This window comes from Excalfactoria chinensis, chromosome 7 (assembly GCF_039878825.1).
Source record: "Excalfactoria chinensis isolate bCotChi1 chromosome 7, bCotChi1.hap2, whole genome shotgun sequence".
Lineage (NCBI taxonomy): Eukaryota > Metazoa > Chordata > Aves > Galliformes > Phasianidae > Excalfactoria > Excalfactoria chinensis.
Window position 1 is genome coordinate 30,770,141 of NC_092831.1, and position 144,179 is coordinate 30,914,319.

The following is a 144,179-nucleotide window of genomic DNA, read 5'->3' on the forward strand; positions in this document are numbered from 1 at the left end:
TAGCACATCCTAAAGGGGCAGCGTGATTTTAAAGATGCCTTTTCCCCATACACATTCGATGTCGTTGGGTCAGGCTGCGGGTAGCTACCTTCCGCAGCTTTAATTAGTTTCAAGAGGACCTGGTTAGCAGGACCAGAGTCATCTCCATGTCATTTCCCATAGCCGCACTCATAAGCGTTCTGCATCCGTGAGAGCTCTCCATCCTAAGATGTAGGAGTGTGGGTGTTAATAAAAATGAAGTGATTAAAAATAAAGCCTCTGGCCGAGCTGCACTCAAGATATTTGCCAGAGGGATGGTGCAGGAGGCTTGCAGCGAGTCGCCGGCTGCTTTGAGAAGAGCAGATCCAGGCTAAAAAGAAAATAATTGAATTTTCTCCGTGAAATATTTCAGCAAATTCTTCCACGTCTTCTCCACTTACTAAACACAGTAATATTTAGACAACTGGAGCACATGAAATGTCAGGTTGTAGGAGCTTAAAGTCTTCTGATTTAATCACTGTAATCATTTATTTTAATAATTTCAATGCAAGAGCTTTCTGCTCACACGACAAATCTGACCGCCTTCAGGACAGCCCAGTTCGGACTGCCTTTGACGGTGGTCTGACAGCTTATGTCTTGTAGAGAAATCTCAGTGCTTGCTGCTCCCTGGCCTGACTGTTGCCTTCTGCCCCTCACCATCCCGTTTCCTAGCCCAGCACCGTCCCATCCTGTGCAGTTCCCTAAAGGACAGCCTGCTTGTCCTGCTTAACGCGAGCCCTGGAGCATGCCAGCAAACTGCTGCCTACCGCTTGGTTTCCTTTCCCGTACAACTTCTTATTAGGAACAGGTTAATTTTGCACCTTGGTTTTCTCTCTGATACTATTCAGGCTCTGGGTACCTCTCCTTATCATCCTCCTTCCTCCGTCTCTCATGTAAAAAATGGCCTTTTAAGATAAGCTGGCTTCTGATCTCTGTATTTTTGCCTGTTGCCTTGTACAACTCTTTTTAAAAGCACTTCTAGTGCCACTTGATGCGAAATTCATGTCATTATTATATACATACATACATACATACATATCTACATATAAATATATATATATATATAGGTTTAAAAGGATCTTGCTTTCAAAGGGAAAATACCACATCTCTGCATTCTTCTCCATTGCACTGGGAGAAGTGGGGATTTCAGAACGCGGCGTGAGGAGCAGTTTGTCACTTGGCCTCTCAGAGGCAAGCTTTAAATAAGTGAATTCTGTCAGCTTTTAAAGAGTTAATGGAAACTCTTTTCAAAACATATTTGCTTATTTCTGGGTTTGTTTTCTTGTCACAAGTACTAAGCAAGCTGAGCATGACCTGGCCAGCAGGCTGGGTCAGTCAGGACTGGGTCCTGTACCCCCAGCTCCCACTCCTGCACAACGATCCCCTGCAGTGACCCCTCATGCTTTGCAGTGTCCCATGGCACCGGTGATGGCGGAGTGCAGCCCGTGGCCCTGCTCCTCACCCAGGCAGGTCTGTCACCTTGCCTGGGCCAATCCCCACCAGCATGCCAGGGCTGCGGCAAGGTTCCAAGCAAAGGATGCGGCCGTCACTGCCACTAATGAGTCTGTTGCCTTGTCTCTAATGAGTGAGTGCTGTGAGTACATTTTCTCCTGCGCTGGTTTCTCAGACCCCTTCTTGAGAAAGCAAGCCCTATGCGGATGAAAGCAATATTGCAGTACACTAGATTAAATTGCTTCCTTTGTTAATTTTTCTTTTCCTTTTAATTTCCTTTTAATCAGCGCAGAGTCTCCGAAGGCATCAAAATCAATATTTTTTGCATACACTGTGCTGCTGCTTTTGAAACTATTTGCCCTTATTAAGCAATGTTTCCCTACCAGACACGGCTGATCCTGGCCGAGCAGCATCCCTACTGTGAAGAGAAGGATTTCTAGGAGGAGACAGCCTAATGCAGCCTCATACTGACTGACGCACACAAACCAAACCCATCACTGCTTGTGCGTCTCTCAACACATTTTCCATAGACTTCTGAAAGGTTCTTTGTGGAAAGAGCAGCAGCCTGCTTGGCAAACACACATCCTCTGGCACTACTAAGCAGTGGGAAGAGCATGCATGCCACTCTGTGCCATCCCTCGCAGCAACCTGCCCTGCTTTGCTTGGATCCTGGCTGTGGTGGGCAAAAAAAAGTGTCTCAGAAGCTCAGATCTGTAATCCGTACAAAAGCCGCAGAGAAAGGAGGAAGACTGTTTAAAACATCCCATTAGAATGTCACTTCACATCTGAAAGAACCCGTTACAACTTATATGGATTTCTGAACATTTGTTTTCCTGTTACGCACGAAATGTTTGGCTCAAATGTGCCAACCCCCCATTTTTAACCGACCTTGGCAGCCTGGCAGAAGCCCCTCTGAACCCGCCCCAGGGCTCTGAGCACCTTTTCCTCACACCTCTGGTAGCCCTGGAGGATAATTGCTACAAGGTGCAGCCCCATACCTTCTGTTGCAGTTTGTCTCTGTACCACGGAGCTTGCCAAGCCCGCTGGCCTTGCCAGAGCCGAGCCCAGGCTGTTGGCAGCACTGCCTGCCTCATGTGCTTGCCCTCACTGCTAATCTGTCCTTGATTGCAGACCCGGCATTCATAGTTGTCAATTAGCTGTGCCTACAGAGATGCCGTGTAAGGGCCTTAATGCTCAGGATGTGGCCCACGATCCCCTCTCTATGGCCTGCTGAAGGATGCCTTTGGCTGTGTGCCTGACAGCAGGAAGCCAGGCATGGAGCAGCAATGAGCAGGAGGTCACAGCAGGGCAGGGTGGTGGTGAGGACATCAAGGGGAGCAGCGTCCTGGGGCTGGGATGGGGCTTCCCATGGCTTCAGGAGGTGTGGGGCAGCCTTGGCACACTCTCAGGACAACCTTAAAGTCATCGTCTCCTCCCCTTCTATCCTTGGGTGTAGTACAGCAGCCTGGGTGTAAATATTTCAGAACACTTCAGTGCAAAATGCTGAGGCAGCAGCATCGGGCACAGCCCGGCTTGTGGCACCCTGCTCCGGGGCTCCCATCGCTGTCACATCAACAGCTCGGTGTTATTACCATACTTTAAAGATCCCTAAAACAGGGCACGCCTCTAAAAAAGGGGAAAAAAACAACCACAAAGAGAGGAAATTAACCAAATCTCAACCTCTGAACCAGGGGCAGGCAGCACCCGCAGGACCTAGAGTACAGAAGGACACCCTGAGCTCTGCATCTCTATTCAGCAATGCCGTGGCTGTTGCTAAGTGACAGGTGATGCTTGCTCTAGCCGAAATTTGGCTCTTGGAGGTACGTTTGCAAAGAGCAGTCTTTTGTGTGCGTGAAATTAATTTGCGGATGTGCACCGTTATATTAGGTAACAGTAATAGAGGTTTGAAGTGCTCCGGTGTGGCATTAAAATGGGACACAGCATGTCGTGAAGACACTGCACAGTCAAAACTTGAAGTCCTCCCCTTTAATTAATTGGAATTTAAAGCCACGATACCTTCCTCACCAAAATAAATTAACAGTGAATCAGGCTGCGGAATAAATGAGTGAAAGAAGTTGGGCTGGTTGGGAAGTTCAAAGGGAGGCACGTCCCTGGGCTGATGAGCTGGGGCTCCACGTAGCTCCCAGGGGCTGCTCGGGGAGCTGTGGGGCAAAGGGGGGGGGTGCTCCGCTGTGCCGCTGTCAGGCGGTTGCCACATCTTTTCTAATTAAAATAAAATCATCTCCGTATTCCTGAAATGAATACTTGGTATAATAGATTCTGAAAGTGATGAAAATGTTTTCATTAAATAGAGAGAGAGGGAGAGAGACCCTGTGAGGCACGGCGTTTTATCTCAAGTCTCTAATAACATTAATAAACTCTTTAATCTTCGTCACGTTTATGACTTAATGGCAATCCTTCTAGATGTGACAGACAAGTGAGCGCTGCCAGGTTCCTCTAACCTCCACGTATTCATATTCTTTATGGCAATGAGTGGAGGAGGACCGGGAGGTGTCATCCCCATCTCACCTCCACCTCAGCTCCCTGTAGCCCAGCACTGACCGAGGGCTGTCGTTCAGCCAGACGTGGGTGGCAAAACAAACCGTCGCCATTAATCCCCCTTTTATTTGTGTAGTTTAGATGCTGTCAGAACAGATGACACTGATGGAGCGTAAGGAGAATTTTTAACGAGGGGCGTTATGTTTTAAAACCCCAATAAAAGCAAAATAAACGATGGAGTTTGAATTCAGAGAATGGGAGGGAAAAAAAGGCTATTCGGTGCTGGTGAAGTAATGAAGTTACCGGCTGGTAACAATGTTTAATAGCACATTAATGCTGAATTACTTCAGAATTTCTGCAGAAGTCGAGATGACATCCACATAAACACCAAATGAATTCCAAATGATCGGTATTATCATAAAGAGCACCAAATGAATTAATAATGATGGAACACTTAAACTAAAACGTTCCCTTTCCTCATCTCCTGTCGCTCTTATGCACTGCTCTAGTCACTTTTGTTCAACCACGTGACCCTTCCTTTCCTTTGCCTTTCGATCTATAAAGAAGGCTCTGGTGGCCTACTTGTGATGAGGCAGAGGATCTCCACGCACCACCAAGACCCACTGAAGTTACTGGAAAAAAAACTCAACCCAACCCATGGTTAATCCCAGCCCTGCTTCACCTTCACACCAATGTGTACCGACGCCTGTAGATACCTTACAACCAGCCACAAAGCTGTGAGTAAAAGCGAGGTGCGTGGCCTTTGATGTGCAGTAACGAGCCTGCCCCTAATTGTGATGTAACTTATACCGGCACGTGGAGCTCGGAGCGTGGCGAGGCGTGCATAATCGGGGTGAGAGCACGGCTGCGGAGCGAGATGCGTCTGATGTCAGATGAGAGGAGCCAGAGCCTTTAATCATTTTGTTTTCAAAGCCGCTTGAGAGAGCTCTTTGAAGAGGAGGTTTTCTCGAGAGCAGTTTCTGCAAAACAGGAGGCAGCACTACGCAGTGCGCACCACCGCCTGCCCCACACCTCACCTGTGTGGGGCACAGAAACACACACCTATAGACACATATGCATAGATGTGTACGAGGCCCTGGCAAGCTGCAGCCGAGCCTGGCACCAGGAATCTCAGCCACAGCTCACCCCATCTCATTCTGCCTAATATCTGCTGCAGCAAGGAAGTGCGGCCCCAAATATTATTATTCTGTATTATCTAATATTCATCAGCTCATGTTAAAGTTTCATATTACTATTTGAGGTAACCACAGCTCTCTCTGGTACAGAAAGCAAGATGATGGCTGCAACAGGATGCTGAGCTGCCCTTTAATACTTCAGTAATGTTAAGCACAGGGTTTCACTAGCGTCTGATAAAGTGTGACAACGAGCACTCAGAAGGAAAGCATCGTGGTAGAGAGGAAGCTGGGGAGGGAGTTGGAGCTGGAACTAGACTGGTTTTAGGGTCCCTTCCCACCCAAGCCATTCTAAGATTCTGTGATACCTACGCACGTGACTGGGGTGTTTACAGGAGACGGCACGGCGCTTGGAGAAGCAGCCGAAGGGGTGAGCATTTGGGCTTCGCTTCTTGTTTAATTCTTAACCACCGTACCTATGAAATTAATATTGCTTTTGCTCCCAGCATCTTTCAGCTTCAGTAGCAGCCTTGAGCAGCCGGTATCACTTCCAGCTTTGACCCACGGATCTCCAAGCAATCAAACTGTGATTTTTTTCCTCCACAAACCACATGGTGTCCTTTTTCCCTGGTGACGTACCAAATTCTGCCCTCAGCCCCAAACCCTGCTGCTGTGGCTGCCTTGGTTCCTAGTGCAGCAGCACGGGAAAGTGTGCTGGCTCAAAATACTGTTGTCCCTTCAGGAAAGGAGAAAAGCAGCCCAAAGCCCAGTTCTCCAAACTCACGCCCAGCTCTGATTCAAGTTCTGGATGCATTTGATGCAGAAATCTCCACTGCTTTCCATAAATCTCCAAGACAATGCTACTGTTGGCCTGCACGCCCACACTGGCATGCTGAGGTTGGGTTTCGGAGGCACAAACAAGGTCTCTGTTGCTGCAGGGAGCCCTCCCTTGGGCTTTGCCAACATCACCGCTCTTCCTGCCCTCAGGTCTGCAGCGAGTACTCGAAACCAGCTCAGCCGCTGGGGATGCAGCCACTAACACCTCTCCAGCTGGGGCTGTCTGGGAATTCCTTGTGGCACTACACCCAAAAGGCAGGGCCGGTGACTTTGCTGCCTGCCCTGGCAGCACGTTCCCACTCCCACCAATCAGCACAGACCAGGTGCCGGGAAGCAGCTCTTGCCAATTGCCTTTTATTACCTTTAAAAATTCAAGAAACCCGGAACAAGACAAAAACTGAGAGCGTGTGAACATCATGCAATGGATTCACTTTAAAGCAGACTGGGGTGACGTGGGGGAAACAAAAGCCACGTTAAAGACTAGAAATAGCGCTTCTCCCATGTCTGGGTGCCAGATGGGGTGGGCTGTCACCGGTGGGGCCGGTGGCGATTGCCGTGAGCGATCCGGCTAACGCTGAAGGCAGGAGATGGAAATGCACTCAGGAACCACCATCCCGAGTAACCCCAGGCCCAACAGAGACCCAAATGCATTTCTGACGTGGTAGAGAGGGCAAAAAATAGGGACCCCTAACTTGTAGCACTAGCAGCTTTTGTTCAGGCAAAGCCTCTTTGGGAGGAGAGGCACAACGAACTGCAAGTTACTTCTTAGATAAATTATGGTACCATCCAAATACCTTTGCGTCTTGTCCACGATGTGGATGTGACAAAACACATGCCCTTGATTTCTCAAGGTATAAGCAACATTTGAGTTCATTACATTTAATGGAGTAGGGTCACCCGTAAAGTTATTCGTCAGGTGTTTTCTGAGTGGTTTTCACCTTCTCTTTGAAAAAATAAATTATATCAGCATGTTCATGAGGTACAAACTGTGCTGGCATTTCAGCTGTTATTATTATGTTATTAACTTATTTAACCTGATAATTTTCAATCAACGGTAGGAAGCAATTTTCACTCGCTCCAGAGACCAGTTTGAGATGCTGCAATGCACGCACTCGGGGTTCACCTTGGCAGATGCCTAATGCCTCCCGGATGGAGACAATTACCCCCGTCACTCCAATAAACAGTCACCAAGAATTTCCATTTCCCCTTCAGCTGGGACTTAATTTAGAAGGCGAGGACTTCCTAAGCTATGGGAGAGTAAAGATAGATGGTATGGGAGAAAGCGTCTGATGAAATGTAGTTGAGTCCGGATCTGAAATATTTTATCCCTCCTCAATGTAGGTTAAATTATTCTTCACCTTTCCCACATCCATAATTGTCGCTGATCTTGGACCAACTCAAAACCCTACTACTGAGTTCAGTAGACTCAAAATTGCCACTAGAACTGGAAAAAGAAACAAAAAAAAAAAAAAAGAGATTTGTTAGTTTCCAGGTACAACAACCCCAGACTATACACAGCTATGAGATAACAGCAAATTTAAGAAAGCCAATTCTGTTTCTCTGTTTTTTTTCTCATCACTGAGTATTTATTATATATAACAAATACATGAAAAAGAAAAAACTATATTGTGTGATATAAATAGTTTATTTACATTACAGAAAAAACATCAAGACAATGTATACTATTTCAAATATATCCATACATAATCAAATATAGCTGTAGTACATGTTCTCATTGGTGTAGATTACCACAAATGCAAGGCAACATGTGTAGATCTTGTCTTAATCTTTTGTCTATAATACTGTATTTTGTAGTCCAAGCTCTCTGCGGTTAGTTTTGCCATTGTGGAAACATGCGCTCTTTAAATTAACCTTGTCGATGCTCTCGTCGTGTTGTCTGAACTGTAGTGCCCCGTGTTCTGCTTCTGCCTGTGGATTCTGTTGCTCCTGGGACATTTCCTGGAAAAGAGAGCGGTGAGAGCGTGCAGTTTGGGACAAATCTCTCTGCTGGGGACACGCTGTGGCAGCAGGGCACACGAGCGCTAAAGTGGAACCTCTGTCTCACTCCGTATTGCCAAGGGAAAAAAACAACAGACCTCAGACAAAAATACAGCAGGGAAACTTCAAGAGTGCTGCTTCTTGCTACAGCGCCGTGGTGCTCAGCTGCAGTTGGGCTGTTAGTATTAATAACAGGACCAAGCTTTACGGTGCTCCTTAGCAAGGGCATGCTTCAACCTTGCACAGGAAGCAGCATTGACTGCAGCGGTTGCTTGGGCACGGTTTTAACCGATGGAGCAGCAGCAAAACACAATGAAATCAAATTTTAGCAACCCCCTTCCCATCAGAAGGGCTAGGGCGAATGGGAATGATGCTATAATTCTGTGACTAAACCAAAGGGCTAAATGAGCATGAGGGCTCACAATGCATTTCACATTGCTGAAACACTGTTATAGAAGTGCCTAACGTAATATGGGTCAGATTGTCCTGACCTGCTGTCTCACTTATAAGCCAACAAGACTACCCCCTCATGAGAAGCTGTATGGCCACGTGCTGTATTTTGCCTTTTTCCCTTCTCAGAAGCTATGGCAGAGCTCTCATTAGGAACTACTGCAGACTTGAGCTGGTTTCTGATTTCCCAATTAACTCCTTACTTTCAGCCTGCTCCCAAAAATCTCACCGAACTCTTCAGTGCAAAGCACTTGCAATGGAGTCACAGCTAGCAAACACGGGGCTAATCTAACCTGCAGCACCCAGACCTGGAGGCATAGAAGGACCCTGTGGGGCACAGCAGGCCACCAGCAGTTCCTCCACATCACCGGTGATGGGAAAAAGCCTTAGGTGGGACTGGTTCAGTCAGAAACATGGCAACTAGGGAAGGCCAGCAGCCCTGGGGTGCACGGCTGTGCGCCCCTGGAGAACAGAGAACATGGAGTACACCAGCTGGAAGTGAGGAGATGGACACCCAGGAGGTTCTTCTCCAAAATCTGACAGTACTCGTATGGTAGCACAGGGCTGAGAAAAACTGATTCAAATGTAGAGATGATTCCAACTAAGGTCATGAAAAACCACCACATAAACAAAAATACCCGTTTCAATGCATAATACACTATGGTACCCATCAATATGTACAAAATGGAACGTAGTGCTACTGGACTCACAGGTGGGTTGTGTCTGGCTTCTTAAGTGGGGTGCTGGCATTTAAGCAGCCTTTCAGAAGCAATCATTTGCTGAATACTGAGTGACAGCTTTTCCTCAGCCCTCAGCTCACTAACCAAATTTCTCTGCTATGCATCATGGTGGGGATATACTCGTTTACAAACACACTGGGGTACTGAGGCAGTGGAGCACAGCCTGTCTGCATCCCTCCCCTGATGCCTGCTCACCAGCGTGACTTACTCATAATGTGATTCATAGCAGGTAAAAGACACATTATGCATTCATTTTTAATTAAGTTACTTCTTCCCATAAATAAGCTGTTGTGACTTAACATTACTAAAGCACTAAAAAAAATGCAAAGCCATAAAGAAAACTGCTGAGAAACATTATGACGCTTGGCCATATCTTTGTTATTTTCTATCACCCTTCACTTCTACCTCTGCCTGTCTTTTGCTGTATTTCTAAACCACGGGGAGGACGATGGTCCTCCCTGCTTTCTCCTAGGAACACCTGAGGGTGACTTCGGTGTCTTCCAGGGCAAGGAGTTCAAGCCAGCACAGCCAGGTTCTCTGAAGCAGATGACTTCAGAAACTCCATTACTTATGCATATGCTGCCACAACGTTCTCCTGTCACACGGATTTCTCTTAAGCCACTTATGGGTACGCTTGTGCAAATGTATCTCAAATCATTATGCTCGGATGGAGGACGCTCTGCGGTAATTACACGCATTACAGAAAAAAGCCAAAAGATCATAAATTAACTCGGTTACAAAGTCTGTGGGAAAAGGTAACATCAATGCAAGAAAACGGGGTGATGGGCAACTTGCATCGCAGTGCCGGGTCACTCAAGAATGCACCGTCTTCATCCTTCAGTAAGAAGTAATTTGCTTTACTGAGTGAAGGTGACAAAATCAGAGCAACTCAAAAAAAATAACACAGAGCATTTTCTCCATTATCAGTCAATACATTGCCCTCTTTTTCTTCCCGCACACTGCCTCTCTGGTTGTTCCAATGACTTCTGTAGATGCCACCACAATATTATCTATCGCCCCTTCTGGCATGTAGCACTGAGGCGAAGGCCAAAAACCAGCTAGGTTTTATCAGGCAGTTTTGTTTTATGCCTTTAGGCCACAGAAGGATTTATGAACCCCTTTTTTTTGTCTCTTCCTTGAGGAAACGCAATGCTTGTCTTCCAGACAGATAATGCAACACAGGGAGCAAAATACATCAGAAACGTTATTTCCTACAGAGGTGTGACACCCGGCTTCTACTCTCTTGTCATTTAAGAGAAATTTATTTCTGAAATAGCGCTGTATCAGGGTTATGGCTGAATGAATTTAACCTTATTAATTCTGGAGAGACGCCTGAAGTTCAGAACACCCTGAGACAATAAAGGGGTACAGTGGGGAAGAGCAGCACGTGTAGAGAAACTGAATTCACCCCTCCCCTCTGAACCACCTTGGGGCTGTCATTCGCATTCAAACAAGCTCTTCTTCCTCATTAAAAAATGAACAGATTCATACACGGCTCGGCGTGCCACCGTCTAGAGCACACCGTAAGCACGTGCAGTACCTGAGAATGCGTATACAAGCCTAATGAAATCATTTAATCAATGGGATCGCAAACAGGCTTAGAAGTTTGTATGCGTCTCCTGATTAGGACTAAGGGAATGGGCCCTCGAGGAAACCAGATGGGGATATGATTAGTTTTATTAAGTGCTGATCCAGCTGCTGTATTTATATTCCCCTTATTTATACGAACAATATTTGTCCAAGCATCTGAATACAAAATAGGAAACTTCATTTGCTGCAGGCAACGTTGCTACCTAAGTTTGATTAAGATGGAAGTAAAAACTGAGTCGTAACAATAATGGAGCACTGGCTGGTGGGACCAGACGATATCACCTGTTTGCCGGTGAACTAAATAGCATTTGTTATCACAAGTGTCAGCAGAGGTCTGTATAATCAGAGCATAAAGCAGGAAAAGAAAAAGTTCTCTCTTGTTCTATTGCGAAATAAGTGAGATACTGACCTTGTAATACAGAGGACTACAACACAGATGATAGCAATCTGGATAGTTCCAATCACAGCTGCTATTAAGACATACTGAAATCGTACCGGACCTGGAACCACATATAAAACGCTGTAGTCCTTTTTTTCACAGTGTTGTCCAGTATAGCCGGCATCACATCTGAAACAAAAAATGCTTCTCTTAGTTAAACTGGTTGTTAATTCTGAAGAACTCTGAAACAAAGTGTATCTGAAAAAAATACGTATCAGTGACTTGAGACAAGCTTATGTGGATTTTTTGAAGGATGGGGTCCCAGTAAAAGCACCAATGCCTCCGTGGACCACTCTAAGGGAAAGCTTCCAGTCCTCAGCATCACTGAGGTCTGTGCAAGACAACAACAGAGGCAGTGCCGGATGGTGCCCAGAGGACCGGGACTCATCCAGCACTTGCACATCAGGATGAGAGTCCATTTTGTACTCGCCCATCGTATTTTAGACTTGTCTCTTTCTTTGGGGAGTTGGGGGAGAGCTGAAAGCCACCTAGTCACGGCTCCTTATGCAGATTACCCCTAAGGAGGTGATAAGCAATCATTCGAGCTCCATACAAAATGTGATTAGATGTTCCTGCAAACGGATACATCATTTACATTTTGTCTGGATGCTATAAAAAGCCCTCTGTTGGTGCTGCAACCATCCTCCTTGGGTCACCCAACGCCTCCCTCTGACTATGGCTAACAGGCGATGCCCTTTCCATTAGCTCTCGCCTTGCTCCCACTCAAATCCCCAGCAATCCCCTCCGGACAGTGGGGGTAACCTGGTGGCCGCCCCTGCACTTTGTCAAGAGCTTTTACAAAAATGTTTCAAAACAACTGAAGTTTACCAAGTATTTTTACTAGCAATTGTGTGTGACTCAATACCGTTTTGCCACAAACGACTGGGACTTTGTTAAATAATCTAAGTCTAATGGGTTTTGTGGCCTGGTTAGCACCACTTCCCATAGCTTATCTGGAGTCGGTGTATTCTCTAAGTTGCGGCTTTTGTGCGGGCAGCCTTCCCTACTCGGTAGGCAAAGGGTTACCTGCAGGACGGCTCCAGCATGTTGGTGGAGTGCTCGCACTTGCCGTGCATGCAGAAGCCGTTGTAGTGCTCTGGACAGGGGATGTAGATCCCTCGGGCGCTCTCTTCCAGTTTGTTGGCATTCTCTGTGAACACAGATGGAGGCAGCATTAACCTGGCTGCATGGGGAAGGGGAAGAACTCAACACAGAAAGGAGAGAGCTCAGAGCTTCTGAAAGAATGTCTTCCTTTCGCTGCTGTCCAAGGAGAGTTTCAAACATCTCTGACAAGTTGCGCTAATAAAGGAGGCTGTACTGCCCTTGTGTTAAGCCAGACAGGAACAAGCTCCCAGAAAACATGAATGACAGGGCAACCTCCACATCCCTTTAGAGCACTACCGGCTCTTTCATCTCTAGGACTTTCAGGACATTTCAGGATCAAGCACTAAATCCTCCTCTTTGGGAGAGATGAAGAGATTAGAGATGAAGAGAAAGGAGGAAGCGATGCTGGCCTTATTTCACAGCCCTGGTTGTTTTCTCTTAACTTGAAGAAGAAACCTGAAGCAAACACAAAAGCACGGCCCACAAAGTCATGAACGGAATCAACAGTACCTAATTTCTGCCTGTTTTACTGAACAGAGGAAATTCAATTCGTATGCTTCCACTGGTCTACAGCAGAACATGCCATACAACTGGGTTTCCATGAGGTTGGTACCACCAAGTACTAGCCACCAATGGACCCACCTGGTGCACATAGGAGATCCTAATGCGCTTGGGATCCACTGCGAGAATCCCCCTTCTCTCAGATCAGCCAGCAGCATTAATAAAGCAGTAAGGTGCCATTTGGTTTCCTTCTTTTAAGGCACACTTCAAGCTGGTGAGAGAAGTTGTCACTTTCAGGGCAGACTAATCTGCCAGGAGCTGATGGGGATGCAGATGCTTCCATCACATGTAGGCCGTACAAGAGAGGAATGATTTTTCCTTCCCCAGTCACCAAATGCGTAGGAACGGTGTTTCCTTCAGAAGGCTCCTCAGCATAGTTCTACACCCATCTAGCATCTCAAAGAACTTGTAATTATACCTCAAGCACACGATAAAAACACACCAAATTCAACCGCAGTCACTCATTTTGACTGCTGACCCTTCTGAAACAGACAGAAATTGGACTCAAAGGCAGAGAGGGGACAGATCCACAAGAACTCCTGGGATCTGCCATTTCACTCACTCACTAGGCAGACCGCAACAAAAGCATCGTTTAGATCAGCCAGACAAGAATTTGGGATAGAGAGATGTAAATCCTAGTGAAAATCCTGGACTGACTCCATCGCTTTCCTATCTGCAGACAAATGTAACTCCTGCCACACTCCTCACAACACATCTCCGTTATGTTTTAAAACCAAATGCATTCTCACACCCCTTCAGATGAACAGCACTCAGAAACTTTCTTCTCGGAGCGTTTCTCTGACAGAAAATGCCAGCTTGATGAAACCAACATCTTTTGCATTTCTGCCGCATTTTATTTTTTTTTTTCCCCTCGCATCTTTAGCCTAACGTGACATTTCATATTGTGCGCATCTTTTGTTACTGCCAGAACATGACATGATAGCCTATCATGTAAGATACGCTAGTCAAAACAGATTATTTTTAAACACATTGAGGCCAGCTGCTGCTTTGTGTATACTGAAGCCGCTTATCATCTTCCTCGCTGGAAGTCTCCTTCTGGTTGCACGTTGCTCTCTGGCCTTTCTGTGGATGGCAGGGAGATGCTAAGCTCCTTTGCTGGGGTAGGAAATTGGGGCCTGAAGTTTCCCACTGTGACTGATCTTCATTCTCCTGACGGATTATCCTCTGAAAAGTTTAACTAATTATTTAAAGCTATCTTGTTTAAATTCCTTAATATATCTGCCTGTTCCTGTTCTCCCCTCAAAGAAAAAAAAGATGGGAAGAATTATTTCAGATACTCTTTAAACTTACAGCTTAACTATACGACTTTTCTCCATGTTTTCTGGAAACTGAATGAGCACCAAGACCATTCTCAGCAAGGGTCTCAGTGGAGGCTAAAACTCCAACCATGAAGCAGTCTGTCCAGCAATGGGAACTTACTTGTCAAGCGACAAAATCAAGGCAGCTCCAGTTCTTCAGCAAAGCAGAGGCACAGAGCTTCTGCTGCATGCCTGGAGTAGCACCTCTGGCAAAGGGGAATAAACCCATTAATGCCCTTGATGAGGATCACACAAAATACTGCCCAAAGCGCACCAGAAATTCCTTCCACAGCTAAGTACCAGCAAATCATTCGGAAAAAAAAGATTAATGTCTAGACAAAACTAGGATTCTTATGGCCAATAGCTGACTGCCAGACACTTAGCAATCAGTTCTGTGGGGCCTGTTATCCTGTTGTTTGTTGAGCCTGCCTCAAATGGTGACTTCCAGTTGACTCCGAGCGAGCTAGGTGGGGAGCCACAGCCTGTCGATTCTCATCTTAGTATTTACACTGCTTATGGACGTAATAACAGGTAAGTTACATCCATATGTTAAAATACTGGCTCAAGTGTGGTGCTAATGCCTTGTGTACAGTCATCACTGTATGGAGGAAGGTCCCACAAATACATATATTTTATCAAATGAAAGAGGACGTGGTGAATGATGTGCCATGAAAACTATTTTGACACCTCTCTCACTGGAGACAGTGGTTACGGAGAACTGACTTAACAATTTAAATCTTTTAATAATGCTGAAGTCTGTTACACTGACTGCCAAAAGCTCTCAATGATACCGAGGTACTTACATGTCACATTTTCAGAGGATTTATAAAGGGTGGGAAGAAACATTGGGTCAAAAATACATCCTTAACCTTCCCAACCGCTTTTGGAAATCTCTTCCCCCCCGTCTACACCCTTAGAAGCCCTCCCACAGGGATGTTGCAGAGCACAGCACTGGGAACGTACTTAACAAAGCTCTTCTGATCTGTATGACAGTCATGGTGAGACTGTTCTTACCTGAAATCTAAATGAAGGTCCAGGGAAAGAAGCCCTGAGGTTTGCAAGAGTGACTGACTGGGGATGGGAACCCTCATGGTGTGGATAAGCCAAGGGACAGGTCAGGGTGCTCATCTGCTGCTCTATTTGGAGAAAAGGGAGCTTCCTCAACCCAGGAACACTTGCACAACATGAAGAAATTAGAATATGCGACCGCAAAGTCAGGACAAATTAAGTAGAAATGGTGTCACATCGCAAAGTTCAGAACTGCTCTAGCAGGTTTCTGCTTTAGCAGGTTTTTTGGCACCTTCCCCCTCTCTGGTAGCACCCAACAGGAACTGAGGCCCCACAGCAACTCTGAGGGAGAAGTCCATCAGCAGGCTTCGTTCTTGCTAGCAATGAAGGAGCATGCTGACAAATCCTGGCTCTACAGTCCACCAGCACAGCCCTATGTCCTCACTGGCAGCTACTCTGCCCTGACCTACTAATTAACTGCACACAGAACTTCGTTGTTAATACCTTGCTGCTGGAGATCTTGTGAACAGAGCATCCCTACACAAAGAAGAAAACACATGGAAGCAATCTGCTTGACAACTGCTGCTTGGGTAAGCATTGAGACTGGAAACTGAGGAGGAAGTTCTCACTGCCACTCCAAAGGGGATTCACCAGCCCACTCCCCTTGGAAGCTGCAGAGGAGAGACACCAAATGTCAGCTGAGGATGGCTGCCACCAGAATGCTGTAGCCCTGGGCTAAATGCATCCTGCAGCCACCCAAGTACACATTTCAGGCTAATCCGCCTACAGAAAGAGCACAAAAATACCATCTCTACATTAGCTACTTCAACAAGAGGAAAAAAAGGAATGGAACCTTATGAATTAAATGACATTCACTTCTTTTCTCAGGCACAAAATAGACTTGCTCGACACAGCAATTTATTAATTTTAAATGTCCCATGCAAATGACTTTCCCGGAATAAGCTAACATCCACTTTCCTTTTTAAAAATAATCTAGTGCTTTTTACATTTGAGATGATGGTAGGATGTTCTAATACACTTGGAAAAAAAAAGTACTGTCCCCTCTTTTCTGCAGCGGTGTATCATCATTACTCAACATGCTGTCATAATTTATTACAGAAGCAAATGAATTAAGACACTAATAGCCCCCAGATATTCAAATGGACAACATAATATTTTAAGCCAGCCAGCAGATACGTTTGGACTGTGCCATATGCATTAGAGCTAACCCTGAACTTCTGAAATTCAACAGTACCTCTTCTTGTAGCGCCTGTGGATGGTTCTTCCCTACTGGAAAAGACCGCTTGACACCAAGCAACCTGTTCACCTTTTTCCTGTAGAGAACTTCTTGTTGAAGCAGAGGTTGCAAAACTCATCCACACTCGGGATCATCAGCGCACGGTTCCAAGTTGGGTGCAGCATGGTGCATGCCGCCCACCACTGGGGCCTCTTATGTTTTCACCACGAAACTGAGGAGGCCTTTCAGCTCCCCAGATCATATCTGTGTGAGCTGACCTCAATGCACCTCCCCATGCTTCTGGGGATAAACCAGACTTCTAAAAGACCACCACTGCAAGGGCAGGTCTCCGAGCCTGCAATCATTTCTATGGATGAAATGTAACAGCACAAGGCCTTGTTGTAGATGTATCAAAGCCCCGGGTAGAAGGGACCTGACAGTTTGGGCTTTCTTCTTTTGTTCCAGGATTGAATAAATCTGCGCTAACACCATTCCTAAAATAGATTAAATCCCTCATTGCGCTAACTCAGCCCTTCTCTGGCTTGCCATTGATGTCCCTGTCACTCAGGTCCCCCTGCACCAAAGAGGCAATGCTGGCCCCACAGGAACTGCTCCCTTCCCGCTTACCAACCAGCCAAGCAGCCAGGCCTGTAAAGGAATAAAGTGATGGTGTTTCTCCTTCTCTATGATCTCCTTAGGCAGCTCATAACAGAGCCCTTAAGAGGATGAGTTAACATTATCATTATTGTCATTCTGTTAGGGAAAAAAGTTGGTGTCAGTGTGGAGATTTGTAAGGCTCCCTCCAATTAGGCTGCGTGCCCGAAGGCAAAGGCTGCATCCATCACACGTGGCACAGCATGGGCAGAGCAGATTGCACTGCTTTAGTGAGAAGGTCCTCGATGGCCCAGCAGATGGCTCGCCTTCCCGGCCATCCACCTCTCCTCCAGTACTAGGTACTGCCAGTGCTGGAGGTGGTAAAAAATGGACTACGGCTTCCCTTTACGCATCCTCCCCTCTGAAAAACTCTGCTGGAGATTTGCAACTTGCTCTTTAATATCAGGTTAAACAGAGATTAAAACACCATCCCTGTTCATGAATGCTTTAGTGGCAGAAGTTGCTTCTTTGTATGACTGAACTGCATCACCTCTGCAGCAAACAGGCGTGGATCTGCAGAGTGAGGCGAAAGGTAGGCAAGAGCAGAATTACATAGTAACCACAAAACCCTACATGCTATCTCCCTGGTCTAAGCCAGTGGGTCCTGGAAAGAGGACCATCTGCACTTTGCAAGCACCCCAATGCAGGACCCACACCTCCGTCCCTGCTGTGCAGCCCCATGCAGCACTTAGAAACACTAAAGCTCTCCCCTAGAGCAAACTCAGCCATTTCTCCTACGCTTGCTGACAGAGCAACAGCAGTTAGCTAAGTGGCGATTTAGGAACAAAATTCAAACGTAACCGAGCGGTGTCCCGCTGTTCCTGCTTTGTGTACTATCATGCAATTTCTATATCAAAGTAGCCTTGCTAATGCAGCGCTCAGAGAGCAGCTTATTTATATGTAGATGCAGCTATATGACATTTCCAAATGCCATCATTTGCATAGGACGGTTCCACTTTTTTTTCCCCTTTGAGTAAACAGAGTCTGCTGCTACTCCAAAGCAATGCCTTCACTAAAGCAGAGCTTTCTGAGAACTATCATCCTCCCTAAGCAGCTAAAAAAACCCTGAAACAACTCATTTTCCTAACTTGGCAGCCTTGGTTATCAATGGCATCTATACACCGGTCTTTTGATTTGCAGTTCCAACCTTGGTTGCAAACAGAGTGTGCGGAAATCAAACCAGCAAGACCTTATGATTTCCTACGCAACGGCTACAGAATCTGCAGGATACATCAATATCTGCAAATAGGCCTCAGACATCTGTTGGAACTTGTGGTCAACCTTCAAAAATAAAGGCAGAGGCTAAAGCTCATCATAGCTACGAAGCTAGAATTGATTCTTGGTGAGGGTCTGTCACTTTGGAACAAGGGCAGAGATTGCCGCAAGAGGTACTTGGGACCTCTGAAACGTCGCATTACACCATGAAAGCCAAACGGACGTTACGTATGCAGCCTTCCTGTCAAAGAAAGATAAGGCTGGAGCAGATGGTATATGGGCAAAGTTTCAACCTGAATACATTGCCTTCTAGAAGCCTGCAGTGTGAAGGAGACATTCCAGTTCTAGTGCTTAAGACAGATGAACATGTTATCTGTGAATTAAAGAGCTGCTCCACTGCTGCCTCATCACTGAGCAGGAGGAGCACCCACCACATTGCGTATGGAGAACACAGACCCTTGACACCTCAGCTCTATGATGCCCTGCAAAGCGTGGCCAAGGGGGCAGCTAGAGATTCTTCTGCACAGTACTGGGGTGTCAGCAGAAAGCGTGGGAGCGCTGCTGCTACTTGAAGCACATAACTGGATGATGGGGAATCAGCTGTGCCCGGCTCACAGTGCACCCCACGTGCCAGGCAGTGACAAGACCACTGCAAGGTCATCCCACCTTGCTGACATGAGGTGGAACACCCTCCTGTATGCACCCTTCTGTCAAGTGGTGACAACAGGAGCTTCCTGACTATAACAGCATGCACAAGAACCACATAACTCATCTTAACGGAGGGCTGCAGCCTTCTTCACCAGGGCTAATAGAGTTTCACCCATCTGCCAATGTGCTCCTGAAGGAACTTCATGCCTTCTTACTTTGTAGATAGCATCAATATGACAAATGGGATGAGGCACCAGAAAGCTGATTAAATACTTTTGACACAACCCTAAAAATAGAGATATCCGTACCCTTCTGATGCTATTCCAACAGTAGATGCATACGCACGAGCAAAGTTTTAAGATGGGTGTCAAGAATATTGATGTGCAGAAGGAAGCCGGATTGTTCAACCAGCTTTGCTACAGGGGACAGCTACATGATGAATGACAATTCCCATAACCAGGAAGGTGTAAAGGGAGGGGCTTGGGATGCTACGCATTTGGATACCACATAGAAATAAAGGGTTGCAGCGATCTGTCTGTCCACCAAGGATGCACCTTTTCCTTCTTGGGATGAAAGAAGGGAAAGGCGATGCTCTCAGGACCCAGGGGATTTGGCTTCACGGGCCACCATGCAGCTCTTAACAGTTGGGACTTCTGTATGGTTCAAAGGACTACATGGGAATTGAGCTACCTATAAACACACTGCACAAGCACAACACGATAAAACACGCTGCCTCGCTCAATTGGAAGAAGCCGATACATTGGGTAAAAGCTGTAAACAATTTGGCGCATGCTTTCTGTGGAGCATTAATGAAAATGGGCAGCGTAGTGCCCTTCGTGCCCCACAACAACTGCAATCCTCATTCAATTCAAGATTCCCAACCAATCTCTGTTAGTATGGAAGCCTAACTCATTTTTTGTTTCCTCTCCCCCCCAGCCCCTCCACTGATGCGTAGTCCAGAGGCCACAAACTTAAACATACAATCCCAGTGTCCTCAAGCTATTCCAGTTCTGGCCCCTGTAAAGGGGGCTGGCAGGAGTTTTAGCATTGACGCAATTAGTGACTCTTCCAATTTTTCAAGACCACATTACTGAAAACTGCTTTTAGGCAATTCAACTGCGGATTAACAAAGCGCACTCTTGCATTAGTGTGTGTGCAGAGGTGTACTTACCCGCTGTATTTACCTGATTACATTCAGAGGAACACACACACGCTATGCAACAGCATGGCGGTATATTTTCTATCAAACCTCATCCAGTCTCAGCAGTGATGTGAGTGGCTTTTACTGGCAGAAAGACCGGGCAGACAATCAATGCAACAAAGCAGGAGCTTCATTTTGAGACGCTGCTGCAAACAAAAGCATACCCTAATCCAGCTACCAGGCTGTCCCCTAACTTCCAATACGAGCTTCAGGTTTGAGTGGATTGTTTTCCACTGGGATCAATGGATGGCACGAAGCGCTATTTGAAAAGGTCTCTGATTTATTTTTAGGCCTGCCAGCACGACGCTGCTAGAATTTACTGTTTGGTTGCATGCTTCGAGCAAAGCTTTCAGAAAATTACAATTGAGAGCAAGTGTGAATGGCAAACCTGCCAGAGAGGTTTGACGGGTGGCATGCAGATGGAAAGGTTAGCCCTGGTATGTGACAGACTAGACAAGGACAGCATCTTGGCCCCACGGTGTTTCCTTCAACACTTCTGACAACCCGAAGGTTCCACATCGCTAGTTTTGCACTAACTTTATACTCCATTTTGATTACTCTAAACAATATTCTGCTTTTCTCCTTCACAGGAGGGGCTTCATATCTATAAGGTGCTGCCATGCTAGCATGTAACACCAGCTCCCTTCCGTCCTTTTTCTTCCTTCCCAACACAACATCCGTGCTTACAAGAACATTCTGCCCAAGAGAATTAAACCAGGAAACTGAACAAAGAGCTGCAGAATTTTGGGCAACGATGTGTAAGAAAACAGAAGACTGAAGCAAAAAAAGCCCAGCTCATCTTCACAGTATTTTGAATGCTTCTTGAACCACGTACCTTGCATATCCCTTGTGCAAACCTTAGTTATTTCAGTAACCAGAACGTGACCCTGAATGGCCAAAGACTATTCAAGAGAGAAGCCCAATGTAGACTAAAAGCATGGATCGAGCCTAGCTTGTCACTGATTTGGTTCAGGTTAGTTGGAGAAATTAATACCTTTCATTGACATGTTAGACAACGATAATCACTGCACTTAGGAGAAATGAATCCTCAAGTTTGCTGGCCTCCATTCACCTGTCTCCCCTGACTCCTGCTTCATACAAGGGCGACAGCAACAGGACCATGCAGCCAACAGCTTGGCTTTCTGTATCTGCACCGTTCTGCTGCTGCAATCCTTAGTGCCTGTTCAGCTTTTAACAGACTGTACGTTAGAAATTCCCACTGTGTAAACGAGGAGTTTGGTATATATACATATATATACATACATACACACACACACACACATATATATATACACACACATATATATATACACATATATATATATACATATTCCTCTCCCATGCCTGAAGCTGGAATGACATCCCTAAATATTCTCAGTTTTAAGCATAGAAGAAAACAGTATAACAATATAAAATGCCACTGTAGCAAAATCTTCCATGTTCTTCTATCTAATTTATCAAAGATACGCTTCATTTCCCATCTGTCACTAAACCATGCAATCACAGAAACACAGGAGAAGACAATAGTAGGTCCAAGCCCCAAACTTCTGCTTGTTGCTGGTTTTGCAGCAAAGGGGGCCAATCCTGCCATGAAAACTGCAGACTATTATTCCATTATTCAAATGATAAAGGTCTACCATTGAGATACGGCAAGAAGACTGCCCACTACTAGAGGACTTGCTGCACACCTACCACCAGCTGCAGGAGCTGAAAGTGCCCCTAAAATAATGTAGAAACAAGATGTGGCAGTTGACCCCCAGTTTGTTATGGTGTCCCTGGGATGTCCATCTCCCATTCAAACCTCTGTGGAAAGCCTATGGCCTGTCCACACCAATACCCTGAGACACAACCAGATGGGTCACGAGTAGAGACCTCAGATGGCTATTTGTTAGCATAGATAAGGGCAGAGCTTCTTCAGGTCCTGAGGTTCACTGCTGGTCACAAGGACAAGCATGGCCACATAAGTCTATCAAGAGAATCACTTGTACAAATACCTGCACTCACTATTTTTACACGCCTCTATTAGTGCCTTACATAACCGCAGCAGAAGGGAGCTGCGGGGACAGCATTTGTTTAAATAGCAGGATTGGTACACTTTATCTCAGCACATGCCCCTGGCACTGATATTCTAAGGGGGAGAAGCTGAATGGATTAAAATAAAAAAGAAAAAAGAGCAATTTATAGAAATTGAAAATTTAATAAGAATAAAGATGGATTAAAAAGGCCCAGAGAAATCACAAAGCCATTTAAATTCAGTGGCCATTCTCCCACCAGCCTCAACGAGGCCAGAATGTTACCTCCTGCCTCTTTAAATCTCACTCCCTCTTCTAACCTCACTTAAAACTGCTGACATCCTCCCGCCCAGCCAAGGCCCTTTAAATCACTCTAACACAGGACAGGAAAAAAATCTGCAATGCCAGATGTGCCTGAGCCCAGTGGCAGCTCCAGCTGAGGCGGGCCACAGCGGAAGATGTTTAGCATACACGATGCCAGACAAAACACTAACAGTTTATCAGTTTGGGTATTATTGACCAACAGCACGCCCTTCCCTGGCTATGTCATTTGCAGAGCACAAAGACAGGCAAGATGTACACCACTTGGTTTCAGAACAAGATGTTGTACTTAATCCTTTCCCATCCTAACTAAATGCAAGTATGCTTCCGTTATATAATGAAATTGTAAATGAAATACCCTAGGGAGAGGGTGTTTTCGATGTACACCTGACACAGCTTTAAACCACAGATGAAAGAGGGAGATTAAAACCACAGGAAAGAGTTTTTATTTCCAACCTTCCCCCTCCCTCCCCCCCCCCCCCCAAAAAGTATTTTTGCCATTATGTAATGCTATCTAAAACACACAACAGCGGTGGGCAAAGAACTGCATTTCAATTCAGCGTCCATCAAATTACGAGATGAGCTGCCACTGCTTACATAACAGCACACTTTGGTTACAGCTGTTGCATTCCAGGAGGGGAGCTTCAAGCCAACCTTACACTGATGGGTGCAGGCTACACGACTGCCTTGGCAGGAAAGAAGTCACCCTGCTATACAAGCGGATGCTGCTTTATCAAGCTTGCTTTTTAGCAGTGCTACCTCCTTCTTGCCGGTCCAGATGCACACCTCCAACCACCTGAACACACAGCAAACCTCTTTGGAAAGAGGCAGAAAGGAGAGCTGATAAGCAAAATGCCACATACTCCACAGCGTTGCCTACTCCCTATCAGGGATATCCATTTTGCTCTTGTCACTGTTAGATGTTTCAGCATCTAATACACAAAACGTGTGGAAATACAAAAAGCCTAAGCACGCTGCACAGCTTGAAGAGCACGTACCAGAAGTGGGTATTAGGAGACATGCTCAACAAAAACCAGTGGAACCACCCAAAAGTCAAGTCAGCAAAGTGGACCATAGAATCATAGGATGGTTTGGGTTGGAAGGGACCTTTAAGGTCACCTAGTTCCAACCCCCCGCTATAGGCTGGGATACCATGTCTGCTTTTGTTTTCTTAACCAAAATACATGAAACCAAGCAAAAACTGCTACTTATCCCTCCACAGCCCAAAGGTCTACTGAAAATAAACACGCCTTTTCTTTCTTTCCTTCCCCAAACAAACCTCTTCTCCTCCGACCAGGCGCATATGCATTTCCTATGTCTATATTAAAGCCTTATCTATCTTTAGGCTCAGGTTGCCATTTCACGTGTCGAAATGAGCAAATTATCTTCTGCTTGTACTGTAATTTGACACGATGATACTCCTTCTGGAAAAGATGTTTCAGTCAGTTCTGAGTAGCGACTTCTCTTAACATACAACTTATTTTTCACAGCCGTCATGTGCTTTCATCTCGTCATTTTTGATATCTAACATTTCATAAAGAATGCCAAAATATCCTGTGAAATAAAATTCTGAGGAAATTCGGTTCCATGAATATTTCAAAATATTTTTCTTACTTTTCAGACTAGATCAAACACGAATACTTAAATGTTGATGTCTCCTGAAAATGGATATTCCAGCAGCTCATTATAACTTTAACTCTCAAATCCTTGGGAAGGATCCCTCCTAAAGGCAAATTTTCAGAGGCCTAAAATAGAGCTGCTAGGCATAAAAATACACCACGGTACTTCTTCATACCCATCAACTAATTCAAATTAGCTTTGTGGATGGCAAACAGCTGCTGGGCACCACCTCGAGCAGCCCTTCAAGGACAGCCAGAGCTGATGAAAGCGCCTGGAGCCCAAAGGAAGGGTGGGACTGAGGGTGAGAGAAACTGCCCCCCAAGTCCAGACAGATCTATCTCTTTAGAGGCCCTGTTTAGAAAGAAGGTAAAGGACAGCTTGAAAAATCAGGTCTGCTTCCAGTTGTGCTGAGTTTTAGGGATCACATTTTCAGGTGTAAATAGGAAAGCCTCTTATTTTCCTTGCTCACTCCTCTGACGCAAAACCATGGATATGGAGCAGAGGACAAAAAGATCAGTGGGTACGGAAAGGTTTGGACTGCTCAGGAAGATTTCTACAATCCAAACAAGACAAAACATACAGAAACTGGTCACATGACGGCATAAAGGCAGAAAAAACACATCAGGTTCCTTGAGAAGCATAAGACAGGGTTTGGAACACGCTTTACGAGTCTTGCAAAGTTCAGATGCAAACTGATGGGAAAACAAACTCGTATTACAAACTCCTCTCCTGCCCTTGACTCCTGACAAAGCTTGACTCCTCAATTCACAACCAAGGCTTTAAATATTTTCAGTGGAGCAGGAACATCAGAACAGCCTCATCTAACCTCATGGTTCTTAGGCAGCCTGTGTCCTCCCTGGCGCTGCAAGCACTTGTTCCCATTCATTCCCTGCAGATCAAATTCTTAGCCTAGGCATACATATTATCAGGCTACTGCCCTTCCGTGCAAATGAAATAGCTTTTATTCTAATGCTCATCCACGACATTACTAGATTTGTTTACGAGAGAGGGGAAAAAAGCACAAGCCAATTCTGCAACTTTTGATTCACATTCATTAGTGACTAAATTAAGGGCTATGCTTTAAAGGCACAAATGGAAATGCTCTTCTTGTTTTTTTCCTTGAGCTACGTAAATCTCAGTAGATGTCTAACAGTTCACCCGAGACCCAATTTCAGTTTTAATGCTAACAATTACAGGTTCCATGAGCACGACACCAGGATATTGTAAGTAATGAAAAGGCTCAATTTCTCTCATTACAAAACCACGCAGACAACAACAATAACAAAAACAAAAGACCAACCCCCCCCCCCCTCCCCAAAATGAGGCATATTTATCCAGCTTACCAAACACAATTCAAAGGTAAAGGAGAACTCTTAGGATCTAAAGATGAATTTCAGATTGCTCTGTGTAAGAAGAACACTACGCCAAACTACTGCCAGTACCGCGATAATTACATTAATGCTCCATATTTTCCTATGTTAGAGAGAAATCATCTGGTCCTCACGATGACAGAGAAAAAATGCCAGAGTGGGACTTTGTGCACCACGCCATTCGAAATCCAGGAGTTAGATGACAAAAAGCAGCAGCTGCAATTTTTCATTTCAAAGAGCTCCCAGGACAAGTGAAGGTTCGGGGACCAAGCTGACATTGCCGGCCAGTCAGACTTGAGCTCAAACGTAGCTGACAGTGAGATTTATTAACCTACCAGCTGGCCTCTATCTTCGCTTTTTCATTTCCTTCTGGATATCGCCAGTGATGGAGAAGCTGAAAGATGGCAGAGGAGCCAGAGACCAGGGTGCTATCAGAGCACAGTAATCTCTTTTTGGCCTTTGAAAATCATTCAGAAGAATCCCGAGTTCATATTTTTCTTATATGTTTTACAGTCTTAGTAAGAAGCTGAGCTATGCGTTATTTCTGAGTAACCGCTCTATTGCTCTCTGTAAGCTTGATCTTGGAAGGCTCCAGATTCCATGCAGAGAACGGAGACATACCCTACGGTCAGCTTTCTTGAAAGCCCTTCTATCCAGACTGCCCAGACTGGGTATGCAAAGCAGGACCAAAACAGCTTCTCCACCTAACATCATTTTCTAAGTCTAGACTTCCAGTTCATTGTTTTGAAGAGCTTACGCGTCACCTTTTGTGCATTCTAACTATGAGTAAACCAGATGTGTATTTTAACTGCGCTAGTAAATGCAGCGAGCAATCCTAGCAACGTTTAAATGCCTTGCATTTTTAACAAATGCATCGGTTGGTTTATTCTTGTACTCACAAATACCAGGAATGTGTGGGAGTGCGGGCGGCAGCTGCAGCCAGCCAGCATTCCTGCTACCACACAGCTGTCAAAAGCAGTACAATATATTCTTATTTTTCTTAATTTTTAAGTAATTTGCTGTAAAAGCAAGAACATTTCCTAACTCATCTGTCTGTTCAGCGACAACCTCTGACATAGAGCCTACTGCACTGAAAGCCAAGTAAATCCATATATGCAAGGATGCAATTCTCCTAGTGCTTTTATGAATCTCTATCTGTGATGGATGCACGGTGTTCAGCTCTATGTCTCACTTGCTAATTCCATTAAGGAGAAAGGAAAGCCTGGTTCACAAAAGGCAGAGCAGAACTGCACAATAGTTTATATGCCACAGCTAATCTCTGGGGCTTTATTATTATTCTTCACCAGTTTTACACCCGGCTGACATGGTAGTAGACTCAAAATATAATTTAAAGGAACAACGTCAAGTGGTTTACACTCAAAACTTAACATACTTGCAAAATGTTATAATCTGGAGAAAGAATGTACTCTGCATTCCCTGCTTTATTCCTGGGACTGGAAAAAAAGTAGTCATGCTTTGTACAGAAATTTGATGCTGCTGCTCTAATTCTTGGCCCTTACTCAGGCACTGTTACAGATGATGAGGACAGTGACTGAAGGTAGGGGGCCTGTGAAGGAAGGCAGGCATCAACCCAGAGGTGCTTCCTACACGTTCTGGATCAGTAAGCCACTCACAGTTTCTTGGATAGATGTCACTTCTTCCCCCATTCAAAGTAATTAGAAGATAATGGTAGAGTGTTGGAGCTCAGCCACATTTTAGGATATTTTTCTTTCTTCAAACACAAATATTATGTGGTATTTATTTTGGAAAAGGCACGGTCCAAAACCCATCTTTATCCTTGGAACAGAGAATCTGCAATTGTTTTGTGGCCTCCATCCCACAGGCTCGGCCCAGCCAAGGGCAGGCTATGTGTTGACACAGATGGATGTTGCCCTTTTTGGTGGAGAGTTCAGTTTGCTTCGACAACACAGCCATCTGTTAGCAAGCAACCCAAGAACACAGCTCAAAATGACTGTCTGTGCGTGTGCCTTTTCAACCAAGGAGACCATCATGGCTTAAAACACCTTTTTTCCCCTTTTCGCCAACTCCGCTGCGTGGCTGCAGAGACTTACCTAATCAATGCTCATAGAGGGAATTTTGTCTGGTCTGGAAGACTGAGTTACCGAGTCGATCTATCAGATCTGTCAGTGTCATCACTGACAATTTTCATGAGCATATAACATAAAAATGTGGCTCATCCACCTCCACTTACTCTTTAAAGTGCTTGGGAAAAAAAAAAAAACAACAATTCACTAAGTAGATAATGAAAAAGGATAAAATCAGTAAGGGGTATAATTGCTAATAGCCAGATCCTAAGGAGGGAGTGTAAGCACTGAAGAACAAAAATAAACTGGTAAATGAATAAACAAGATGAAAACTCCCCGACTGCCCAACCTCCAAAAGCAAAAATGCCACCGAAACAGCCATCTTCATTATGCATCTCATGGAAAAATTCAAGAAAACATCCTTCACACGACTTTCAGATGCTACTTTCTAAAACACGTATTACTTTGAGAACGGTTAAAAATGCAGGGAAACCGTGAGATCAAGCATGTTTCTACTGGATTTGAGGGTAAGAAAACCCACCAATTCATTTATTAGCTAAAACGAAACCATCTCACGAGCATGATCAACATAAACAAGCTGTTATTTGTTGAAAAGAGTGAAAACCATCTGACACGTAGTCTGGGGGACCAGGCAAATGAGAAGGGCCAGAATGCACAAGACATACACTGTGCCAATACGTCTCCAACCTTCAAAACAAACCCTGCCTCTATCAAGTATGAGTCCTCAGAATAAACAAAGCTATGCAAACTTAAGGTAAAGACTTCTGTTCCAAAGGAATGAGTGCTCTCAGCTCTGCTGAGTGAAGGATTCGTGTGTTCATTAGCAAGGATCAATAGGCTTCAAAGAGGAACAGAAAGGAGCAAAGACATTGATTAAACAGACAGAACGAATAACGAATAAAGTAAAAAACCTCCTGGTTGTTGGGTTGTTTGCAAAGGAGCTGCCTCCTCAGGACCCGCAAATGAGGATGCAAACAAGGGTCTTCATGAAAAAATACACACCATTTGATTACTACCATCTTTACAGGGAGCATTACTGCTACATTAGCACAACTGACAACATGCAACAATCATTTAGGCTGGAGAAGACCTGTAAAGCCATCAAGTCCAACTGTCAAATGAATTTACCCAGTTAAACCATTTCCACAACAAATATCCCCACTTATTATTCTTATACTAAACATAACAGAACTTGCATATTCTTTATGGATGGATGGCATGAAGCTTGCTGTCAGATAAGCATTAAAGCCAGAACCTAGAACCTCATGTCAGTTTTATACAGCTCTCTCCCTCCCATTTACCTACTTAATAAAGGCTACAGTAACAACTTATTGTTCCAGTGGTCCCTAACTCCCAGTGTTTTCTGACAGTATTATGCCACAGACATTTAGGAAAACTGGAGTCATAGCTTATCCTACATGAACTTGCAGCTTTCTTACGTGCACAGAAAGACATATAATCAACTAGCTGTAGTTCATTGTATCAATGGATAACACCCAATGACACCTGCCTGTGGTACACCGTCACTGCCCTCCTGAAACCCACCGGAGCCAGTCCCATAGCAGAGGGCCTGAAGATCTGCCAGCTGTGGTAAAATGATGGTACCTTCCTGTGCCACACATGTACCTACTTGACATCTCTGATGTCTTCAACCAACTAGGGGACTAAGGCGCACCGTGTCCCCTGCACAGTCCTTTCACTTCTGGATAGACCCATAGGCACACTCCTGATGTCTCCAGCACAGCTCTGCTACAGACTCATTCCTTGGTGCTGTCGCTCTGCCCTCTCCCTGCCCAACAACCCAGCTTCCTCTAATGTTCCCTACGCGGCTTCCAACCTCACATCATTTTGCTGCAATCAATTTTCCCCTCAGGACTGCTACCCACACCTTTCCCTTTTGAGTGTGGGCTGAAATATCATCTCTGCTAAAGTGAGGCTGCTCTCCTCCTCCTGCCCACTCCCGAGCTGAAGGTGCCTTCTGTGCTCCTCTTCCTCCATGACCCCACGACTCTTCTTTCTCATCTCACTGGTGCTAGTTCCTCCTCCAGCCTAAACCTCAAGCTGCCTTTTCCTCCCATTTAGTCGCAGCTCACTTGCTTCATGCCTAAATGTTCTAAGTTACCAGGCTGGAGCAGAACAGAATGGTTTACACAGCATTCAGAAAGGGCCTGCGGGCTTCCGTTTTCATTTGATGACTCCAGTCATCTCCCCAGCTCTCCAGCAAAGAGGACAGATCTAACATGGCTGTGCTTATTGCTGTTGTTTCTACCTCAAAACAAACCATTTTATCCTACTTTGCTGCGCACCCTGCCCTACCATGCGACGCAACCTCAGACCTTCCTGCTTATTAAGAAAACTGACTGCAGATTTCCTTCTTCGCTTTACTTCACGATGGAAGGGCTCCTAGGCAGTAGGAAATATTTGGACCACAGCACTTCTTGGATCTTTTGGAAAGTAATCCTGCCATCCATTTCCCATAGACATTTTTTCCCTTGCTGATTTGTCCTGCAGTCACACCAATACCTCAAGCCCCTCCATCTCACCAAGCCGTCATTTATTCATAGCTCCGTTTTAATCAGCATGCATCACTGCTAAGTAGGAACAGAACAGCCCCTTTGTTAACATCTGGGTGTCACGTCAACCCAGGACATCATGCACGCAGCACCCTGTGTTGTAGGACAGCAATGACCAAACTGAGTCATGCTGGATGACTCTCCCAGTAAGAGATGTTAATAGCTATGAAACAATCAGCTGGACTTCACCTAAGCAACGCAGTAAGCCACTCAGGTGAAGTCAGCAACTGGCACCTACTCTCTCTAAATAGCTACTTTCGAAACACAACAATCCCAAAAACCTAAGCCACAAATAAAACTGCTTGACACGTTTTCACCTTGCCTTCTCAAACGCCTGCATTCTCAGCACGAGCTGTGAACATCAGCCTGCGTGCACGCACATACCCACACCCACATATACACACACATTCAATTTCTAAATCAGTCGTCCTTTGCAAAGGGTGTAAAACAAATACCTCCCAAACCACAGTGGCATTTGCATGTTTTTAATTTCAAATGCCGCATAAGGTTATTCAGCCATTATGTTTTACTGTAGCTTCTAAATAAATTAAAACCATTTATCACTTTAAAAAGCACTTAAAGAACCTTGTTAACTTTACAGGTAATAATATCTACTGTGGCAATGTTTCACGGTACCGCAGCTGTGCTACAATCTGGATTTTCCCCTTCTTAAGCCTGCATATCATGAAAAAAATATGCATATTCTAGGCACGGTAATTCAATACTTGTCACCAGCATCCACTCGTTCTGGCCAACAGGTTACTGCATTTGTTATTTCCACTGTCAGAATGTGTGCTTTATGTCTGCACAGTGATAAAAAATGGAAGAAAACCACTTGTTAAGAAGAAAGATAGTTTCTAGCAAAAGGAAGAAATGAGAACACAGTGGTTTCTTTTAAAGCAAACGAACAAAACCATAGCAGAAGACGGGCCACCTCTGGAAAGAGAGGAGAAAAGCGACTCGGCACAGCTATCACCCATTGTGATTCTCAACTAAGAGGAACCGTACCTGCATAATCTGTCCGTGCGTAATGCCCATCTTCAGATTTCGTAGTTGTTGTAGTATTGTCTGTGGGAAAAGAAACAGGTTGGATTGCTTGGGGAGCCTCTGATCGCTCCTGAATCCACCCCGGTGCCCACGCAAACCCTGCATCCCTTCCGCACACAGCATCGCTGCAGGCTGCAGAGCTCCCCTGGGCTTGCCAGGTGAAAACAGCAGGAGAGAGCATTTTGGAATGAAACACCAACCATCTTCCATTAAGTAAACACATTTTTCTAACAATATGCGACAACAGATTGCAGCTGGGATAAATATATCAGCGCAAAGCAGGGCATGTCATTTCTGCTCTATTTGAAGTAATTGGGGAGTTTTAATATGTACCCTGAAATGAACTACCACGGAGGGTGGTTAACTTGAAAGAAAAAGGAATAAATGAGAACATGTTTAATAGACAGGTAGAGCGTGGCCTTGTAAGTAGATGTACTAAGGATCTATAGGTCAGAAGCTAAGGGGGGAAAAAGCTATTAAGTGTCCAGGTCCCAGCAGGCGCTTTATTTACAGGAGCTATTTAAAGGCAAATTTTCTTCATTTTTATTTTAGAACAAACTGGACTTTCTAAAGCCAACTCAGTGTCGTGTGACAGAGCACTCCAAGAGCCAGGTAGAAGCAGCAAGGCAGTCTTAGCAAACACAGCCAGCCTGCAGCTAGCATTAACAAAACTTCCTTCCAGGTGCCGCTGGCATCCCATGAGCCCAACAGATGAGAAACAAGCACCAGCGCCGTGCGCCACACACATTACAGCAGCCTAATGGAAACGCAAGAAGTGCCAAATGAGAAGGCAGCCTCAGTTCTCTTTCTGTTCTTTTTTTCTTTTTTTTTTCCTTCCCTGAGCAAAAATTGAAAAGATTCTTTGAAATGAGTTTTGTTATGAGCGTTACCTTGACATCGACCCAAAGACATGACTTCAATTTTCTCCTGTTTCTGGCATGATGCCTCTTTGATTTGACATGCATTATCATAAGATTTCCCATCGGAAGCACAAAGAGGATTGAAGTTGGTTTGAGAACAGTCGATGTTGCACACACACCTGAAAAGACAGAAGAGACAAAAAGAAGAGGCTAATTTGAGTAAGCTTTTTCCTGACATCATCAATGCATCTCAGAAAAACAGAGTGCTTGTATTTTTCCTGACTGAATAATGTAAATCAACAGAACGAAAGCTGAAAATTCTGTTAAAAGGTCATTTGTATTTCTGGATGGAAATGAATGCGGGAAAAGAGGAGCGAGAAAAGCAAGAAAAAGGACAGATTAAAAAGAGAGTTATACTTGGAAAACTAAATGACAGCATTACCAGCTGCAATTCTTGTAAACCAAAGAACATCCAAACAGATATGTCAGTAATTTATGCTGCTACGCCCTCCTGCAATTAAAGAAGCCACTAAATTTACCCCTGTAGAGTCGCTGCGCATTGCATGTAACTCAGCATCTGCGGGGCTTTGTACTGATATACGATTTGGATGATAATGACGGCAGCCATATGCAGTCTGATCATAATAAAGGAAGAAATGTAGCAACCACACCCCATCCAGCTGAGTAAAACCACCTGCCGAGCCCAGAGTGACAACGGTGAGGCACCGTGCCCCACTTGTGAGCTCCTGGCTGCCCCATGACCTGAACCAAAAGCCAGTAAGGTCAATCAAGGCATGTACATATCAGGAGGAAAATCTTTGCTGCAAGGGTGGTGAGACGCTGACAGAGGATGCCCAGTGAGGTTCTGGATGCCCCTTCCCTAGAAGCAATCAAGGGCAGGCTGGATGGAGCTGTGCACAACCTGGTCTAGAGGGAGATGTCCCTGCCTATAGCAGGGGGTTGGAACCAGATGAACTATAAGGTCTCTTCCAACCCAAACCACTCTGTGATTCTAAGGTTCTACGCTTGGCTCCAAAAGCATGGCTTGGATCTGAAATAACAGGTTAACGTGGCCACATCCACCATCAGCAGGCTGCAGTCTTTTTTTCTTTACATCTCTCCTATTTCATCCTCATCGGTGATGTCAGACACCCATGGGCATCACTGAAGGCAAGGCATGCTCATTTTCCATCCCCAGTGCCCCACAACAGACAGCCCAGCCTCAGCTAGGTAACATTAACACCAATGCAATCCCGCTCGGGGACAAAGCCAGAGGTTTAACCTGGCAGCTGCTTAAGCTCCTCTGAGCATGTAATTGCACAAGTGCTGCTATCTCAACTTCTCCTAGCTCCTTCTGACATTAAGAGCAGAGCAGCCCTACTGCTGCTCCACCTCCACCTCAGCCTCACCACACCTGTGCTCAGACTTACTTAACATTAGGTCGATGACTACGTACAGAAAACTTCAGCTCAGGAGGCTGAAGGTGAGAAGCACGGCTGTAAATTAGATTAAGTGATTTCATAACAAGCATAAGACAGGAGCCTGGCTCCCTGTGTAACGCTCTCACTGCGCTGATGAACACGCAGCATATAAGAAAAAATCCAGACAGTTCCCTAAGAACCTCCTTATCAGCAGAATAAGGATGTTCTGCTCCACCGAAATATTAACTGCCCTCATTTCTTCCTGCAGTCATTGCCAGCTTCCCACCTTACTCACCCTCACTTCATTAAGAACCATTTACTGCTCGAGTGATCGGAATTCCTTCCACGTAGCTCTACAGTTTGCATTTCAGATGGGACACATTCAGCCATATGCTCCTTCTCTGTAATAAAACAGCTCCAACTCTCAACACCTTGCTACAAAAGATGAGTGCGGGCTAATATGTATTACATCTCAAGTCAAGAGACAATTCAGTCAATGAGAAAACGAAAACAAAAGAGGAGATCTGGGTGCCTTGGGATGCAATTTAAAAGATGCCGAGGGACGTACAAACCTATACTTAGAGTTAGGCACTCAGGAGACACATTTTCAAAGGTGTTTAGATGCTTAAAGATGCGTGCAAACATTTTGTATGGGATTTCTGAGAGACCTCTCGCTGATTTCCAAGAGCACTTCAGCGCCCATTAGGCATTCGCTTGCATCTTTTGATACCTTTCCAAACCAAGAAGTTTCAGAACGACTTTTCCCGACCTGTCTCAGCAAACGTGAGAAGAACACAACGATTTTCCAAAGCTCAGATGTTAACTGAGCTTTCCCCTCCCAAGAAGGAGCCCTCCAGCTGCACGCTATAAGTGGGACGAAGCATGTGCTACCTGCGCTCATAGCATGGTGCTCGTGCATGAGGGACAGCAGAAAGGGGCAGCATCAGCAGGGCAGCATCAGCAGGACAGCATCAGCAGGACACCACATGCTCAGGTCTTGTAGCGAAGGCTCATTTTCAGGGCTGACTACATAGGTGGAGAGGAGCACTGTAATATACTCGTCACCAGGACCTCCTTGCTGCAGTGGGCCACGTGCCATCCACCAACCCCACTTTAAGGCTGCACAATTAAGTCAACGTGAAGTCGGTGTCAGGAAAAGCCAAAGGTAGGGTTTCGTCAGTGAGATTAATGCACTGGGGTGCTGACTCTGTTTAATTTATAGTGCTCATCTCATCAGGGAAGATGAGAGTATATTCAAGCACGTATTTCTCAAACCAGAGGAACAAGCAGGCTGCCGTTTTAACCGTGCCCCCGAGGTTGAGAAGTGTAAATCACAGAGAAGAAGGTGGGGAGTTTTCTGCAAACGTCTGCATCCAGGCACACACACAGCACACGGCAACCTTGAGCAGGAGCCATCCTGCAGGAATAAACACCGAAGGAGAGGCACTTCACACGTGGCATTTAATGAAATCCTAGAGCGGTCGGTAAAGACGCCTTCACTTACTGAAGCATAATGACACGCAGGAGCAAGGCTGTCTTCTGCTGAACAAGCAGACCTCTGTGACATCCCCAATGGGGTCCCAAGGCTGTGACAGTCCCTGCAAGACCACGCTCTGTCCTCTGTGTTCTGCAGCACAGCAGCTGAAGCTGCTCTGTGATCCTCCAGGCTGGCAACACGGCAGCTTCCCACCACCTCCAAGGCTCTTGGCTACATCCCTGACTGTAAGTAATTTGGTCATCTGACCATTTTATCATCCCGGCCGTGACTTCAGATTATGGTTATATCAATAAATCTATCTGCTTGCTGTATTCCTGAGTGTAGCGCTGAGGAAAGCTTGGCAGCAGAAAGGCTGACTGTTCTTTTCCTCGGGCTCAAGAAGCTGCGAGAAGGTTAATGAGGTCTCCTAAGGGTCACAGGATGAAACTGTACCCAAGTGCATACGCAGAATACACACGTAAGGTTTAGCCTTGCTTTCTGCACGAAGAAAAGCAGCTTAAAAGCATCTGTGAGGAATGAGTGCTTCTAAGAAGTCAGCTGATACTCTGCAGCTCCCCTGAGAAGCCAAGGAATACTGAGTGCTGTCCCATAGGCATGCTGCTTCCTTCAGGTAATGGGGTTTGCACACGTCAATCGATTAAAATCTGGACTGTCACTGTAAAGTATCACCACACAAGGCTCACTTTCTTACATCTATTTTTCCAAGCCGTTGTGATCATTTCTGATGAATCCCATGTCTTCTATACACTTTATTCTATTAAGTTCTGTACCATTAAAACCTTGGGGGAGCTGAGCACCCCGCTTGGTTATTTTGCGGATCACAGAAGCATAATACCAAAATATACCAAGGAAACCCCCAGTTGGCAAACCCAGGCACCTCCTTGGGGGATTTTCAGCAACCTGGTCAAGAAGGAGATGTCCCCATCTACAGCAGAGGGTTGGAACCAGATAATTGTAAAGGTCCCTTCCAACCCAAACTGTTCTATGATTCTATGACTCTAGGCACTGACTTGGTCTCTGTAAAACTACTGGCATCAATAAACCTGCCATGGGTGAGCACACGGCTGTGTGCTCTGCACATGACAGATGGTACTGTTCTCTGAGCACTGCCTTTGCCTGCAGAGGGAATACCACTGAACAGCAGATTCAATGCTCTGAAGTGCTGCCCCTGGAGGGAGGAACAGCATTTTAAGGTGTCTCAATAGGAAAAGAAGATGGTTCCTCACCCACAAAGCAAAGGAAAATTCATGAATACAGCATGATCAAGAGTGACACAGCGACGATAAAAAGAACCCTATTCCATCTCTTATCTCCTCTCCTAAGACAACCATCCCATCTTTGTTCTCAGCAACGTATGATTGAAAAGCAGTATCAGCACATAGCCCAAGGAAGGTCTCCTAAGCAGCCCAATGGTAAGGAAGCAGGATGAAAGTGATGCTGCCTCTACAAAAGCAGTTTTACTGGGAACAGATGCAGCAGCGTTTTCAGAATGGCAGCTCTTCTCTATCTGACATACTTTAATTACCCTTTGTACTTTGGAAACCTGAAAGCACTGTTGGTGCTACCTCTGTTTATTAAAGACTTGGCCGGCCATGGGTCATTTGCTTTTTGGAAGCCGAGGAACAGAAAACCGTGTCTGAGATACCTGCAAAAAGTACTTAATGAAATGACTAAAGTCTTCAGCCAAGTGTCTCGTTGATTATGGGGTCCAAACAGCAGAACAGCAAAAAAATCTGCCACAAAGAGAATTGTCAGTCAGGAGAAAAAAAAAAAGGCATAAAACCAACCAGACAAGGAAGCTGGAGTTAAAAAAGGGAAAATGCAAATCTAGTGTTATTTTTACTAGTCAGAGCTCTGATATTTGAGTGCATATGCTAATTCGGTCAAGTGTGAGATCCAGCCATGTCTCAGTGTGCACACTATTTTACAGAGAAAGCTACGTTCCATTCTGCAGTCATTTAAATACGCCGTATATTTTCTCCAGGCAAAAAAGCAAAAAAGCAAGGAAAAACCAACAACATTTTGCAGCATAAAAAACAAGAAAAGCCCAAAGCCCTCCCTTTGCCATAAAACTGTGTATAAATAAAAACACGGCTGTTGAACATTTATGGCATTTCCAACAGTGAGATTTCTTATTTTCCTTCTGCTCTGGCTAGAAAGCAGCCATCAGAAACTCCAGTTTCTGGTTCTCTCTGAGCTCTTGGTTCTCCATCTAGGACATTAAATGGCCATTAAAGCTAACCTGGCAGCACGTGCAAGCATCAAGAGCCTTGCTACCATTCCCAAACACCTCCTCCATCATTAGGATTCCTGCAAGGTTTTTGGTAGATGGGGCACCTTTGTTGACACTAACAGCAAGAAAACAGAAACAAAGCCAGGCTCAACATAACAACTTAACACTCAAAAGCACCTTGCAGTGGTCAGCAAGCAAAAGGCCCCTTTACCCAGACAGCTTTGGGCATGTTTAATACATCTCTACACAACCCTACACAGAGATATTCACACCAAGTCTGAGCTGCCCAGCTTAGCCAGGTCAGGAAGGTCTGTACTCACACCTTCTGCCTCTGCGCCTCAAGCTATTTCTGTACTGCAAAGTCCCAGAAACACCAATAGTGAATCTGCATAGACTTCCAGTATCGTAGCAAATTTCAGGTGGGCTCTGCAGCATATGGAGCACAGCCCAAGAGGATGGCACAGAAACTAAGCTTCCGCCAGAAGGCAGAACTGATGCAGGCAGAACACTGTTTACACACAGCTCATACTGTATCCACGTGAAACAGTACATACAGAATCTATCCGGAATGTACATATGCACACTATTTTTAACACATCCTATGAATCGTACCTGCTGGGAGATTGAGATCCTATCACCACGCTCTTGAAAGCATCACTGAAAGGCTTAAAGAACACAGATACCGCTTACCTTCTTCAAAATAAACTTAGCTTTATGTTTAAGGCAGATGCAAAACTTCAGCTGCAGCGCAGAACAATAAACAATGCATATTTTATAACGGCAGCACGAAAATAGCATGCGATATTACTCTCCTGGATCTGCTCAGGCTTTTGCTCTGCTTTAAGATCACAAGAGAAGAAAAAGCAGGGCTTATTTTCAGTGCCTCCCATTCACTGCTATGTATTTTTCCATTTTCCCTTCCAGTCCATGGCAGCTTGGCTTCTGCTCTGAACACACCGACTGCTCACAGGGGCTTCCCTTGGATATTTTCCTTATTTCAGCTGTTTCACAGTTTATCTTCAATGTGAGTAAAAAGGAGGAAAGCTTCATTCCCCTCAGGGTGATGCAGTGTTTCTGCATGGCATTTCAATAGCACGCTGCTATTCAAACAATTAGAAATCACAGAGACCATGCAAGGAATTATCAGCATACTGCATGGAGAGTTTTATTATTATGTAGTGCATAATGAAAATGATTTGAAGGACCCCGAAGCATCATAACAGAAGGAAGCGCTGAATAATCAAGTGATTTTTTTTGCTTGTTGCTGGACTATGAGAGACCAAAATGTTGTTTACTGGACATATGTCAAGCCAAAATACACTAAAGCGGTGAATATATTTACAGCTGCCCTTCCTTGCATACCAAACGCAAAGTAAACTGTGAGCCTAGCTGGAGCATGGAGGCTGATTAACTGCTGTACAGCTGCCACGCTGCCGCTGAGAGCAGGGAGTGACCGGCAGTGCTTACACAGAGGTAGGTATTTTTCCAAGCACACTTGCACTGAGATCACCACCATGACAGCTCACCAAGGTTGTTTCAGAATGGTTTAGCGAGTGCCATCCAGGCTCCTCCAGCAAGCTGCCCCAGCTCCACTTACTCACTCAAAGCTTCAGCCCAGCAACAGCTGCCTTAACCTGCAATGTGAGACCCTGCCAGCAGGCACCTAATTCTCCTTTTGTTCTTTCCCTGTAACTTTCTTAAGTTTACTGCAAAAACAATCCAAGCTTCACCTTTGCTTCCCCCTTACCATCCAAAGCACCAATTATAATATGACCTTCCTCCGGCTCCCCAATGTCTCCTGTGCCCTCAACTACGCCATGAATTGCGTGCTAACACCTTTAGGGCAAAATAAATGTTTCCTTTCATTTTGCTAAACATAATTCCTCCTTACCAGGAACCAAGCTAAGCAAAACAGCCTCTGCTAGCCCATGAGCTTTAATCCCAGGCAGCAAATCCCAAGCTTGATGGCTGGGTTTGAAGACCAACAGATAACACACCCCATCTGCATGACTAGACAAGAAATGTCTCATTCTGTTCATATGCCAATTCAAGGGTCTGCAAATACCTAACACGTTGAGTTTATTTAAAGCACAAAGAATAAATTAAATGCATTCCTACAGTTTGCCAGCACTCGGTGTCCTTCACGTCCCTGCAGCCCATGTTAAAACAAAGCTTTGCTGAGCGTTTCTCCCCCTCTGTAAACATCTGAGGCTGTCCTTCACCAGCGTTTTATCGCCGTGTGTTCCAACTGCTGATACTGTTTGTTTGCTTCAGCCTTGCAGCCCACAGAGAAACAAGAGTTGTTGCAAAAGCATCCCCGTGCTTCAGCCTGGGCTGTAAGGCAGGGTGGTTGTGAGGTCTGCCATGGGAAGCTCTGCTCACCAAAGCGTGGTACCACCTGGAAGGTAACCCATGGCAGATTTCAGATCCCCACCGCCACGTGACAGCTTAGTTAACCAGTTACTACTGCAAGTGGACCTTGATTACCAAAGAGACTACAAGGATGGATGGAGGCTTGCGTGCTCTAAGCCATACAGCACATGAGACATTCACTGCCAGGGGTGATCTTAGTGGCACCAGTGTAATACCAACTGTGGTAAAACAGTCCTCGCATGTAAATACTTGCTTCAAATGTGCAGAATCAGCCTAACACTCACCACACACTGCTCCATGGCCTCAAAGACACGTGCCTGCCTGAGGCAGAGCCATCCGAGCCAGCTGCCTTCTCCAGGCTGCTCTGCTCCAGGGGCTGACTCAAACGACAAAACAAAATCAGCCTAGCTACCTAATGAAATTTCAGGAGGTTACTCCAGGCTTTTCCTCCAGGCTTTTCCATCCACTGCCTGTGCAGATGGAAATAAGACAAGATCCTCTCCTGTCATCCTGTACAGCGCTGAATTGAGATCATGGCGCAGCCCCACAGGTGTGAGACCGGGACCTGTGCAACCCCAAGCAAATCACTTCACGTGCACAAACAAAGCACAGCATCAACCCTCCATTTCCTAAGACACCTCTTGTTTCTGTAGCTGAAAGCTGCTGCAGAGGATCCCTCATCAGGTGTGAAACACAGAGCAGTGACACCCGCCTGAAGCTCCCCAAGGGATGCTCGTCCCAGGAGCACCTCGGTGTGGGCAGGCTTTGTTACACAACAGGCAGGCCGACAGACAGCAATTAAGTCTTTATATCTGGGCACAGCCCACACAAGCTTTTAGCAGCGATTTGCTTTCTAGAGAATCATCTGCATCTGGTGAGCACATGCAGGAAAAGACAGGCACCCCCGAGGACGGCTGCCTTGGGACAGGGACACCTGCCCCTGGGTCAGCCCTGCACTTTAGCTCAGATTGAGCTTTCGTCAGGCTCATATTTAATGCATGGGATGTATTTTTAGTGGCTCGGATGTGTGAACACATCGTGGCCTTGATGTTCCAACATGGGTGTGTGAAGGAGCCGCTGACCTTCTGCAATGGATGTAGCTTTAATGTGATAGTTAACATGAAGTGGGACGGAGCAGATGAAGCATCCTATTAAGACATTTGATAACAAATTGCAAAGTGCCCTCCTAGTGCTTTACATAGTTATTCTCTCTGCTGATCTATTTAGGCGACACGTGTAATTCTCAACAGCAAAGCCGTATCCTTGTTTCCATACACATACTTACATAAAACCCAATAACAACGCGGCCTATTTATTGCTAAAACGCTAGTAGGAAATTGGAAAAGGTATAAATACGATTCATTGCTGGTGATCTCCTGCCCCCTGAAGGCACTGTAGGGCTCCAAATCTCACTCAGTGCACAGCGTCATAAAACTGAAGCAATAAATGTCATTCCTTTCTTGATTGCACATTAGGCCAATCGGCCTTTTATTGCGACTAAATAGGCTGTCACGAAGGCATCACGCAGCTTACTACCGGGCTATGGCTCTAGCAAAATGTGGGGCTTGGGAGTAAAGAACTCTTGCTTTTAAATTATAAGCAAGCAGGACAGAAAAGAAAGGTGCAAAAACACATGGCTGTCCCAGGCCTCTGCGCTTGTTCTTTCATGCGGTAATGCTCTGACATACACAGGCGATTATGTGTCAAAGCACATTAATATTTGATGTGCATTATCATGCTATCCCCCACGAGCACTCTCGCAATCTGGTGAGCTGAGGGTCTCCAGGACATGGGGTTATACAACAGGGCGGTGGTTTCAGCTGGCAGCAGCCAAGCACAGCTCTTCAAAGCTGTAAGTGGACCCTTTGGTGCACCTCATGTTTGCACAACACCCTATGCTACTCTGAGAGCACAAAACTGGCTGCCAAAACCCTTCCTTCTAATGCAAATAAAGGTGTGCGCCCAGATGTCTGTTACATTCTCCTAGCAAAGACTGAAGGACCTTGTCACTGAAAGACGCAGTCATGGCTTGTGGGAGAAAAGCGAAGAAAACCCCCCAGGTTCATTAGTACCCCTGTTAAATGAGACACATACATGGCTGCTCTCTGCATGTTGTTACATGGGCTCCCCAGTCATCTGCACAAACTGAAAATGCAAAGGGGTGCTGCTGCTTTCTCACACGCTCCTGTAAGACACGCAAACCACAGCAGAGCTGCCATTCCCAAGCTCTCCAGTTGCCCTGCCATACAAACATTCCATGCGCTTGCTCCACGTTGGGCTCAGTGGACATCTGGTCTCCACACCAGGCAAGAAGGACATCCAATCTGCCTCCCAAGCATGAGTGACACCTCTGTGCTCTCCAGCAAACGGCAAATCAAACCAACTGGAAACCAGCCTTAGATTTTCAGCCCCATCCCAGCCCCTCCTCATCCCTCCTTGCCAGGACCATCTGAATCTTAGCTGCCTCCATACCTCCTGTCCATAGCCACGCGACCCTGACAGGAAAACTTGGCTAATTGGAGCAAGACTCTTCACATTATCACAGCTCTGTTTTTTCACTTGAAAGACTAATCATCGTAAAGACAAGCAACAGCTTTACATGGCTGATAAGCCATTCCCCCCTTTAAATTTCAAGAGAATTTATCTTGCTACTACAGGAACACGGCAAGATGGTAAGACAAAGAAACAAAACTATAGAAAAACAAACAAAAAACCACCTCAGAAGCTATTTTTAGCTTTTCACAAATCAATATTTCCTTTGAAACACCAGTCAGGAAGCCAGATCCTGCTTTTATCACCACAATGTCCAAGTCTGCACTCCGCGAGCAACTGCGCACTAATACCCTGATGGAGTCTGTCCTCCCTCTTGCCTACAAAAGGCCCCACTGGCTACTGAGCAGTAGCTGCATGCTTATGATACCAGTAGGCCGAGTGTTTTCCTCATTGAGCTCATGGACTAACATTTATTGCTTTCGTAAGCCAGAATTTCTACCTCTGAAGCTGAAAACCAAGTCTGGCCCAGCCTCTGAAAAGAAGAGCTATGACTTGGAGTGAAGGGTATTCTCCCTTAGGCACATGGTGAGTTTTGCTGTAATTGCAAAGGATAAAAGATATATATATATGTATCATATGGGGTCCCTGAAAGACCTGGTTGGGTGAACAGTACAGATGGAACACAACGTGGTTCTGCATTTATCTGTGAACATTTAGAGCCATGATATATAGCCTATATGACATACTTCCTTGATGCACAGAGAAAATACAGTCAATTTCTTCGGGTAGGTTGAATTATTTACCAGAGTGTTCCAAAGCGTATTGGTAATAAAACACTATGAAGTATAAGTAACTCTAGACAATCTTGGCTTATGTTAAAACGCGGGTTCTTTTCTGTTGTTTTTTTTTCCCCTCTAAGAAGGTTATTAAGAAGATAAATCCTGAGACTCTGGAAAGGCAGGAGTTTGCCAAATGAGCGTGAGATACAGAAAGACTGTGGCTGCTCAGTGGATGGAAAGGTCCATCCTAAGTTAACAACTCCATAGTCTCACTCCCAAATTAAATAGGATACTTTGGCACGGGATGAAAGAACATTAAGCTGATGTTATGAAACTTAACAGACAAGGAAAAACAGCTTTTAGACTGGAAGATGAAAAATAGTTTTTGGCTAGAACCAAATAAAATGCACATGGAGCAAAACAATTTCAGCAGGTGACCAAACAAACCATCATTTCCCAAACAAGACCTCCTTCTGACAAAGCCAGTATTATATTTGAATTAGAAATAGAATGTGCTCCATTCTTCCTCCTGCTCCTCAGAATTAAATGGACCATATTGTTCTCAGAGATGCTCTCTGCAGATAAATATAACTCCTTGTACCCATATCTTGCCCTGCTCCTTCTGTGGCCTCATCACTGAGAAAGGAGAAACCAAGTCTTGATTTAAGGCCCTTTCAAAGCCTGTGGGGATCTTACTTAAGATATGATTGGAAGCTATTTGGGATTGGTTTTAAGTTTAAACTACCTGCTCAAATATAGCTCTGACACCTCAGCATCCTGCCAGTGAAGAACACGATAGGAACTGCAGCCGGCAGTAGAGGTGGCTCTATTAGGCCACGGCTAAGATCAGGGGAGCATGCATGCTGCTCGGTCATCTCCTGCTGTGCAATGCAGAGGCTGCACGCTGCAGGCCCTTAGCTTCCCTCTGTGATTAGATATGAGCACCGTGCTCCCCATGAAGATCTACACAGCAGCAGCCGCATTTTGTGCCCTAGGTATGATCTGTAGTGAAGCAGAAACGTTAGCCTTCGCAGGACTGCAGATTTTAATTATTTAATTCCATTTCAGTGCTTATTACCATGAGACCAGCAAGTAAGTCTCAAGATCTACTCTTCCTCTAGAAGAGAAAGGTAAGCAGCAAGAAACTGCCATACAGCTACTGTATAATGCACGGGACGATGCAGATCTTAAAGTAGCTTGTTGTTTCTGCATCTGGAACAAGTAGGTCACACACAGTTATTATACACACTGCTGAACACGAAGCAGCCAATACCCGTGTAATGTATGTGAGCTTTCAAACTACCTTTTAGTACTTCAGAGTAGTACAGCATCTTGTTTGCGGATGCCTTCGTTGAGAGCAACTGACAGAAGGGGGGAAGGGACCTGAAGCTGACTGACCTAATTGCTGGGTGGATTGAAAAGCTGGCAAAATCGTTCATTTCTTTTATATGTTTCCCTTCTATCCTATAATAAAGATAGATATTGATTGCTGGAGCAATATTGATTGCAGGGGTAGTGGCTGATGGCAGCTGGATGATTTGCACAGATATCTTCCAATGTACAGTGCAGTTTATTTGCATGAGAACGCAATTTCAGAATCCTCATGCGTTGTGGATTGCTTGCTTGCTGTATAGGAGCATTCACTCAATATACAAATACATATCTATCAGGGATTAGTGGTAAAATATGAAACGAAAGCTTGGAACAGTTCATATTCTTAATCCATCTTGGGTGTCTGTTTGCTCAGGCTAAGTGGAGTTGGTTGTTTCAAACATGCAAAAAGAAGTGCAAGATGCAAGGGGCTCACTGCTACTTCCCCACCCCCTCTGGGAGCACCACCCAGCTTTAAGTCAAGCATGAGATCCATATCCCTTCCTCATATCCTGCCCAGATTACTCGTTAATGTCCCATCCCTGAAGGCATTCAGGGCCAGGCTGCACAGGGCTGGGAGCAGCCTCATCTGGTGACTGCAAACTCCACCCATAGCAGGGGGCTGGAACTAGATGATCCTTAAAGTCCCATCCAAGCCAAGGCATTCTGTGATTCTATGACCCTGTCCTGCTGACCTGGGCACTGAACACACTGCGGTGCAAAGCTCTAAGAGGCCTGCTGGAGACCAGGCTGCTCCTGCCAGGGACACTGCAGCATCCCCATCACCTGCAGCCTCCAGGAAAGACTTGCAGCAAGCTGAAGATGGCCTCCTTTCTGCTAAGCCACAGAGAAAGAAACAGCATTCTAACATCAGACAACTTCACATTATTCCTACAGCTAGCAAACTGCAGCTCACCGTGGGCAGTCCTTTGAGTGCCTGCTACTTGCTGACCTGCCCATATTGAAATCCAAAGAAAAAGCACGCATATTTAACCCCCATTCATCATTTTGATTAACTCTACAAGTGAGACACCTGAAGGCTTTAACGTTGCTTTAAGAAAACACTCCTGTCCTCTCTACTCTCTTATCTTCCAATAGGAAAGCCAACAGAAGAGGTTCTGCATTATCTCTCCCCTCCCATTTGCTTGGTTATTTCACGGAACTCTGAAATAGCTGCCCAACATCCATCCCAAGCACAGCCTGCCCAATGTACACAGTGCTCTTACACAGAGTGGTGTGATTAAACCAGTAACTATAGATCGTACAGCTAAAAAAAGACTATCACATAATAATAGCATAATTGGAAACAAACAAAAAGCTCACCCATATCTTAGGCTGTCAGAAAAAACCCCAAGAAAAACGATCTTCAGAGACCCTTCCCCACTTGCAGTCAGCCCTTAAATGGGGTCTGGGAGAGATGCAGCCAGGCTTCACCCCTTCTGATCTCACAGCTGAACTGCCTTCACCTGTGCTCACCTCAGGTGTTCAATCAGAGGTTCAGGCCGTGACTCCAGAGATCCCATACACCCATAATGAGAAAACTGGTACTGGGAGCTGGATTCTTGATGTGATTCTGTACTGACACTAAGCCACTCCAGCAGATGAGCAGGCACTCCATTTGGTGCCTACTATTTATATACAGTGACTATTTCATGGATGCTTTTTGGAGGATCTCAGAAACACACCAGTGCTCAGCACATTACGCTTCATTCTTCCTTTCCTTTTAAGTCCATCTCCCGGGGTGTTATGTTGAGGAGCCCTGTCTTACAAAATCAATTATTCCTTAGGCAGCTCAGAAATAAAAACCCAAAGTAAGCAACACCAAATGTCTGATTTACCAATAGATTGCAATCCAGCGCTAAAGAGCACAGCCCTGGCCCTGCTTTAAATATTCATGAAGCTTACTGGTGCAAAATGCATTAAAGGTGGGAATAATGCCAGTAATGCACGATCCTCTTAGTGACAAGAAGCTTTCACATATTAAAGTAGCAAGATGTTAAAGACTTTCAACTGAACAGTCTTTGTTTTTAACCCAGAGAAAGAGATTCACTAATGGAATGCCAAATTGCATTCACTCTTGTGATATTAGGCTGCGGAATGGGATAATAATATATGTGTGCTTTAACATGCCTCAGAAAACCTGTTATTACAGTTGGTTCTTTTCTGCCTTTTCTTTGTGCCTTCCAGAAAATGTTCACGCGCATATCTTACCCCTTCGAGTTGTCTTTTATGTGGCAAAAACCCTATCGAAATCCCAGGAGTCTAACCATTAACAGATTGGTTTTAAGGAAATGAAACGATTTAAAAATGATGGTGACACGCTACAATAGCACAATTCAGCCGAGTGACAATTGGCAATGAATAACACGGGGGGGGGGGAAAGAAAAGAGGAAAGAGTTAAGCCAGAGACAAGGGACTGCGAAATAACAGACTGTAGCAATGCAGAATAATGTTAATTGTCGCTTTAAATCATCAGCAGCCCAACCACATCTGCTATCACACCTGTGCTCTCCCTTCTGATCTACCCTGACACCCAGCTACAGCAGGCAGGCAGCCAGCCTTGCATCTCCAGCTCTGAGCTTTGGCTCTGCTGCCAGCTCGCATCCCCCTCACCTACAGCAGACCTGGCACGGATCCTGTGAGCCCTGAGGGATGGGGACACTGCTCATCACCACCTAACAGCAGCTCCCAGGGAGCTCCTGTCCTCATTTGGACTTTCAGGTAACCCCAGTGGATGGGAACGCCGCTTACTTCTGAAATTAGACAAGCAGAACAAGCACAGATGGAATAAGAAACTGCAATTCCACTTCCCACTTAATCCAATGGAATTTTTCCACGTGCTGAATCTTTGCAGAGACAGGGGGAAGTGCATCACGATGAGACTATCTGGTGTCGAACACGGAAATTCAATTAATGTACGTTTTGAAAGAGGGATCTGGGTTCCCCACACACGGCCTGCTTTTATTCCAGAAATGAGAATAACAAAGAACTAACGCCCAGAAGGCTCATTTTTTAGAGAGACGCTTATCCACGACTAATCATGGGGCAGAGACAGGGAAGCAGGGCTCCGTTACGGTAGGCACATGAAGTTGTTTACTTCAAAGCAGCCCTTTAACAGGCTTTGCACGGTCTTTTTTACTTCTGGATAGAAATCTGCTTTGCTGCCTTTTAGCATCCTCCCAGCAAATGCCCTTCCCTGCTCCCCGCCCTGAGCTGCACCTTCCCCTACAGAATGATCGCCTGTCAATAAAGATTGAGAACTTGCAGCTCCCGCAGTTACTGCATAAGCCGGGCTGTTTGGAAAGGGAGGAATTAGTTGCAGAAGCTGCAGTGAGAATGTTGCTGGGCTAAGTTGGAGCTGGCTCCTTTATCAAGCTATTTCCGGAAAAAAAATAAACACCGCTCCTCAGTGCTCGTGATTAATAATGTTATCTGGTAGCTAATTTTATTCCTTACCCCTCTCTTCTGCCGCCTTCCAACTTGCAAGTGCACTTAATTATGAAAACATGAGCACTAGACTGTAGATTTTGATGTATTAATTCTACCACGGCTTTTTTTTTCAGCACTGCACCACCAAATCTCTCAAGGATAACTGGTCAAGGAGACACTGAAATTCCAACAGCAGAAGTCACTTCCTTAAACCAAGTCAACATAAAGCATTATCCTCCACACAAATTTCAATGCAAACTGCACTGCATCGCAAACTGCAGATTTCAACTGCAAACCAAGATGCATCTTGCTTTGGTTTTTGAACACCTGGATTTCCCTTGATGCCTGGAGCCAGAGCTAGACTTCTGTGGCTCGTTTGCTTGGTACTTTATAAAGATTGGGCTCAGAAGTCTCAAGAGGCCTGGCAAGACCAAAGCAAAATGAGCACGAGTCGATCACCATACCACTAAGTGTCTTCACCGTGGTCAGATGCCCTGCCTGGAGGGGCCTGCTGCACGTTCCCCATTCATCCCTTTGTTCCTCCATTCTCCTTTGCTCTGCTCCTACCGTATGTGTCAGAGTTCAGGCAATACCACTTTATTAGTATCTCTGTATCCATCCTTTATACAGCAGCAGCTGCCTTCAGCTACAGGAGCGTCACTTAGATCAACGACTAACGTTAGCAAGATTATTCTGATGCCTTTCAAAGTTTGTATCAATTACTTAGACGGAAATATGAAAATATGAGGCTTGACACTAAGGTGGTGTTAAAAATACAACTGTATGGATAGCTGCTTTTTTCATCAGCTGGCTGCTCCAAAATTACAATACAATGATTAGCTGAAGGTTGACATACTACGAGCTGTTTGCATTGTACCTAGGCAAACTGACAAATCCAACAACATATTCTAAGCAGACAGAATCATTTTCCTTCAGCTTTACGTGACTGAGGTTTAAAACAACAATCAGAAAAAGACTAGTTTTACAACCTCTTTCCAAAAATAAGATATAGATTTCTACTGAGAAGATGTCTGAATGCAAACCCTATTTGCAGTCTCTAACATTTGAGGGTTAGGTGTTAGACTCCGGCAACCAGGAAAAAGAGAGACAGGTTTCTCAACATTGCTAATGCCACACACAACACAATGATAAGATTAATGATACTTTTTAACTGGAAAAGCTGTAGGTCAATTAGTTTTCCCAGTTCTGTTTTTAATGGAGAACAAAGCCATAAAATCCAAGATGGAGTAAAGTAAGTTAGAATAGCAACAAAATGGACAACCGGACTTGTTCTAAATTGCGCGTGTTCCAAAATGACAAACACTTTCTCAGCCTAATAGCCACTTTGGTCACTATCTAATGAATTTCTAGGTACAAAAAATGAAACGTCTAATATTTGTAATGCTTTCTAAACCACGGCACCTTTAAATAATACAACATGGATTAAAATAAGAGTAGACCAAATTACTGTACCAAACGTCCTCTGCATCTTCGTCACACTCTGCCCCAAACTGGCAAATGTCACAGGTCGATGTCTCTTTTTGATTGGTTTCACCTGAGCCTTCATTGACTGTTGGATGGAAAGCAAAAGAACATACATTAGTAAAGGCAAAGTGCAGCAAAGCACTTTTCCCTAGAATAAATCTGGAGCATCCCATAAGCCCCCATTAGTTCCCTTAGTTCTGCAACTAAGGGCAGAAGATCCAACTAAAACATACCTGTGTTCATACACAAGCATGCAAACACCTTTTGCTGTCTTTCAAAGACCGGTGTTTTCTAGCAAGCCTCAGCACCCAGTGATACCCATCAGACGGCTGCAGTATGATTACACCAGCCTGGAGGGCAGATAGCAGTCAGCCCCAATGGACAATGCTACGTGCAGAAACGCCCTGTGCGCTCATGCCTTTCTTCCATTTGGTGCAGGGTTACTGCACACGCTGGACAAGTTATTTAACCTCTGCTCCAATCCCTATTTGTAAAATGGGGAAAACGACGCTTTCTGATGATAATAAGAGGGGAAAAAAACGTTTTGCCCTATTCATCTCTCATCTTTATACCTGTAACGCTCAAGCACTGGAAAAAAAAAGAGGAACCTCAGAAGTCATACTCTGGCTTTCTTTTTCTGCACTGCAAGAGTCTGGGATACGTTATTTCTGCTTCCTTAAATGACTCAGGAACTCATTATGTTCCCATCTCATACGAGCTAATGTACAAGAGCGGACAGGGTGTCCAAGTGCCTCCCACCATTAGCATCTCCATGGCCACGTGTGTCATCCTGAACCTACGGCACCAGGAGCTCATGCTGCTGTACAACTCTCCCCATTTCTCTGCAGCCACTCCCAGGCCTGGGTTTTTCATTGACTTTTTATTCTTCTCTTTTCTTTTTCTATATATAGAAATCTCTTTTTCTGAAGAGACAACTTTGACAGCCACTCTTGGCCAAGGATTTGCAGTGGTTAAGGTATTCAGCATGGATACATGATCTGGATTGATCAAGTCCTGCTGCTGCACTGTGCCACAGTTCCTCCTTCTGTACAAGCAGAATGGAATCTTTGGCAGACACGCTGGGATCAGTAACGAATGCAAAGCACACAGAGACCTACGGTCACAGGACTTCTTGTGACAGCCACCACCAGGAATACGAGAGCTGCTCCAGCCAAGGAGCGTGAACAAATTCTTTAAGGCAAAGAGCTATCGTTTCCTTAGTTTGCTGTTCTGCAAACCACTTCGCCTATATTTCCTTTGAGTTAAAAACACGCAACCTATTCTTGCCACTCTCTAACGTTTCTACTAATAGGAATCCAGCAGGTGTGAGCTGACGGGGGATTTCACGTAGGCCCACATCACAAACTAAGCGAAACACCTACTGAAGTCATTCAAGTAAGTAATGGGAAAGATTTAGTAAGTAAGGAGGAGAACGTGTACTCGGATGCAGCGCAGTACTGAATTTCTGCTGAAAAGTAAAAGGTAACTCCTCCATGTTCTTTGAAGAAGCTCTGCGTGCAGCATTCCAGCGTACACAGTGTCATTAAATGCCCAAGCATGCTGCAGTCTTGATTACTGAAGACAGCTGCTTCTCTCTCTCTCTCCTCTCCCCAGCACCTACGGATAACATTATTATTTACCTTTCCTCAAGGTGTGTTTTCTCTTCCTACACAAACACGCACATCCGCACGAGCGCCCGCACCCAGAGTCTGCCAGACACAGAGCTTTGCTTTCTGCATGCTGCGCAGGTAAGCGCCTCGATAAATGCGGACATCTTAGAGTTATTTTCCTGCTGCTTTTCAGCCTGAGGACTAGCAGATGCGTTTTTTCTAAGGTGACTCTTCTCCTTTCCATTCCTTGCTGCATTGCTGATCTGTGCTCGCTTTCATAACCCAACCGACAAGGAATGTTGGTGGGAATAATGCAGCTTGTGAATTCCTCTTGCTAAAAATGTAAGGAGTGCGATTCTTTTCTGTTTGTTTGTTTGAATGCAAGTTATAAAGTTCTCAAATTAGCAACAAGGGATGTGAAGCACTTTGCTGATGGATCGTACTCTGAGGAGCCAAGGGATGTGCAAAGGGGAGCTGCAGAGAGCCATGAGGAAGGGAGGCACTTAGGTGGCAGAGTGCAGAGCCCAAGCTGATACCTTGGGCCTCTTCGCCTGCATGACTGCACAACATGGCATCCGGGGGAACTCACTGCATAAAGAGGCCCAGAGTCTGGTTCTTACACCCCCTGTGGTCCCAGATGCTCTGCACATTTCCTTACATAGCCCAACCAGCATGCCGCTGCAGGGACAACCCAGTCTTCTTTACCTGATAGTAAACATGTCTCGTACTGGGGCTGGTTTTTACAGATGACCCAGCTAACTCTTAACTATGGCAATTTTAAGTGACAAATGTCAGCATTCTGGTCACGTGCAGAAAATACGACATAATTAATACTTGTATACTTGACTTGTCGCAGTGGGATGTCTTTGCAGTCGCTAAAAGAAGAGCATCAAACAAAATGGCTCTAGATCATTCTAAGAGGAAATCCACTTGATTCTCAGCTATAAAATCTAGGCAATAACAAAAATCACATGAAGATTAGGGTCGATGGCCATTTTGGGATGAAAGATAACGTGCAAATTAAACCGCGGAGGAGGAGAAGAACAATAATCTCCAGAGCAGCTGAGGTGATCCTGTCACACGCTTCAGTATTAACAGGATTGCTCTGGACGAGTGACAAGGAGAGCAGGCAAAGTGAGAAGGCTCTGAGAAACGAGGGCAGGGAACCAGCAGAATTTACTAAATGTGTCAGAACAAACACTACCTGCATCTCTTCCAAACAGCTAAACCACCTCACAAATGAGACCAATAAAAGCCCAGATGCTGCGAGTGACTTCCTTCTAATCAATAAGCCCTTTTTCCTGAAAGCATTAGCTCAGTCAAAACCTGCAAAGTGAGAAAAATGAAGGGTGCGAAGCAGGGGGTGGACTCTGCTCTCAAAGCCTGGCAGAGGCTCAGAACAACATTATGGTCAAAATGAAAAGTAAATGCTCTACTGTGTCGGTAATAAATCCCAACTCTGACACGTCGCGTTCTGCTTTCCTCCCGCTGCCTGGCTCCACCACAATAAATACACACTTACTCTCCCTTGCACATACAAACACGCTGGGGCAATTACATGTAGCACGATGAAGCCGTGCCTCCAACCAGCAGAAGCCCTGACACAGAACTTCACAAGGAGAGCTGCCATGTTTGCCTTCGCATCAGCGGGCACCTGGTTGGGTTCTTCAAGCCACCAAGGTTCAGCCCTGGAAATCACCTTTCCATTAGGGATGAGCAAACTCCTTAAATCACGGCAAGGCTCAAGACTGAGCAGGCTGCCCAGGACAGCAGATGATGTTTCACAAGGTTTTAGCACTCTGGGGCTTATCTCGGGTGCCTACATATTGCCTTTCTCAGCCAAGTGCTGGGAAGGGCTGGGCTGAGCTCAGCTCACACACATACCCATGCAAGGTTTTCAGGGTGGAACTAAAGGGATCCAGCCAGCTCAGATCACTGATAAACCACACTCTTATCTCCTTTCTAAAGAGCATGCAGATACAGCCAGGCACCACTTTGATGCCAATCAGATTCTATTTGCAGTGTTTTCCAGATCTCATACATCTCCTGGGACTCTCGGATTATAACTTTCTTAACCTCACAGCCTGTGGATTATCTTGATGAAGACCTCAGTTTCTGTTTGTATTTCTTTTGAAAGATAGGACTAAGTTTTAGGGCTGTGGAGAAAAAATGTGTGAGTGTAATAAATACCAGGAACAATCAAGTTTATCATTTTAAAAACTCATTATTTATATAGGGCCAATTCACGGTTCTTCAGTCACGCGTACTGCTGTGTTTATGTCCAACAGCAGAAAAGCACTTCTCAAACAGAGCTCATGCCGTGCTGAGCTCACCTGCACCTCGCGCTAAAAGCTCCCCTTCTGCCATGGCTGCGGTGCTATTAGGACCAGAAAACAGAGCCTGAGCTGCACCCTGAGTTCAGACAGTAACTACTACCAGAAATGCTTCACGTGATCACTGAGCACTGCTGCTCTTTCTAGTTCCATCTTTCTTTTTACCTCCCGTCTTGCTTTCTCTCAAGCCTTCCTTCCAACAATCTTTCAGCTTCCTCCTGTTCCCCCGCAGCCTCACTTATTCATTTTCGACAAGGAAACTAAGATGTGATGTGGTAGATTTTCAATAAATGCTTACAAAAAGCATTCAGAGAGAGCAAAAAGCCCCTCAGCACCAACCACCTCCTCTGAGCTCGAGACGAACCACCTTTCAGCTAGCTTGCATAAGAAGAGCCTTTGGCAGCCTTTGGCTGGCTCCCATCTCCTGCAGGATGACTTGTGTTTATTATCAGCCTTGTTGCACCCACCTGGGAGATCAGTGCTGACCAAAAGCCCCTGATTGAACTCATTCTTGTCTTTTTCTTTCATTTACATGTGCACGTCTGTGCCTAGCGATGGGAGAGGAGACTGGTTAAATAACGTGAGAGTTATGATTTATAAATTCCACTTCACCTCCTCTTTAGCGAGTAACGAGACATTGGCTTAACAACACACACACATGGTTTCAGAGGAGCAGGGCTGTTCCTCTGCATCTATCTGATGGCAATTTGCTCCTTTCGGCAGGTGCAACTGGAGGTTTCCAAGAGCACCTGGCTCTGAAGTCAGGATGTGACCCTCTCTCTATGGACCTGCACAGGGACTTGCCTGTATTTGTACAGATATAGCCAAGAGGGAACGCATTCAGCTCTTACTCTAAGTTTATTTATTCTAAATCAACAGCGTTTGCTTGTTTCCATCTCGTGCGTGTCCCCACTGCTCCCATGGTGTGTTTGATAAAAAATTAAATATGATGAGTTGAGGCCAGTTTCTCCTAGCAAATACCTCTAATGGCGTTTCAAAAGGAACGGCTCGCTGAATAAAACCCTATTGTAGGCTTGCTGAATGCTGACATGAAACAGCTGTGATTACTGCACCCTTGTGCGTTTCCCCTACAAAACTCAATGTTTGCCTGGTGCATGTGGGATGCCAGCATCTCAGATTTATGAAGGTGTGAGATGACCGGCACCGACGCTGTTTGCCAGCTTGAGGAAGAGGAGGTTCATTTAATTTTGCCAAGAGCTTCTTCTCATAAACAGCTTTGAGCGAAAAGCCAAGCAGCACGTGGGGACTATTCATCTTTGCCTTGCCTTAATTTAAAGGGAAATCAAAATCACTTCCTTGCAGGAGAATTTTCAAGGAACAGATACAGCTTGTTGTAAACACGCCTGCAACGCTGCCAAAGCTTTGGTGGCACCCGGCCCTGCTCTCATGTATTTCAACATGCCTGACGGCACAAACAAAGCAACCAAGTGGCCATGCACACAGCTGCATGGGTGGAATACGACGGGTCAACACACAGAACTGCTAGTAAAGGGTGTGGGAGGAGATTACCGCAGTCCTAACTGCAAGTGCTGGATGACCCACTGGGATTGACGAGAAACAGAAGAAGATAACATCTGATTCCTCATCCAGGTAGGCTAGCCTGGCTACACAGATCATTAAACAATTGCACCAAGGGAGATGGGAAGCTGCTGTCCAGGTATGGATCCAATAAGGAAAGATTCCATCCACGATTTTACAAAGCCTACAGAAAGGAAGCTCAAAATGGGTGACGGGACTTTCCAGTGCACTGAAAGGGTACATTATCAGCCTCCTGCGTGGTGGAAAGATTAACAGAAGGCTTGAATTTGAACCCATACAGCTTCTCATCTTTCAAAAGACAAAACGAAAGGAACAAAGATAAAACCTCCAAGAGCTGCACGGCATCCACTCGGTGACTACTTCAGTTTTAAGGTCTTTGTCATTTTGCTATTGATTTAAGTCTGTGTACCCTTTTGAATATTAGTATGGCTAGCAAGATAGCAACATCATACATAAAAACGTTCTTTATTCTAGAGCAGATGAAACTCCCAGTGGTAAAAGAAGATTTAGGTATCTCTGAAGATTTCTTATCACTGTGCAACATAACTCTCTAATGGTTCAGTGCCTTGGAGGGTCATCTGAGATCACTTATCACATAAATCACATAGGTGGCAGGCTATAAGAGCGGAAGCCTATAGCAATTTCATGTCTTTGCTAGCAGACATCAAATCTATCTTTTAGGCAGACTATAGAGGAGATAATATGCCACTCCATTTAAGCCACTGAAGAAACTCAAATCTGGGTATTAACCAATTTTAGGAAGCTGCTCCTAGTCTTGACTGCACCACAATTACCTTGGGAAATGACTGGCTTTAAATCCGAACACATGGGCACAGGAGCCGGGCCCAGCTCTAATTTACTCTGAGGCTTCCGTAAATCACTCTGGCAATGGAAGGCGGTGTCACAGCGAGGGAAGTCCAATTTACTTTATGTCCCATTTACATAATCAGGGCGGTGTGAAGTGGCTCACGGTAAAAATGAGTCGAGTCTACCTTTCGCTGAACTCCGTGAGGGCAGCGCAGCGTTCTTCTCCCACTCCACTCTTCTTTCATTTTACATTAATTTCTGTTTATCTCTGTGGCGCTAATGCAAGGTATACACGCACAGAACTGAGCCGTCTGGGGCTCCGAGTGGTAGAGATACTCATACCTGTGACAACCTCATACCCTGGGATGAGGTCTCAGAGGGAGGTGCCTACAGCAAGGCAATGCCCTTCCAAACGGGAACCACAGGTGGACTTTAGTTGGCTCCTTCCCCCACCAGCTCTGTCAGCAGCCTGCGTGCAGAGAGTAATCCCCAGTGTGCTCCTGGGCACATCCTGGCAGTTCCTGCCCAGGAATAACTTCTTGTTTTTGCAGTATCCCTAGGCCTTGGCTTTTATCTCAGAGCTGAACCCCTAAGCTGGCACAGCCAGGGCTCAGCCCTGCGTTTGCCTGTTTCTCTGCAGGTGAAGCAAGTAAAAGCTTGCAAAGCTCCAAGTCCTGCAGAGGATACAAGATTCATGCAACATAGCTCCAGTCTTTTATATAACACATACATACGTACATTGCAGCATTTAACTATGTGAAAATGTCCGGTAGTAAGATGGAAAAAATCAGTATAAGTCAGTTTTTCCTCTTTCTAACTGTTATCAGTGGGCAAGCTGAGGCACTGTGTGAACAGCACCGTTACTTGGCCATTGCATTCCTTGCTCTGCATGACCATGTACAGGAAAACAACCCAGACCCAACGAACATGGCACACAGGATGAGCGCAGCACGCCAATCTCTGCCTTCACACAAGCAGAGAGTGCAGATCCATTTACACCAGAGTGATGGTGCCCCCCGAGTACAATTTTACAGCTGTGTTTATGATGGAAGGAGAGCCATATGGTACGAAAGGTTTAAACACTTAGTCTCACTTGATTTCAATACAATTCATATACAGAAAATCAGAAGCCCAGCAGGAGAACACACGATTTCATTGTCACTTAGTCATGATTAACCTTTATGAGCTTGCACAGATCTTTGTCACCTGGAAAGTCTTACAGGTTGGGAAGGATGCCCTGACAGGCTGAGCTTGAGCTCTCCAATGGCTGTGGGGCAGTGTTAACCCCAAACCGACCCCATAAACACACCCTCTCTCCCCACCTTACCCCAGGCACGGCCGGCACAGAGGGGACCACGGCATGGGGATGCTTCCCATCCCCATCTCCTCCCTCAGACTCCAAGCAAGAGGCTGGTGGTAGCGCGCTTTGCAAACATGCTCCTTCTCATTAATATTGATTCACCCACACAAACACTTTAGCTATATTCGCTGATTGCATTACCATTGCAGAAGTGCAATTAACAAATTAAAAGGGAGGACTGTGATTCAGTTTAATTTGGGGAAAATTTTTACTTAAAAAAAAAAAAGAGTCTGATGTTTGAGGATCATTCCCCTTTGCTACTAATTTTAATGCCTTGGACGTGCGTTAAGAGCAATGCTCTCATGAGAAAGAAGCATCCTGATATAATGCAGTAATGCCATACACAGGTACTTAAAGAAGCATCCAGGCAAAAACTAAACTAATAAAAGAAGTCCTCCATGCAACACCAAATGCTAGATCGCAAATGGATGCACATCACCACTGCGAGGGGAACGGGGAAGCACCAGTTGGACGCCATTTGGACTGCTTGGAGAGCACCAGCCTGTTGGCCAGCACTTAGAAAGTGACACAGACTGTGCACAATCGATCCCGGAGCAAGCAAATTGCACAGGTATCTGTGGGGGAGGGAAGGGAAGAGCCTCTGCACTCGCTGCCATTCTAGATGCTTGCATGATAAAATAAATCAGCAAGTTGTCAAAGCTTCCGAGCAGCAGCCGGACTGCTTTTCTCTCCGAAAGCCAACAGAGCACATTATGGAAGAATGGCCACAAAATGATAACTCCCTTCCCTCCCATCTCCTCCAAAAAATATCTTTCAGGTGATCTAATATTATGAGAAACCATAATCATTAAGGATTGATCATGCTAATATAATTTTCTGGATGGCTTATTAACCTACTCAGACATGTTTTTCTCTACTTCCCTTCATTAGCGACAGCAATAATTAGGTAAGGCCAGAGTAGCAAAATTGATCACCTGCTGCTGCCGAAGGGGACAGAGAATGTATAGTGGACATTTAGCATAATGTTCTCCGAACTCCAGATGCATTCATAACGTTTAGCAACACAGCTATTTCCCACCTTTAATAGAAGGAACCCATTAATGTAGGTATTGTACAGCAGAGGTTTGGTCCCTTCCAACCCAAACCACTCTGTTTCTCTCGCTCCGCTAGCACAGCAAGCTCGTGTAAGCACGGGATCAACAAAGGCAGTGCTGATGAATTCTTCCATTGCTTTACCATTCCAGCAGCTGGCTTTCCTGAGCTTCCCTTGCACATGTAAGCAGTAGGCAGCTCTCTGTAGATAACAGCATTAAAGGGAGCTGCAAAGAGTTGACATTACAAACCTGGCACTCCGATGTCACGCCGCACAAACAGCGAGAGGGAGGATCTGCCACAGTAAAAGCCAGAGATAATGCCAAAAAGCATAAACCCAACACATTGACCTTATTTAAGCCCAAACAGTTTAACACTAGGATATTTAGCACAAAAATGTCGGGAGCACTCTTTATTCCACACACACGCGGATGTTTTCTTTAAATATGCAATTGACTTGATATCTGCAATCCCCCCTCTTCAGATGCAAAATCCAAAATAATGATTATATCAGTCATTGCTTAATACATTCAACTGTGGCCCTGATTTTCATGCATGAATGGTCATTTACATATCATTACCCATAATGCCTTCCACTCGGATTTCTCCCTCTAAATAGAGTAATACATTTAAAGTCGTCATTCTAAAACAACAACAACAAAAAAACCTGCTTGAAAGGGGGACTTGGGTTTCTCGTTATCTTATCTGTGCTCTTAGCAGCTAATAGACCAGAATATTAAAATGGAAAAGTCTCAAGCGTGTGTGACAGCCTCTCCAGTGAGAAGATCTTACAGGAGAGCCAATTACCGAGGGGTTTCTCTGAACTTCGGAAACGCAGATAAACACCAACAGAAAAGCCAAAGCAAACCAATCAGAAGCAAAACAGTCATTAGAATATGCTGTCTCTATTTTCCCAACACAAGCCCTCGCTGGGGGCAACACTGGTTCCTCGCTGCATGGGGAGAAGCATCCCCGCAGGTGTTGGCTTGGGGCTTCTACTGCTTGCCACTAATACTCAGCCCCCTGGTATTCACAGCCAATTTTACATCTTTTATGCAATTAATAAATAATGGAATCCTCACTAGCGGGCAATAGAGTGTGGGTTTTTCTAAGAGCGAAGAGACAAAGGGTGCAAGCTGTATTTGCTTTAATGAGCAGTGAAGGAAAAAGGTATTCTCCCGGAGGACTTAAGATCCCACGAACGGTGTATTGCCATCAGTGCTGAGTGAGTATCAGGTTAATGCTTTCTTAAATTGAAATACAAGGCAGAGCGAGAACAATTATTTAGTGGAAACTCAGACCTACAAGACATTGGGACGTGTGAGATGCTACCCTTTGACAGAGAGGGTAAACAATTATCTCAGCCATTTTCTTAATGGAGTGGCTGGACATCGCAGCAGAAAACACAGAGGATGCTCACGGGAGGGAATTCAGCCAGGCAGAAGCCGAGCCCTGCTCCCTGATGAACTGGGACCCAGCTGGTTCCACGCCGTGGAAGCTGTCAACACCATGGGGATAGGAGAGGTCAGGACAGGATGACTGCTGGAAACATATGTGCCATGCAGAAGGAACTCTCCTCCTTGTTTTATTCTGGGCTCTCAAAACCAAATCAGCGTTTTGGCTACTCTTGATAACTATCGACTCCTTCACACTTTGGCATGTTTATAGCCTGTTCTCATCCTGCTCTGCTGGATGCTGGCGTGGCTGCATGCAGGGAAATGCCCAAGCAAAGCACTGAGGAAGGGGCAGCCAGATTAGCAGATCCCAAGGCAGAGCCACAAGGGTGCCACGACCCACAGAACACGCAGTGAGCTCAGGGAAATGGAAAGCTTTACTTTGGGAAAAAGAAGACTGCAAAGAGACTAGTCGTCAGACATAAAAAGAAGTGTTAAAAAGGCTGCTATAAAAAGAAGGGTAATCAATTGTTCTTCACATCCACTATTTCGGAGACAAGAAATAATTGACTTAATTTATGGCAAAGGAGATTTGAGGCAGATATTAGGGAGAAAGTCTTTCCAACTTCTAAGAACAATGACTTATTGGGCAGGGATGCGCAGCAATGAAGCAGGTGGATGCTGTGCTTCTGAGGTGGGTCTGCAACAAAGCAAGGCACAGTCTCACTGCAGCTGAGCCCAGCAGACCTGAAGATGGACTGGATTATCAGCTGACGCCACTTCCAGAACTATCTACCTATATAACTACATATCCACAGCTCTACGATCCATTTTCTGCAGGTTAGGCAATGGCTGGGCTCTGTACTGCATGATTCAATCTTGTCCAAACTTTTTTTTTGGTCCTATTTCAAAAACATTTATTATTATTATTATTATTATTTTTTAATGGTTAAATGGGTTGCAAAACCTGGGCTAACAGAGCAATACAGGTAAACGCAGTGCAATTCCCAGAGCGGTTGGCAATGCGTTTCCAGCCTTATCACACTTGGTTTCTCCTCTCCTTCCTCCTTTGTCAGGCCCAGGGCAGAGTTATGGTTTATTTGCACGGTGATAGCACGGCCCTTCAGAAAGGAGATGTAAAATGATGAATCAGAAGGCCAGACACAGCCATCTGTCACATCCAATAAGCACGTGTGCGCTATGTGAATGCCTGCTCACTCCAGTAATTAGCTGGTAAAGCTGAATGGGCGATTCTCAGGCAGAAATGCATGAAATGCATTTTGATGCACAGAACAATTACGCATGTGACGCGCAAACTTCCAGATACCTTAAAACTATTTCTATGCTTAGCTTTGGGGGAACTTGACCTCCTTAACCCTATTAAGTGCAAGAGGGCACAGCAGGAAGGGGGGGAAAAGAGGGAAGCGAACAAATCTCAGCAAGGCATCCATGCCTTTAACATGCAACTTTTCCTTCCAAAAACTCTTAGATAATAAGGAAGAATAGTCCGCAGTGAATTCTAATGAGAAAAAAGAGACATACAGACCAGAATAACAAACGTGTTCCACGTGACTGCTGGGAAAAATGAAGAGTCTGATTCAAGTTCTGCTCTAATCAATGGGACTCTCTCAATTACCTCTGCTAACAATCACATTAAACCCTTTGTGTTTGGCTGAGTAGAGACAGCAAGCAGATGAGAAGCAAGGACGCCCAGCGATCCAAATGGCAGCCAGGCATCAGGTGAATTCACTGTAAATGTACACATATGAATGCAGACAGAATGCATCTAGGTGCAAACAAACTGTACGGGTGCTACTTCAGCAGAGGGGAAAATACTTATTTTCCCCCCTTAGAACAGGGGTTCAGACAAAAATGCAGACAGGGAAGGTAGCTGAGTCCTTGAAGTATAACTAAGCAGCACAAACCTAACTAAGCAGTACAGCTCCACCCATGAAAGACACGCACACTGGAAAACACTGCCTGATTTTAACATTAACACATATTGAAATAACATTATCACATATTGAGTACTTGCAACAGACGATGTGATGCTCTTCCTGCTCCAAGTGCTCTGCATACGTGGCTTCTTTGGGTAACTGTCCTCCTGCACATAGCAGCCCAAACACACACAGTGCAATGGCGTGGGATGCAGGGCCCTGTGGGGAGCAGGGAAGGCTGCCTGGTTTCTGGAGGGCTCACATCAGGCTTGTGCTAGATGTCATTAGAGCAGAGCTGGCTACCAGCAGCAGGGGACCCAGTCCTGGGTACTAACCAGGGAAGTTCTTTGGGAGAAGTTAATGAGCATGTCTGTGGCACTGAGTGACCTGGTTTAATGGGCACGGTGGTGATGGGTTGAGGTTGGACTAGGTGATCTTTGAAGTCTTTGCAGCCTTAATAATTCATATGGTAGATATGGTATGTTTCTTTGCAAAAGTCTTTCCAGAACAGAAGTAACGTAAACCACTCGTTTTAACCACTGCTTTCATGCACCTTATTTTACAGTGAGTTGCCGCAAACTATCCCTGTAGTATTTTGTTGTAATTACACGCAGTAAAAGGAACAACTGGGTAATTAGCTCAGGCTCTGCAATAATATTTCCACATTAAAACGTACGTACAAGGTACACAGCTCGTGTCCACGTGTTAATCACAGGAAGAGCAAAAGAATGCTCGTCTGAGGGGAACTACAAGCATTGCAAAGCTCTCTGCCAGCTATCAGAGCTCCAGCATTGCCACCATAGAGGCCGGGTGCTGCCTTCGCTCAGAGCTCTGCCACCAGCAACAACGCCATGTTACAAAACCAGCTGCTGGTGCTTCTAAAGGACATCCATCCTCCAGGGAGCCCAGCACCCCCAGGAGGCAAGGATGGAAAAGGCCATTTACACACAGTTGGGGGAAAGGAGTGCTGATGCTGATGGGGGCAGAGCAGGGAAGACGGTCCCTATGCTTGGAGGCATAACAAGGAGCTGCTGCTTTGGGCTGACAACTGTGGCTGCTCTGGAAGGTGGCATGAGCTTAGCTGTGGTTTGAGTCCTGAGGGCTGCCTCTCACATTGAAGGATTTTCTGTCTTTCATGAGCGTTTGCGCTTCATTTAAGCCCTAAATAAAGCACAAATATCCCACGGGAGCAAACTTTACTCTCTACCTGTCAGAATAATTCCCTACCTGAATTAACTTGCGGATGCGCTTTAAAAAATAGACACGTCTTCTCTCGAGCATGATTACTCGCCTGCTTTATTTTCCAAACATTTTTAATACTGCTTTCCCATTTGGGACGCCAGCGGAATCGTAGTAATGGACCGAGGGGGTGAAGAATGAACACGGGCTCTGATTTTGTTCTGGTTTGCACAAATCCCCACAGGCACAGCTGTTAGCTTAATAGCACCTGCCTGCTTTGCAGATATATGTGCAACAAATTCTTTTAATGGGAATTTGGTATCCTCCGTTATCATCCCGCATCAGGCAGGGCTACGCCCCGAGGGGGGGGAGGATGAACTTTTATGATCATAAGCCTTAGGAAAGCAGCTTTAAAGAGCAAGTAAGTTGCAGAGGAAGGCATGGGGGAATGCAAGAAGCAGCACTGGTTGAACAACATCATCCTGCCTGCAGCCCTGCTCCCTGCCTTCAGGTCCATACAATCACCTGCGATTTCTTTGCTCCTATCCCTGAGATATCATTATGTCACAGGGAGCAGCTCCACGGCCCTATGCTGTGCGTAGCTGCTTTGTTAATGCAGCTGTTTTCCTAACAGTATTTCTGCGGTAAAACAAAATTCACACACTCTGCATCCCCTGAACAATAAAAGACTTTTCAGGGGATAAAGCGTAATTGCTTGGTGCATCAAGCATGATTGATCCCCCTGCATTTCCTGGTAATTACCCTCCAGAACAGCGTGCATCAGACACTCCCTGCTATCAGAAGCAGTGCCTACGGTCTTGTGGTCAGGTTACTAAAATGCCCCCCGCAGCACATGACCTAGAAGACATGTATGAATATCCTACTTAAGTGCACCTGCTTTTCTGCTTGGATTCATATCTGATCAAAGGAAAAACAGAAGTTACTGGATATCAGAAAGCTTCCCCCCTGCTTCCAGCAGGCGTGCCTGCAGGAGGTGTGATCCTTCCCCTCCTGCCCAGCACCATCAGCACCTCACCATCTCTCCTGACACAACCAGAACAGATCGCTCTTGCTCTGAGCTGATCCCTTCCACCTGAGGTGGAAATATATGACTATTTTTCCAGTAGTACTATGACTTCAGCTTCAATTCGTGTTATTTCTGATCCTTCTCATACAGTGACAAACCTAAGCATATGTGTAAATGCCGGCCCAAATTGCTTCTGCTCTTTCAACGCTGCCAAGGTAAGAGAGTGCACCTGCTCTTTGACTGCTGCTCTTTGGAATGCTTTCAATAACAGCCAGGGTATTAAGCAGTTAAAAATGTTATAATCAACGGCACACATCCTTGCCAGGCTGTAAATATCAGGGCTTTGTGAGCTATTCTTCTCTCTTGCCACCAATCCCCTAATGGATGGAGCTAAATGGTTGAACCTGCTGAGCTCAAGATCACATCAAAGGTGTCATTAACAAACGCAGTAAGTTACACAGGTCCTTCCAGGAGACTTCCTATTTCCTGCAGCTTATGCAAAAGCCTTTATCCCCTCCCTTCCCATTTCCCACCCCCTATGTAAGGCTTGGGAGGACCGCTGGTTGGTACACAGTGTGAGAGAGGCCAGCCCTGCCCTGCGTGCTACGTAAAACACTTCTGAATCCTGAATGGGTCTCAGGACACCAGGGCTTCTTGCCTAATTGCTTCTGCAAGTACTAAGCATTGCTACCGCCTCTTACTTTGGAGTTAGATGAGAAGGAGCGAACCGCAGCCTCCACCAGCTCTTGAGAACAAAGTACTCACTCAGATCCACTTTTTCAGGCTTCTTAAGAGCACTTATAATTCATAGCAATTTGGTACACTGCCTGTGCAGAGGGTGACGATAATGTTTTCAGACTATTGCTAATGCATTTTCCTTCTCTTTACATATTCCAGCACCCACACTCTTCGCCGGGTTTGGGATTTTAAGTGCTTCAACTATTGTTCCTAGGACGCTCATTCTGCCAGGATGACTAGCCAAAGTCAGCTCCTCTCTGCAGGTCAGCTGCTCCCACAGCTGCTGAGGGTCACAGGAAAACTCATTGACAGTATCATGGTTCAAGCCTTGTGTTCAGACTCCTGAAGCACAAGGCACACCGCAAGGGCTCAGGCCAGCATGGGTCCAGCTCTGGATGCCAGCAAAGCTGCTCTGAAGTGAATCATCTATGTTGGTGCTGCCTGCCTGTGTCCATGAGGATAACATCAAGGAGAAACACAGAGAAATATCCAAAGGGAAAATAATTCTGCAATCACACTTGGGCAAAGCACCAGGCTTTGCTTTTATTACTCCCCTCCCAATGCAAATCTTCCTTTTTCATATTCACCCATTTTCACATTCACCCTTGAACTCTTGCTTTACTTCTTGGCAGGTCTCAGCTGCCGCAGCAGATATTAACTAGGGGATAATAAACAGGTGATCCTCTCTGGGGCCTGAAGGTTTCCTTATGTGGCATTATAAGTGCATCCAGCCAGCCTGCACAGCACACAGCACAACTTGAAAGGGCTACAGGTTGAAGCATCTCACAGCAGAATATTACAGTGGATTTAGCACTAATTCCAGCTTTATTCCTTTCCTAATTCCTGTATCACATAGCCTTATCTACACAGATAAGGCCCCTTGAAGCACACTCGCCTTGACGCATGGAAGGAAGACTTCTGTCAAAAAAGGTACGATTTGCTTAGAAAATAAATCACGGCTGTATCTAGACCACAGACCACTCCAAACGCCTGACAAACTTCAGTGCAAGCAGCCGATGGCTCCCCACGGTCGCCCACCAAATGCACACCTCAAACAAATGAGCGCTCTAACACGGTGTCCCGGTTTCAGCTGGGACAGAGGTGTTGTTTATAGCATCTGCTAGGATGCTATACTTCGGCAAATAACTGCGGTGCAGAGCTGCCTGCTGGGTTAAAGCACAACACGGGGATGTTTCAGCCCTTTAGAGTGTTCTATGGATGGCCACCACCACTCTCAGCACGATGTCTGCACACCATGCAGCTGACTCTCTGGCTGCCGGGGAGTATCGGTGTCCCTGCAGGCTGTCCTATTGATCCACAGCAGACTGTGTTAGTTGCCGAGCACTGGGAGATACGCAGCCTTGCAGAAAATGGCCGTATTTAATGCACACTCAGTCTACATCTTCAGGAGCCCTTCAAGCCAAATTGTAACGGCGCAAGGCATAGATCTTTTGTTGTCAAATCCTGCGTGATTTTACAGCTGGCAACAAAGAAAATTTACATTTATAGTAGACAGCAACTTTCAGCCAGGAGGATTTCAAAGCACTTTACAAACTATCATTCAAAAAAAATAATAAAATAACGCTGAATGAAGACGTTTCTGGGTTGAAATATAGAAAATATCGAGCAGAGCTACTCAGCAGCTCAGGGTAAAAGGTGAAGAATACCCCATCCAACTGAGCGTGTGCGCTGCAATTTTAGCCAGGCAGGATGCAATTACAGAAGCTGGAGGCTGGCCAAGCCACCAAGGTTAACTACTCCACTTTTTCAAAAAGTACCATGGGATTTTTCTAATGACCACAAGTTAATGATGTTGTGTCTGAAAGTCAGCACCTCTCCCCTTACAGTGGCCTTTACAATCATTTAATAGCAGCAGGCTGGTACTGGACCCACAGAGAGAATCCAAAATCACCGCTCTCGCTGCAGGAGAAATGAAGTTCCTCTTAGAAAAATGGGATTGGAAGGCAGGAAGGGAGCTACGAGGTCCAGCTCTCCTGAATCACAATGAAGATCACACCCACGGTCACATCACTGACCTGGAGCCTAGGAAGTTCACTACACTTTCTTCCAGGCTGGATTCAAAACTATGAACATCATAAACTTAGTGCCTTTTGCAAAAGGAGCTTCATAGATACGTGATCAAGTCAGCTTACTAGCATCCCTCAGTACTTTAAAGTGTAATATGCACTAGGAACTTTATGGTGGCTTGCCATATATATTCCCTTGGGCTGTGAAACTGAAGGACCTAAGATTAAATACACAAATGTTGCATTGGATCGCAATGGACGGTAATAGGAATGGATACATAGATTACTTAAGTAACAGAGGGACGCTACCAACCCGTTCTTCATTAATCCATCCAATCAGAGATACAATTAACTACACAGTAAGAACATATCCCCATTGACACAGTGAAAAATCACCTGTAAATCAAACACGACTTGTAAAAAACACACGAGCAGCTCATGGAGTTTAACACAGTCCTCAGCACAACATTCTCTGTGCCCTTCGCACCGATTTTCCTACCACTAGACACAGGGTAGAAACCTTCAGCTGGAAAAAAACTAAAAGATGAACCTAAAATGGCCCATTTCCATTTCATTCATCACACATGCCTTTGCTTATCTTGGCTGATCCATTACACATCACTACCTGATAGAAAACCTGCACGTGTCAATAAAGCATGGCAGCCATGTCCACCGACCTACTGACTTGACAGTGGTGCCGCATCCGACCCTCACATACCACCTTAGGGCAGCTCACCCTCAGAGAGAGGCATGGCTCATCGTCCACGTAGCTCCGCTGAGCGTTGATCTGATTAGGTAAATGAAGTATTTTGTCTGACCTTTTAGAAAGCTGTGTATTATGCTTTTCTGATGCAGGATATTAGATAAAGAAATCGCAACAGCCCGCGGTAGCCTGGCCTCAGAAAATCTAGTGCTCTAAAACAAACCGATGCAAAACAAATCACGGATGGAGAAGCCAGGGCGACTTTTCAGGTGGAATAAATCAGAGCCAGCCATGAGGATCTCAGCTGCCATCAGTGATCCCACCACCTCGCCCATAGGATCCATTTTGTGGCAATTCATTACATACCAAGCAAACCACACAACAGCTCCACTACTTTTAACACTTAGCGCGTTCGATTCTCTTTTGCCAACAGTTATTTTTTCTTGGTGCCAACATCAAACTCACAGTAATAACGAGAACTTAAAGGAATTGACATTCACATCAAGTCAGCCAGAAATTTCAGGACTTCATACTTTTGGAAGCTATTAATAGACGCTTGAATTCTCACTCACTTAATTGTTTGGAGGTGAAATGGTAAATCTGATCTTTGCTCTTACATTAGCTGGAAGTGAGCATCCCTTTCTGAATATCTGTCAAGAATTTTTCATCTGCGAATTCATTTCCTGCAGATGAAAAAGCTATCTTCTGGTCTTAATACTCTGATCTTTATTTGATTAAAAAGACTCATTCAGATTCATTTCCCTGTGATACTGCATAACACCACGGTGCCCTGGCTGTTCCATCAGATCTCCCTGGAGGTCACTTCTTGCCTTCCTCAACATCCCCTAGCCCAAAGTGCTGCTGTGGCCACGTGCCCCATCTCCTTCTCAGCCCTGAAGTACGTGAAGATGTTTAAGCATGCACGCAGGGTAGCTGAGCTCTATTCAGACCGAGACTCGAAAACCTGATGTTAATATTAATCAACAACGGCTCAGGATTGTGAGTTCCTGATGAAAACAGGGGGGTGTGCATATTCTCTTAGTTCGGATCAAGCCTTTGATGACTGAGACACTTTCCAGCTAGATACGCCCAAACAGAAATGAAAAGAGATTGAATCCACTGTGGCTGTTAGGACTGCCTTTCCTCCCAGCAAGGAGGGTTTTACAGCCGTGTGTTTGGAGAAAGGAAAAAAAAAATAACAACATTTATGTACCTCAGTATGAGTGCAATAACTCAACAATAACCCAGCACATCAAAAAGGAGCACACGAATGGCTCCAGGTGAAACTCTCTGCTGTGCAGATAGCTTGTTTGCTCTGTCACTTTACCTCTCAGCCCTTCACAACGGCAGTCCTAGGGCTGGCAGAGTGAGTGGATGACCCTCAGGCCTGGCCCACTAAAAGCAGCACAGACAGCTGTCTTCAGATACTCAGCTCTTTGCACTTGAGCGCAGCATCCAAAGGCAGCACAGACTCAGCTAAGGCGTTGGAAGTCATTACAAAACTCAAGTAAACTGAACATTCAACATTTTTCTTCAAGAAAACAGTATCTTTTTAAAATAAAACGGAGCTTTAAGTGCCCAAGTTTCTGTCCTTTTTCTTTTTCGATGAAATACTTTAAACTTCTCATTTAGTTGATCCTATCCATTTGAAAAATGAAAACATGAACAGAAATCACAGTATGGGTGAAAATGGAACAAACCCCAGGGACGTCCCACTCCCCAGGAGGAAAGAAATCTGTGCAAACCCATCACCATCCAAGGGCTTCTTCTGCTTCACATAAGGTGGTCTTCCACCGACCTCCCTTCTTCCTTCTAGAAGAAAGCTACCCAACTGAGATCTCAACCCTTTCCCTGCAGTCTTACTTTCCAACACCAACAAGGCTCTTGGCCAGCACATCATTCCAAAGCCACGGCTCTGCCCAGCCCTACCCTTTTCCAGCAGGCTTGCTTATTTTCCCAGCTGTCTACGTGTTTGAAGCCCTGGGACTGCCCTTAACCTCAAGCATTCCTTTCACACCTCTCTGGCTCTCACCACTGTCATTAGCCCACACTGTAGCCTTTGCTCTAAGACCTACAAGCAGATAACCCTTCATCACAATTCTCTACAACATCACCTTCCGCCACGAACTGTGCTCCAAAAGAGAAACAAAATCAGAGGGAAGTTACCTTGGTGTGCTGTGACCACAGTCCCTTTTTACAGCTCTGTTTGGATCCTGCTGTCTTTCTGCAATTAGTCTCCACTCATTCGCATTTCTACTTGTTGGATCAGGGTCTTCTATTTCAGCCAGAAGGATAACAATAGTGTACGGATATTATAATAATAAACAATAAAATACTCCTACATCCATCTTCATCAGAAGACAAGCACGAATCTCTTTAGGTGTTCCTGTAGAGTGTTTCTTCTTTAGCTCTGAACTGGGATTTACACAGGAGCGTCGGCTCCGATCCACGGATGTATTAGGAACCATGATTTTAATGGGTGTTTAACAGCCTGATGCATTATTTGATTTCCAAATGTAGTTAGCGTCAGACCATCATTAAACATCAAGGCAATCAGGTGGCCTCAGGGGATGTTTTCCCATAGGCCCTAATCATCACTACTGGCCCTTAAATTTCACGCCAAAGCGTTAGTTCGTTCAACGATTTGCTCCTTTGTGTTACAGCTTAAAGAAGAGGACAGAGGGTAATTTCATACACAAATGTGCAAGAGATTTGGTGTTCAGCTGGTGTGAAGGAGGTAATTTAAAAGCTCTTTTATCTAGATAATGTAAATATAAGAAACTTTGGCCTTCATTTATTGGGACTCAGAATCAGGTCTGGAGACCAATAATAGTTGAGCTCACAAACCATAAAGAGATGTAAGCCCCGCTAATTTCATGCTCCTTTAATCTGCTTTCATCAACCGTGTGGATTTTGTAAAAGCACTCAAAAATTAAATGCTACCATTTAGTAAAAGCACTGACTGATTTCTAAGGGGTTAGCTTGCAGCTCTGCTGAAAACATTAGTGACACGGCAAATAATCCTGCACTATGAGCTTCTAAGCACAACGTGATTTCTATTCCATCAATGTAAATATTACAGTACGAAAGTTATTCCCTTCTCTTAATACAGGGAGAAGAGAGAACGCTTGGCCTTAATGCTGATCTGCTTCTGATGAGGCTATAAATAAAATGCTACTCGTGGTTCTCTGAGACAAACCAGTTTGGACGTCCTCAAACATCACGTTCATTAACACAGGTTATATTTACACAAACAGAAAAAAAACAACAGTGAACAAGGCCATTGATTTCAATGTAACGAGCAACGCGAAGCAATTGAACGTTGTTAAGCAGCGATATGAACGATACTGCTTTTACCGGTTTTGTAATAAATTTTTCAACACGTATTTCCTTCATTTCAGTGATCATTGTTATCATGAATAATTGCATTAAGAGTGCCGTTTCATCAAATTAACTTACAACTGCAATAACCTCTCACGGAGGTTTATAGGATAATGGTTGCTGCGAATGCACACAGAGCTCAGTTGTGAGAAAGAAATAGAAAATGCTTAGCACAAATGGAAACACATTGTGTACAGCAGAACCCAGCACTGTGTAATATAGTTATGCAAACGTCATTAATGGAGAGCAAGCCTGACGCCATCCAGCTCATCAACTCCCATCAGTCTGTTGATGAGGAAAACCGTAACATCTCATCCCTTTGCCCCAGCAGAGCACAACGCTGAAGAAGCTCCTGTGAGCGGCAGCCACAGTGCACATCAAAGCAAAGCTCGCTGTCCTGTTTATCTACTGGGAGCTACCTGTGACAACATTAAGGCATTCCACATGTAATGCCACACCTGACCTGCACTCCTTTCCTCCTTGGAGATGGCTGACATAGGAGAACGTCTTGCCACCAGCCAAAGTGGATGGACTCTTGCCATTCTGCCAAGTACTGGAAGCACTATTTCACTAAATACGCCTTGTAAACTTATTAGGACCCTTTCCAGAACCAGCAGTCTCTAAGCATCTCGACTTCAGACTCAAGCACAGATAATGGCAGCAAAGATCACAGCTCCCCTCCTTATGGGAAACATACTGGGTCTGCAGCACTGCTGGGGTAACGAAGCCACGATGGAAAGCCCACAAGCCAGTATGGCAATAGTGTGACTGTGAGAAAGGCAACAAAATGGTGCGATACGTCATATGCCACATCTCCATCAGGAGAAGTAGGTAAGTGTGGGTAGCAGTACCCTAATGCTCTGCTCAGCTCTGGTTAGCCAAGCTATAGAAACCAACAGAATCCAACAGGACCTGCTGAAAAGAATGGCTAAGGAAATGTTTGACCTAAGGCAGACGCAGAGAAGAGCCGTGATGGCTCTTAAGGGATATTGCAGGAGTGGAGACAGTGGAAATAGACTGTGTGGTGCAAGAGCTGGGGTCAACATGGCCCTGGGTCTGTGCTGGGGCTGAATGTAGCTCTCAGCTGGCTCCCATCATGGGAGGTTTGCAGGGTCACTTTGGCCTCCTTTTTCCAATAATGCCTTTTCCTAATTTCCTGATCCACACAGGCAATTCCCATGAAATTCAACTTTTCTGTTTGAACTTCTACATCAAACTTTTCACTTCTCTCAAAGAATTTACAGCATTTCTGTAGGGTTATAAAACCAGCTATTGAGTCTCAGAAAGTAGAAAAGGAAAGAGAGACGGAAGAAAATGCATATGGAAATATTATTCCTTGCTGAAATCAGCAGACAGTGTTTTTGATAACATTTGCACGGTTATTTCTCACGCTCCCTTCTCTCCCCTGTGCTAAAATTTGGACACTAAGAGCTCAGCCGAAGCGTGCTCTGGTTACTGAATGGTTTCTGCCATAATGAGATGTAGGCTGGGTTAAGGTTTTCAAAGGAACGAAGGTGTTTAATAATTCTAACTCAAAGACTCCTGCTAAAACTCACAGTATGTTCATTTTAATGGCTTTGGTGCTCAGAACAGATGGGCTCCAGTGGTTTAATCACAGCTCCAGTATAGCTGAGACTCACTGCAAAGAAAAATCACCCATTTCACAACAGCTTCTAGAATCAATTGGTAAAGCCTTTCATAAACAGAAAGCAGGGGGGGGGGGAAGGCTGAGGAAAAGCACTATGTGTATTTGTTCAAAGTACAAAATGTGCAAGTCAGATCTAAGGAAATATTACTTGATGACTGGGTTGGAATTACGCAAGGCCAACCTTCTCTGTACCGTCTAGAGACCCGTTGTTCATAACCTCAGGCTACTATCAGCACTGCGAAGCCTGCAACAAAGTACTCTGTGCGTATCAGCACTTGATGAACCGAATGAATAAATGTTAAATCCCGAAGCAAGATGTTCCTTGTGATCTCTGTTAAAAGTCTGCAACCCTTTAAAACAAGAGCCTTAACAACATAATCTCTGTGGCATCTTTATCATCCTGAGAAATGAGTTAATTTTCCATACACCGTGTTCTGCCAAGGAAAGTTATTTTTCCAAGTATTTCTTACGTAACTGTGTGATGGGAAAGGCGAGAGCAGAGCTGAGGCCCTGTGTGCAGCTCAGCCTGATGAGATGCCTCCTGCTAACTGGGGCAAGCTGCCCTTCAGCCTCACCCTCCCCTGGCTCTTCTCCTTTGTGCTGCTCAGGGCAGGCACTGGCAGAGATGGTGATAAGCAGTTTTTCTCCACTCCTCCTGCAGTAGAGGAAAATCAGTCTCGTACTGCTCTTTATCTCCCAAAATGTATTTGTGACACAGTGCTTCTTCATCAAGGTTCAGCCTTAAAGAGAACGGGACATCTGTGTGCAGGGCTCAACACACAAGTAACAGATTTCTGTTGAGTAGGATGCTTGGACCAAATCCATCAATCTGCATTTTCACAGCTCACTTTTCCCTGTTTCAAACAGAGGCTTCATTAAGGGAACTTCAGGTGTTTCGATTCATTGCAGTTACTGTGGATGGCCATAAACCAGGCAAGCGCAAGACAAAAGTTAATATACAGCACTGCTGTGAGGAGCGAGAAGGCAAAACTTTACCAAGACTGCCATCACAGAAGAGGTTCGGCAAGCACGGACAAGGAGTCCAAATGACAAGGGAGGACCAGGAGCCTTGAAAATATTTTTATGGCAGTCTCATCAGGAAAAAAACACAACCAAGCAAGTTAGAAAGGTTTTTTTGCCCTGGGTTTGCAGACTGCATTGTCAGCTCAGTTCCTCCCACCAAGGGGCAAGAGAATCTCTTTAAGAACGAGCAAAGAAAGTTGAGGATCTTCACTAAACCTCATGTGGAAGACCCTGAGCTTGCATATGAATTCTCAACGCAGCAGAGACTATGATACAACCAAAAAAAGTGGCAACAAGCAGCATCCCTTGCTACTACATACAACTGGGACAAGCCATCTTCCCAGAGCTCACAAAGCATCTACAGCTCCTTTGACAATATACACCTACAGTGTTAGAACCGCCGCTTGCAACACTGGAGGCCCGGGTTCGAATCCCCCCTGTGGCACAACTGGTAGAAGTGCCGCTATGCTACACTAGAGGGCTCGAATCCCAGGAGTTGGACTCGATGATCTCTAAGGTCCCTTCCAACTCGCACGATACTATGATATGATACTATGATACAGCCAGACCCTTTAAGCTACTGATAGCATTCCCAGTGATTTTAATAAGGCCCCGAAAGACTTCCAACCTCAGACACAGATGATGTGGTGCTGAGATGGACGTTTCCTCAGCACCCCAGAGGGAGGAGGACGAGCAGCATCTCCCAGAGTCTTGGGCTCCTGACATGGGCCCAGGATCGAGCCTGCAGCCATGCTGAAATAAAGAATGCCAGACCCTATCTGGGCATAAATCAAGAGACAGAACAGAGCCTAAGGGGAGCAAAAAGAAGACGGAATCAGGAAACCACAATTAATCATTTATCTTCTTGGTATCCTGCTAACGACAGAAACTTCCAGACTAATGACTGTTTGAATGCAGCCTTACAAGTAATGTATCATCACCGAACACAGTATTAAAACATCAAACCAAGAGTGCTAAGATTAACAGGATGTTTACAAATAATTACTAGGTAATTGCCTAGTTTGGGACTTCAGTTTGCTGTATTTACCTTCTTATAATCAAACAGCTCTATACTTTGCAATATTTACATCTATCTAGTTTGTGGCTTCACACAGTCTTGCTATAAAAACGCTGATTTACTATTTACACAGCACACTATGCACTTTACATGCAATTTGCCAAGCTGTTCTGTGCTTTTTCTTCTCTACTTCTTTTGATTTTCTTTCATTTATTTTGCTTAATAAACTTGCAGGCATTCTGCTCAACAAATAACGAAGTTTGGTTCTTGTTTAAAAAAACCCCACATTATTTCTAAAAGATAAAAGGTTTTTCCTATCAGTCTCTAGTTTTAACTCATGGCCTCGCTCCGCACAATGAGAATTACTGTATTGAACACCCGCAAGACGTCACACGATGTATGAAGTGCAGTATTTTCTAGACTCAGTTGCAAGAAAAGAGAATTGCTAAGCATACTATGCAATAGAGGTCACTGTGATTTACAGGCTGGTGCTTTAACAGTGAAGAAAGCTGGCATGCGCCCTCCCTGGGAGCAAGAGAGGCACTGCTCAACTGGGATGTTCTTGCTGCTGTCTGAGGACAGTCTGTGGCTCGGCTGTGTCGGGCACATGACACATAACCCACATAAATGGGTACATTCTAGCTATTGCAGCGATATTCAATTTTTTTTCAGGGTACAGCAGACACATAATAATTCTTACAGGATACGGTAAATTGACTTTAACTCATATTTTGAGCATATTTCCCTGCCCACCGTATCCTACAGATAATGCCAGCTGAATCACAAAGAGCTGGAACAGAAAAAAGAACAACCTCATTTATTCCATGTGATCATCCTTATGACAGAACCAAGAAAGTAAAAATGCTCGCCATGGCATCAGCTGGGAGACCAGTACACGACCAACTGCCTCTACTTTCTGTCCCAGCTTGAGGGGTGAGGGCAGGCTGATACAGAGCTATGAAGGGGGGGCAGGTGCTCACAAGTGCTTTTCACCTTCTGGCATTGGTGTCTGTTATCTCTAGAGTTCATACACGTGCCAGCAGGCAGAGATAAAGATTTTGGAGGACACGTAACTCATAAAGCAAAGAATTAACTAATTTGAGAGCTGTGAATATCCCACAGCCCTACCTGTCCCACTTGTATTACCCGCATGGGGATGCTCAGAGCTGAGCTACCCATGCAGGCACCTACAGCCGTGGACACGTGGACAATGCAGATGCCTCTCTTCATCTGCATGTACTCCCTCGCATGAGTAATTATAGTAGAAATCACACATGGCCAAGGGAGGAGTAGGCAAGGAGCTGTGTGCTTTTTGGGTTTCGGTGAATGACACACCTCCCCCTTCAGAAGGCAGAATATAATTCTGCCGCCGTGACTACATGAATCATAAATCACAGAATCATTAAAGTTGGAAAAGACCTCTTAGATCGTCAAGTCCAATAGTTGGCTCACCACCACAACACCCCGCTAGACCATGTCCCTCAGAGCCAAATCTGCACCTCCAGGGACTCTACCACTACCCTGGGCAGCCCGTTTATAACCAAGACGCCCTTCCCACAGACAAAAATGCTGTAAAATTCTTTAAGCCACACCAACACTGATACTTTGTGTTTTGGCTCTTTCCATCTCAGCATTGTTGGAGCTTCAGACCATGCACTGAAATGCCAGGGAAAAAGAATGACATAAAATACAGACACAGAAACACATCTGAAGAGGACGACTTTGATCTTTCAAATGACAAACCACACACCTCTGGCTCTAATGAGATATGGAATGATAAAGGAAATGCTGAGTAAAGGCTGATGGACCGAGCCCAGAGTTTCAAACACTGATATTGCTGCTCTTGTCCCATCAAGCAAAAAAAAAGTGATCCTTTGTATGTCTTGTAGCAGAATACTACAGACACACTGAAGTAATCCATTAACGGTGCTTAAGGCAAGGACAACTCTAAGCACAACCAAGGATGTGAAGGCTGAAGTACAGCACTGTGGTATTTCAAATGCCACAAAAAAAAGGCACTTCTTCCTCTGCGCATCTTTCTGAGGATTATTAATATGATAGAGTACAAGTTGCTAGGTGACAGTAAAAGGATCTTTGGTCAACAGTAAGTTGAATTAGCTGCTGGCATGAAAAAAGAGATGCAGCGTAACACAGCTCCATTCAATTGGGACTTGCTAGTTCAGGGGTTGACGCGAACCTGATACAGGCCTGCTCAAAAGTAAGAGCACCTCAGCAGATTGCTGCTGCTATGATGCCTTGCTGAAGTGTTTTTTTTTGGTGTTTCCTTCACTAAGGTGTGCTGCATGGGGAGTGCTGTCTTACAGACCACATCCCACAGAGCTGCCCAGTACATTATGAGCAATAAAGACCTGCGGTCCCACACCAACACTGAAGTACGTGGCTGCTTGACTCTACCTTCTACTCATTTCTGCTCAACTGGCTTGTCCGTCTCTTCCGAGATCTTCAATAGCAGCTACTGTTTTAACACTAACCGAGAAGGCTGAGAAACCAGCCAAACATTTTCCTATGGAGAGTGTATCCTATGTCAAGGATAAATGATGTCAATGAAAATCAAGGGAAGCTGCAAGATGGAGAATGCACAGAGAGGAGGAGGTGGTGAAGAGGAGGCTCTTTTATTTACTGCCCAAGTGAGCTCATTACTGCCTGTGGAACTGAGGGAGATTGATTAATTGCAATAGGGCTTTGCCTGGACATTCTTGTTGTCCTTTTAATTCCAAACAAATAGAGTATCATACAGATCGCATCTGAGGGGAACACAAGCGTCTTTTGTCCCTCACAGCAGTAAGGAAAACACTAAGTAAACAGTGTTAATAATAGAAACAAAGGGACGGAGCCTAGCAGAGCTTTTAGGTCACTGACTCCATTCATAGAAGGGGGAAAGAAAGGAGAGTAAGGTACAATCTAACCTAATTATGGTTTGGTAAAAATTATTTCCAAGCCATTAACTGAGATTTGGCCTACTTACATTACAAACTTCTAGGGGCAAAGACTTGTTCTCTTCTGTATTGAATGTCCTGTGGAATGCAGCCCGTGCCCCTGACCAGAGCACCTGGTGCATTAGCGTAGCTTAGCACCAAGCTGTACTAGCCACCTGCCTGCAGCTGGGCCTGCTGTTGGAGAGCCTCCCAAGTAGCCCTAACAGCTGAAGGCAGAGCTTGGTGTGAGGTCTGAACTTGTTTAGTTTAACTATCAGTCCTTCCCCACAATAATAAAACCCCAACACCTTCGGTGCTAGAACAGGTAACCATGACTGCAGAATGAAAACCTGGAAATATAACTACACCCTCAAAGATCCTGAAATCAAAAGGGAGTAATGGAGCTAAAACGCATTATTTTAAAAATAAGCTGATATGGGAGGCATTCCTACACTGAAACCTGCTGTGACAGAAGGAGCGGTGCAGTAAGTCTGTGCTCTTAAATAACCCACACCTTCCAGCAGCAGCACAATGATTACATTTCAACTGCAGGTGAAGAAGTTCCACGGTGTAATTTATAAGTCATCTCGAATCTGTGGAAAGCTCGGGTATATTACAAGGAAAAGTGCCTCGCTTCTTATACGGCAATCATCAAATGCCAGAAGTGCAAGTGCTTGGTTCTGCTGGTATTCAGCCTCATGCATAGGTTGGAAAAACACGTGCAGGAGATTTGGCCAGCAGCATTATTTTTTAATTAAGAGAGGGGAAAAAAGAAATCTTTAGAAAGCATCTTAAACTGACAAGGTGAGGTGTGCAGAATGACCTACGACAGACAGGCACTGATTGAAAGCCATTGAGGTAATTCCAGAAGTAATTAGATCTTTGGACAACAAAGTGATGAAACAGGACAAATGACCTTTTCTCATTCGCACACTACCGGCTTACTTTCCTGATTTGTTTCAGTCTCCAAGAGCAGTATTTCTTTTAAACGCTAGCAAGAAAAAATATGGCTCCAGCACTGAGCTGGGATGCCTGGGGTGCCTGGCTCTGCCACAGATTTCCAATGCGACCTTGGGCACACCCATTAATCTCTTGCATCTCAGTTCCTCAGCAGCAATATGGGAGGAGATCTGCTACTTTTTGCTTACCCGCTCGCCTGCTTTTTTTTCCTACGGAGACTGCAAGCATATCTGGAGCAGTTTGCCAGCATAACCACACGTATAAATTTAGCAGGGGCCTGGGCCAAACACTGTGCTAAATGTTAAACACAGAGAGGTCACCACAAGTTGCCTGAGTCAGTGTTGGGAAGCACTCCCTCGGCTACACACAGATGTACTAGCTCTACCCTTGCTCTTCCCCTCAGGTCCAGAGACAGGAACAGAGCTGGGGGCTGCCTGCCTGGCCACCACGGGCAATGAGGAGGAGCATTCACTTGCCTGGTCACCAGAGCCCACCCTGCTGTATGGTACGTGCAAGACAGAGAACTGCCTGTTGGCTGAAGGTTCCCACTCTACCCTTGCGACAACAATCCTTCCATCAAACTCTACAGACAACCTCTTTGCTTTTATATAACGCGCCGTATCTGATCATTATAGATAGCCCTGATGAAGTTACTGCGAAAATCTACAATCCCTGGCATCAAATCACCACTTGGCTGCATGAATGTGAGTGCAAATATATAAATACACACCCAGACGCTAACATACACATTCTGTCTATATATAATATGCAGAGATACTCATGTGTGTAAGCATACTTATCATTACACACCCACACACCAACACATTTCGACATAAAGAGGAACGTTGGAGCTGGCCTACCATCAGAATAAACATCCAACTTCATATATATATTTCATAAGACCTCTGTAAATTTGGTTTGACTACAATTTGCAGGATGTATTTTGCAAACGTGCCAGATAATGCCAGAAGCACAGCTTTGAGTTGACTGCATTCTTACTCCCACCAGTGTCCTTGCTGTGACAGTTTTGATACAAACAGTGTGTATTAGATCATTAGTACAGAGACAACTCTTTCTCCCTGCCATGCTTTCGAAGCTCAGGCTGATGAATGGGAACTTGCTACTTCTGCATTCAGCACGGCCAATATATCAGCAAGCTATGCCCAGGTAATGGCATCTAGATTGCCTGTGACCGCACTCCTAGGTTGTTCCCTATCAGCCACAACAAACCAACAAAAATACATAACGTGCCCACAATCGATCAAGGCATTATTTTCTGGAAGCATATAGAAAGTCATTCATTGACTAATAAGGCAGCCGATAATCCAGGGTCCATTAAGTGATGCGAGCACTCAGACCTCCGCCTGCATATGGACCCCTGCATGCAGACAGGAGCACATGTGCACACCTCTGTGGGTGCTACGGTTCCTCCTGTAAAGCAGAAGGATCTTTAACTTCAGGAAGCAAGCACGGAATAAGGAGTCAAAGATTTCTGTGCATGAAACAGAAAAGATGATTTTAAAAGAACGATCTTGGAACGCTGGGAGAATATTTCAAAAGGCAAGACTTGCAAAACGTCTCCCTTTACATGAAAAGAGCTGGAAGAGGTTGGCAGTAATTACAATGAGGATGCAGCTTTATATTCTGAATCACCCTGTTGCTAATCAAGTGGCTGTATTGATCACTCCTCCTTGGATGCCTTCTCTTTCACCCCAGGGTGCGTGCTCTCCTGCAGGGGTTGGCTTGAGCCTTCACAGCTCCAGTACAGCATTTAATCTGGGACAGAGCTGCGGGCCCTGCACAAAAACTTATGTTAGCAACTCTTTTGATAACGAGCAAAAAAAGAGGAAGCCTCCTTCCAACACAACTGACAGACATTGTTATTTTGCTTTGAGATCAAGGACTGACACAAACCGTCCCTCCTCTGTTGATTCTGCAATTGCACACAGTGCTTACGCTGGCTACGCAGCTCACCCTGCTGATCCTCTCTGTCATATGCTCCTGTGCAACCTCTGCTCTGTGCACAGCAATGATGCTCCGCTACCTCTCACACATTTATCCCAATTTTAATTAAAAAGGAGGTTATTAACATTCACGTTTGAAAAGCACTAAAAAAAGAAAGAAAAGAAAAAAGCTTCTTTTCTGCTACGCTCATAAAATTGGAAAAATTCTGCTGGAAAAGTTCTAATGATACCCCTGTATATTTAAATTTCAACACACACTAACTTTAGAGTAAGATAATGTGGCATTTTAATTACGGCTTTTCTATTTCTGTATTTCCTAGGTGGCACAAGACCCCTTTAATGAAAGCACGTTTTGGAACAGCTTCAACACCCAGCATTATTGCAAGTTTTTGAACGTGCCAGCCGCTTATCAGCTAAAATATGTTAATTTCTCTAATGGGGTAATGAAGTCTAAATGCTTTCAGGAAGACACTGCTATGATAATGGGTCTACTTAAAACACAACATTAGGAGAACCTTGATTACAGGTTGCTCAGTAGTTTTTGACTTCCTTTGGAACCAGAGTTTTTTCCATACCTAATTTGCTGCAAGATCTGCAGGGAAGGAGGCTCATCTCCATTTACTCAGTCAATCACCTCTGACAACATAAGCAAGGGACTACGTGCTGTTTGAAGAATATCTGCTATACGGTTGCTGTTCTTTCTATGGTGCCTCACTGCAGCAAACGCCAACAGATATTAATTTGGTCTAACAGTGAACTCACGTTTGTACAACTTGAAGGGGAAACTGTGGATGCCAGGCTATAGGCAGTCAGAAAAAAACATGCTGATCGGCTAATGATGGGGGTGACAATAATACACAGGTGGTTTTACACGCGCACCCATGTGGTTTGCTTACAACAGCACCAAGCAGGTGGCTTTCTGAGATTTAGAGCTGTGAAGGCGAGGAGGATGAAGCAAGCAAGGCTGAGCCACATGCAAGAGGAGCACAGGACATGGGGGTGACAGCATTGTCATGAGAAGCAGATGGACAATCCAAATGAAGAGACAGGTTTGATGAGGAAACAAAAGAAAGAGTCATGTAAAGCGATGAAGATGGCATGCCTGCTGAGGAAGCCACCTGGCTAATGTCTGTACCCATCTCCAAAACAAGCTTCTAGAGCTAAACACTTCTATTTTCTAAAGCGAGTGCTCCACTTAGCTTACTAAAACTCCCAACTTCACCAGATATGGACCTTATCAATGAACCTTCCTTCTGCCTTCACCGCACACCCACGTGGACCTCAGTCAGCAAGCTTACACTGAAAACTGGGTAAGAAGCAGAGGAGAGAACCATAAGAGATACTTCTCTGCCTCCCAGTGCACCGCACCGAGCTCTGACCTCAGACCCCAAGACATCACAGCTGATTTCCATGCTAGAAAAATGAAGAAAGCCTGACCCTGTTGCACAGATGCTCTCCCTGAAAGGCAGCAAGCTCGCTATTTGTCTCAGTGTGTTCAGCAGGGACGTGCCCTCCCGCATTTTGGAAACAAATGGCTCTGTAAATCCAGCAGCACTGAGCGCAGTGTGATCTAAGGGAACTAGATACTCTACCTTGGTATTCGCACTTCCTCTTTTATCAAAGCAAACAGTAATCCACTCATTAAATCCAGCATTTCTGGAATTAATTCAGCCGTTGTTGCAAATCACCTTTAATTGGATTAGCTATAATTACAATAAAATAATTATCCGAAATCAGAAGAAGTTGTATTTGTAAGTTGTTGTGTTTTTTTTCTCTCCTAACAGAGGTAGGAATGCGAGGCGAACATACAACAGACAAGAAACACTTCAGAGGTGACTATCAAACCATCCTTACTCTTTTTTGCTGAGCATACTTGTGCATTGCCTGCACCCACCCCTGCTCTGTGCCCCCACAGACCCCAGCTGGCCTAAATGGTGGCTTCAGGCTGTGCTGTTGCCTGGTCACACCGCAGCAGCCCCAAGGGCTGGCCATGGTGGCTTGAGGGCCTCCATGACCCCCACTCACAGCAGGCCTACCCCTTGTGGTGGGGCACCAGAACCAGGCCTGTGTGTCCCAAACATGTGTTCATGTGTTCAGCCTAGGTCAATAACCAACCTCACTGAAAGCCTTCTGCCTTTGCACCGCTACGTCATAGCTAAGGGTGCCATGCCAGGTGAGGCACCAGGCAGCAGCAGCCGGGACCTGAGCATGACGTGTGCCTGAGGCACGTTCCTTCCTGCTGCACAGGGCTCCGCAGCCTCAGAAGCCATCCAGGTTTCTCTGCTCATATTCAGAGATGAAATCAAACGCCGTGTAAGAAAGGAATCAAACAAAACAGGGCGATGACCTACGGGCACAGCTGACCCTAGACAAATGGAATAAATCTGCCGGAAACGCAGGGTTCTCACTCAAGACCTTTCATTCTCAAAATCAAATTGCAAGGCACGTTGGCAGCTCTGACTCTGCTCTAACAGCAGTCGCAGTTTCACATTTAATACATGCCACTAAAATAACACGTTTGATTCGCATGAGCATGTCACCTCACATAAATGTAACGCCGTGCGGCGAGTGACATTTCTACCTTGTGTACCAACACTCTGACCTCCCTTCCAGCTCTCACAGCTCCTCATGAGCCAAAGTACACCAAGAGTTAATCAGAATGAGCAATCTCCCATCCATTTTGAAATAGGCCAAGTCAGATTAGCTACTACGGAGTATAAAGTACAAAAAGTCCTCTGGAAAAAAAGAGGGAGTTAGACCAGGTGCTGGGTTTAAAAAAAAATACTCATAAATTATACACACTTTATGCAATCTGACTTTGTCTATGGCTCTAGTGCTTCTTCTTAACTAATCCCTTAAAACAAAACATATCTCTAGGGCTTTCAACACCATCTCTCCTTCCTTCGCTGTTGCTAACAGCTATATCTCAACCCGATCCCTCTCTTGCTCTCTGTGTCCCACAGAGCTCAGGTTTGGGGTGCTACACTTGCCTCGCTTGCCCACCCTACAAAGCCCCGTGCTGTATGCCCTGAGGAAGCTGGGCCCTGCAAGCTAGCGAGGCATGGGGGGGCTGCTTCTGGAGAGGGAACCACAACCACACACCTCTCTTAGTCTTGAACCCCCAAGTGAAGCAGCCCGCTGAACCAACCCCCAGCAAAACACCACATCACTGGACCTCAAAACGTCTCCAGTGAGGCAGGAGTCAGCACAGAGGTGCCCCTACAGCCACCTTGCCCACACCAGTGGTGCTGCCCTCCCTCAGCCCCTTCCCTAGGTGTGCCGGCCGGGTGAGCTCCGTGCTGAGCCGTGTCGCTGCGGGAGCCAGCAGAGGACGAAGCAGTGGACAACACGCCAGCACTTTTCTGCTGGTGTGGTGAACCGAGGCCGGGAAAACAGCAAGGCCAGCAGAATGCAGGGCAGGACCTCGGCCACCCGCAGAGAGATGTGCCGAGATTGCTGCGCTTGCCAGAGCAGGCGGATCAATATGTAAAGGAGAAAGAGGGTAGAGAAAGAGTAATTAGGGGGAGAAAAAAAAAAAGCACTGCGTTCCTTAGTTTCTCTTCAAGTTCCATTGCACAAATACCCATGGAAGTCCCATTTAGGATCTTTGTTCAAGAAACTGGGTGCCCCAATTCACTTTGCTTAGAGTGCGCAAGCTGCGTGGAAAGAGCCTCCGACTTCACGCTCAGACTTATTAACTATGTTCATACTGCAGTTGTAATTACATGGCTTTTTTCTTCTAATTTTGGAAGTCTAATTCTTTGCAATAATTACACGGAGTTTAATGAAGTTCTGGGGAACGTCTGAGTCACCGAGAAGCACATCTGCACTCCAGCAAAAAAGGCTAGGTGAAATTCTGCAAATTCTCATCTCCGCTAATTACTAGCAAGCAAAAAGGGAACCATCGGGTCCTACTTCAAGGAGAAAGATGGAGTCTGCGTGGAAGATGCTTTGGGGATTTCCTCTCATGGAAATAATGTTAGATGCTGTGAAGAGCTTCAGCCTTACATGCTGAAGACTCTACAGCTCACGATGAGAACAGGATGCTTATCTGATACTTAAATGCCTAAAGAGCCCACTGCCAAATAGCAAGCATCTCCCAGATCACACCAAGCGCCCACACAGAACTCCAGCACGGAGGCAGGGATGAGGCACAAGAAGGCATGCGGCCCACACCACACAGACTCCATTCTATCACACAGTCACTGCACAACAAGACCCTAAAATACTCCCATAAGAATGGAAGAAGGAAATTGCATTATAACCCAAACTGCCATTTAAATGTCAGACTTGCAGAATTCCACCCCTGAATCTGCTCTTACTTCAGAGCAAGCAGCAACCCACAAATAAACAGACAAATGAAAAACAAATGGAACTTTTTGGTGTTGAGAAGATGTGGTTTCATAACCGAAAGGTCTAACGTCTTAGAGTCATCAGCACATGAAATGAAGTTCAAGCAGAGCTGTTGTACTCTATTTTCCTCCTTGCCTACTTGTAATGGGGATTCATTTCAGCAGTCCAGGGTCCCTCTTGGTACTGTCTGTGGGTTGCATGCAGGCCTGGAGTCCTCTATTCAATCACATTATTTAAATAATAATGCATATGTATAATCCCCCTTCCTTCCGTAACTGTTCTACTTGAAGAACCAATTAATTCCATTTGTTACTTCCTGGTGCATCATTTCTTCTCTGTAAGCTGGAATCCCTTTAGGATCCATGCTTGTCTGCCCTTGACTACTGATGATTTCCCTGGCTTTTCAATCATCACAGCCTCCTCCTTTGGATTTTAAAGCATCACTGCGACTGTCAATTTTAATAATTCAGGTTTTCACGGGCTGTGCCTACTGCAAGCCTTGAGTAAAAAAAGAACTATCTGGCTTTCTGTGGGTTTAAAAAGTGACTGGACCGTCGCTTTTTAGGTAAACATATTTTTTATACCTCATGTTGATATATTTATGTGCCACATATACAAACAGGGACATACCAACACAGCTCATCTCCCCTTTCTACTGGTCAAAACAGCAGCCATGGCGTGCTCCAATCTTTATCATGGCAGAAAGGTGTAGAGCTTCTGCAAGAGCCAAGCAGGAAAATATCAGCCATTTAAGTGGCTTTGCAGACAACACTGAGCGCCGCTTCTTGCGTCTGTAACCTGCTAGGGAACGGTACAAGCCACTGTATCTGACACAGATACCTGGCAACTTTCTCCAAAGCATTACCATGAAAAACGTTTTGTGTGTTCTCAGCAATTCAGTTGTTGTGTAAACACTCGGCTACAAGTTCAGTAAGTGCTCGAATAAATACTCAGAGGCATACAATTTAGTAACAAAGGCATTTCCCGAGGCAACAGACTTGAGGGATATCAGTTTCAGATCTGCTCGTACTCCCTTTTACACTATTACACAATTAGGATAAGCATTAAATGCTGAAATACCCCAGTGGTGAGGCAGATGGACTAATTTAAGTGAGGACAAGCTGTCTGGATGTCAGATCTCATGCAGAGCTACAGGACTAGGCTCTCTCTCAGGAGCGAAGCAGTGCAAGTTTTAAACCTCAAGCCAATGTTACAGCTGCTGCCTGTTAGCCTACATCCAGAGCACTATGGTAGGGAAACAGTGAAGGGTATTAAAAACCTGAACCAATCTTCCGCTTGTGTTTGAAGCAAAGTAACACTTCCCTTTTAGCAACAGTTTACACTGATTTTTTTCATCCCATCCCACCGCCCGTATGATGCCAAGGTGCTTGCAGGCACCACAACCAGCAGTGGCAGGGTCTGATGGCCTAAATGCTGCTGCAGAGTGTGAGGGAGCCTTTACTTAAGCTAACAAAACTAGTGCTTCAGCAAGCTTTGATAACTGAACACAAGTAGCCAAGCGGCAGCAGTGCAGCCCATGTCTCATCAGCAGCCTGGAATGCTGCTGCCTCCAAACAGAGAGCATCCATTTGCTTCTCCTCCTTTGGTCTGACCACAACCTGCAAAACCAACTGTTTTTAAAAGGCATCTTTTGTGGGTGCACAAAATGAAGAGCAGATGAGAGCTTCCAATTCTATCTCCCTGTAAACAAGCAAGGCATCTGCTAGCAGAGCTGCACAAGCACCAAGACGCTGATGCTGTTGCAGACACCCAGCAGCAGCAGAGATTCAGCTCTGCCCCAGTTTTACCCAAATCATGATTTCCAAATTAAACTCACCATAAGGCTTCTGTGAGAGAGCTCACAGGCTTACGGTATCTGTAAGCTTTTAAATGCTGCCCGAGTATCTTCCTTTTAGTTACGATCAATGAGAGCGTACGAGTTCATCTGTTCTGAAGGAAGCATTATTAAAAAATATAGCATGCTGCAGCCAGTTATGTCAAGTTATGGGAAAGCACTGCAGTCAATCACCTAACAACTAGCAACGCTACTCCTTACAAATAACATTAATAACGGCCCATTAGCATATAAAATAGTCTACAAAAAGCACATGGGGGAAATGGGCAAGTTGAAATGCTGGGAAGGAAAACGTTCTTAAGTGTGAAAGTGCTTCTGCAAAAGGCCAGTCTCTTCTACAAGAGAACTGAAAGGGGCGGACAGAGGCAAACAGAAGGAAAGACCATGCACACAGAAGCTGACAGCTGGTGTTCAACCTTCAGGATCTCAGGGAAGGACAACAGCCAGGGAAACACATTTCATTTTGGCAAAGGGATCACCAATAAACTGACAATCACATTGCCAGACTCCAGAACTGATGCCTATTCACGGCTGACTCACGCACACAAGCACATTTTCTTCCCTCATACATGACCATCCACGGCTACACGCAGGTTCCCACCTTGAAGCCCAAACCAAATGTTTGCTAGTAGGTTTTAGCAAGCCAGCTCCCACTAGGGTAGCTCAAGGATGATGCTTCTTTCACCTTCTTAGCGAACAGCTGCTTCTGGCTATCACCAGCGACATCATTGGAAATACACTGACCCAGCTCTGATTCATTATGAATATTCACAGGGCAACATAAAAACCGCGCGTATGCATTTATGCATAGCGGAGCACACAAAATATGCATTAAGCTCCCTTGTAATGCTCACACCTACAAAAGGTTAAATAGCCCTAGGTGACAGAATGCTATTTAAATGGACCTTTTTATAATGACAAACAATAATGCATTCTGGTTACCTTCTGACATGGCTTTCTTCCAGTCAGCATTAAGGAGAATTACTACCTGATTTTAATACATCTCGCTTCAATTGCATGCAGGCTTATTGTCTTCTAATTATCAACACAGCCATTTGATCTGCATCCAGATTAAGGCATTGCCCTGACTTCTCACACCGGAGCAAGGCGTGTGGCGGTGTGTCGATTTCTCAAGCAGTAAGCAGTTTGCTGTTGTCTCACATCCCCAAGGCACACATAAGCAGATGCTGCATTAAAGCTTGTTTTACAAAACTGCTTCACTTGTGATATACATTTTTAATACAATATTCTGGGTGCATTAAAGTAAAAACTGCCAGGGCCTGAGAACTCATACAAATTCATTAGCAAGGCCAGCTCCTCAATCAAGCTAAGCTAGAGACCACAGCAAGTTGAAAAGAACTGTCCAGACCAGCCGAAAAGAGGGGAAAAAGCTTGACTCTGCTTGCGGCATGTGAGCACAGCCTGGTTTAGCATGTCAGTTCCCTGAGCATCAGTTGGGATTGTTTCTCATTGAAGACAGGCTTCACTGACCTTTCTCTTCTATTCGTCACAAGGATATTGAAAGCTTGAGTTTTTTAGAATATTGCTATTCTGAGCGTGAAAGCAGAGGCACGGCTTTTCAGACGCAGAATAGGCTCTGCATAGCAGACACACCAGCAGCCAAATGTTTTGGAGCACACCCTGACATGTCTTCATTCATGAATAGGTTTCAAAGATCAGAAATCCCATTTTGCGCTTATGAAAGACAAGGCAAAGGAGAAAGCCAACCTTTTTCACTCTCTTCAGCTTATTTGCATTTCTCACCTACGCTCTCCTCCTCAATTGACATTGTCACTTGTAGGATGATAACTCAAGAGCACCTCTGGAGCGCTCTGTAGTTAATCAGCAATGCCTGTAAACTGTACGGTGAAGTGGCAATTACAACAGGACTTTGTGAAAAGCACAGATTTTGCTCTTGCTGCATCGTTGTTGCTCACTTTGAGGAAACTCAAGTTACCAGAGGATTATTCTTGCAAATATATTTGTTTCATGACAAAGCAATGTAAAAGAGACAGAAATTATTCCAGTCAGCAGCAGACAAAGGTTTACAAAAAGCCTCTGCTGGCAGCCTCTGGTAGAACACTGCATTTGTCTCAACTTAATTTATGGCCTAACTGCCTGCACCTTGTCAACAGACTTGCTGTAACAGAGAAGAAGCTCTTAACACAACCTTCTCCAGCACAGCTTCAGGACGGCTGTCCCTTATAAGGCCCCCTGGCACTGAATTTTTTCAGACAAAGCAACCTCAGAAAAGGTGATGAGCTGACAGAAGAGCTTTCCCCCACACTGCTTGATCTTTCTGCTGTGCTTTTGTTGGTCACTTCACTGCACCTTGAGGATGTACCCAATGCACGTCTCCATGCACCGTCCCCAAAGGCTGCTCACTGGGCCAGGGGGGCTGGTGATGTCTTCACCCTCTCCCTTCTTTATGTCTATACATCCTCATGAGCACGCTCACCTCTGCCTCCAGGAGACAACAGTAACTTCTTCAGAAGTTTCTCTTGTCACAAAGATAACTAAAATGAGCATTCCTGGGACTTCTGTTTCTAAGTTCAGCTCAGACATCAAGTGCAACCTATCCAACGCCTTGCAAAGGACACCAAAAATGACACTAAATCCTAAAAAACAAGGGGAATTTTCATCACCTGCTCCTCTCTGAGACACTGACATTTGAGAAGTGACACGACAAAATGACTTCCCTGTGCCTTTCATTTCAGGGTAGAATTTGCATGGATTTATGCAGCGATGCTTGTATCCTGTGTGTTAGCAGCTTCTACCACTGTACAAGTTGCTGGGCTCTAATTTAACCTGACCTTACCAAGTAGTGCAATCTGACAGCACACCATGCTGCGTTCCCCTCCACATCCCTTCACAAATTAACAGCGTATGATCAGTTGCTGCTACAATGCCATTAAACACAGAAACGCCAGAGATGACTTTCTGTGGCCCTAATTTGAAGTCACAGCGCTTTAAAGGGAAGAAAGAAATCAGCTCCTATGGCTCATCACCGTGTACAAGACAAACGAGGGTGCATACTCCTAATTACACGAATTGCACAAGCAATCTCTTCTTCTAGAAAGAAAAGATTACTGAAAAGCCTCATTAAACACCATGAGAAGATTTTTTTTTGTGAGTTTCCACGCTACTAAATGTCTGGGTATCCTCCCATTTGTTTCTCAACTCTGAACCCTCCGGTGGCTCTGTGTTTGCAATTGCTTTTAAATAACTGGACTGTTCTGGAAAATGACTTAATATGTTCTCTACTAACGCTTAAATTAGTGATAAATTTTCTCAGCATTACTTCCACATTAAGGTTATTTGTTTTGTTTTTTTTTGCCTGCCCTGGCAGTAGCTTGAGCCAAAATGTAGATAATTCTCTATGTAGCTGACCTCTATAAAAGACACTCAGCTGAACAGGACTGCCTGACCTGCCCAGAGGAATCAAAAGCATCTCTTCTAACCAACACATGCTGTAGTGCAGCAGATGAGATGGAAAGGAGGTATTTAAACCTTAAATAGGAGGTAGGCGCAAAGAAAACGAAGAAATATCCCTGCTGAAGATGGCCCAGTAAACTGCTGTTTACAAGTAGCAAGATCAAGCTAAGCATCTTAGCTACAATATCTTGCATTTCTTACATACTTCCGTGAACTCAAAAATTGATCATAGTATCTTTTTCAAATAGAGGGGACAAAAAAAAAAAAAGGAGAGAAAATCCTTCTCAACCACATATGGGAAATTTTAGCCTTTATCCAGATAAAGACATCCAGGAAAGAGTACCTCGTAGCAGACGAGCTGCCGATTTCCAGCCCTTATCCATATGGAACACGAAAGGCTCAGCTACAGAGCTACCTCCACTGCTTGGAAACGTTTGTCTGCGTAGAATTTCCCTTTTGCCAGTAACATTTTTGCTGCTGCCTATAAATGCTGCTTAGCCCTTTGGTGCCCTTTCCTTCTCTCCTTCAGCAGAACACCAAAGCGCTGAGATGGAGAGCCTCAGATCTGAATCACCTCACACACTACAGCCTCATGGAACAGAGCACGTCAACGGTAATGAAAACTTAAAGAGAACACCCCAATGTGTTTTTCCAGACCCACAGCACAGTTAAGTTATGAGCTCCCCCTGCTGACACACGAGGGAGCCCTGCCTGGCACTGCCAGCAGGCCGTGCCCCCACGGCCACAGCATGGTGATGGTCACCACCAGGACACGAGGGCAGAGACTCAGGGGAGTGAGACAGAGCTCTGACAGCATGGATGGTGCATGCCCCGTTGCCTGACCTCATAGCTGGCTGAGCCTCACTGCTTTTGGGAAACCAGCTCTGTGTTTTGCTGCCAGGGCGCAAGTGCATGGCAGCAGCTGGCACTCTGACCCCACTGTGTGGAGTGAGGAGCTCCCAGCCCAGCTCCCACAAACAGCAGGGCTACCATCAATGCAGCACCTGCAGAAAACCTCTGTGCTGCATGGAAAGGGTCACCCTTCAGATATCCCCTTCTGCTGCTTTAAGTGGGCATCCAGAGCCTGCCCACAAACTCCTGAGCCACCAAACAAGGCCTGGTCCCACCAAGCTGAGGTTTCGCTCCCAGAACCAACAGTCCAGTGCACAGCCACAGCTGCTGGAACATCAGAACACAAGTGAGATGAGACACCAAGAAGAGGCTTCTTGAAAGCCAAGGGAAGAAGTTAATACCAACAAAAACATTGGAAAAAAATATTGGTGGAAACCTGTGCCAAAATCTCCTTCAATGTGTATCCATGACTAAGCGTTCCAGCTAAACAGCTCCTGCTGTAAAGAAGGTGCTGCTTTCTGGTCACGCTCTGAAAGCAACGATGAAACAATAAGCACAGCTTAATTGTCAAGAAGCTCACATGTCAGTAGCAGAATTTGCGGTCAGAAGCATGTGAAAGCCTGCAGGGCTTTGGAGCAATAAGACAGAACTGGGGCCATACGGTGGCTGAATCAAGTCTGCTGAAGAGCAGTGTATTTCTGCCTTTGATAGGGACTTTCCAGAGCTGTCAGCTGAGCTGCAGAATTAGAAACCTGACATTGCAGCAGTCAATTTTTAGATTTCAAGCTGTTCGAATGACTTGTCTCCAGGGAAGAATACAGAGAGCAGGAATCAATAGCAAAACAGGTAAAGATGCCCACGTCCAGGGGCAGCCACCCAGCAAAATGCCCCAGTCAGCCTCGTAAGCCTACTGCCGAGATGCAAGAGGACGAAAGCAAAGAGCTCGCTCCTTTTTCGAGTCGGTACAAGAGAGATGCTATCCACCATGCTCTATGTTTGCGAGATTGCAGCTTGATTATATTTGATCCCCACTGCAGATTGATCTTCCACATGCCCTGAGTTCACGCTACGCCAGTGCACCGAGCCACTCACCGAAGAGATTATAAAAGAGCCTATTTTATCATATCTTCACTTCTGAATGCATTACAAGTGACATCGCTTAATTTCAGCCAATCTGAACAGCTAATTAGATGTAAACAGATTGAAAAATTGTACACGCGGGACAACTCATTTTTCAAAAGGCCACTAATCTAAACAAACCTGCGTCCATCAATTCACTTCAACATTTGTCTCAATGAATTACAGCATAGGCTTGTCCTGCGCCGGCCTTGTGATTCACATAACAGGCTCCCTCCTCTTTTGATGAAAATCTCGGGCACAATACAAAAGAAAAGGCTCCTTGTTTATCAAGGCTCTTCTATAACAAAGATGAAGATGCCTCTGAGTCTAGTGGAAGACATGATGAGCCTAAGCAATTAATCACAATCTACTCTGGTACCTTCTCTCCCATCCCACCTCCCAGACCCCTCACATCGCCTAATACATCAAAGCTGGAGAAGCTCTTTGCAATAACAGATAAAATCAAATGTTATTTAATCACAATCAATACACGTTCAGGGCTCTGCGGGTGTGATCCTCCTCTCTGCTCTATCTCATTATGTCAGAAGAAAAGAACCCTGGGTGGATCCTCATAGCCTCCAGGACACTACCCATCTGTGACTGGGAAAAGACCAACAACCACTGCTAACATCCATTGTCAGACAACACAAAGAAACACTGGGGTGAAATGCACTGCATTGAGACCTAATCCTAAATACACAACAATTAGCCGGGCATTGTGCGTGAGGTTTTCTCTTTGCCCACATTTCTTCCACTACCTGAATAGTAAACGTACAAAATTACACAGGAGAGAGCAGAGATGAAGAACTGCCGTGGATATTTAAATATATAAACATATAATCTATTCCCTTACATGTTTCTTAATGCAAGAATCTTACTGGATGCAATCTCAGCCTGCTTTGTGTGCAGACTAATCCACAGCACCAAGACTGTAGGGACCAATGGGCACCTCCTGTGACCACCAACCCCCCCTGCCCCCTCTAGTGATAAAGATCCTATGGCTTCCAAACCACACCATGTTTGAATGGAGTGATCTAGATGTGCAACTGTGAAAACCTCAAGTGACAGAGAGCCCAACATAACTTTTAATTGCTTACTTCTGTGTGCTCCTTGGACAAATTTACCATTGTCTAACATATATTTCCAGCCTGACATCTCATTAGACCTTCATCTGTCAGGACAAAGAACACTTTTTCTGCTCACTTCTGTTTCCCACAGAGATACATACAGATTGTGCCCTGCATACGCTTTTCCTTTCCCCCGATAAAGCTAAAAGCAACAAGGCTTTCCCACTAAAGCTTTCTTCCTGGTAATCTCCCAACCAGCCCATTAACTGCTAAGGCTCCAGCTTCCATTCCATCAATCCTCCTTCTTTTCTATATCTGAAGGGGACCTACAGAAAAGGAGACGGACTCTTTAGTAGGGTCTGCTGTGATAGAACATGGGTTTCAAGTTTAAAGAGGGTAGCTTTAAGTTGGATGTGTGGAAAATGTTTTTTACAGTGAGGGTGGCGACGCACTGGAACAGGCTGCCCAGAGATGCGGTGGATGCCCATCTCCGGAGACTTTCAAGGTGAGACTCAATCAGGCCCTGGGCAACCTGATCTAGCAGTGCATGCCCCTGTTCATTGCATGGAAGTTGGACTAGATGGCCTTGAAAGGCCCCTTCCAACTCTTCATGATTCTATGACTATTCCAGAGGCTTCCATCTCTGTTCTATGGCTGCGGTGTTACATTTGGCCACATCAGACTGCATGCTCTTTCTTAAGCCAACATGCCTGGATGAATCAGATTGGGTTGTTTCAGTAACCTGTTCATTTCTTACTCCTCCAGCCACATTAGATGTTCATTGACCAATAAGTGATGCATGTTCCCACCCAAATAACCAGCAAAACAACAAACAGTATAAAGCTGACCTGTGTTGTCCATAGAAAAGCAATTAAACCACTAACAATCAAGTCGTGAAAGGCAGTTTTTACTCCACTAATCGTGTACCCTGTTAATTTTGCATGATTCTTATTCTTTAATCATAGTGTCGTGTACTGGCATGCCAAATACTTCACTGACATCCACGTACGCTACATCAATATTCCTGTCTTTATCAAGCAAATTTGTAGCTTCATAAATAACATTTCAATTAGTTGACAAAATCCATTACATCAGCCCATATTGCTCAGCATTAGTTCTCATTTATTTCTTTATTAAGCAGGTCTGGGTCTGCCACGTCCTGCTCTACCTCGATCAATGTCAGATTGACAGGCCTATAAATAACTGCATGTTTTCCCTACCCTACTGAATACCCACATACCTACGTTCTATCAGACCTTTATAACTTCTCCATGCACTCAAATGCACCAAAAAACAAATTTATGTCCTTCCCTACCTTCTTTTAAATTCCTGTCTGTAAAGGTACTTGGAGCTGCTAAGCTGAAAAAGGGTCCGGCTCCAGCAGCTCGCTTTTTAATGGGTCTAAATAAGCACCATCATTACTCAGTTCGCATGTAGCTAGAACAAATGAGATCAAGAAGCCTGAAGCATTAAAAAAACATGAAACAGCATAAAAGAGTTCTGACATCTTCCCCAGATCATCATATTTTACAAAATACAGTTTGGAGTTCTTCCTATTATTGAGTACTTTGGGCTTGCATTCAAGTCTCCTGAACAAAAAGGACCATATAACAGGCTGTGGATGCCCCATTCCTGGACGTGCTCAAGGCCAGGTTGAATGGGGCCACAGACAGCCTGAACTAGTATTAAATGAGGAGGCTGGCGGCCCTGAATATGGCAGGGGGGCTGGAGGCTGATGATCCTTGTGGTCCCTTCCAACCCAGGCCATTCTATGATTCTATGACAAGAAACATTTTATGAGTTTATTTTAACAAAAATAATCTAAGCAACTATTCAAGAGTATGGGCTGGAAGAGTTGTACATACATCCTAAGAACCACGAACACTGTACCACAATGTTTTACCTTGTCTGAACACTACTACCAGTTGTGGACTTTTGGGCTTGCAATACTCCCATTGTATTTGTCCTATAAGTGCATTTTCACAAAGTGGCCAGCAATCAATAGCTTACCAAGTATCTAGGAAGCAACCATCTCAGTGAGAGAGAAACTCTCACTGACTTCAAAGAGATCTGGAAACATTTCTGCTCCTATTTACCAGTGTCCGAAAGGGAAGAAATCTTAGACAAAAGGTAATTTAAGCATCCAACTCAGAATGTATTCAATTTGCCAGCTGCAGCTGAGGCCTGACACGTTAGAGTTAACAAAAAGCAAGTACAAAAACCTTGAGAGAAAACTTGGCAGCTCTCACCCCACTTGCACTTAGCTAGATCTCATGAGAGCATCTAACAAATCCTGGGTCACGCCAGCAGCAGTTCAAAGCAAGCGCCCAGCAAACAAGCTTCTCTGACCACTAGGACACAGAGCACCTAAATGGGAAACAAACGAGAACTGAATAACTTCAGTCACTCCAAGACCGCCTCAGGCCCCACTTGCCCAAGTTATTCACGTGGAGAAGAAAAAAGTCAACAGCATTTAAGGACAGGCTAAAAATTAAACACACACTCTGACCCCCCTGAAGAAACCAAAGTATTCTTAATAAGTGTATGAGAGTCTACGGAAAGCTTGAGATGCATCCTTCTTCTTGTGGAAGAATTTCCTGCACAGGAAAGCAAAATGATGTGCTACATTCACCTCTCACTGTCATCACGCTTAATCGCCGGTGACTCCATGCTTGCCACAGGAAAAATAAATCCAGGTTTACAGAGATGTAGCACACAAATCTAGCCCACTACATTTCTCCCTCGTTGCATTTGCAGTAATGGACCAACCAACACAGGAGTGCTTGGAATAGAATGCCCTCTTTTTAATCTGTTTGCTAAAGTATCATAGGATTTGTTTGCTGGTTGGGTGACTTAGTTCTTGGTGGATTTGCAGACTGCACACGATTAGATAGGATATTGTGAATTCTTATTGCTCAGTTTTGGTGTGAATGGGAAGTTGGGATTTTCAAAGCAACACTGGAGTGTTTTCAGCATTTCTTGTTATAGGCGAATACCCTCCGTTCACAGCCTCCTCCTGTAGCTCTGAACCATTTAATAGGAGTGATAAAAAATAATATACGTGTAAGGAATAGGGTCATCTAAGAAAGAGGCTATGAATGGAAGTTATTCCTGCCTCCTGCCTGAAAAAAATCTGCCCATCTTCACTGCATCTTCTACTTATTTCCTCGGTTTTGAAGTAATGACTGAGAACGGGCCACAAATCATTCAATACAGTCAATTCTTTTCCACAGTGTTTCCCAGCTTTCTCAGCATTGACTGTCTACAGGGTGGCATTTGTGCCACAACACATCAAAGACTTGGTTATTAATGGGCCAAACTAAGAATAAAGGGGGAACAAATAAAATAATAATAATAAAAAAAAACCAAAAACACGCTTTATGGAATTTTTGCGCTGTGATTTCAGAAGTAGAAAAGGCAGCAAGCAAAACGTGGGCAGAATTCAGGCAACTAAATCCAAGACACATATCTTCCAAACTGGTACTTATACAGGAGCCTGGACAGCTCCAAGCCCAGAGGAGCTTCAGGGATTTGCTGAGCATTTCAGGCAGGCAGGGTCGATTAGCTCAGTGCTCAGCTCAAATGAGAGCTTGACAGGAATCCAACAGCCAGATACTCGTATCCTTTCCATGCCTTCCTAGGACTTCTAAAACGTTTACTGCATAACCCTCAGCACAAAACGCCAGCCAGGACCTGAAAGTTCACTGCTTGGGAAACCCCGAATGCTTCTCACGTAGTGAAGAAAAGCAAAGAAACTCCATCCTTCCCCAAAATTTTAAAGGCTCTGAAGAGACATGAACAGCCTTTTCCCAAGCTAAACACACAGGTCAGATGTGTGCCAGCCCTGAACTAAAAGTCATGTAATCGCGTTAGGACAACAAATAGCTTGAGCTAATAAACCCAGCCTTTCAAAGAGCTTATTGGTTTGGGCTTGGTGCCATGTCGAGGTTAACAAGGCAAAAACCTGTTTAACAAAAGAGATATATATCTGACCATCCACAGCCAGGTCAATCATTTAAGATTTAAACATTCCCTCCAGAGGTATTTACCCAGTCAGCGCATGCTGTTTACAGTTGCTTCTGTACCTTCTGATGATGCTTTAAATCATATCTCCCAAATGAAATTAGAGTAGGAGCTTTCCTACTGCCTTATTGCAGATGGTAATAGCATGTGGGGTCAGCAAATATTCCGAACCCACATAAGAGACTCCTGCATTGTCTGTTACGTGCAGTCAAAAAACAAAAGCTACCAACAACAACAACGAGCCAATAGACTGTATGGATCAAAACACAAATCCCCTTTCTTTTGGAGGTTAAATCAGAACAGTATCACTCTCTTCCCATACACTGTGTGTGTGTGCATGTGATGTCAGTACTGCCTATAATACAGTGCCTCATTCAAACCAACATATACTTCAGGTTTTATGGAGTATTTTGGCTCAAATACTATTACTAGGGTAGTGTTTACAGCAATATCCATTGTGTTCTGCATAGCCCTGCCTATCAGTCAGCCTTGTAATAAAGCAGAAAGGGAAATCTGGGGAAAAGCAGCAGAGCAGCTGAGTCCAAGCGAGTCACGCGAAACCAGCATGGAGATGAGGGCACGTACTACCAGGTCAAAGCAGCTGCTTGGCTGCTGATGGTATAAGAACATGCATAAAAGCCTGATTTTCTTATTTTTTAAGGCAATGTAAGTGTTAAGCTACTCTTGCTTTTGACTGTGTTTCAAGATGACTGTTGTCTCACACAGATTCATAACGTGCAAGCGTTTACTCATGTATCTCCAAGCTAAGAGGAAAGGCAGATCAGAATTCCAAATCTATCACTAGATCTACATGTTGGCACCTACAAAGAGCCGCAGGACTCCAATTCTCTGGCTAAGACCGAAGGGATAAGCTGAGGAACAACCGTAAGAACAGAGCAATCTGCCATTCCTTTTGGGTTGCGTGTGGATCTGCTGCATGGTTCAAAGGACACAGTGCTGGTTTGGCTGCGAGTTGTTATCCCCAGGCCAGCCCCTCTCAGCCTCTGCCTAACTCACACACATTCAGGTTCTGCTTCAAAGATTCCTTCCTCTGCCTCACGGTGAGGAGGTGCCTTACAATACCAACGTGTACCACCCTGGAGTCCTAATCTTACAATTAGTGCCTCTAGCTGCTGCTGTAAATTAAATAGTGACAAAGATATTGATGAATAATGATTTTCTTCCCCCCCATCCTGCTTTAGTCTTGATTGTAAAGAATTAACATAAAAATCCAACTTGGGTAAGATGTCCGTACCCATGGGCCCCATACGATTCCCATTAAAGTAAGTAAGACTTGAGTGGACATTGAATCAGGCTCTAAAAGCAACACGATGGAAGCTCCCGCACTCTGCAGCTCTGGGATCACGCCATCACCACCCATGGCACATCCACCACACTGAATGCAAGGCCATGGACAGAGATAGCAACGTATCATGTGGGGAGGGGAAAGGAATACAGTGCAAAAAAAAAAAGAAGCCAAGGAGAGATGCTCCCAGCCCGCTGAGAGCAATAATACAATACTGCATCTCAAGTTGGTCGCTGTTTGAAGGAAGCTAGGAAACAAGCAAGAATTCATTATGAAGCTGCTCAAGACTAAACCATGAATCATTGGGTTCTAAAAAAAAAAATCCTATACTGTCTAGAGAACAGCACGGATGAAAATGAATGGAATCTCTTTAAATTACTCTCTGTATCAACTCCTTCGCATTCATTCTTTCTGCCACTGATTAGCCTCCTTCTACGATACAGCTTTGTAAATTATTCCACACCACACTCCCAGCTCCTGCAATCAAAACAAAGAAGCAACTCTTGATTCTTCATCTTTAGTCTTCATTTACAGGAAAAAAGCATCTTCTGCAGTGCAAAACCTGAACACCTACTGTTCTTACACGTTCCCTGGATATCCCCAAAAGTGAGTGCATGCTACCAGCTCAGTAAGCTAACGACCTTAAAATCCTCCCACTGCTCCACAAATAAGGGGACTTTTGTGTTGCTGTACTGAATATGCTACTGCTGCCTAATGCAGTATTCAATCACCTCTGGAAAGCCCACAGGGTGTTAAAGCACAGGAAGCTGGAACCCCTTGATCTCAGCAAGCCTGTAAGTAAAGACAAAAACTCCAAATCCCATATATTAAATTGGGACAAACTCACCGCAAACTCAGGTGGGAACGAGTAGAAGGCAAATGTGGCTTGCAGAACACATCCACTGGTTGTACCATCCCTGCTCTAGCCTGGTTCTGGAGAACACGAGGTTTTTGTGACCACACAGTGTAGCTGTGTTATCTGTCCATTGCATTTCCAGTCACTTCTGAGTCAACTGACTAAAACTTCACATGACAAAGACTCACAGAGGATGAGGTAGTACTGAGAGCCCCACTGTTACCAGCTACAAAGAAAACCATCTCAAAGCAAGAAGCTTGCTATGTTCCAAGGAATGGAAAACATCACATCCTATACTAGCTGACAAATTTGAGTTAATTCCCTGTTAGGTGTATACCGTATCAGATTACATAATTTCAATCACAAGATACAAATCCATTGGAAACCTGGCCATTCATATCACAGCTTGTATATGATATACAAAAACGTGCAGAAAAGTCCCCAACAATTCAGACTGGATTCAGACAAAACACTCTTGGAGGTGCCTTCAGATACAAGTCCATCTACCCATGGCACAAAGAGAGCAAGCCCTACACAGATGCTCTCCTTGTGCAACAAGATCCTCTTGTCCCAAATCCTGCACAAAGGAAGAGACCTCTTTGATATCCCAGCCCTGATGTCACTTGGCTGGATTCTGCTGGTAAAGCCACTCAGTGAGAGCCTCCCACTCCACTGTGCTCAGGAGAACATGCAGCCCTGCCATGCCCACCACAGTCCCCAAGGCTGTTAACCAAGTGTCATGGTTTTGTGCTGTTGCTGTCAATATTCTACATCATGACATCATGTGCAGTATGCTTGGAGATGCATTAGAAAGGGAAATCTTCAGTAAATAAAACAACAACAGCAAACAAAAGCAAATAAACAAGATGACCTGAGACCTCAGACTTCTCACACAACAACTTTCCACTCATGACTGTTAGAGTGGATTTTAAAAGACTTAATGCAGTGACATCCAGAATTTATTACAGCCTCTACAACAAGACTGTGTGTAGTAAAGAATGATGTAGTGACAATATTTACTTGGCTGGATTTAGCTTCTTAGGGCACATAAATATACTTTTGTACATTGAGAACAGCAGTGGCTGCCTACTAAATCTTGTGTAACACAAGGCAGCTTTGTAGACCTTTAAACACATACCAGCTTGACTGTCTACTTCACAAATATGCTTCCTTAACTATCTGCTTCCTCAGTCCCCACGGCCCCCTTCTGCTTGTCTTCTGTCAACCTCAGCTCTTAAAATGAAATGGTTTGGAAATCCTGCTTTTAAAATCCTATGCTTTCTAAGTACGGATTTCATTACTTACAGATAGCGGCCAAGTTTGTTTCCCCATTCCTCTCCACCCAACAGTTACAAAGCAAACTGGAGGTCTTACTCATTCTCCTTGGTACACACAAGAGAAAAGCCATACGAAATTCATTTGAAAACTTACTTATTAACCAGGTTTGTGAAGGCCCCATCTTAAATATAAATTAAACTGTACATTTCTGTTAGTCTTTGAATCTCTATGAACTGGTCCACTTAGAAAGACAACATAGAAGGAAATGGGAGTAAGACAGGAATAATCAGACAAGGTTTTTGAATCTGAGAGGTAGTATTTTCAACTGTGATTTTTGGGAGTGGTATTTGGAGCACCTTAAAGCATCCTGCTTTGAAGAATAAACTTCAAGTCCAGCATGTGACAATTACATCTCCTGCAAATACCACTTCACAGGTAAGAATATCTCACTTACACACTGCGCACTCTAGTGTACTGGTTATCAAAACTACAGGACTGGCTGCCCCAACTCGCCCTCATGCTTCACAGCCTCCAAGAAGCCTGACCTACAGGTTGCACAACAAAAGCAGCTCCCAGAGGGCACACGGCCTACACCCTGAGGTAGGGCTCTACCCAAAGCCACCATTTATACACCCAAGAAGCACCAGTCACAGATGCCAGGATCCGAGGTAAATAAGCAAATCCATAAATCACTCCATCTAAGAAATACAAACAAGAAAAGCCCTAAATTCACCCCCTCGGTTTAAATGCAAGTTGGCTGATGTTTTACAGCACGCTCCAAATGCATCAAAAGGGTTCGGACTATTTCTGTTTCTGTGTTTGCTTTTGCTGCCGTCGTTCTTACAAAAACACACCATCCTTCTCCCACGACATTGCTTCATAACTTCAAAAGAAACGCTCTCCACTGCCACAAAATGTTTGCTTTGAGCAAGGAGAAGCAAAGGCTTTGGCTCCCGTGTTAAAAACAGGAAGAAATAGCTCTGAAAGAACAGAACAAACAAGCGCAACAGTAACAGTAGATGGAGATAGAGCTCCTAGCACAACGTATGAATAATTCCAAGTCCTATTACAAGGAACACATATCTGAATTTCCCTAGAAAACAGCATGTCATTATTGGGTTGCAGCTCGACTAAAATGCAAAACGTCACTTTTTCAGGGGAAAAAAAAAAAGCCAAACAACAGACAATATGCAGTGTAACAACTAGACTGCAAAGCACATCCACTTAGAAGCTGAAATTGCAAAAGACAACGTGTGTACATAGAAGCAGAGCAATATTAGAAGAGGGCTCTTACCTCCGTCCCCAGATCCTGAGCCGGCATCTGAGAAGAGAACAGAATGGAATTTATATTCATGTGCTGCTGTATGTCCTGTAAGCATGTAAGGCAAGACTGTTCAGTTAAATGCATTACATCGTATCTTATGTTTGATGCCATCCCTGGGTAAATTACAGAGATCTAATCTGAACACAGTTCACTCAAGCTGCCTTGCTCATGTCTGAACTCCCTTGCTTTATAGTCTCTATATAAAACTGAAATAACTTAAGCCCTGGAGTGCTGTGATGTTCTCAGAAGCCTCTGCCTCATTTTGTTGTACTGAGACTGATAAAGCAGCTCCAGGAGCTTTGTTCCCAACAGTTGTGAGGTGTCGCTTCACATGGCCACTAAGAAACAGCCAGCATCAAACAAAGCTTTTAAACACGTCTGTCTGAGCCCAGACCGACTGGAAGCGAGTACCGTCATCTACACAGAACACCTCAGCTGATCACAACCAGTTAGAATCAACCACTGAAACCCTCGTCCAAAGCTCTTCACATGAACTATGAAAATGCCTTTTCTCTCAATGTCGTTGCTGAGTTTCCAAGCCAAGTGCTTAATTCCACTCCTGCTCAGTATTTGTTTGGATGGAATGAGCAGACTGACAAATCCAATGGCAAACCCAAGAAAGACATCACAAAATCTCCAAGCCCAGAACTTCATTATGGTACTTTCTAACCAAGGCCAAATGCAGAAACGCACATGCTGGAAAGGGCTACAAACTGCTCCCAAAGAGCAAGGATGCCGTCCTTTGCAAACCTTTATCCTTTCATTGATATCAAGAGGAACAGAAAAGGTTTGGGACAGATGCTTGGGGATCCAATCACCCCACAAACTCTTAGGTCAAGTTTACTGACAGTAGTGTCTGCTGGATCTGAACTGGCCTGTTTTGATAAACCTGTCACAAAAGCGGCTTGGAACGGTCAGTTTGCACTGCAAGACTAAGTGGGAGAGAGGCAAAAGGGGGCAAAAGGAAAGAGGAAAAGCAAAAGGATCAAATCCCTTCAATCAAAAGTTTGGTCGCTTTTCTTTTGTTTGTTTTCAAACAAATAAGGAAAAAAAAAAAAGAGTTGCTGTGCTGAGAGAACTTAGTAGGTGAAAGGAATCCTTTGCCACAATAGGCTTTGTCACTCTGAGCTCCACTTAATACCACTTTACAGAGGAAAAAAAACAATAATACAGCGTGTGTTTTTTCTTTTTCCACCCCGGCTGAAAATTGCCTGGTAACAGCTTCAGAGAAAAACAAAAATCCCAGGAAAAAGCTTTTTCTCTCTGATGCACCAAACACCAAAATCATGGCACTGCACAAAGTTTGTCTGATGTACTTTATATCGACTCCTCTGTCCTCACCTGAGAAAAAAAACACATCTACCTTCAGTTTAAAAGGCTCTCTCAAGAACAAAGCCTTCCTCCTCCTATTCTTTTCAAGTGAACTTCACTGCCCAGCTCTAACAGACACTGAGCACAGAAGAAAAACATCAAGAAGCCCTGCACCTATGCAACTCTATTCTGTCTGATGGATTTTGCTCATTTGCTTTCCTTGCTGCTCCATGAAAGTAGAGACACAAATAGCTCTCCATGCCCAGAGTTAAGCAAAGGAGTCTCAAACACCAGCCAGTTTTCACATGTGCTCTTCAGTGAGTTCTTCCAACAAACCCAGGAAAATAATTGATTGCACGGTCCTGTTTGTTAAGTGTGGTGGGGCTAAAGCCTCAGCTGCTGGGAGCTGGTGTGGCTCATTACAGACAGCAGAGCTCTACTGAGCTCCACCAACTGGGAACCGTGCAAGGAACAACCGAAGAGGTTGCCTTAAGGACAGCGCTGCTCCAGCCCCACTCCCTACAGATTGCAGAGAGGGTTGCTATGAACCACGTGCCCATCCATTTATCTGACATCTGCTTGCTATGGTTATCTGCTCCCAACAACTTGTCACACTGCCCTCTAAGCATACACGGGGCTGACCGACCAGCAACACAAGATACAGACCAAATAAATAAATAAATGAAAATGATCAACTTCTGCATTGCACCCTCTCAACTAAAACCTATTCAGAAGAAAAGGATGGCGACAGCAGCTTCTCACCATCAAGACTGCAATGAATTAACCCCAAGTGAACTCGAAGGAAGGGCTCGCAAGGCTCCAACCCTCAGCAGAGGCAGCTCGTTGCTACATACCAGTCGCACACGATCCTTCGGAGACGAGCAGTATCTCACTCTGCTGCTTGCAGGCAGCCTGCTTCAGGTAGCACTCGTTCTGGTAGGTGTCACCGTTGGAGCCGCAGACGGGCACGTAGTCATTGTTGCACTGGGGAGGGACACAGAGAGGCAGCGTTAGCCATGTAGAGGGATGGGGCAGCCTGAGGTTGTGTGTGTTGTCCCCCGCCCCCCCAGCACGAAACCCCCAGGAGAACAGCAGGAGTGAGGCACTGCCTCTGCCCTTTGCTAGAGAAGGGGGATGTGGTGAAAGATGGAAGGGAGAGAATCATGAGACAGCCTCAGGCAGGTACCCCTAGAACTACCTTCCCATGAGGATGAGCACTTCCAGACAGAAAACACCCAGCAAGAAAAGCAGCTCCCCAGCAGCAGCTCATGTGTTTCTATTGGATGGCAACAGGCAAATTGCAGCGAGCAGGCTCTTCCCATCCTCTCCCCCCCCCCGCACTACAGAGCCGGTCCTTAGCATGCAGAGAAGCATCCGTCTGCGCGCACATAACTCTCTATTTAAGCACTTAGCCATAATGAAAACTGATGGGACAGAGGGCAATCATTTCTGAGAGATCTTGGACCAAAAGACATCCATCCCTTTTGCTGTGGGCAGGATGCTGCAGCTGCGGTGCTGCACCCAGGATGCTGGGGGTCCCAGCTCCCCCCAGGATGCAAGCCCTGCCCCACTGCCCACACTGTCTGCCCTCCCCCCTGCCTGCCACTGCAGGGCAGCTTTGCCCTCTTCTGCTCATTTTAATACAAATAATTCCATTTTGCAGAGAAAATTGGGCAACCTACAGGGTGCAGTTATCATCAGATAATCGCACTCCGAGGCTTAAAGATTGTTGGATGTGCCCTGCGCGTGGTAATTACGCCGGGGATATGATTATCCCGTGATTACTGTACTCCTGGTATGCCTCATTGTTTAATTATAACAAATGGAATGATCACAATTATTATTTACAAATGCTCACCTCTGCTTCAATCTGAGTGAAAACTCAAGAAGCCATACCAATCTATGTGGCTACCTTGTGCCACAAAGCAGCTGAGGTGTGACCACAGCCTAACGCACAGCACTGAACCATACAAACCAAACAGGCCTCGAGGTGAGCGACTACAGAAACCAGCATCTCCAACAGTTGCATAGATTGCATTCACTGCAGGCCTCCAGCCAACAAATTATTCATAGCTGGTCAGAGTGACATTTTGATTGGGCCAAATCAAATGACATTTTCCCCACGTGTTCTATTCTTTCAGATCTTCCAGAGCTGTGTCCCACCTCCATCCTCCTCCTCCTATGGAACAGGACAACATAGCAGCAGTGAAAATCTGTCCCTTTCTCTCCCGATGAGGTCCCCAAGCAGCATTTTGCAACATCCCATTGAAACCCCTTTCTGCTATTGTCACAGATGTGCTCCGAACTTAAGGAATGTTGCAAGCAATAAACACCAACCTCGTCCAGCAGCTGGACAACAAATGCTGGAGGGTGATCTGGAATACTTAACCAGGACAATTAACACAATCATGCACATTTTCTAAAGCATGAAGCATCAAGTCAGTCTTGTTTTACACACCCTCTCTCCTTGATACACATGGGACTTGTTGGCAGAGCAATCGTTGCAGAACCCAACTCCAAGCATCTCAATAGGCTCTGATAGAACACAGAAACAATGCTGGACCCCGTTCCCAATGAACACAGTGGGAACTTGGCTTGTTTTGCCCAGAGCCAAAGATGATCTTTTACACTGACTCAGCTTCCAAACTGAAAGGCCAAGCAGCCCTACATTAGCAATGCGAGACGTGAAATCCTGAGCCACAGGACTTGGTGGCAAAGCTTCTGACAGCTGGGCCAGAACTTCTTCCAAAGCTCAGCACCTTGAGAATGTATCCAAGAGAGACACCAGGCAGGGCCCTGGGAGGGGTCATTGATTTCAAAGAGGTTCTTCCATCTCTCCTGCGGCACCTGACTCATCCAAATTTGGCTATGGAGAGCAGAGGTAGATGGCCAGTCGCAATGAGGATGGGTGGCTTGGTCCTTTCCCTTCTCAAGCTGGAATGGTCCTTGAGGCATTTCTTTATTAGCACCCACCTGTCCCGTCACTCGCTTCACACAGCTGCTGCTTGGATGGAGAACGCAGAACTGGGGAGCTGCTGGTGGGAGTGCAACAAGCAACAGCTTCCAGGTAAGTGCTGCCTTGCTCTGAGCTGGGCTACCTCCAAAGGCCACGATGAAACCACGGTGGAAGACACCCAGCAGAATAAACAGGACCACTGCAGGGAAGGCCACAGCATCAGCAGGCAGCTGGTGAGCTTCTTCCTCACACTAGAGGATATCAGACCTTGACTTGGCTGCCTCAGTCTAACGACATGTTTTTTGTATTGGTTTAAGACTCAACAGATCAAGCTCTGGACATGATCACAATTCTCCATCCCTAAAGGCCCGTTGGAATGCAGTGAAATCCATGTCAACTCTCAGTAAACCCAGAAGCACGGCTCCACGTCATCAGATTCTCTCATACGCACGTGGGTTCTTAAAATACACCTGTAAAGAAGGGATTTAAGTGCATCCAAGTCACCTACATCCTTAGCAAGAGCAGCCACAAGCACAGCTGGAGATGAGGCAGTCCTGCAAGTGCTGGGGTCAGTGCTGGAAGTACAAGGTTGGTTTTCTGTAGAGGCCAGTGAACCCATGAACCTCTTCCTCCTTGTAGTGCCATTGGAAGGTTGACTTTTTCTCAGGCTTCACTCCAAACATACTGGCTAAGTTAGGAGCCACATAGCACCACACTATACTCCAGAAGTGAAATAGCAGGCAGCAAGCTGGCAGGTGAGCTGCAGCTCCATCAGTACTGAAGGACGCAAGGGATTCAACACACAGGAGGGCTGCCCACACACCAAGCAGTTAACACTTGCCGTCTTGGTCAACCTTGCAACCTTGATGGAAACACTTTTTGGACACGGTGACAAGATCTGATGGGAGATCTGATGGAATGGGAGAGATGTCAGGCTGCTGATGGCTTAGGAGGACCAAGGTACTGAAGGAGCAGCGTATCGTGCCCCACAGAGCAGCTCACTACAGGAAGAGAGCGAACAGGGCATGGCTTTGTGAAGGAGCAAGAGGAAGCCAAGCAACAGGAATCTCTGCCTCAGCACGTGCTTGCTGCTTTGTGGGGAGAGAGCCCCACTCACACCTTTCACATGAGTCCGATCGGGTATGCCCTCTCAAACAGTATGACACACACCTCAACAATCACGTCTGCCCAAATGGAGTTACTACCTGCATTTATGATTGGAGAAACTAAAACGAGCATAACACCAGAAAAAAAAACAAACAACACCGCACCAAAGAAACAAACCAAACCAAAACTGCAGCAGTTCGCCTCTGCAGCAAGACCCAGTTTGCCTCTGCAGCCTCCCAAGCCCCACGCTGGCCAGCCCAGGCTTTTCAGACACCGTGGAGGCAGAATTAGCTTTCAGTCCCTGTCTGTTTTCTCAAGCTGCAGTGAAAGCCCCTGGCAAATTCTGGAGAAAACATAACAAGTAATTATAGTGATGAGGCGTCTGCTATTGATTTGCTCACTATCACCCAGCGAGCTGTCACTGAAATGGGGCACTGAGTTCTGACGAAGGACCCCTCACCCTGGACACCCATCCCTGGGGCTCTGCCCACCTCACCCAGCTGCAGGCACCTCCCTGCCCATCACCTGGTGCTGCGCGGGGAGGCTCCTGCAGAGCCCAGCAGCACATCTCACAGACATCACCCTACAGCCATTACCCAGTTCCCTTCCATGTGCTCCTATAACCCCCGAAGGACCCATGGCAGGCAGCACTCCAGTCCCTACAGTGGGACCGGGCGGCACCATGCCGTGTTACAGCATGTTCTTCGAAAGAGAGCCCTGAAATCCCCGCACACGCTGAGCCGCAGCACAACGCCCCTCGGCACTCTGCTCAGAGCAGGGCTCTGTTGCGGGGTCTGTGATGCAGACAAACCAGAGATGGAATTAAAAGCCACACGGCAAGTAGGGAACCACAGCAGCTTAGCAAACACCTGCCTTGCTCTCATTACTGAGAACTCCCTCGCTGTAAAGGCAGGAGTTGATGTCTGGGGTTCTTCTCCAGAGATAGCTTTGGCTCTAGGAACAGCACGGTACGCACAGAGCATCCAAGCAAATAGCCTATCAGAGCCCAGCAGCGCATCAGTCACTGCGGGCACACACCATCCCGAGCTGTACCACTGGCCTGCCCGCCTGCAAGAGCTCCTGGCAGCACCACGAGTTGCACAAGTTGACGTTAAAACACCACAGAACACGGGGAATACAGGCAGGGACATGCAGGCACAGACACACACAACCCTTCGTCTGCCCGGGCTCTATTCAGGTCAGTGCAGAACAAGCAGCTGCTTGCGGGTTGGCCCGGCACCACATGAATCCTTCCTAAGGAAGCTGCCCGGGATGCTGCAGAGAGGAGAAGAAGCGGGGACAGCACCAGGCAACAGCTCCATTAACCCAAAGGGAGCTCCTCGTTTTGAGACAGAGGGATTTCTCCTTAATCTGATCAGCCGGGTGGATGCACGGTCAGAAGCGCCGTCACCGCGCAGCCCTTCCTCAAAACATTGCATAAGCACATTACAGATCCATTTCTCTAACCAGATCCCAACTCCGAATTACAATAAGCCGGCGATCCGTCTCAGAGCCCTTCCTACATACATTTCCAACTCCTCCTTCAAAGGGCAGACAACGGACTGCAGACCGAGGCGTGAAGCCGCAGCGTCTGCCTTCCCCAGCACATCCCCGTGCCACCAGTTGGCACCCCGGCTATCCACCGCCAGGCTCTGCCTCCAACTTCCCCCTCGCTGCCGAGTGACAGCGGGAGCGCCGCGCCTCGTGCTCTCACGGACCGAAGGAAGGAAGGAAACGGCGATCTCCTTACCTTGAACTGACAGACACAAGTCACGCTGTCTCCGATCCTCAAACACTCCCCATCGAATTTACAGGTGTTGGTGTCGCAGAGAAACAGATCGTTTTCTCTGTCATCGTAACCTCGAATGCAAAGACGGGAAAGATGTCAGCATCGGGGGAGCGACGGATGCTTTCCTGCCGTCTCTCCCTGCGCTCCGTACCCCGCTCCTTCGCTCGGTCTCCCGGTTAGCCCTCCTCGCCCGCAGCCCCGAGTACTTTTCTCCCTATCTACCTCCCCTTCCTCGCACCACCGCCAACACGAGCGCCGCCGGCTCTCAGCCCACGACTACGGCCGGGACACGTCGGGCGCAGCTCGGAGTCCGCCCGCCGGACCCGAGGCAGCCCGCAGCTCTGCCCGACGCCACCGGCCGCGGCCGCCCGGCCCCTCTCGCTCCCCCGTCGCTCTCACCGGAGCAGTTCCAGCCGGTGGGCGTCTGGCAGTCGCTCAGGGAGGTAGGGAAGGCCGCCAGCTTGTCGGGGCGTGCGAGCAGCAGCAGCGCGGCGGGCAGCAGCAGCCAGCAGCAGCAGTCGCACAGCGTCCAGCCGCCGCACTGCCGGGGCGCGGAGGGCTCCCAGAGCACCATGACTCCCTCCCCTCAACTCTCCGCCGAGCCCCCGGGGCGCCGGGGACCGCTGGGCATCCCGGAGCCCCGGCCGGCGGCGGCGCGGCTCAGCGAGCGGCGAGCGGCGGAGCCCGGCGGGGCGGCGCGGGGCTGCGGGGGGCGGCGGCGGGGCGGGGAGCGGCTGCCATAGGGGCCGGGCGGCGGGGAGCGGGGGTTGGGCGCGGAGGGGCCGCCGCCGCGCAGCCGCCGCCGCCGCCGCCTGCCCCGCTCTGCCGCCCGCATCCCTCTGCGCGGGGGAAGCAGCGGGTCCCGGCCCGCCGCGTCACGTGCCGCCGCCGCCGCGCCCCCATTGGCCGAGCGACGAGCGGGGAGCGGCGGGCGGGGCGGCGGAGCCCCGAGGCGGCGCCCGGGGCAGGGCCGGAGGACGGGGGGGGAGGCGGGAGCGCGCCGCGCGCGACCAGGCGCGCGCACGCGACGGTCCAGCGCCGTCGCCGGGAGCGGCAGCCGGGCTGCGGGGCGCGGGAGCGGGGCGGCCGCGCCGAGCGGGGACGGGAGCGGAGCGCTGAGGAGCGCGGGGGTGCACGGCCGGGCCGCGGCGGCACGCCCCGCTGGAAAACTGCACCATCACGGCGGCGTGCACACCTCGGGGCCACGCAACGTCTCGCCGGCTGTCCCGCGTTAGAGCTCACGGGGAACGAATCCCCATCGGGTCCCTCCGCAAAGACGGCAGCGGAGCCCCGACCGAACTGCCCCTCCGCGGCTGCGGCTGTGCGTACAGCGCTGCTATAGGGGTGCGCACGGCAGTGCTCGAGGTGCGCGCACAGTGCTGCTACAGGCGCGTGCGGAACCGCTGTAGGTGTGCATGCAGCACTGCTGCCGCTCGGCATCCCAACAACAGCTCTGCGCGCTGTGATAGCGAGCGTTCCAGGTTTGCATCTATTCCAAAGGCGCCGCAGATTTCCTGCAGCCCTGCCCTGTCCTGCACAACCACACCTGCTCCCCCCTAGGCCGCCCGCATTGCCTGCATTGGGCATCCCTTCTACGTGTCCGCGCTCCAAAAGCCTTTGCTACAATTAAGCACGCCTCAGTTTGCACGCTCCTGCATGTGCTGCAGTGCTCCTGAAGATGCAGGCACGTCCCTGTGCCTCCCGTTTCCTACCGACTGACCAAGCCCTAAGAAGCACCTCGCACGCAGGGAACGCTCCTTTTTACTGCCTGCTAGTGGCTGAACGGAATCTTCTTCATTTTCCGTGGGTTCACAGAAAGCTGCCAGCTCAACAGATCGATTATTATTATTATTGTCTCCCCTTTCAGCACTTTATTTCACTTGTTGTTTTTTTTTGCCATGTCATTATTCCCTCTCCTATCACATTCCACTTCCCTCTCACCTTCCCCTTCTGCATTTAACTTGCTGATTCTTTCTCTCATCCATCATCTGTTGCTCGCTGAAGCGCTCTCTGCTTTATACTTAAAGACCTCCATCCCGGCCAGGTGGGTGCCGTCCCTCTGCCTCTCCCTTATTTACAGACGGGTTTACCCAGACCCTGAAGGCAATGAGACCATCACGTCCTTCCTGACCTGCCACCACAGTTCCTGCACAAGGAGCATCGTTAAGCACAGCAGCAGCAGCCCAGCTGCAGCCCACCTTCTCCCCAGAGTGCCGTATAGCACGGCGCTGACTTACATTTGCCCTGCTTTATTTCCAGCCGCTCAGACAACAGGCTCTGTCTGCTGAGACAAAGGAGCCCCTCTATTTTTGTGCTCGTTTGCTGACTTTGGAAAATGGGAGCTCCACCAGAGGTCCTGTCATTGTCACAGTGCCGTGCTTGAACTGCAGACCTGGCCCTGCCTGAAGGGCAGCCTGGTTAGGGCACGGTGCTAGGGGCTTTTGCTGTGACTAACTGCTGTTTTCCTTGAAAAGATTTTCCTTTTTGATATAAAGGCTTTGCTCGTAAAACACTTCAATGATAAAAATACATCTGCAGACCCACGAGCCCCAATTTCTCCATCACCTTCTCCAGCATTTTCTCCTGAATTAAATAGACTGCAATTACCTTTCCATATACTTCCAGGCCCCAAATCACGCATCCCTTTGCCCTTCTAATCCGGTGCTGCCCACACAATCACTCAGTAACGTGTTATTCCCTGCTGTGCCCAGCGCTGTGGTTAGCAGATGTCTGGTGCTCCCATCCCACCTCCCCACCACACAGGAGCTACTTCTCATAAGCCATGCAGCCAGTTTGCTGCCAAGCAGGCAGCTTACTGCTAGCATGATGGACAAGTTGTGCCTACCATGGCCTCCAAGACATGTTGGGGTCACAACACCTGTGCCCTGGCTCCCTATTCTCCATCTCAGAACCAAGTGCCACAGAACAACAGCCATCATTGTGGTTCCTTCTAGCTCCTAGCACACATCTCCAGTGCAACATAACGAGTACGTAATGGAGGGAAATGACAGCCTGAGTGTTAAATCTATTACCCTTGGAGCTGTTTTGAGACCTGTGCAGCTTTTAGTCGCCTTTACCACAGAAAATGGGCAGATTAAAAGCCTGAGAGGCAGTACTGATACATCGCCATGCAACACACATCATCACATCACACGTACAGCACTTGCAGGACATTGCTCCCAGATGCAAAGCAGCTGGTTGAGATGTTTCAAGTGTCCTGAAGGCCAGGCAAGCCTGTTCCAGCATGCAGCATGCTCCTCCAGCCCCTCACGGTCTGGGCCCGGACCAGGCTGCACCCACAACCAGTCCTACACTGCACATCTGTGAGCACTGCCTTCTGTTGCCTTGCTTGGCGGGGAGACGATGTGTTACTGACAAGTTACGCAACCTCAGTTATTCACACTCACATTGCATCTTGGCTGTGCTGCTCCTGGAAGCCTGCAGTCTCCCAGAAGTTTCCCAAAACTTTGGGAGCAGCCAACTGGTGCAGAAGAGTGCAGCAAAACCTGCTCGGCAATCCAAGCTCTGGGTGCGTGAGACCTGTTCTCCTTATGCTCTGTCTACCCAAGGCTGTAAAGCTGAGTTCATGAATCCCTGTCTTTAAGACACTGCATGTCTGAGGTCTCCCGAGGCCCTAGAACAATACTTTCATCAAGAACACAAACAAAAAAGGCTTCTTTTTACAATACAGCTTATGCTCATAAGCTGGCACTAAGAGTACAGGACTTGGGATCCATATCAGCTAAGAATGAATCCCTCCGAGGGACTTTTAAGTTAGCCTCTTCACCACTCACACCGTGTTACCACATGGTTGTGAAGCATTGAAATACACAACTTAAACAAATCCCCTCTGCACAGTTCTTGAGAGGATAGGAGGCACTCTGTATGAACAGACTACTGCAAGATACCTGGAAGCAGTGAGAAGAATCTATTAAGTCTATCAGAAAGAGAACTGACCAAGCAACGTCCTAGCCAGCACCAATAGGAAGGGGACACAGGCATCACCTATTTTCATTGGCACTCCTTCTCATCAAAAGACAAGATCTGATTCCAGTATGCAAAAATCCCACCCAAAATGGCCCATTTCCCAGTTAGAAGGAGCAAGCCAGAAGGAAAGGTGCGTGACGGATGTCACCCACCCCGGCAGAAGACCAACAAAGGACGGACAACCTGTATGGACTTAAGTGTGTGAAACTAGAGCTTTCCCCTCCTGGAAGAACATTTGCTTCAGATCTGTGTATTTTCAGGTTTGGCTTGACCAGAAATTGGCAGACTTAGCCCATACGTGTGTTCCTGTCAGAAGTCTGTAAATCTCAAGCAGATTTTATGATCATCTATTTTTCATGCGTGCAGGAAAAGTGCACATAGGTGCACTCAGACTCACAGTCAGTAAGGTACTCTATGCCTATGAGCCATTTTACAGATTCTACACAGCTTTCAGCTAAATCACATCTCTTAAAGTGAAGTATACCAGTCTTGGATATCACATGGATTTTTTAATGCTCTGAGGGATCCTTTGGGTCTATAAACAAGAAGCAGATTACGCTCATCTACATGCTGTCAAGACTGCTTTCCTCCTTACTTGAGAAAGAAACATGGCTCTCACTCTTCACTTGATCTGGTGTGCAATCCAAGAACAATTCATGGCCAGCTATGAGAAAAGTGTGCTGTATTTCTCATTGTAATTAACTGCTTCAGAGGAAGACTCCTCATGTATAAAGATGAAGAGAGGTCTCAGCTTCCCTTGAAAGATGACTTGCCTTTCAGCAATGCGTCTCACACTTTGATTTTTGACTGAAACATTCCACTGCTTTGGTGACCTGTTATGCCAAAAAAGCTGTCTTGTGTTATGCTTTACTTTTAACTCAGTGTTCTGGCACACACCGAGAAAAAGAACAAAGTCTCACAATATATACTGGAACAGCATTTCATGCTGCTCCCCACATGAAATTGATGTCAGAAAAAATTGCACAAAGGGCATGGGAAATATGAATAAATGCTGAGGTCCTTTTGCCTTCAGTTTTAAATAGAAGGACTGAAATGCACGGATGATAAAGATTTATGCATCCATTTACAGTCCATTCTGGAGTTTTAACATTTCATGCAGCTTGTAGGAAAGAGTGTATTATTTATATAAAGCCATAGTTATTCAGCAGTGTTTATTCCTGAAGAGCAACAGAACACCTTCAGGGGAGAAGAAGAAATTCATAACTCCGGTTGACTACCAAGGCCAACCAACCCAGCTCTCCTATTTTTAAGTTGATTTACAAAGAGCCTTGCTCCTACATGCACCTTTGTAGCGACAGATGCTTTGCTACCAGCAGTAGACCTCACCCTTTTCTCTTGCCAGCTACCTTGCTTCACTGGAACTATAGAGGTTGAGTTTGATTTTTGTTGTTGTTTGGTTGTTGTGGCTTTTCTTCCTCCTAGCAGCGACTTAAAATGTCTAATCGACAAAGACATACAGCAGGACGTTCAAACAACATTTCTCCATCAACTGAGTTGTAGCTTCACCTGCTGTGAAGAAGCTACTCTTGCAGAAGTTAAATTCAACTCACCTTAACTGACTGCACTGTATCCTCTTCCTACCTAGGTATGATTCCTTCCAACCTCCAAGGGGACTCAGTAGTTTAACCAAACAAATCCCAGGTCTTGTTCACTCCTGGCAGTTTTACCAACAGAAGCACCTGAACTACGTGTCCATCTGCAGAGGTCTGAGAGCCAGATAAATGAATGAGCCATTCCTGCTGGCTTTTAATAGATCCTGGAGGATGGGCATACAGGATCGCTCAAGGGTTGAGCAGATCAGATACAGTGGAGGAGGTGTACTGTTTCCTTTGAGATAGACATCATTGCTGAAGTCCCACAGAAGATACTACACAGGGCTATGAAGACCTCCATATGGGTACTTTGACATATAGCTAAGAGTAGAAGATCCAAGTAAGGCTGTGGTGGAGGCTTCCTTATAACCGTGCAGGCAGCTGGAAGCTGCGTCTGCTCGGGACAAGGCTGGGACAAGGGATAATATCTGTATGTTTAATAGCTCCTGATAGATTGTCTTCCTATGAATTTCCCATGAACCACGCAACCATATGGCATCCAGGAGGACCTGTGGCCGTGAGCCTTGAGTCCTGCATGAGAAGATACTCTCTTAAACCTGGCACCTGCTAACTTCATTTGATACTCCTATTTCATGCATTATGAAGCAGTAAACAACCTTTTCATATTCAGCACCTTGTGCCAGCCCGTATCTGTAAGCCCTGTTCCATGTCTCCCCATGTATTGCTAAATCATTCTAACAGACAACAGCCTGACCGTGCTTGCCTTTTGCATATGGATGGAGATCTAGCATCAGTGTCCCTCCTTAGGAGAAGTGCCAACAGGCAATGTCTGACCGCTGTGTGCACTGCCAGCGAGCATCCCCTGCCACGATAACCGAGCACATGGTGTGGGTACCCAGAGACACTGTCATCTGTCACACGCATTGCTTTTGGGAGCAAAGGGCACTTGTATGCCCCAGGCAAGTGTCAAGATATGAATGAATGTGGACTTCAGTTCAGCCACAACCGTACGGTATAGTGCCAAACTGGCCAAGCCAGCATGGCAGCATGGCGGTCCCTTGTACTACACAGAGAAAAGCTGATGGGCAGCCTTCAGCTGGCTGATAGCAGAAGAGAAGGTGAAGGGTCACAGAGGTCTTCTTGATTGGGCTTGGGAATTGGTATCAATGAGAATTAATACAAGAGACAAATCTTTAGACTTAGCCATGCAAAGTGCTGAGGCTCTTAAAGGATTTGCCTAAGAAGCATTTTTACCAGGATCAGAAATCAATATACTTAGGAAATTTTTATACATATATGCTCATGCATAAAAATGTAGGCCTTAGAAAACCTGACTCCATAGGTGAGAAGAAAAAGGCCCAGAGAGATGTAATTCTGACAAAACTATCATTGGGAGCCATCACATGTATATTTAACTTCACATTACAGTGAAGCAAGACGGCAGTGACGGAAAAACATCACTGAAACCAGAAAACATTTCACTTCTTATCATGTGATTAATTTTTTATTCACAGTGTCATTGCTTGAGTATGATAGAAACACTCTGTTTTTTTTAATGATCATTCAGGCAAAAGTAACTATTATTTAGAAATGGTTTGAAAGCATACCAACTCAAAACAGTAAAAAATGCAAGTGAAGGCGCTTCGCTACCTAAAACATTGATGCCAAGCAATATATATGGTAACTTCTTCAAGTACATCTAGTAGAGCTCTGTGATAATAAAGAGAACCTCACTGCCTTAAATGGAAACCTTAATAGCTTCCATTTAAAGAAATGGGCATTACAGCCCTAGATGCCACTCCTACCTACTCTGAAAATGGCAACACGGTGATTTTTCTGAGGTCTGTGATGGACGTGAAAGAAAGTATCCTGGGTGCTGATTGCCCGACCCATGAAAATAAACCTACCATGAAGTTATGCATCCCTCTCGGCAGCCCCTCCACTGTTTTTCCTTCTGCTGAAGGTCTCTGTCTTTGCTGATCCTGCCTCACTCCTAGCAGTTCTACGAGGTTACTAGGGACATCACGCACCAGGCTGTTCAATGGTCCCTGCCTTTCTTTTGCTTTATAAAATATACTACAAGTTTGAAGCAAGGTAGATGCTCTTATTATTGATCACTGTGCAGGAGAAATACAGAATCACAGAACTGGAGGGGTTGGAAGGGACCTCTGGAAACCAAGTTCAAACCCCCCTGCTACAACAGGTTCCCTACAGTAGGTCACACAAGAAAGTGCTCGGTTGGGTCTTGAATAGGGGTCAGCCCTATTCATACAGGACAGCCCTTTTAATGGCTCCAGAACAAACCCCTTCTCAGCAGGGTGAGATGGTACAGGATGCTTGCTCATGTCTAAGGTCCTCTAAGAGCTCTACATGCTCATATGTGAGGCTGACTCTGATGTACCACTGACCAACCATTCAAATAAACACCCAATAACTTGGATTTGTAGGCTGAGGTTTTTTGTTTTTTTTTCTTCTTTTGGCTCACCTAAGTGGCAAAAATCAGATCCAAAGCAATGGCGGTGAGGGACTGGTCCCATGGCTAGCATCAGCTATGAGATCCCACTGTGAGGTTGGACAGGGCAGGGTGGTATAAAGGTGTCAGAGCCCCTGGGCAGATGATTTATGAGGCTAGGCTGCTTCAAACAGTTCTTATTTATGTCACGGCAGGAAGATGTAAAATCTGCTGCATTCCAGCTCTGTAACCGAGGAGGGTTTGTGAATGTGTAATACGCGGATAACAGATAAGGTGCCAGTAGATGGCTCTCAAGATATGAGGCCCATGCCTTTTATAGGGCTGAGACAACTTCTTGGCTATTGAGTAATAGCTGCTTTTGCTGCATGGCAGGAAGTGAAAAAAAAAAAACACACAAGAGAAGATGTGAAGACAGAGACTGAATGAAAAGGAGGCATTTTCCATCCAGACCTGCTCAACAATATCAGAGCTCTAAGCTCAGCTATTTGTAATGATTCAAGGCAAAAAAAAAAAAAAAAAAAAGAATGCAAACCTTTTTCAGTAAAGCATGATTGAAATTCCCCTTTAATTCTTTAAGTGAGATTTAGGGGCAGTTCAAGCAGATTGGAAATAGCAGAGAGAATACTTGCACAGTACCCGTTTCTCTGCAAGAAGAATTGTTTCCAGCCCCAGCAGAGTAATGCAGTAAGTTACATTTTCTTAACTAAATAGCCGAGCGGTGCCTCGTTAGAGCTGATTTTCTCAAGCATATGAACTAACACTCCTAAGGGGAGGGGGTCCACGAGGGAAGCTCACAGTTAGCATATCTACAGAGCTTTGAAATGGATTTTTAGTACTGTGTGAGTAAGGTAGATAGTATGTAGTTATCGTTTTTCATGAGAGGAAAGGAGAGGGTGAGAATATATACAACATAGTTTCATTCAGACCATAGTGTACAAACTAGAAATTCTGCTTAAAAATACGTCCCATTTTCTAAATTAAATTCGTCTCTGTCTATGCTTTAAATGCTCATTTTCCATGTAGCATGTCCTAAGGCCTATGCCGTCCCACTGAGATGTATTTTCCTGGTCAGCGACCCCAGCCTATATTTATTATACTCCTTCTGTTTCCTGGTTTCATGGCAGGGACAACTGGAGTGATTGCTGACTAAATAATTAGCCAAGGGAACTCTTTCTCTGTATGTATCTGCACTCATTAGACTAGTGGAAAAACGTAACTTACTTTCATAACCTCTTTCCCTATAGGTACCTGGCACTTTCTGGGAGCAAAGTAGAGAGCAAAAGTAATTGCTAAAAGCTCGCATACTCATTATTAGACTAATGATACCTTTCCCTCTCAATCTTGCCTGATAAAGGGAGCTACAGAACTGAAGGTATAGAGCTGCTGCTTTCCATTATAACAGAAAGGAGAAAAGCAGGTTTCCAAAATTCCCCGCCACTCCCTCTCAAACAACACGTTATTATATAATAAAACAACATGGTAAAATAATATAGTGACATTGTCACTCACCGCCCCAAGTCTAATAAGGATGAAGGCACTGCCTAATAAGGATGAAGGCATGAGAGACGCCCTAACACTGCCCAGCATTAGGAATCCCTTTAATGACCTGGCTTCTGTGAGCGTTGCAAAGAGAGCCTGTGTCCTCACAGAGAAGTTGGGCTGAGCTGGGACCAAATTGCTTTATTTTGGTTTCTGCACTTCTGCTCTTTGCAGAAGATGAATGTCACTGACCCCATGATGCTTCTCAAACCTGCAGGGAACTCAGCCCTCAGGTTTAAGAGAGAACTGCTGAACTTACAGTACATCAGTGTAAATTACAAGTACATCCATGAACTACCACCTTTAGCGTACGAATAGATGTACCGGTAAGCTTTGGGAATCCTGTCAAAAAGCTCCCAGTCTTCCAAAAGATCCTAATTTCTATTGTTTTCAAGCACTCCTCCCTATGTGAGGAGGTAGAGAATGGTATCAGCACTGATAGAAAGTTGTATGACACCCCGGTTCCACTGAAATCACTGTGAGGTAGTTGCTATTTTAGTTAGCTGAGGTTTCTTTCATCAGCTTTTATGACTAATATAGTCACTCCTTAATCTACACGCTATTACCTCCTTATGAACTACAGGGAATGCAGCACCCATTTCTTTTTATGAGATCACTAGAAAGTGTGGAAGCAAAGTTCACCTTGAGGCACTGAAGACAAAGTGGTTCTTCTGCAAAGATGAGATATCTATTGAATTCACAGCTCTCCCTTCAGACTTCTTCAGGTTTTGGTGAGGGGGTAATGGGAATTCTTGAACAGAAATTCAACAGAATGGAAATGCAGAGCTTCACTCATCATGCTTCTAATTTTATGGATCTATGCCCTGATTCAATCTGCCATTCCGAACATCTGGTGTGTCTTGAAAAGAAGATTCTTTCACATGGAGTCTCGTTCCTGACTTCCTCAGCTATTATTTATTATACCGGTTGGGCTTTAGAAGGGATTGCTGAACCAGTGTGGATAATCTAAAAAATAAACTTAATCTAAAACTAATGCAAACCGCACAGCATAGGAGATTTAGAAAAACCTACTTAACAGTCAAGTAAAACCCTTTCATTTATCTTGGTACTTCTGAATCTAGCTCTGAACAGATACTGGGCCACAAGTCAACAATTAAAAGAGTGCTTTCCAAGTGACCAGAGGGCAGAGATTCTGCACATAAGCCCACTTGCAGAAGATGGCCAGAGCAACAAGGAGGGGTCAGAGGGTTCTGAACCCCGGGCATTGTCCAATGTCTGCCCCACTCAGTCTTACTGACCCATCTCCATGTCAGCCCTGCAGTTACAGAGCTGCGCATCATTCAGCCTTTGTTTTGAGAGCATTGTCTATTAACCACACTTAACCCCAAAGCATCTTTTTTAATTTAAAGAGTGGTTGCCTTAATGGCTTACTGCCTGAGATGTGTTCTTTGATGCTGAGGCATAACGCTCTCCAACTGTGCACAATCCCATGTAAGGCGCCTGTTAATGAGACGTGCTGGCACAATGGCACAAGCAGTGTTTGGGAGAAGGCAAGGTGATTAGCACCTCCTAAACTCAGTCCAAACAGAAAGCTAAAACAAGCTGGGTTGGGTGTGAGCATACATACAAACTGCTTTAGTGTCATGTGTCTTCAGGGTAGAGATACGGATGGCTTCAGAAAAGAGGAAGAAAGTGATCGTTTTGGGGAGGCAATACTTAAGTCAAGCAAATATCGTTTGAATACAGTAATTCATTCGTTTGCTTGCTTGCTTTTTTCTTAGGGCTAACCTTTGCAAACAGCTTGCTCTACACCAGCAGTGCTTTGCTTTACATTAACAAGGGGCTCTTCTGCACCAGGCTGGCCTCCCAGCCGCCAGCAGCAGTGGCCCAAGACTTTGGGATGTGCATGAGGCTGCACAGGAGCGATGGATGCCCTGCTGAGGCAGACGCTCTTTTGCATCCTGTAAGCTATCTGTTTGGTAAAGGCCATCAAGCAGCAAAGAAGTAAGATTTCTGGAAAACGTACAAAATGAAAGCAAAATTACAGCTACGCTGTACATAGTGACAAAGCATGAAGATACATCAGCATTAAGTAAATAGCTAGCTTGGGGTTTTCAATTGCAATTACCACACACGCGCTCTGCTTCTAATACCTAGGAGACCCATAGCGCATTACAGAATTTTGTTAATTACTAAGTAAGTGAAGAAAGAGAGAGAAAAAAATACTGCGTCCCAAATATATATTGTGTATTGATTTAGAGAATTGTAATTCAGGTTTAATAATTTATCATTCCTCTTAACAGGCTGGGCAGTATTTTAGAAAAAGTAATGAAACCTTAGGAAAGCAGAGGAAATCACTTCAGCCTCTGTCACTTGATCTCTGCTGAGAAATGGGAAGGAGTGGTTTGTCTTCCCCTTGCCCTATTTATAAAATGTGCAGCTTGGCAAAGAGTAGATTAGCAAGATTACAGACTTTTCTTTGGTGTTATTTATCATGCAACGGTGGACAAAATAGTAACTGGTGTTCGATGTTAAGAGAGTCTTCCCAGGTAATACCCACAGGAAGTAATCACAGCAGCACTCAAAACGATCACAATCATTGTCCCATCAATTTGAGCAGTTCAAACCAGCAGAAGATGCTTGGCTCATAGAATGATAATGAGATCGTCTCGCTGTTGCTGGAAAAGCAGAGCCACTCAAGCCGGTGCTTCCACTGGTTGATAGCATGAACCATTGGCTCGTGTGTTACCAGAGAAATAATCACAAGAAAACTACCTTGTAATAAGAAATTATTTAACCCCACTGCAGCACATGCATACATCTGCAGCCTTAGGCTCTTTTCAATGTGTGCGCCCTTTTGTGCTAAACAATTTCTGGGGAAAAAAAGCTTCATAAACCTCAAGCGAACACAAAGTGCAAAGTTCCTACATGTGCTTTGTTTGTAAACACATTAACTGTTTCCAGCTATCGCTCATTTTCAGTACTTGCAACTGCTAACACCAAAGGTGCCACGCATTGCTTCGTGATGCAGTGAGGAGGTCAGTCCTCAGCCTTGTTTCCAGTGGAAACAGGGCTTATAGAATCCTACTGATGATGAGCACACAACACCTTCCTCTCCCCCCCCCCCCCCCCCCGGCCTTCCCCCCGTTGTGTATTTCATTGACTGCTTTCAACCAAACTAGAGAAGGTTTCTCAAACATCGTTAAATCTAATTCAATTTCATTGAAGTAGAGAAATAGGAAAGGACAGAGCCCCAGAAAGGCTCTGAAGCAAGCTCTTTTTTTTATAGATAGCAAAAGACACCAAGAGGAAGGCCTCAAATGATCCCAACCATGGGCAAAAACCACATGAAACGTCAATCCTTGCAGACACCATTAGAGACACATCTACCACTGACCTTCACGGAACCTCTTGTACACAGAAAGGCCTCAAAATCTGATCGGTATCTCCTGAATCCAGGAAACACTACAAGACTCCCTCAGACATGCCCCAAGGCACCAGGAAGCCAAGGAAGGGATTTCCTGGACTGAACTTCACACATCTCACATTGCATTTAAACACCCCACATGTCGAACGGGTAGGCTAAAGGTTAGGGAACCGTCCTAAAACTTGGGAAGAGAGCACTTCTCCAGCTCACACTTCTGGGTGACCTTAGCATCGTTGTACAAATCATCACCAATAAGATGAGGATGACAGCACTGACCCGCATAAAGAAACATGTTATAGACTGTAAGGTACCTGAGCAGCGTGGGAGCAGAATGAGGTCACCTCAAAGACAGAGATGAAGTAGCTGCTAACATTCCAGGCCAGCCAGCACGCTTCTAGAGACAGCTTCAGAGAACCATGGCTGTTTGCCTACAGTTTGATTGAGGTCTCCTGTTAATTACTGTGGGACGTGCACAGCCACGTTTCATTTAAGACTTGCTCATTATACATTTAACATCTCGAATTTAAAACTTTGAACTGGTCCACAAACAAAAGCATCACGTGTAGGAAAAAATATATATATATATGTGGTTATCACCTACTAACAGCCATAGACGTAGGACATTGCATCTAATCCATAAATCCCCAACAGCTGGAGAAAAGTCATTACTTGCAGACAAGCACAGATCTCCTTAAGTCCGGGCATCCCTTTATAACTGCACTCACTTTTTATGTACCATGTCTACAGAGATGGGCTGCAATAGCAACAGTGAAATAGCTTCTCTGATCAGGAACATACGTAGGTCACATACAGGAAGGCCGCTCTGATACTAATGCCTCCTATTTTATTATACTGGCTGCGATGCCAGAGGTGGATGTTGGTGGTATGGCAGTAGAGGCTGAAACATCCCATCAGCACTCCAATCCATTTGGTTGCCATGTGACAGATGGCAGCGGAGGGGCAGTCTGAATGGCACCTGACATGGAAATGTGGATGAAGCAAAGGTGTGTCACTGAATTCCTCCATGAGGAAAAAAAATGACATCCACTGACATTCACTGATGCTCACTCAACATTTACGGAGACCAAACAGTGGATGTAAGCACAGGGAGGGGTGGGTGGCGTGTTTCAGCTGTGGCAACAGACATAAAAGACAAGACGCATTCCAGATGGCCACAAACAGCTGTCACACCACAAAATGAAGAGCATCTCCATCAGCTCATCCACACAAAATGGCTAATGGTGCTAACTGTTGAAAAACGGTTCTTGCACCATCTAATAGGGTTGCTTTGCTCTTTGTATCTACTCTAATGTCTACGGAAATAAATAGGAGGTATTACTTTCAGAGCAATCTACACATATCCTCAAACGTACAGTGTATAGCTCTTTTTCCCCCTCCCAATTTATTAATATTTTTAAAGCTCAACTTGTATTAATTGGTGAAGTTCGGCTCCACTCAGGATAATCCCTTTCATTTTCTCTTCACCTTTTGCTATTCCCAAACCATCTCTCTTTCTGAAATAATAATAATAATAATAATAATCTGAAATGTCAGACGCTTAGGTAAGGTAACTTCCATTTATTTCATCTCGGTGAAATGAAAGATTTAGCCATTTCATATGCAGTAGGCAGTCCGGAGCAAAGACAGGAACTAAGTGGCTCCCTACAGATGCTTGTACCTCCGCACACAGATCATCTTACTGTTGTGTAGGGGATAATGAAAAGCAACAAAGGCACTCCCATGTTGCCAGAGCACTCAGCTTCTGCTTAAAAGGCATACTTAATGAAATAGCTACCCATGATTATTTGTATCTAAGCAGATCAACAGACTACACAGCTTGCACATAGCTAAGTGGATCTTAGAAGAGCAGAACATGCCCTGTGTTATACCTGGGTAGCACAGTCTGTTACCCTGCCAAACTAATGAAGCCCAAACCAACAAAATAAAAATTCAAGGTAGCAAAACAAGATGCATCTGCCAACTCGAGATGGACCACTGAGCTATCATTCATCTGCTCACAAAGTTTGGTTCCAATTACACATCTGAATTGCTCATTCCTTGAGGACATCTGGTGCAAGTTGCTTTCTGAAAGGTAGCCACATCTTTCACAAAGTAATGCAGACACAGCAGCTGTTGTATACACGGTCACTCGAAAGCAAGAAGTGGCATTCTGTTTCTTCCCCCATCTTGGAGCATAAGCTTGTTTCTTTGCATCTACTCTGCAAACAGTTTGACTTTTTAATGTCTTATTTTTTTTTCTTTTTTTTTTTTGGCTAGCTTCATTTCATCACATGTAAACTTATGATTGCAAATTACAGATGCTGTGCTGCTAAGTTCTGGCTTTACACCTAGAAGGCACTTGACAGCAAAAAAAAGAACACCCAAAAACTTGGCTGCAGTTCCGCTGAGTGCGAGGCGGGTTGCTTTGATAGCAGCTGTTTTCTCTGAGTCAGCTGGAAAACAGCTGTTAGGTAGATACCTTCCCTTGGTTTGAGGGTGCTCGCTGGGCACAGCTCCTGGCTTTGTTTGCAAGAAGTGGCTGTGCAGATATTGCTGCCCTCCAAAGCTCTGCATGCAGCTGCCGTGTGTTTTGGGTGGTGGTACCACCTTCCTGCTTTTGAGAGTTTGATTCATCAATATCATGTGAATTTAGTTCAAAACTGTACGGGCCCGACCCCAAACTCACTGGTACCAACAGCAAAGTCTCGCCACACTTCATTGCACTTTTACTTAGATTGGACTAAATATGGTATCCCTCTTCTATCCCTCCCCCAGCAGAGGAAGGTTGGAAACTAAACTTGCCAGTCTGCAGAGAGATCAGAAAAATCTCTACCCAACTCAAGCAATGCATAAACTTTGTGCTGCGTGGTTTCATTCATCTCTTATTCGGACTGACTTGGGATCAGTGTAACTCCCTTGACCTCAGCAAAATTACTCTGCGTTTACCTTGAAGAATGGGGCAGAACAAAGGCCAACATCGGGGAAATAGCACAACGTGCTGCTGGGACAGATCCTTTAGAGACACAAGAAACAACCTGTGTCAGTGCTCACCAGTGAAGGATATTTGTAGAGAAAAATATGGATGCTATTTACCTTTCGTGACCTACTGTGAGATACATGGGGTGACTTGGGTCTTGGCCCTGCAATAGTCTATGGCAGGAAAATCAGTCAGTCTTTTCTAAACTGCATTTCTACAAGGAATTTTTCCTGCTAAGGGAGAAGAGGTGCCTTTGCTCATATTAACTGAAGGCCTGCTTAATAAATCTACATGATTTGGCGTAATACAGATGGGCAGTATATTTATTGGAAACAGAATTCTCTTGGAAGAATGGGAAATAAAAGTATTTAAGGTAGACAACGCAGGAAGCACCTCCACGATGAGGTTATTCATAGCCTTCACTGTGATCACCTGCTTCTGTATGGTTTCCTCCCTACTTGTGTTTCTGTGACTATCTCCTGCTTCAGTTTTATCTGACTCAAAGGCTTCCTTCCTGCCCCCTGTTGGGATACAGGTAGCACACCTGGGGTTAGTGCAGCCTAAATAATGAAATGTGGCTATTAGTAGGGCAATTATTGCAGAAACAGAACAGAGAAGTGCACTAGCTGTATGCTAAATGGCAGAGCGTGATATGGGAAATGCAGAAACAAACATGCAGAGAAATGTGCAAAACCCCACAGACCTTTTTCATTTTCCCCAATATCTTGGCATTATGGATTTTTTTAAATCCTCATCAGCTCGTACCACAAGAGGCATGTGAAAGTATAATCATATAACAAGCTATCTAAATATTTATAGTACCAGGGGATGAGAAGACATTTTAAACACTTAATTGCGGCAAGTCAACACATGTGCTGATGCTCAATCCCTCCCTGCTAAGGAGGGGGACAAACATTAAATAACGCACAGCCAGCTGCTCCCCATGAAAGGTGTTGAGCACAAGCCCTTCCAAGGAGTTTGGTGCAGCCTCACGGATGGCATTGCTGCTGCCTTACGTGGGCCCTGCCCTGCATCGAGGGACCACCTGTCCCTCTGTCCTCCCTGGCGTTGCACCTTAAAGTGCTGCTCCTGGTTGTGATTGGGAAGCAGGGGCAAAAGGAAAGATCTTCTTAAGGGGAAGCTGTTCCCCAGACAAACTCGTGCTGCAGACCAGCACACACTCCCCTGACCTGCTGCCACCCTGCTCTCTATGCGCAGCGCTCTTCCTCTGCTTCTTCACTGATACTCAGCTCTCCTCAGCAGGGATTTTAAGGGAGAAAAACCAGAAGCTGAGAGCCCTTGCAAAGAGCAGCAAACCTCCTGAATAAATTGCCTCTGTGACCCCAATCTGACACTGCACAGACACTGAGAGGCTGCAGGATTTGTCCTGCCTTTGAGGAACCTTAGGTTGCTGTTGCACATTCTAATAGAAATTAAAGAGCTAATTACATGCAGTTTAGACTGCACAGGAGGGACATGGGCTCAGCTTCCAGCTGAGCTGGGTAAATTGTAATTGCTTGCTTGAAGGAGGAGCAACTCTGAGAGGGGCAGAAGCGGCTCTGCATTCTGGGTTAACAGTCATCAGAGTGAGCCGTGATTGTACAACTATTAGCATCCCAATTTGGAACCAGGAACAACAACAGTAAGGAAAAGGCAGTGACTGTGCAGATCAGACCATTAGACCCCACAGGCAGCAGAACTAATACCCATTAACCTAAATGACAGCGTTAGCACCCTTCTCCCTGGCACCAGTCCACCCCCATCTGCCTCGCTGGTGGAATACCTGGCTGATTCGAAGTGGTGAAGCCCAGGAAAACCCAGCAGAAAGACAGCATGGCTCCGCATGGCTGTGGGGTGCACTGAGGGGAGCTGCAGCCTCATGCACCCGTCCTGCAGGGACTCCATGGCTGCGTGCTGGGGAGCAGCTCTGTGGTCCAGGAGCCTCAAGGCATCACCGAACACATTCCTCATATTACTATGGAAAAATGCTTTGGTAATGAATGTAAACACATGGACTAGAGGGAACTTTTGATACTGGTTTCTCTTCAGCCGTTCTCTTTCCCCCCAAATGCTTCCCTTGCTCCTCCCACTGCCCACGGTGTGTGCCACCTCCAGCTGTGTGCAGCCTGAGCTCAGCAAGGGATGAGGTTTAAAAGCTGCCGAGGATTTAAATGGCATCTTTGTGCTGACGGATCCCGTGCTAACACGTGGGAGAAGGAAGCAACAAAAAACAACAGTAAATTAGGAGCTTGCAACAACAGTGAGATTTAACGAGAAAGCATTCGTATCCAGTTGCTGAGGGCAAACAAAGCGAACCAAGATGGATTGCCATCTGCTTCGGGCAGGCTACCCTGGCAGGGGCCTGAGAGCAGAAGGATGGCTGCAGCCTCACCATCAAGGTCAGGGCACCCACTGCCTCCAGCAAGCCCCAATACAGTGCTGGCATGAAGCCCCTCTTGCAGCCATCCCCAGGGCACAGCACAGCATGTCCCCCCGGTGCCGTCCCACAGGCTGTGTGCAACATTCATCTTGCAATAGGCGAGGATGGGTCTCTGGCTTGATCTGTGCCATTTTAATTGTGGCCATGATTCAATCATCACGTCCAAGTTTTTGGTGATCTCAGTGAAACCGTACCGCATTTATTTGGCGATACGCTCACTTCATTAAAAAGATAAGGGAGCAAATATAGAATGGGAGCTATTAATAAACATAGGGCTGACTTACTGCATCAAGCTACCATGTGAGTACTCATAATTTAGAAGAAACTAATCATGTCAACCTCTGAATTAGTGTGACCGAGGTTCAGGGGCTCCATTTCCTAAGGACTATACAAATCTATTATTAAAAACAGTCTCTGCTTTGAGGCAAAGCCATTGGTTAACTTTCACCACCAAACCCCCCATCGTCTGTGGGGCACAGACAGGCAAGGTTGCAAGTGGAAGTTACAAGGCCTCTGAGAAACAGGCTCAGAGCTGTACCTACAGCATCATCAGAGAGCTTACTGCAGAGAAACAGCAGGAGGCATTGGTAATGCTGCTGAGCGTGAGGCCACACTGCCCACTGACTGAGAACTTACGGAGCAACAAACATAAGAATACTGCCTTCTTTAATCCTTTCAGAGCATCTCCAGCACTGATGTCATGACCCCCCGCACTTCAGCTTCTCCCTTAAATAGCAGAAAGACAGCTGAGCTGGGCGAGCAGAGCTTGCTTCTTCCCAGGGAAAGAAAACGATCCTATTAGTGCATTCACCTCATCTCAGCCCTTGCTATTACAGAGCTAGCACACTGCTCTGCAAAGGGAACATTGCTGCAAGGAATGCCAGCTTTGCTGGTGCCAATGCAGGGACAGAACATGTGCTGTCCCCTGGCTCACAGTGGCCTCCTGAGCCTGTGCAGAATGTTTAAGTTACCCTTTAGAATTACAGAACCACAGAATAGTCCCAATTGGAAATGACCTACGATTACTGGGTCCAACTCCTGGCTCCACATGGGGCTATCAAAAAATCAGACCCTATATGTCTGAGAGCGTTGTCCAGATGCTCCCTGAGCTCCAGCAGCTCAGGGCTGTGCTCACTGCCCTGGGCAGCCCATTCCATGCCCACCGTGCTGTGGGGCAGAACCTTTCCCTAACCAGTTCCATGCCATTCCTTCGGGCCCTGTTGTTGTCAACAGAGAACAGAGCTCAGCTTCTCACACACCTTGAACTCCAGTCCCTACCCCATCTTTGTAGCTCTACCTGGGATGCCTTCTAATGGTTCTATGTCCATTTCATACACTGGCACTGAAAACTGCACACAGTGTTTGGGTTGAGGTTGTGCCAGAGCTACACCAGTGCAGTTTTCTTCATATTCACCAAGACCAGAGAAACACAGTCTTTAAATAAATCCAGCTGCTTTTGTCACCACAGGATTCTTGAAGCCCTGACTAGAAGAAAGCATCCAAGCATCACAAGTATCTGAAGATATTTTTATATTTGGATTCTATAAAGGCCATGGAATGCTGAGAGCTCCACAGCAACCTAAACTCATTTTGAGATGCTACCTGCAGAAGCAAATAGGAGAGAACAAGATCTTGAAGATGAGCACGGAAGGGGTAATTATGTGGAATTCCCACTGCTTTTAATCATAATTTCCTGATTTATAGAAGTGATACATCTCGTTCAACCATTGTAAAGCAGTCTATATTACAGCACAGAATATTACACCGTGAACACATTCTGGTGGGGTTACAAGCAACTGCAGCCAACTATTCCGTGTTGCCAGCTTCATTTAATTCTAAAGAACATCCTTAGGTTTGAGAACAATGCACTGATCAAATCCTATTTGCTAACAATATACTGACTGTCCTGGTGGATTTTAGCAATACACTGCTAAATATGTATCTGCTGGCTCACATGAAATCACGTATAAAACAATACTAAAAATTGCTGACAAAGTTGTACGGGATTATATCAAAGCTACCAACATAAACCAGTGTGATAGCAGATATAACAAGCGTCTCGTTATTTCATGCTGCATTCGAAGGTATCTTTTGTACTTTGAGAGCCACACGAGGGTTAAGCTCAAAGAATTAAAAACAATACATTTGGAATGCCTTTAATCAATCCGCACAATAAAAAGCAATGTCCAGAGTGAGCTCAAAAACGTGACACAGATTAATTGCTTCATTCTATTTCTACACAAAGAATGAATTGGATATTGCTTAATTAGGGAGAGATACTTTGAGATGGGACAGACTGGAATATTTCAGAGACCTTTCTAGTTTGCTATTAGAACTAAAGCACAACAATGGATGTAAGGAAAACAGAGCAACTTTCTTATTTAACAGGTATCTGCCATTAAGGAAGTCACTGGGTGTTACAAAACCGTGTTGTTGTAGACATACTACCCAAGCCAAAAGCTGCTGAAACTGGCAAATTTGAGAGCAGACTTAAAGCCAGAACACTGATGGACGTGAGGAGGAAATGCTTTACTATGAAGATGGTGAGGCACAGCTGCCTAGAGAAGCTGCAGACGCCCCATCCCTGGAGGCTGTCAAGGCCAGGCTGAGCTGGTAGACCCGCTGCTCATGGCAGAGGGGTGGAACTGGGTGGACTTTAAGAACCCTTCCAACCCAAGCTATTCTGTGATTCTATGATTTGCTGAGACACATCAGAAATGTACATAACGAGCTTAATGCTCTCTTGCAATAGAGAGGTGATAAGAGCCTTCTCATGCCTGTCAACAGAAATACCAGAGCTAACAGTAGTCTAATAAATCCCATCTTTAACTTCCAAACATGACCTGCTGCCAACTCCCCCCATCTCTGCTGGGAGATGGGACAAGCCAAAGAGTGTGAATTCCCACTCTTAATTACTGGGCAAATAAATTAGCGTGACACAATTGCTTTTCCCATCATGTCAGGCTATCCCAGTATCTTCAACATTCCCCAATCTGCTTTCACTCACAGTAACAAAGGTTTGGGCCCAACTGCCTGCACAGTCACAACCCAACTGCAAGGCATAGAGCTGGCAATGCATATGTTTTAGAGAAAAAGAAGGAGAATGAGCATGCAGATCAACTCATGCCACTTGGTTTCCATCCTGAAACCCAGGGAAACCTATCTGGAATGACTCCTGTTGTCACTCAGCAGAATGCCAGAGCCCATCTGTTCTGATGCGTTCCAGAAGTAGCAGAAAGAAGCAAGGTTGCTGCTCAGTGGTAGAAGAGACAGAAAGCTTTGACTGCAAAGCAAGACATGACTCCTTCACCTTCAGCTTCTACTGGATGCCCAGTAATAGATCCCTTTTGAAATACTGGGAAATAAGAGCTTTGGTTCTGCTTTGTATCCAGTCTACTAAGATAAAAGAATCACTGCAAGGAAGTGTATGGGCACCATACCTCTCAGACATACTCAGAGGTGATGTCCTCAGGGCTTCTGCACCGACACATAACAAGCAGTGCAGAAATAGCAGGAGCAGTTTCTCTGGCATGCTGTGGGATGAGTTCCTATCTCTGCATCCTTGGAGACAGGGCTTGACTGTGGTTCTCCCTGGCCCTCATCCCTTCCTATGTTACCGGCTCTAGATCAACAGAGCAGGCTGAAAACCTCTTCCTGGTTGGGGTAGCAATGGCAGGGCCGGGGCTGCAGAAGACCCATGCTTTCTTGGTTTTGTCATAATGTTGTCTATCCCGCAACCCAACATACAGTGCTTGGTGGGCATCTCAGGAGAAGACACCTACAAGAGCTATTATTGGACAGCTGGAAAGACCTTGAGAAGGGATGGGAATGCCCAGAGCTGTTGGATTTCCTGACGCTTCCCACTGCAGGACAGAGGAAGGTGCTCGAATCCTCCAACTGACAAGATGGGAACCCACAAATGCAAGCTCACTAAACGATGCTCAAGCTGAAGACAACCAGTACTTTGTACTAGACAAGTCTGAGATCACAGACTTTCAGTTCAGAGAAGCTGCAGGCTCTGTGCTCCACATGCAGAGAAGGGGAAAAAAGTGCAGCATCAATATTTTTTCTTACATATACATATATATATATATATAAAACACATCGCAAGACCATGAAAGAGAACTGCAGGGTTGCTAGAAAAAATGCTTTCCTCACTCCTAATATTTTCTTCCAGCAATTTCCTGTAGGTTGCACATTTGGTTTCCTGTAAACCATAAATTGGCAAGGAGGAGCCCCCACAAAGCAGCACGAGTGGGGACCATTTCGAGATTTATGTGAGCGTGCCACTTCCAATACACTCCTGCAAATCACTTATAGAGCAGGATGGGTGCACACTGGCTACGAGCAATTAATCAGGAACCATTTCACATCCGTTTGAGGTGGGGCCTGAAATATAGCAGGGTGGGGAGAACAGAACTCAAGCACCCTGTAAATACAGGCAAAGTCTCGCTGTAAGCCTAGACAGGAGAATTACAGAAGAGACAAGACCTGCGCATGCATTTGCTGGGGATGAGAGAAATAGCTGCCAGCATTTGCTGATTTCTCTCTGGGTGGTTGCCCAGGTCTGTGTCCATTTGGATCATGAGCTTTGCCAGCCACGGAGGAACAGGCTGCAGCTACAGGAGCCTTGGGGATATCTGCACCAAGCTCTTCCTAAACACTTCTGAGCTGCATCCTTTTATGCATGGATCCAGTGAACACGCTCCCATAATGATTTGTTATACATCCCTTACAGTACAGAAGGAAAGAGCAGCTCCTGCTGGAAGTAGCTGACAAACATCTGTTTTAAGGATGCTAAAGAAGTACCAGGAGACCCAAGGTTTGAAGAGGCTTTGTGCTATGCGGTTGCTGAAGTTTCATGAGAGAAAGTGTGGCTTGTGGCTGTACACTCAGATAACAGATTGATTGTAAATTCATGAGTTTTGTCATTTCGGGGAATTGTCAGCACATGCTCCAAAGCTGAAAATCTCTCAGGCTCTTTAGTGGTCATAGGGGGAATTGCAAACTGCAGTTCTGCAACAGGAGTGACTAAAGGCTGAATATCATTCCCAATTCAACCCCCAGTGGAAACATTCCTCATCCCGTAGCAGAGCAGCCTTCAAATGCAACTCAAACAGATGCACATCTACAAGCACACGGTGCAAAATCACATAGTTGAAAAGGCAGATGCTGGCCCAAATGAACAGCACAAAGCGTGGCTGTGGCTTAAACACCAGTGGTTGCAAATTCACCTGTTTGCTTCCACAGGTGAGTGGTTCTACTACCTCTGCTCCCCGGTTAGCGACAGGACATGAACATCATCCTACTTTTCATGCACGTTTCACTATTCTTTTATCCACCAAATCTCCCTTTTTTAGAGGGCTGGATCACACTGGTAGCTGTGCACCCAGGCCTGCTCTAGATGCAGCATCACATCATCTGCCTGCATCCCCTCTGACTTCTTTCCAAAGAAAATCAATAGAAAACGCTACAAACTGGATTCTACTCACACCTAAGTCAAAGAGGCAGATACATGGGTTTCCATTCTGCTGTAACATTTCGATCTTTAAAACACAGCCTGAACTGCTACTGAATGGCCATTAAGTCTCTCATGCGCCGGCCTATATCACACGCAGCCTGTAAAGCTTCTGGATGGAAGAGACGGTGGCATAAAATGGCACACCTGGACACCAGCTGCATTTCTTTGCTTACAGGAAAAGCAGGCTGACTGCACCCAGCAGCTCTGCTCAGGGCTCTCTGAATCTCGGTGACTTTCAGCTTCATTAGCTTCAGGCAAACTGAAAGAGGCTGAGAAAAATAGAGACTGAATGCAAGTCAATGCCAAGGACAGACAGCGTTTTCCTGAAAGCAAGACAGCCAGAGAAATACTGCTAAGACATCTTGACGTAAGAGGGTTTTTTTTTCCCTTTAAATCATTGGTTTCTTCTAGCTGGCAATGATGCTGTGAAATTAATTGTTTCTCTGTGTTGTCCCAGGCAGAATCCCCTGCAATTCATTGATAAACTCCTATCTCATGCTCATGTCTCCATCAATTTATTGTCTTTACTTCTCATTAGAATTAGTTGTTCATGGTTGACAAATATTATCTGCATTTTCCTTGCAAATATGATCATGGGGATAAAACTTCCATTTTTATATTCACAAATAGAGCTGAACAATTATGTGGCTTTTGGCATAAACAGGAACACGACAAGATTTCTTTTTGAATATTTTTCCTCCCTTAAACTCTCTATTGTGGCGTTTTGGATTCGGTGCCCAAACATTCAGTGTAATTAATTAAGCTTTTTATCCTCAAGAGTATTTTAGTGGGATTTGCCAAAAAAAGAATGTTTGGAAATTGGCTGTGCATTTAATAACATGTGCATTGGCTATTGTCACAATACTTCATGGGAGTGGGTGGATGGAATAAGCATAAAGCCATGGTTAAATCTGGGTACCATAACCCCATTAGGTGACTTAGATTTTGGTAGCCTGGAGTTGACGCAGGACTCTCAGTGTCACAGCGTGCTCTGCAATGGAAGCAGCCTTTCCCAGTCCTCAATGCAGGCTGGGTCTGATCCCAGCCTCTCTCTGCACATGATCCAGCCTCAGTACCACTGTAATATCAACAGCAACGAAAAAACCAACAAATAGCATGGCCGCACTGATTTTACAGAGGCTTTCAGTCTGTGAAGCCATCTGGGCTACAGGTTGCCCTCCTCTAATAGGAGCACACTGAATGAACTATGGGCTTGACCAGCACTTCCCAAAGTTAATCCTATTTCTTACCTTGGCGCTCACAGAGATGATTTTAAGCCCCTAGAGCAGAAGCTGGCTACAAATAGTGTATTTTCTCTCTTGTCATTCAGAGCAAGAAATTCCACAGCCTCTGTTCAGGATAGTAGGTGACTTTTAAATCTGAGCTTTTATTTTGCTTAAAGACCATCAATTTCTTTCAAACAAAATGATCTTGTGAGCAGGGTTCTAGCACACCTTTCAGGGGTCAACTTCTAACAATAGTCAATACAAAAAAAAACCCTAACAACCAAAAAAACCCCACTTGTGACACATTCATTCTGCAGTGCAGCAAACAATGAGATGATGATTGTGTTTATTTTTGCTCCTGAACAAGTGGCATCCCATTCAGACAATGGGTTTGAGCCATGGTCTCCACAAGGATAGGCCGGCATGGTTCCACTTGGCCCAAACTCACCACGATCTGCTGAAACACAGTAAATATATATATATTTCCCCGTCCTTTTCTCTCTGCTTAATATACCTCCTGTAAGAGTCATTACCTTTAATTTATGTTGCCAAGCTAAAGATAAATAATAAGCGCTAATGACCCATTTAGGATCGTCCTGCTGCAAAGGACTGTGGCAAGCATCATGTCTACGCTATGGAGGTCCCTCACCTACTCAATGGAGAATCACCTTCAGAAAGTAAACACGCCTCTGCCAGCGCCTTGTCCTCTTCCAGCTGCCCTTCTGCCCCATTATAAATGAATGCCCCGTGCAATTCCTGCCACTGAACTCGGACTTTTCTCTTTTCAATCCCAGCGCACAGGCACTGATTTAAAGAAGTTCAGTGAACTACTCATTTTCACGAAGGTTTTCAACAATTTGCATTGTAACCAACGCAGTAGGCTAGAAACGTTACTTAGAAACGTGCCAGGTGAGCAATCAGTAAGTAATTTATCTCAGAAGACAATAGCATGTATCTAGTAGTGATAGAAGCTTGTTTTAGTTTAGTGCAGGTGGCCACTGCTCATGCCTGGCATCTGCGCATCTGGTGCTTAAGGATACAGAGAAAATCAGTTGAAGAAGAAGTGATTAAGCGTTAGACAAAGGTAACACACAGAGATCGCACCGGCTGACTTCAAACCCATCTTGGACACTGCTGCCATGAGATGTCCTCTCACAAGTAGTGCGCTGGGTAGAGACAGCAGCAACTTGACAGTCACACTCAGCTCTCCCTTTGACACCATGAAACCAAACACCAATTTCTATTTCTATTGAAAACAAATCTCCTCCCCTTTCAGCACCAAAACAAACTCAGCTTCTGCAGCACCGCATTCTTCCACCACTTTGTTTTTATTTAAATGCAAGTGAAAAATACAGCCACTACATTCCATTTACCATCTTCACTGCTTGCCATACTAATTACCTATACAAAATGCAAAGCCTCTCTGGTTTTCCAGCAGCTGTGAAGGTTGCATTGCTTTCTGCTCTGCTTATATAACTCAGGGAGTGTTTATGACCCTTAAAGTAAAATATTTTCCCTCTAAATCTGCATGTAGAAGAAGTATTTCGAACATGCTGTAAAACAACAGAACCATGCCATTACTACAGTATGAGAATAGCTTATTTGAGAGGCAAGCATGGAAGGTCAGTATCTGGGGTGCAAAGAGTATGAGCTTCTCCTGGAAGAGATTTCCCTGCCATACCAAGCTGCATGCTGAGACAAAAGGAAGGATGAGGATGGGAGGGAGGGAATCAGAGGCTGGGAAGGGAGGAATTGATAGAAATCTTATATTCGTGGTAGTCTGTTTTGCACAAATTAGGAATAAACTGGAAGGAGCCTATCTAGTTTGAACGTATTCTGAGTACATAGCTGAACATGCATTTCAGTTGCTAATACACTGAGGGAAACAAAAGAAAGAGCGCCTGCATTTCAGCAACAGAATGCCTACGTGTGCACCCACGTTATGTGAAATGTATCTTATCTTTTGCCAAAACACTTAGAGATTGTATTGAGGGCCTGCAATACAGCACAGCAATGGGATTGTTCTTTGTAGCAGTTCCTACTTGATGTGTGCTTACTTTTAAGAGAACTGGTCTTTCTAACCTAATTCTTGTTTTTCCCTCTGCTTTCTTTAACAGGCTTTGATTTAATAGCTTTTGTTGAAGATGTAGTTCATCACCATATCAAAGATGGTAGCATCCAGCAATTTACCTGTCAACCTCTTCTCGATACACAAGCAATTTTTCATATAAAAGAGGAACTTACTGGAGCAATGGTCTATCGTTATGGTATATGGACCTATTAGCATAGTAAATTCATCATTATACATGACATAAAAGATGCATTATCATCCATTAGGTTCAGGTAGAAGCAAACCATTGGATGCCTACCACGGGATCTCTCTCACACCACAATATCCTTTCCAGTAATGCATGTGTGGTTGCTGAAAAGAGTTTTCCTTCTAAATGGTAGCCTACAATTAAATGTGCACAGCTTTAAAACATAAGCCAGCTCTAAGCTACTAGCATCAACATTTACTGATGTGTACCAAGGCCCAGCCCAGTTAAAAGTCTATAAATTATTACTTGCCTTGTATGGACAGGAAACCTGTTTCTGCCTTCAGCATTTTATTATTATTACTATTTCATTATTATTTATTTATTTTCACCCAGAGCTCTTTCATTACCATTTTTTTCTTTTCCCCATTTGTTTCAATGCAGCTGTGCTGGGAAGGAGGAGAATCTGCACAGCTCTGAAGCCCTCCAGCAGAGGAACAGGCAAAAAGGCTTCGTGCCCTGGGAGCACACAGGGATCCCCAAGGCCTTTCCCCATTCTGCAGTCTCAGTAAACATCCGTCTTACCAATAAAATGATGTAAAGAACAAAATACTACAGGGTTGCCCTGAAGAAAGCGTGATTTGATCCAAATTTACACCTCTAGCTGACTACTTTCTGGATGCTGATTTATCTCTTGAGCTTTGCCTGATTTAATTACTATATTGTTCTTTGGGAAAGTTGGAGGGCCATGTTTTTCTTATCGTTCTCTGTCCAAGAAGTTCAAGATAGGTCTGTAACCAGAAAGCTGCCAGCCCTGAGTGCTGGTGTCATATCAGAGAGAGTCACTTGTCCTATTGCTGTCGAAGGGAGATGAAAGTGAGGAGACCAAGGACAAAGCACCCAAATCTTACACTGTTCATCAGCAAAGTTGAGTGTGTCTTCTTTCCTTCTGATGAGAATAGAAAAAAATGGTTGGATTCCACCCAACAGACAAGCCTCGGGGCTCCCACAGCACTGCCACTGCAAGGAACCTCTCCTGAGCACCAGGAGCCATGTCTGACTGCCCTTCCTTCGCTGGCCAGACTCACAGGTTCACTAGGGGAATGCAAAGCACTCCTAAGATGCTTTTTCTCATAAACTGGTGAAGGAAGGAGAAAATCCTCTGAAATCTCCCAGACCTCCTCTCAAACGCGTTTTCAGAAACATCATGACCCTTTTATGTATCAAATGCTTTTGGAGTCCAATTAAGCAAAATACAGAAATGGAAGAAATGGCCCCAAATAACCTTTGTGCAAGATAACGCTAACACGCCAGGAGCATGAAGCGCCATATAAGCTACTTAAACCTGTATTTTTTTTGTCCATTTGCACTAACAGCTATCACCACATGCTATGTCTCAGCGGGCTGACTTGTCACAGGGTGAAGCCTGCTATTAGCCAACGAGCAGCATGGTTTCATGCCCCTCAGAGCTGAAATAGCGCTGCTTTCACAGGGAAATTTGTACACACGGACAACACGCGCATTTCAGTACATTACTGGAACACCTGGTACACTTGGAACTTATACATTATTTACGTTTTACTGCAGTGCTGGGTCCTGTTGTGAATATTAAGCACTAAGTGCAATTATTTTAATTTATTGAGACTATCCCAAGATCTAGATGTCTGTACATGATTTATTTAAGAAGAAATCCATACAGATTTCCGTATGTACTGGTATAAGTTTTAGTTCCAAAGCACTGTCAGTCCAGACAACCTTTCCAGAGTGCCTACATCCCAGTATCTCTTCTAGGGAGGGTCAAATTCTAAGCCGGATTCACCCGAGTCTATCTGAACGACAGAGAGAATCACCAGTGAGCATTTCAAAATAACAGAAACTTGGATAATTGACATCCCTAGCCTGAAGCAAATAGAAAATAAGAATAGTTAAACAGCAAGAAAAAAAGAGAAAGAGAAATGTGCATATTTCATTGCACTAGTCACAACACTGCATTTACTGACTCTAGGAGCACATCACCACATGGCAGCTCGACGTGATTTTACCCTAAGAGAACTCTAAGGAAGATGCTTCCAAAGTCAAACTCAGCGCTCCTTCCACTTCTTCCTCTGCCCATTGCTCAAACAGCTTGCACTTCTACCCCATCCTAATGCTACAAGTCTCCAGAGCAATCCCAGACAAGCCCCTGGAGCCCAGACCTTAACACCTCACTCCCCCTTTTAGGGCACTGAGATACTCAAAGACACCATGAGACATGGACCTTCAGCTCCACACCTTGAAAAGCCGCAATCCCACTAGGTATTTGTCTGTTATTTCCAGCACACCCTTCTCAGAATACGACAGCACATGTGCAAGGCACTACCCTCACCTCTCTGGGGTCCGTTTTTCAGCTGTGTTAAGGAGAGTAGTGCTGTCCTTCAGCAGGGTGCATGTGAGAGCCAGCTGGGGACCGTGTTTGGAGGGAGGTCAGCCGGGAGGCTGCCAGCAATCCTAGCAGAGGAGGCTGTGCTGTGATCCTTAAGGCCAGAGGGCTGTGTACATTCCTGTAATGACTGTATTTTTCTTCCACTTCTATGAAGTGTCTCGGGTAGCTGTGTCTGGTATTTCTCACCAGACAGTGTCTCACCATGACGCTTCCATCTGAGACAGAAAAGATCTCTGGACTGAAACTATTTTTTACTTGAAATTCACCATCATGTATTTCTTCAAACAGGAAGCCAACACGGGTGCTGTGCATCTCGAATGGGACCAGTGAGAAGGGTCCTTTGCACATTAGATTGTTCATAGTGTTAAAAAAAAAAAGGATCAGCTAACATTAAGGATTTATGATTGTGTCCATCACAGTCAGTTATAGCAGGCAGTGTTTTTCTTTGTTTGACCAAGAAGAACGGAATATTGTAACAAGGATTGACCCTGTCAGCACTGCTCAAGGCAGTTAAACATAAGATGTTATCATTGGAAACAAATAGCCAGCCCTTTATTTTTATGGATGGTGGAAGCAGCCTGTTACCATGGCAATGTTGCATTTTCCTATTTCGAGGCTACAGTTGAAAGGGGCAGGCAACCTCTAAACTTCACCAGTGATGCTGTGGGACAGAATAGAAGGCAAAAAACATTAGCCTTTTTGTTGGAAACATATGTGTAGTTTTGGGAGAGAAATGCTTAATGCATGGTGTGTGGTTCGGCTCACTCCTCTCGGTGTTGATTAAACAGAAATTCTATTGCTGCTCACATCGCCCGTCTTCATTATCTACTATGTTAAGTGGACATGGGTGAGAAAATGAAATAGTTAGCAGAGGTTTTCGTAATTTACTCTGTAGATATAGTGATTTTGCTTTCCTCAGGGAGAAAGGAAAACATTCCTGAGTGCAACTGTTGTTTAAGATCTAAGAAAAAAAAAAGATGAAAATGCCTGTGTACAGGTATGCAAGTATTGAACATGCACATTAAAGCTCATCAGCATCAAGGCCACTTAAGCATCAGGTGAATCACGCTCCTTCATGAAGACTTGTTTGCTTAACAACAACAAAAAAAAATGCCAGAATCAAATGGAGGAAACACCATCCAGTGTGGGAAGAGAATCCTTCTAAGCAGACATTTGCCACAAATGGAGGCAATAGACACCACCAAGAGGCCCCTGTCTGACCTGCTGCTTCATTGACAGCTAAAAACTAACAGAAAGTAAAAGAAAATGAGAAAGTGGCCACCCCGCAAAATCAACTCTTAATTCCTTGTATGGCAAATGTTTGAAGTTTGAGTACACGAGGTAGATAGAGGGCACAGATGGAAGGAAGAGAAGACAAAAAGAAGCAAGGATAGCACAAGAAACTCTCTCAGTATGGCCTACTAATGAGCTTACAGCAGCCTTAATTTACTTTCCAAGCTGTCTGTTTCAAATATGTTTTTTAAAATGTATTAAAACTTGGGCCATTTTTGTGACTCCTACTAAATTTCTACCGAGTCATCTTGTGGCAGTTACTTCCATACCTCAGTACACAATGCATGGAAGAAGCATCCCCCTCCTGCCTTCAATTGCTGTCATTACAGTTAAACAAAAGATTCCTTTGAATTCTTGATCACATAAGAAGGGAAAAATAACCCTCAGGCACATCTACGTTCTGGTTCCTCTCTCCACAATCTATCTCAGATAAATAAAAACTTTCTGGTACCAAAGGTTAAGATTTTCTCTTTTCAATGAAAACCAGTCCAAGGCAAATAGAACTGCTTGAAATGTTGGCCATGAAAACCTCTTACATAGTGAATTACCCATCTGCAGGCTTGGAACGAGGACAATGCAGACCTCGTATTTGGACCGATGTTACCATTTAATGCTCTTTCCAACAGACCATTCATAGAATTCATGGCTACAGCTGATCCCAGTTATTCTGTTCCTTTTCTTTTCTTTTTTGCATATTTGTCTTGGAAAGCCAATTCCACAACTTTACAAAGCTGGGTTCAGGACAGTAATGTTTGACCTACACCAAGCCAAAGGTCCAACGCTCCTGTCTGCAGCTATCATGCAGCAGTGGTCAAATAGCCAATTATACAATCACTGACAGCATATTTGATGACTTTTCATTTCTCTCCATTTCCAAAACACGTATCCCCAGAAACAGAAAACTCTGCAGGTTCATTATTTGTTCTCATCCCTTTGCGGGAAGTGGGAACCGTGCCACTGATTTCAGTGAGAACAGAGATGAAACCAAATGCGTAATTGGATGGACCTAAAATGCCACATCTCTGTGAAGACTAATTTCTAGCTATTCCCCCATTGTTACTTGTCCCCTTCCCCACCCCCTACTTTTTTTCTTCCTAGAGGCATGATAGCTGAGGCTTTGACAAAAGGGTCTCATAAAATCAAAGCTTCTCTCACTGGGATTTTAAACAACAGATTGCTGCTTTTTTTTGAGGGAAAGCATCCTGCTAATGGCTGTTTCTCTTCATCACCAAGTAAACAGATGCTGATGCTTCTCAACAATACGCTCCTTTACAAAATGGGGTAGGTCGGTAAGGTTGGAATGGTTTCAGGAAAGGATAGCCCAGGTCTCACTTCCTATATGCATCTCTGTATCCCATGGCACTGCAAAGCTATTTTAAATGAAGTAATGTCCCTGTGGTCATAAGCACCACCTGGCAATCTAGTTTTTCTGATGACCCTAGGCAGAGTACTTCAGTACCAAGACACGTCAAGCTTCTGTGCTCACAATGGATTTAATTGCTCTTAGCATTGTCACCTGCAGACCATCACCAAAGAGAACTAGAAGACCAGAAGTCACATTTAATAACAAGTGGTATTAATAAATGGCAGCAGCTGCACCTTCTCTAAGAGATATCGCTGGCCTCTCCGCTGGTTTCACTGCATTAGATAACAGCTTATATAAAAACTGCACTTTGCACACCAATTAGTCTGAAGCAAAAGAAAGTGCCACTGAAATCAAGTTGGCAGAAAATTTGATTTCTAAAGACTCCTTAGAGCTGAAAACAAGCTGGTTGTACGATGGATGTGGAAGGAAAAGTGGGAGACAAGAATGTGTTGGTAGCACTGTTTGATCCGCTCCTGAACAGACAGCTTTACACTCGTCAGTAGCAGAGAGAAGGAGATAAAGGATGTTCTAACATAAACTGGAGTAGCTGGAGGCTACTCCACTGTCCTCCTACACAGTACACCTGCTTTGCATCACATAGCCCACCAGCAGTTAGTTCTCATGGCTTCACCTGCTTTGCATTTCCACATTCGCTCAGAATTCTTTCCTTCTACTCAAAAAACAAGCTACAGCCACAATAAAGCCATCAGGAGCTTTGCTACTTGCCATGCCCTACACATCTCAAAAAGAAAAAGAAAGAAAAAAAAAAAGGCTCAGATTTTACTCAGAGCGCTGCAGATTAATTTAGTTTAACTTTATGTCTGCGGAAGAACATTTCCATGTTGAAAATTTGGATGTCAGGGAGGATTCAGTACTGTATTAGGAAATGAGACATCTGTTATGGCAAGCTTTGGCCAGGAGTGATGCTCCGTAATTGAAATGCCCAACCACCGGTGGGTATCTAACTCAATAAACATATCCAGTGTTGGTGAAATTTTTACAGACAGAGGCTTCTTAGCAAGTAAAGCCAGTAAAAGGCTTTGTTGTTCTGTATAGGAAAAAATCTGGCCCTCACACATACGGTTCATATGATATGAGCAACGAGGGACATGAGACAACTGTATTTATTCAAACAGAATGGATGACCTCTGTTCTCCTCCTGAAAACACTTTTCAGGAGGTGTTTGTTCCAAGTGTGGATATTGGCTGAGCGGCTAGATCAATGCCGTAACATCTGTTTTGCAGTCATGCACAGCTGCTTGAGCTTTATAAAACTGTCAGTGTTTTGTTTTCCATCATCACGACTGTAGCCTCTCTCAGTTGCAGATCTAATCCCCAGCAGTAATATTCTTTAATCTCTTCAAAGTTGAAAATAGTTTTTCCTTTACAACGCTGGCCCACAACTTGTACGTTTGATACGTTATCAAGTTTCATTTGATTCAAACAGCTAGCAGTAAAATGCCTACTGCCGGTCTGTTGGTTCTGGTGAAATATCTGCACAAGCCCCACTTTTTTTCTCCTCCTTCTTCCCTACATAATAGTATGTTATTTCATATAAAGAAGATAACTCCCCTATTCTTTCTATTACGATAAACAGCATCGTGCCACGTGAAATCTAATTTGAGAACAACCTGCAGTCAATAACTTGTCATGGAAAACTAAAAATCAGAGAAATATTGAATCTCTCATCCAGCAGAAAGCCCACACACAAACTCCAATACATTAGAAAGTCCCATGAAGCAATCTGTATCATAAACAAGGAACAAAGGTACAGGGCACAGGAACAGCAAGGATCTACATCATCCATATATTAGACCTATAAGATTTAATCATCTCTACAAGGAGGCAACAGCGGTGGAAGAAGTTATTCTCCATACTGTGCATCAAGAAAGGAGAGGAAAGAAAAAAAGGCGAGTCGTACTCATACAAACTCAGTTTCACCACCCTCACTTAGAGCCCAACAGCAGAATCACATCACACTTTATCATCACTGACACTTCAATATCCCTTTATTTATCTCTAATTTTTCTCCCAGTCATGTTCATCTCAAGCGGACGGACAAGAAGGGAAACCTCCTACTTCATGCTGAGTATTTAAAGATTCCACTTCCCTTCCACGTGAAAAACTGCTTTTTGAGTGTAAACTAGGAGATGCAGATCTCAGATTAGGGAACCTACCTGTTGCCCTGAAATAAAGCTGATTTCTCAGTGGTTTAACGCTCTTAACCTGGTCTGTTAAATGACCTTTTTGTTCATTAGGTTGTTTAGTTTTAATACTTAATTTGCACTTAATCATGTCACTTTGTGATTGCTAGGGGGAAAAAAAAAAGCTTTGAATGAAATGAACAGGGGGGACCAGTTTTGTGTTGTTCTTCTTTTTCCATTGAAGAAACTGAACCACAAAAGAGCAGAAAGGAACAAGAGAATCTGTGCCTCTTGGTGTCAGCCACTGTAGAATTACTCCCACTCCAGTCACATTGGCTCCTCCTGCAGCATCAATGAATGCATTTAATTTAGTGCTGCTCTGGGGCTGTGGTGAGATCCAGCTTAAAACAGAAGGAAAAAGCACTGAAATACCTCTAGCTGAAGTTATTTCACATGCCACTTCACTAGCAGATCATACCAACTTTCAAACGTTAGATTTCAATACATAGCTAGATTCTATTTAACTTGAAGGAATATACAGGGGACAAGAATGTTTCCACTACAAAGAGCTGTACAGTTAAGAAGTCAAAGGCCCCTCTCTTAGGTACTGTAATAAATGTGATTACCTCTGCAGAGCCTAAAACAACACACACATTCTATAGTCTGCAATTCTCTTTTACACAAGCCTCTGAGAGCCCAGAGCAGGGATACAAATTCAGGAAGGAAGAGAAGCAGCTCACTAAGGAGTGGAACCAAGTATTTTAAAGTACTATTATAGAGCACAAAGAAGGGCACTGAACTACAGGGGGCACTAAGCATCTTGGTTTTTGCTATTTACCACAAAGAAATAAGACAAGGTTTTATGTAACACTGTGGTATCACCATATTTGCCATTTATGAGACTACACACTTTGGTCACTCTTGACTGTAGGTGAAATGCTCTGCAATTAAATTATCACACAACACTCCCATCAAGCCCAAGTTTCAGTGTACTCCATCTTCTCATGCTCTCTTCCAACTGCAGCTTGAACTCAGAAAGGAACTCACTATAAACACTGGTTACCACCCTACAGCTATGTCTTCTAATATTTGGCAGGTTACCGTGTCTTTTCCTTCTTTGAAGATTTCCCCTAGTTAACTACTACACCTCTGCTGAGAAAAGCAAGCACTTTATCTAACCTTCTGTAAACGCATTGTTACATCTGTGGTGCTCCTGTTTTGTAACCCTAAAT

At 45.3% G+C, this 144,179-nt stretch overlaps 1 protein-coding gene across 1 annotated transcript; it reads right to left on the minus strand.

Moving 5' to 3' along the window:
• Positions 1-6,264: 6,264 nt before the first annotated feature.
• On the minus strand, positions 6,265-109,022 carry TMEFF2 (transmembrane protein with EGF like and two follistatin like domains 2). The gene is made up of 11 exons (XM_072341583.1): positions 108,743-109,022; positions 108,305-108,414; positions 103,346-103,475; positions 101,151-101,177; positions 49,043-49,139; positions 32,003-32,151; positions 31,074-31,133; positions 12,183-12,306; positions 11,127-11,285; positions 7,812-7,898; positions 6,265-7,383 (listed from the first exon to the last, which is right to left on the minus strand). The coding sequence occupies exons 1-11, from the start codon at positions 108,915-108,917 to the stop codon at positions 7,287-7,289; spliced, it is 1,215 nt and encodes a 404-aa protein (XP_072197684.1). The 5' UTR covers positions 108,918-109,022; the 3' UTR covers positions 6,265-7,286.
• Between the last annotated feature and the right edge of the window lie 35,157 nt (positions 109,023-144,179).

Excerpts from the sequence above, each read along its gene's own strand:
- TMEFF2 (XM_072341583.1), bottom strand. The coding sequence starts at position 108,917 with ATGGTGCTCTGGGAGCCCTCCGCGCCCCGGCAGTGCGGCGGCTGGACG. Across the intron at positions 108,415-108,742 it reads CACCGGCTGGAACTGCTCCG|GTTACGATGACAGAGAAAAC; the intron begins GTGAGAGCGACG and ends TTTGCATTCGAG. Across the intron at positions 11,286-12,182 it reads ATGCTGGAGCCGTCCTGCAG|ATGTGATGCCGGCTATACTG; the intron begins GTAACCCTTTGC and ends TTTTTGTTTCAG.